Raw genomic sequence first — 119,406 nt, 5'->3', positions numbered from 1 at the left:
AAAACTGGAAAACAGTATGGCAAAAACTAGTATAAACCAGCATCTCATACCACATACCAAGATAAGGTCAAAATGGGTGCAGGATTTAGACATAGAAGATGAGACCATAAGCAAATTAGGAAACCATGGAATAGTTTACTTGTCAGATTTATGAACAAGGGAAGAATTTAGGACCAAACAAGAGATAGAATTAAAAAATGTCAAGTGGACAATTTTAATTATATTAAATTAAAAAGGTTTTGCACAAACAAAATTGATGCAACCAAAGTTAGAAGGAAAGCAGAAAGCTCAGGGAAATTTCACAGCAAGTATCTCTGATTAAGGACTCATTTCTCAAATATAGAGAACTAAGTCAAATTTGTGAGAACATAAGTAATTCCCCAATTGATAAATGATATGAGCAAAGATATAAGCAGGCAGTTTTCAGATGGAGAAATCAAAGCTATCCATATAAATCAAAGCTATTTATAGCCAAGTCAAAAAATGTTCTAAATCACTGTTGATTAGAGAAATGCAAATTAAAACAATTCTGAGGTACCACTTCACACCTGCCAGATTGGTTAATATGACAGAAAAGGAAAATGATAAATGTTGGAAGGGATGTGGGAAAACTGGGACACATTCATTATTGGTGGAGTTGTGAACTAATCCAACCATTCTGAAGAGTAATTTGGAACTATGCCCAAAGGGTTATAAAACTGTGCATACCATTGACCCAGCAATACCACTACTACTTTTGTATTCCATAGTTATTAAATAAAAAAGGAGTGGGGGAGAACCTATTTGTAAAAAATATATTTTTAGTAATCCTTTTTGTGATAGCAAACAATTGGAAATTAAGGAGATGTCCCTCAATTGGCGAATGGTGAAACAAGTTTTGGTGTATGATTGTGATGGACTACTACTGTGCTCTATGATGAGCAAGTTGATTTCAGAAAAACTTGGACTTATATGAAATGAGCAGAACCAGGAGAACATTGGACACAGTTACGGCAATATTTTATGATGACCAACTGTGAATGACTTCCAAGACAATTCTAAAGGACTCATTTTTAATACATATTTTATTTTTCCCCAATTATATGTTGAAAGAATTTTTTAACTTTTTTAAAAGCTTTGCATTCCAAATTCTGTCCCTCTTTCCTTCCCTCCTCAGGCCCCTCCATGAGAAAGCAGGCAATTACATATAGATTATACATGTGCAATTATGTAAAACATTTCCATATTAGTCATTTTGTATAAGAAGATTCAAATAAAAGAAAAAGAATGAAAGAAAGTGAAAATAGCAGGCTTCAGTCTGCATTCAAACAAGATCAGTTCTTTCTCTGGAGGAAGACAGCATGTTTTATCATTATTCCTTTGGGATTGTCTTGAATCATTATATTGCTGAGAACAACTGTCATTCACAGTTGTTCATGGAACAGTATTGCTGCTACTGTATACAATGTCCTCCTGGTTCTATTCACTTCATTATACATCTAATTGATGTATATAATGTAAGTCTTTCCAGGTTTTTCTGAATCCTGCTTTTCTTTTCTTATAAAATAACAATATTTCATTACAATCATATACCACAGCTTATTTAGCCATTCCCCAATTGATGGGCATATACCTTTGATTTCTAATTCTTAGCTACCACAAAAAAGAGCTGCTATAAATATTTTTGTGCAAATAGGTCCTTTTTTTTTCTGGATGTTCAAAGGATTCATGATGAAAAATGCTATTCACTTCCAGAGAAGAAACTGATGGAGTCTGAATACAGATTGAAGCATACTATTTTTCCTCTCTTTATTTTTTTCATGTTTTTTGTATTTTATTTCACAACATGACAAAATAGGAATATGTTTTGCATGATTGCACATGTGTAACCTATAACAAATTGCTTACTATATTAGAGGGAAAGGAGGGAGAGAAAGAGAGAATTTGGAACTGTAAAATTTTAAAAATGGGTGTTAAAGTTGTTTATGCATGCAATTAAGAAAAAATAAAACATTATCAAGAAAAAAAGATGGGTTTTTGTTTCAGGTATTACCTTGGAACTGCTCAAAGCACTGCACAATTACCCCAATTCAATATAGCAGCTAGGTGTCACAGCAGATAGAGTGGCAGGCCTGAAGTCAGAAAGAATCATCTTCATTAGTTCAAATCTGGCTTCAGACATTTACTAGTTGTGTGACCCTGGACGAGTCCTTAATCCTATTTGCTTCAGTTCCTCATCTGTAAAATGAGCTGGAGAAGGAAATGGCAACCCACCTCAGCATCTTTACCAAAAACCAAAACCCAAAAGGATCATGAGAAGTTAGACATGACTGGAACAACTGAATAACAACAACTCACTGTCTGCAGTATTTGTCCAATATATTTATACCAAAGAAATAATACAAAGGACTAGCCAGCCAACCTTGGGCCACTGTATGGACGATAGACATTCCTCATTAATTTTATTTTTCTCCATGGATTTTTAGCCAAAGTTTTTCATTGATTGCCATGTCATTTAGAAGGTTCTGTAACATTTCAAAACAATATAATCAACACGTCTTCCACAAACAGGAGCTTCTGGAGGATCTCATCATCTATAGGAAATGTCTCTTCCAAAAGAAACACTCCAGGACATTGGTGAACACCTTTGGTGAATATATATCTCCTTGTTTTATGCTGTCTTTGATACTGATAACTGGAAGATCATCAAGCAAACTTACCTTTTCAGTTACAGCTACCAAGAAATCTTGTATGATTTTAACATATACACCACAGGCTTGCTGGAGGAAAATCTTTAAAGCTATACTTTGATAAATCAAATAAAATATTCCTCTTTATAATCAAGAAGAAATATACCTAGGGGAGCTTAGATCTTCTATACCTTTAATTCAACTGTGTGATTTTGAAAATGTGGGTCTACTGTAGAATATTACTTATGAAAGCCTGTGAGTTCCTTTCTCATATTTTGATCAAGGATACTCTGGAAATGTATATAGATTATTTTCATAAAAATTTTATAGAGATGGAAGTGTCATCTTTTTGATTGCCTTTTTCTGGTAGTAATGCTACCCATAATTTTAATTACTCAGTAACTTCTCCTGTTTCAGGAATCTTAATACTTGAACCCATAATGTACTAAAAACTCACCTACACTATGGATGTTTTTATGCTTGCTCAGCTCTACCTGCTACTCTCATCTTTATCTTTAGTATCCTTTTCTTTCCTCATTTAGTTTCTTAGGGTATGAGATGTTAGAGTATATAAATGGCAGTTCCATTGCAATTAATGAAGAATATTATTATAGATACCCTTACATATCTGTGCCATTTTGGGTTTTTTGTTTGCAGCCTTCCAATTTCATCCATAATTGTTTTGTGAGATGATATGACTTAATTGTATCTCATGCTAATCTTTCCACAAACTAATTTTTCCTTCTGGATTATCAACTCAATGGGAAAGGACCATATCTGATTGATTTACCCTGCACATATTATAGTCATTAAAAAATATTTCTTGAATTAAATTTTGTGCTTTATCCAGAATTATGTGGTTGTGAAATGTAACCCATTAGATTGCAAACTCCTAGAGGACAGAAACTGTCTTTTGCCTCTTTTTGTATACCCAGCTCTTAGCACAGTGCCTGATACATTGTAGACATTTAGTTAATGTTTATTGATTGATTGATTGTGTAGTAAGGTTGGAGAGTGGGATGTTGACTCTGGTATTCTGAGTCCAAATTAACTTTGCTTTCTATTACACCTTTCCATGCAATATGAGAGATAAGGCATATACCCCCATAACTATAAAAATAAAAGAGAATATAAGTTAATGAAAAATCACAAGTAAATTGCTCTGCAATTCAAAGAAGAAAAGGCCATTTCTGAGAAAAGAAGGGAACACAGGAAAAATTTCAAGGACGAAGTGGCACTTAAGCTGAGTCTTGAAGGATAAAAGATGATTTTAATAGAGGAAAAAACATAAAAGGGGAACAGAACCAAATATCTTCCTGGCAAATAACTTTCTGTGAGTGAAGGCCCAAGGACAAGAAAACATGAAATTATTTCATGGGACAGTGAGTAGACCAATGACTACTCCAGGTTAACCCAACAACTGCAGTATGTCAATTGAATTCAATTCAATTAACCACTGTGTACTTACTGTGTCCCAGGCTCTGTTAGGTACCAGGGATATAAAATAAAACTAAAAATAGTCCCTATCTAAAAACAAACAAACAAACCTTACATTCTACCTAGGAAGAGCATCGTGTATACAGACACTACTGCAACACATGGACTCAAAAATACAAAATCGTATTGGAGGAATGGTAAGTTCTAACAGTTGAAGAGGAAAAAGCAGGAAAGACTTCACATAGAAGATGGCATGTAAGCTGAGGATTGAATGAAATTAGGATTTGTAAGAGAGAAATGAAAAGCAGGGCCTGTGCAAAAGCAGGAAATGGTCTGACACTTAAAAGGAACCATGGGGATTTCAGCTACTGGAACCAGCAAAGCCAACTAGCCAAGAGAGAAACAGTTAGAAATAGAGAACTCCCTTCACTTCCATCAGGATGCTCTCAGAAGAGGGGAAAACTGTAATAGCAAATGAGCATCCTTATTCTAAATGGTCTAACAAAGTTTGGATACCACTCTTAACCAATTGTAATTAACACAATTCTTTCTGTTTAGTGTTCCCTTTCTGTATGGGAATCAAAGCTCCTTGATCCCTATCTGACTCATGTTTGTATGCTGATTATTTTTTTTATTTTCTTCCCCTATTTCACTTTCTACCTGGGTAAGATTCCTTGAACTAGAATAGAAAATGGATTTGATCTTCAGATGAGATGGAAGCAGAATTGAAGCACTAAGAGCCCTGTTTCCTTTTTGAGAAGATAGTCAACCCTAGAACAATGAACTCATGACAAACCTGGAGGATAGGTAAATGATCCTTGCTATTATTGTTGTTCAGTCATACCTGACTCTTCATGACCCCATTTCAGTCTTCCTGGCAATATACTGGAGTGGTTTGCCACTTCCTTCTCCAGCTCATTTTACAGATGAGGAAACTGAGGTAAAAAAGTTTAAGCGACTTGACTAGCATCACACAGTGAATGTCTGAGGTCAGATTTATACTTATGAAGATGAGTCTTCCTGGACAATATAAAAATATTTGAGAGTCTACCTGCCAAGACAAACCCAGGAAGTATATAAACACAATTACAAAACACTTTTCACAAAAATAAAGTCAGATCTAAATAACTGGAAAAATATCAGTTGCTCATGGATAGGCTGAGTATGATTCATAAATTCATTTAGGACATTCTGACCTCGCTCAACAAGCCTGTAATCTGACACTAACTAATCTTATTCTTAGCCTGACCTTGAAGCACTGTTTATAATGTTTGCTACTGGGGAGGTGTTGCCATCCCTCCTGGAATCAGATATTCCTAAACAGAAGTGCTTTCAAGGATGTTTTGAGAACAACTTTTCGCTGTCAATCACACATTTAACTGACAAAATGCATTCTTGGTTAGAATGAACTACTAAAGGTCGGTAGTCCTTACCTATCTTGGGGGCAGTCTTTCCCAGGATACGGACATGTAGATAAATAATTCCCCCATTGGTGCTGATCAATTGTGGTAATAGTGGACACCTATTGAGATTTACTGACTGTGACATACCTATCGAGACTTACTGATTTTGTCATAATTATTAAGATTTACTGGTTGTGGCATAACTATTGAGACTTACTGATTGGGATTTACTGATTGTGACATAAGTACTGGGACATACTGATTGAGACCTATATTATTGTTCAGTTACTGATTGAGACCTTTATTAATATTTTAAAATATTAGTTATACATACATACATATCAATCAAACTTGAGACTCTGTGTCATTTCTGAATCAAAACTAAATTAAGCTGCAACAAATAAGGTTGCTTTGCAATACACTGAGCTAATATAATAAAAATGACAATTCTGCCTAAATTAATTTACTTATTCAGTGTTGTACAAATCAAACAATGAAAAATTATTTTATAGAGCTAGAAAAAATGACAAAATTCATTTGGAAGAACAAAATGTCCAGAATATCAAGGAATTAACAGGAGAAAAATGCAAGGGAAGGTGACCTAGCCATACCAGATCTAAAACTTTATTATAAAGCAGCAATCATCAGAACTACTTGGTACTGGCAAAGAAATAGAGTGGTGGGTCAGTGGAATAGGTTTAGGTACACAAGACACAGTAGTCAATGACTGCAGTAATCTACTATTTGATAGAGCCAAAGACTCCGGTTTCTGGGATAAGAACTCACTATTTGACAAAAACTGCTGGGAAAACTGGAAAACAGTTTGGCAGAAATTAGGCATAGACCAATACCATATACCACATACCAAGATAAAATCAAAATGGGTACATAATTTAGATATAAAGGGTAATACTATAAGCAAATTAGGAGAGCAAGGAATAGTTTACCTGTCAGATCTTTGGAGAAGGGAAGAATTTATGATTAAATGAGAGACAGAGAATATTATGAAATGCAAAATGGATGGTTTTGATTACATTGAATTGAAAAGTTTTTACACAAAGGCAATGCAACCATGATTAGAAGGGAAGCAGAAAGATGAGAAGTAATTTTTGCAACTAGTGTCTGTGATAAAGGACTCATTTCTAAAATATATAGTGAACTGAGTCAAATTTACAAGAATACAAATCATTCCCCAATTGATAAATGGTCAAAGGATATGAGTAGGCAGTTTTTAGAGGAAGAAATTAAAGTTCTCTATAATCATATGAAAAAATCCTCTAAATCACTGTTGATTAGAGAAATGCAAATCAAAACAACTCTGAGGTACCACATTACACCTATCAGATTGGCTAATATGACAAAACAGGAAAATAATAAATGCTGGAGAAGATGTGGGGAAAATGAACACTGGTGGAGTTGTGAACTGATCCAATTATTCTGGAGGGTAATTTGGAACTATGGCCAAAAGGCTACAAAACTGTGCCCACCCTTTGATCCAGCAATTCCACTGCTACATCTGTATCCCAAAGAGATCACAAAAATGACCAGCCTTGATAGACTTAGCTCTTCTCAACATTGCAAGGATCTAAGACAACTCCAAAAGAATCATGATGGACAATACTACCCACATCCAGAAAAAGAAATATGGAGTCTGAATGTAGATCAAAGCATACCATTTTCTCTCTCTCTCTCTTTTTTTTTTTTATTTCTTCTTTCTTACTTTTTTCCTTTGGTACTAATTCTTCTTTACAACGTGACCAATGTGGAAATGTATTTAATATGATTTGTACATGTACAGGCAATATCAGACTGCACACTGTTTTGGAAAGGTGGGAGGAGAGAGAAGGGGAGAAAGTTTCAAACTCAAAATCTTATAGAAGTGAATGCTGGAAATGAAAAATAAATTAATTAACTAAAAGAGAGAAAGGGAGAGAGAGAAAGAGAGAAAAATTTCATCTGTTTTAGCCTTTTTACTGAATTCTGGTTCAATAGTCAACTAAAGATTCCCTAGCACCACCTAGTAAGCTGACAGAAAATAGAGAACTTATGCAAGTGCTCTAAAGTAGAAATGAAAGGGCACCTTCCATTATAATTTCAGGAAGCAGAGTCCCCAATCCTCTATTTGGATTGGTAGCCAGCAAAGCAGGTTGTGCATGACCTCTTTAGTTATTCTTCTAATTGCACATACACATATGAAACCCTAGGGAACTATTGAAAAAAAAATAGCTGCCAGAAATTTTAGTAAAGGAACCACGTACAAAATCAATATATACATACACACAAATCAGCATTGCCATATTTTCCCTCATTGGGAAGATACTCTTTAAACACTACCCAAAACATGTCAAATAAAGAGCAGTCTGTTAAAATATTTTAATAGTCTTATTAACAAAAACCTGGAAGAGATAAAAAGTGCCATTTAAAAGTAATATCAAAATGTATTACACATCTGGGAGATACTCTACCAAGAGACACAAAGGACTTTTATGATTAAATGGATAAAAAAAAGAATTTATTAAATGCTTACTATGTGCAAAGCACCATGTTAAACACTGGGGATAAAATTAAAAAAAAAACAATCCCTACTCTCAGAGTATACATTCCAATAGAGGAAGACAACACATATAGGAGGTTTTGTCTGTAAGTCATATGGCAAGGCCTAGTGGTCCTTAGGGTATAGTAGCAAACATAATGTTTGCTTACTTACTTACTTAAGACACATAATGTAATGTGTCTTATTTAGCATCATTTCCTTTGATAAGACACTATCTGTTTCTGATATTGAACTATTTGACAATGCTAAGAGTTTTGATGTTGAAGGGTTAATAATATACAAAGATCTTCCCTGTAGATTTATTTGCTTATGTTTTCCTTTCTGCTTGGAACAGGGTCCATGTTCCCAGGACTAAGGGTGAGAGTGTGCCTGGCTGATTCCTCTTCCTTGAAGGATAGGCCATCCTTCTAGGAATATAGGGAATCAATTCTGCGTCCTTTAGAACACAGATATTTTGCCTTATGAATCAAGGATGTCTGTCTCCTTTGAACTTTGGCTCAGTCCACAGCTACACCACATTCTGTGCTGAGTCATGTAGCCAATCAGGTAGACTCTGGCACTGAGTCAATCTGGTACTAAATCACGTAGACACTGGCCTGAGCCTTTCAGCTTGTAAAACACAAAACACCAATTTTTCCTTTGTTTGAAACTGTATATATTCCGGAAAACTGGTATTTTTTCTTGGGGCTCACTCACGGGAAAGATGCTTAATCTGAGGTATTTTTGATTTCCCAGACTGAGACTCTGGGGAGCTATTATTAAGCCCCCCCCTTCAAAACCCAGATGTTGGCACTATCTTGGTTTGGTGATACATGTAAATATTTCTATCACTCTGTTAAGCTTTGTCTTTATATTTCTATATTTCTTTAATACTGCTATATATTGTCCTTGCGTGTAGAATAAATATTATGCTAACCTTACGTTGGGATGAAGAGTGCTTATTACACTATGCAATCCCATCCTGAAAGGTACCTAAAGCAATTGCAAATACCTTCTTAACAATATTGATTTCAAGAACTTTCTCTTCTGGATTTCTAGTAGTTGTGGCTACTAAATAATATAAACACAAAATTATTTTTGCAGAAATTTTAATGAAGACAATTTTATTGTACTAATATAGTAAATCTAACAATACTACTCAAATTTATCTACATATTTATTATATTGGTCAAATTATCAAGGAATACTTTATCGCAAACCTACACAGCTTGTCAGTAGGTAGGGGCCAAAATTAAAATAGGTTAAACTTCTTTAGACCACAGATAGGTTTTGAGTGGCTCACTTTCCAAGTAAAGGCATAATTAATGATTAAACTATTTTTCAAATAAGCCATATTTTTTAAAAAGGGAAATTTCAAGTAATATCAATTAATTACACTTATTACTTAAGATTTTTATTCATCATGAAATCACATTAATCTGAAAAAAAATACTTTGCTAAGCAGTACAAGTTTTAATACATTTTTGAGGTTTCCTTACTGTTTACATTTTGTTAATGGGACATATTATACTTCTTATCAGCAATCAATTTATTGTACTTCAGAATCATGTTTGAAATAGATTTCTTTAGAAATCTGAAAACTAATGTTGGTAGCTGCCTCATTTTCTGAGTTTATTTTCTTGAAAAAACATTGTCCCCACTGAGATTTTTCAAAAATTTGAACAATTTAACTTGTCTTTCATTGGTGTCCAATTTGCTTAAATCAAGATGTTTTGATTCAAAATGGCGATGAAGATTGTATTCCTTCACAATGGCTATTACTTCTCAGAAAACAAGGCATAATATTTTGTCTCTTGGGTAAGTAAACAGGTATCTGCTTGTCCACTCCGGATTAAACACTCTATGTTCTGATTTGATCTTCCATTTCAAATCACCCATTTTACAAAGTCACCCCCAAAAACAAAATCTCCCCAGCAACTTCTCACAAAGAAATGCTGAACTGAATGTCTGACCTTGGAGAGATCCTCAGACACTCGTGTAACTTGGAATGTGGCCATGCAGCTAAGGAGGGGAGGGGAAGAATCTGTGGTATTGTGGCAACTTATCATATAGTGTATCAGCTGCTTTGCTGCTTGGCTGCACTCACTTTGTCCCTGTTCAACAACAGTAATGACCAAAAACACAGCAAAAAGAACAACTCTTACTCCTCTCAGATTAGAGACAGATTGATGATGGTTGGTTATCATGGGCCATATGAAAAACCAGAGAAAATGTGCAGTGGCAACCCACCCACCAAGTTATATGACAGGCACAATAGTGACTAGTGGAAGGTGTGCTAAGCGGGGGCACTTGTTACAGCTTTGCTTTCTTTTGTATCCTCTACTTTTTTCATGGGTTGCCCAAAATCCTTTGGGGGGGGGGGGCATATGTTGTGCAGGGCTGCTTTATAGAATTAGATAAATTAAGAATATCTAGGCTAGGGATTCTTAACTTGAGGTCTATGGATAAATTTCTGGGGATCTGTAAACTTCATTGGTAAGAAAAAAATGACATCTTGTTTTTTACTAACCTCTAACTGAAAATTAGCATTTCCTTCAGCTATTTAAAAATATTATTCTGAGACAGGATCCATAGGCTTCACCAGACTATCAATGGGGTCCATGACATAATAAAGGTTAAGAACTCTCTATCTAGGAAAATAATGGGGAAAAAAGTTTGAGTAAAGTGGTGGTGGCATAATCATATCTAAAATGTGTTATAAAGCAATAATGATCAAACTATCAAGCCCTGGATTTTGTAAAAAACAGAAAGTTGATCTGCAGAATACTTAGAAGACAGTTCATAAAGCAGTCTAGCCTTTGAGAAACCTAAGAACACAAAGTACTGAGGAAAGAAGTCCTTACTCAAAGGTGGAAAGAAGGAAACAATATTTATTAAGTGCTTACTACAAGCAAGGTACTTTACAAATATTATCTCATGTGATCTTCACAACTACCCTGGGGGACAGATGCTCTCATAATTCCCATTTTACAGATAAAGAAACTGAACCAGAGAGAAGTTAAATGAGGATCACATAGTTAGCTACTGTTCGAGGAAGGATCTGAACTCAGATTGTCCTGATTCCAAACTTAGCACTCTATCCACAACACCACCTAGCTGCTACCAACAAAGAATAAACTCTGGGAAAATTGCAAAGCAGTTTGACAGAAAAGTAAGCAAGTTTAGACCATCTTGTTATTTAATATAGCACAATAAATTTCAAGTGGATAAATGAACTCTCTATAAAAAGTTGGATTATAAAAATCAGAGTACAATGCAATCCAGCAGAGTGCAGGAGAACTTACAAAAACAACGTACTCCTTGAGCCAATAATTGTATTACTCGGAATATGCCTTGAAAGTATTACATAAAATAAGCAACATAAAGAGCTATTTTTATTTATTATTAGAATAAAGAACTATTTTAATGGTGACATTACTGCCCCAAACCAAAATAAATTAATAAATCCAGCAAAATGGAAATGGTTTTAAAAATTGGGTACATTAATGTAATATAATACTATATTGTAATTGAAGCCAACAAGTATGTAGGATATATAGAAATCTATATGGAATTCTAAAAAATAATGCAAAGAGAAAAAAACTAGAACAGAGTACTATGACTATATAATAACAAATGGAAAAAGAGAAAAAGAAAAAGATACCCAAAGGAATCTTTTAAAATAAAGTTCTACTGTTATCTTTTGGTTTTACATCATATAAATTTCCCATGAATTCATCCCGTTTTCCCCCTCTCAGAAAGCTATCCCTAAAATAATTTCTTCTAAAAAAGAAAAAAGATGAAGAGAAAAACCCCCATCAAAAGCAATCAAAACATCATAAAGTGTGATAACATATGCAAAGTGACATACCAATCATCCTCCCACCTCTGCAAAGGAATGGGGAGAGATATTTTCTCATAGCTCTTCTTTGGGTTGTTTTTTTTTTTAATTTTGTGATCATTGTTCTTTCCATGTACGTTGTTGCAGTCACTGTGTATACTGTTTTTTTTAGCTCTGCTTACTTTACTTTGTATCGGTTCATGTAAATCTTTTCATGTTTCCCTGTACCTATTCCATTAATTATTTCTAACAGTATAGCAAATATTTCTTTACAATCACATTCCACAATTTGTTCAGCCATTCCCTAGATGATGGGAATCTACTTTGATTCCAGGTTTTTTATTCCACAAAAGATGTTTCTAGAAATATTTTGGTATGTATGAGACATTCCTTTGTATCATTTAACTCCTTGAAATATATTCTAGCAGTGGACTTCCTGGGTCAAAACATGGCATATTAGTCACTTTATTTGTTTAATTCCAAATTGCTTTCCAAAATGGTTGTACTGATTCACAGCTTTGCTAACAAAACACTAGTGAAGGATATTTTAGAATTTGGAAAAAAATTGGAAAGATTAGCCACATGGTCCAACATATTCTCAAAAGGAACTTCCACCATGATTTCCCTTAGAAGTGGTCTTCTAAATTCTGATTGAACTCCTCCAGAGAGGAGAATTCATCACTTCTCAAGGCAAACCAGTCCACTTTTGTACAGCTCCAATTGTTAGTAAGTTTTTCCTGATATTAAGTCAATTAGACATGCTGCATTGCAACTTCCACCCATTCCTCCTGGTTTTGTGCTGTAGGATCAGATAATCCCTCTTCTTCATGGCAGCCTGTCAAATACTTGAACAGTTAGTTATCTGCTCCCCCGAGCTTCCCTTCTCCGGGTTAATATGCTGATTTCCTTTCATTAATCCTCCTATTCATGAGCTCAAGTTTCTTCAACATCCTGGTTTTCATCCTCAGGACACTCACCAGCTTATCAATGTATGATGAAATTATATTACTGAGAATTGAACAGAGTACTCCAGATCAGCTCCAGTGAAGACAGAGCACAGAGACACTATTGCTTCCTTATTCGTGCATGCTGTATTTCTGTTACTGCATTCTAAGATCACATTACTTTTTGTGTCTGTCAAATCACACTTTTGACTTGTATTGTGTCCACTAAAACAACCAAATTTTTTCAAATTGTGGTCTGGTCATTCAGACTCCATAATTCTTTCTCTAGATGTGGATGGCATATGATATTTGTGAAATTTATTCTTATACCCAAGTATAAAGCTTTACATGTATATGTATTTACCTTATTAGATTTAGCTCAATGAAAGACAGACTCTGTGATTGATTGTTAAAAAAATCTTCTGCATCAACAAAATAAATGTAGTAAAAATAAGAAGAAAAAATATAGATTGATAAACAATTTTTGCACAAAATATTTCTGATAATACCCTGACATTCAAAATCTATGGAAAACTGACACAAAGCAGTTGTGAGAGCCATTCTGCAGGAGTGATCACCAGATATGTACAAATATCTCTCAAAAGAAGACAAACAAACCATTAGAAACTGTTTAACAAGTGACCAAAATCACTAAGAATTAGTATCTGGGGGTTTTGGAGCATGCCCAGATTACGTATGGTAGAGGAGCCTTATATCCCCTTCCATGTATGTGTTTGTGTATGTGTGTGTGTTGGGAGGAGGGAATAAACCTTTACTGACTGGCTATATAACTAGAAAATCTGCTTCTGTAAAACTGGCCAAACTGAGACACTTGCTCCCTTTTCCTGCTGTCTTTCCTTCTTACATCTTCCTGTTGCATCTACAAGGGGAGGATCACAGTTTACCTACAGGGGTGCCATGAACTGAATGGGTGAAAGGAAAAGATCTTCCTTCCTTTGCACATCCTCTCTTTTATTCTGGTGAGAAATAGACCTGCAGGGTGTTTGTCTTGTCCTGTGTTGTTTGTATTTAGTGTTGGATGCAAGTAGTGATCCCCAACTGGGGAATTTTGAGCCCTGGTAAGCTTGGAGAGTGGACTGCAAGCAGAATGATACAGCTGGCCAGCGTATTGGGGAATCCCTGAGAAGCCAAGGCAAGGAACTTGAGTCCAAAGAGGATCTGGGGCATAGAACTGGGATTGTTCTCTGTAGGAACTGAGCTAAAACATGAACCTAACTATCTTCCCCTCCCCAGAGACTGAATTGGGGCAAAGTAGAGGGGGCAGCAGGCATTATGCTCCATATGTGGGAGAGCGTGTCTATATATTTATTATATCTTTGAATCAAATATTCCTTTTAGAAAACTAATCTCTCAATGGCCAACTGGAACAAAGGTGCAGGTGACCAGCCTTACAATTAGAGAGATACAACTGGTAGGGGCTGGAGCAATTTGCAGATTACAAATTCCCTTAAGGGTACCAGAGGATAATGGAGAGGTGATATGTAACATGTATGGCTTTCAGGCAGAGGGGACTGGGTAGCATTGTTACAAGAGAAAGAAGAATCAAAGTAACTCTATGATATTACTTCATGCTAATATAAATGGCAAAGATAGAAAAATTTATTGTTGCTAGCAAAATACGTACACAAATACATTGCTTCCATAGCTATGAACTGGTCCAACCACTTTGCAAAACAATTTTGTAGGTCCCCTGAAAGTTACCAAGTTCAAGTCACATTGTTAGTTAATATCAACTCCAACCCTGACTCATGAATTCCCAGTGATGTATTTCTTTTATTAGTCAACCAGAGGACTTATTAGTTCAAAGCAAATACTCAAAAAGATCTGTAATCTCAACAATGTGGTCATTCCCTCCTGATACAGATTGCTACCCATACATGTCTGTGAATGCTGAGTGACTCATTTCCATGTCCTAAGATAAGTTTGCCAGAGGGGGTCCAACCAATATGATGGAAGCCTTCCTTGCTTTCACCTAGTATTATGAAGATACAGGCTTCCGATGGTTATCCTTTACTCTGGCTATTTACTCTGGCTACTTACTTGACAAGCTCATCTTCTTTCTTCCTCAAAAATGTCTTTGATGGCACTTTTCCTTGATCATTTCTGGTTTCTGTCACTCAATAAACATTTATTAAGCACCTTCTATATCCCAGACACTAAGGGATGGTGATATAAATACAAACAAAAAAGAAGAGTCCCGACTTTCTAGGAGCTTACCCTCACAAAAGGAAGGGGAAAGGGAGGGCAATGGGGAGGATGGTACCCAGTGACGGGTAGTTTAGGAGTAAAACTATGAAGGCCAAGCAAAGCAAAATGTATAACTGATTCTGTACAGTAACACAAGTTAAGTCCCTGGGACCAAGGGGGGAGGTCAATTTATTAAATACCTATTATGTGCCACGTGCTGTGATAAGGGATAATAGAAAGCCAAAAAAAAAAAGGTTCCCTGCTCTCCCGTAGCTCACAGTCTAAAGGAGAAGACCACGCGAAAACAAGTACGTGCAAACACGCTGTATACAGGATAAACTGGAGACAACCGACAGAAGGAGAGCATTCAAAGGCGGAGCTCTGGGAGATGACCCTCTCAACCTAGGCACGTTCTCAGAGATGCTCCAGGCTGCAGGGATTTCTTCCGGACGGCCAGCCACGTGAGCTCCTTGCGGTCTCTGGTAACCTAGCAACCGCGTCCAGCTGCGGTCGTTCCACCCTATGTGCCTCACTCTCTACTTTTAAAAAAACCGCTGAGTGGGCGGAGACCTAGGGGGCGGGTCGCGGAGCTGTCCAATCAGCTGGGCGATTTGGCCGCAGGGCATGATGGGCCCAAAGGGCTGCGGCCCTGGAAGTCGGTACCATGGCGACGGCTGAGTTTGGGCCTCGGGCCGCTATGGCTGCTGGCTGGGCTTGGAGGCTGCGGGGTATCCCGGCGGCCTTGGCAGTGCTCGTGGCTTTGGTGCTCCCGGAGTTCTCGGCGGCACAGAGATTCTCGCTGCCTTTCCGGCGGCCGGAGACGTGCGAACGCCACCAGTACTTTGATGTTTCCTCCCTGTCCTGCGCCCAGTGCGGAGCGAACCAGACGCGGGACTCCGGAGGTGAGAACGGGGAGCCTGCGGGGGGCCTGCGGGGAGCCTGCGGGGCGCCTGCGGGGAGCCGGGGCCCGAGCCTGCCTTCCAGCCCCTCCCTCGGCCGGCGCATGGTCATAAACATAAACTGGGGGAGGGAATGAGAATTGCTTATTCTGGCTTCTTTGCTGGGTGTTCGCGCGGTTTAATAGTTTGCGTGTCGTTAAAGGGGCGGGCGGGGGAAGCAGCTCGCTAGTCTCCGCTTTCTGCTACATCCGGGGCATCACTTGCCTCCCCCAAGCACGGTGAAACCTACACGCTGGATCTACACTGTTTTGTGCGGCTTAAGGGCGGGAAAGCCACTTGAACCGTGGGGATATTGAAGAGTCTTTTAAAAATCTAAAAAATAGAAGATTGTCTTAAAAAAGTGAAAATGGCCTTTGGAGAAATAGTATGGCCCCGGGCGGGTCGACGTTTGATCTCCGCATTGTTGTTGTTTAGTCGTGCCTCGACTCTGAGTCACCCTATGGGGGGTTTTCTTGGCGAGAGATACTGGAGTGGTTTGCCATTTCCTTCTCCAGCTCCTTTTACATTCAGTGAATAGGCCTCGTTAAGGTGTGAGCCAAGGGATGGAAACTGAAGCAAACAGGGTAAAGTGTCTTGCCCAGGGTCACACATAAGTAAGTGTCTCAGGCTGGATTTGAACTCATGTCTTCCTGAGTCCTTGGCCTGGTGCTCTATCCACTTTCACCATCTAGTTTCCCTGATTTCCACCTGGTACGGTCAAAACCAGCAGTCCCGGTAACTGTGGCTATATCTCTTTCTATACAGAATACAGTAACATCCATATCAAGAACACGAAGATCTTCCTGGTAGTAATTTGGTGTAATCAATTGATGCAAGCATTTTGTATATCACTATCAATTTGCTTCTAAAAGAACACCTTTGTGGTCAGGGCACTCCACTCCCTGACTCCTTGTCATTTTTCAGGGGCTGTGTATGTATTCCATGCCTGGAACTCCTTAACTTACTTATTATCTCAGCCTTCTGATTTCCTTATTTTCCTCTAAGACTCAGTAATAATCCCACCTTCTACAAGAAATGTTTCCTGATTCCCTCACCCCTTTACCTCTAAGATTACCTGCCATTTACACGGTATAGATTTTGGGTGTATGAATTGCTCTCCTGTGGTCTTCCTCCTTAGAATGGGATCCCCTTAAAGGAAAGAATCTTTTTTTTCCTTTTTTTTTTGGTATTCCTAGTGCTTAGTATAGAGCCTGGAACAAAATAAGTGCTTAATAAATGCTTGATAACTTACTGATAAAAGATACCTCTTATCTCTTCTCTTGACACCTGGAAGTACAGTACCATAATAGATTTAGAACCAAAAGGATCCTCAGAGGATCCTCAGAGATTAGGAAACTAACTCTTGAGAGCTTTAAACACAGACCCTTGAACTGGATCCTGTGCATTTTCCTCTGTTTCAACTTTATCTTAGCCTGTTTTCTTAACACAATACATTGCTGTAGTACAGCCCTGATATTATTTGCAAATATTTACTTTGACTATAGGTTCAATGTCCAGTAATTGACAGATGTTACTAATTTTTTTTAGTTTAGTTTAGTTTGCCCAAGGTGATTAAAAGTGATTGTTCCAGAATGGAAGCACTGAACTGGAAACCAGATAATAACATAATTAATGTTGTAGTATGTTAATTATATTAATATTATAAATATAATTACTGACATTTATATTGCATTTACTATGTTCTAGGCACTGTGGTAAGTGCTTTACAGTCATTACCTCATTTGATTCTCATAACAGCCCTGGGAGATAGATGCTATTATCATTCCCATTTACAGAGACAAACAAGTTAAATGACTTGTGCAGGGTAACACAGCTAGTGTTTCTGAGGCTAGACTTGAATTCAGGTATTCCTATTTCCAAAATTCAGTTATTCCTAATTCTAAAATTCAGATGTAAATTGAAGAAAGTAGTGAAAACCATCATACTATATAAGTATGACCTAAATAATGTCCCTTATGAATAAATGTCCCTTATGAATATGAAGTGAAGGTGTTAAATAGATTTGAGGGATTAGATCTGGTAGATAGAGTGCCTGAAGAACTGTGGACAGAGGTTGGAAATATTGTATAGGAGGTAGCAACAAAAAGCATTCCAAAGAAAAAGAAGAGCAAAAAAGCAAACTAGCTGTCTAATGAAGTCTTAGAAATAGTTGAGGAAAGAAGGAAAGTGAAAAGGAAAGGACAAAGGGAACGGTATACCCAACTGAATGCAAAATTCCAGAGAATAGCAAGAATAGGTAGGTTTTCCTAAATGAGCAATGCAAAGAAATAGAAGAAAACAATAGAATGGGAAAGACAAGAGATCTCTTCAAGAACATTAGAAATATCAAGGGAAAATTTCATGCAAAAATGAGTATGATAAAAGACAAAAGATGGTAGGCATTTAAAGGAAGCAGAAGAGTTAAGAAAACATGTCCAGAGTACACAAAAGAACTGTATAAGAAAGATCTTAAATTACTGATAACCATAATAGTATGGTTACTGCTCTAGAACCAGACATCCTGGAGAGTAAAGTCCAGTAGATCCAGGGAGCTTAGTAGAGGTCATGAAATTCCAGCTGAACTATTTAAAACACTAAAAGATGATGTTGTTAAAGTGTTGCATTCAGTATTCCAGCAAATTTGAAAAACACAACAATAGCCACTGGTTCGGATGAGATTAATTTAAATCCCAACCCTAAAGAAGAGTAATGCCAAGGAATGTCAAATTACTGAACAGTTGAGCTCATTTCACACTGTAGCAAGGTTATGCTTAAGATTATGCAAGCTAGGCTTTAGCAATATGTGAACTGAGAATTGCCTGAAAAGCAGACTGATTTTCAAAGAGGGAGAGAAATTAGATCAAATTACCAACATTTGCTGGATTGTGGAGAAAGCAAGCGAGTTCCAGAAAAAAATTTACTTCTGCTTAATTGATCATACTTAAAACCTTTTGACTGTCTGGATCACAACAAAATGTGGTAAGTCCTCAAAGAGATGGGAGTACCAGATCATCTTACTTGTTTCCTGAGTAATCTGTATTTGGGTTAAGAAGCAAGAGTTAGAACCGAACATAGAACAACTGATTGGTTTAAGATTTGAAAAGAAGTGTGACAAGACTGTATATTGTCACCTTATTGATTTAACTTATATAGAGACATCATGTGAAATGCCAGGCTGGATGAATCAAAAGCCAGAATTAAGGTTGATAGGAGAAATAGCAACAATTTCAGATATGCAGGTGATACCACTATGATGGCAGAAAGTGAAGAGCAATTAAAAAGCTGCTTGATGAGGATGAAAGAGGAGAGTATAAAAACTAATAAAAAAACCCAACATCTTGGCAACTGGTCCCGTCATTTGCTGACAAATAGATGGAGAAGAAATGGCAGCAGTAACATATTTTATATTCTTATGCTGAAAGATCATCTCATATGGTGACTGCAGCCATGAAATTAAAAGATAGTTGCTTCCTAGAAGGAAAGCTATGACAAATCTGTACAGCACACTAAAAAACAGAGATATCACTTTGTTGACAAAGGTCCATATAGTCAAAGCTATGGTTTTTCTGTAGCAATGTATGATTGTGAGGGTTAGACTATAAGGAAAGCTGAGCTTTGAAAAATTTTTGCTTTTTTTTTTTTTAAGGTTTCAACATTTTATTCAAGTTATATTTTTAAGTGGTGGTAAGTACACCACTAAAATGTATCCATTAATTGATAAAAAAAAAAAAATTAGCGTGAGAATACAACAGAAGTCCAGTTTTGATTTCAAGTGATGCCACTATGTGAGCACAGTTACTCAGACTCTTCCCTGCTTATTTGTTCTAGCAGCCTCTTTATATGTAACTCAGCCAAAGTGAATGTAACCACTGGGAATTAAGTACTACATTTTTGGCTTAATTACATCCACCTGGATCCACAACAAAATGGTACAAAGGGGACACCTAAGGGACTCTGCAGACAACTTTTGGCAGAAGTAACTAATCAAAGTTGAAACAATTCATGAGGATTTGGCTTAAAAATAAAAAGACAAGTTTTTACTCCATCAAGGATTGGTCTTTCTACCCACTTAGGATAGATAGGTAGCCAAGTTGACTGCACTGGACCATGAATTCTCACAAAGTCAAAATTTCATTCACTTAATCAGTCCACATTTACTAAGTGCCTACATATCATTGCCTTCCACTAGCAGCTATCTCTAGATAAAAAAGGTGGCTTAATGCACCCCTTCAATCCTTAGAGAATTCTGAAAGCTGTTGTAGTAATTGTCACATATTCCCTCAAAAGCCTGGACCTGAAAGGATCTTTTTTTCTGAGTTGGGTTTCTTTTGTATCTCTGAAAGGATAACACTTTAAAGCTGCATCATCTTTAACCTAGAGATCTAACATGATTGATGCATAGCAATACTTGCATCCCAGACATATAACATGAAAAATACACTAATTTCTGAAGGTAGCTATCCTGCAAAATATTTTAAAATTAACTGATTGTACAACTTCTTTTATGCTTGAAATTACAGTCCTGGACCAAACTTGTGGCCACCAGCATTGACATTCTTGCCATCCAGCAAAGCTGCTAATGTCAGTTTGATATCTGGTTTTAGAGTCTCTAAGGTATAACCTAAGCCTTTCAGGCTAGAATTGTTCACTTTAGCAGAGAAAGAAGCATCAGGGTCAGTATGATATTTGGCTGCTATTTCAAAATGAGTATTTTTATTTCCAGCTTTCCAGGCTAGGTTGACGGCAGTTTCCAACTTCTTGTTCCCCTTCTGATAAATAGAGCCCCCAAACTCTGTGCCATTATTCACATTGGTGTGCAGCTGGAATTCATTGGTCTTGTAGCCAGTGGCAAAGTTGCTCTGTCAGCCGAGATTTAGGAGTTTCAAAATTCATCTGGTAGCCTGCCAACCATATAATATCAAAATCCACGTCACAGCCAAGATTGATATGTTCCTGCTTATATCCTGACTTAATCTTAGCACTTTTTTTCCTGTGTTAGGTGAGAAAAACGAATCAAAAGTCAGCTTCAGTCGATGTGCAGGCTGATCCTTATCAGTAATTTCAGTGCCCAATGTATTGTCTGTGTTCCATTTTGCTATGAATGTCAAGGCATATTCAGACCATTTTTATTTTGTTTCCAAACTGCCTGAAACTTTGCTGGTTTCAGTGTTTGTTGAACCTGAACTTGTAAATTCCAGCCCATTCTCAGATTTTGTTTTCATTTCCAGTTTTATTAAGCTAAATCCATAGTCCTTAGTAAACACATCCCTGGCAGATTTTCCAAGGTCAGCATAAGTAGGTGGCACAGCCATTTTCTTCTTCTCCCAGTAGACTCAGTGGGAGCAGCAGTGGGCAGAAGACACAGAAGGGAAGTGGCGGCAGTGTTTCAAAATTGATACTTTCAAATGGTGGTGCTAGAGAAGACTTTTGAGAGTCCCTCAGATAGGAAGGAGATCAAGTCAGTCAATACTTAAAGAAATGAATTCAGGCTGTTTACTTGAAGGTCAAATACTGAAGCTGAAGCTTAATTATTTTGACCATAAAATGAGTAGATGGGACTCATTGAAAAAGACCTTGATAATGAGAAAAATTGAAGTTAAAAGAAAAAAGAGACGGCAGAGAATGAGATGGATAGATGGTATCATGGAAATAACAAACATGAACTTGGATAGTGGAGGAGAGAAGGGCCTCCTGGTGTACTGTGGTCCATTGGGTTACAAAGAGATGAATGAAAGACTGAACTGCAACATTCCTAACTCCAGGACTCTACACCCTATCCACTTTCCCACCTAACTGCTCCTGAATTACTGAGAAAGTATGGAGAGATGAAAGGGATCAGGATAGAGTCTTGGGGTATATCCACCATTAGAAATGGGGCATGGATGATCAAATATGTAGGAAGAGAACCATGACAAAACAGTGAAAAACCACAGGACTAGAGGAAGGGAAGTCCAGTAGTATTGTGTACTTCAGAGAGGTAAAGAAGGAAGAGACCAAGAAAAGGTTACTGACTTTGATCATAATGAGATCAGTTTCAGTCAAGTGGTAGGGACTGAAGCAGGATAGCAGTGAGCAGGAGGTGAGAAAGTTGGACAACTTTCTCTAGGTGATTAGCTACAAAAAAGGGAGAAACATAATCCCTCTTTCATATGACAGCCCTTCAGATCTAGATCATTAATATTTCTTGTCTGATGTTAAAAATTATCTGGTTGGAAAAGTATTGCATATGATAGTGATGATGGTGTTTTGAAATATTTACAATTCAAAATCAACAAACATTTACAAAACACCATTTGTATGCAAGATTCTGTGTTTGGTGCTGGGAATAGTTTCTTTGGAACTTTCAGTCAAATTCTGCCTTCCTTCCCAAGTTGCAGTATTGCTATGTAAGATAGAATAGTTCAAGAAAAACTACATGTGAACCCAATGTCTACAGTACCAGCATCTTTCCCCCTTCGTTTGTCTACTTCAGCTCCCTTATTTTGATAGTTCTTTTCTTTAAAGCTTATCTAAAATTAGATTAATTTTTTTAGAATGCTGTTCTTGGACTATAACAACTTTCTAATTTTTAATTTATGTTTAGATAGATCTGATTTGGGTTAAGGATGCACCCTAATTTAGGGAGCTTTCACTAATTATTAAATGATCACAAAATTCAAACTAGTTCTTCTGTAACATCTTATAGATCTCTTACCTGCTTTCCATCCCCGTTGCTCATGCCCTAATTTAGACATTCATTACCTTTCACTTGAACTGTTTATTGCATGATTCTCTCAGTTTACAGCATGTTCTCTTTTATATCATACTAGTAAGTTCTGTTAGATTAATCTTTCTAAAACAGTTAAGATCCTGTCACTCTCTTGACTTTGTATATCATTCTCCACAGCAATTTCAAAAGTTCCTCTATTTACTATACCAACTTTGCCTGTTATACCTTCCCTTCTCCGCCCTTTTCCCCTGCCACACTTACATACAATGACTTAATTATGCTGTGGAGATTGAGGTCATCTAATAGAAACTCCCTCAGTCCCCATCCTCCTCTTCAAACCAAGCCTCCTTACCTTGCTCTTTGTTTTTGTCTGAGAAGTAATATTAGTACTGTTTCTTCCAAAATCTTATTATTCTACCTATGTTTTTGATCCTGACCCTTTTGCATCCTTTTAAAAAATTAAGTTAAATTAAAACTAGATTTTATTGGTATCTTTTGTTTTACATCAACTACATTTCCCAATGCATTACTTCTTCCATTCGTCCTAGAAAGTCATCCTTTATATCACCTGTATCCTTAAGGATCTTGATTCCCTCTCAGATATTTATACATTTTTTTTCCTTTTTTAGTATGAATTTAACAAACATGGACATTTCAGTCTATAAAGAACAGAAGAAAGGATTGCATATAAGACTGGAATTCTATTAGTACATTTGTTTTTTTTGTAAAGTGCATATTAGTTTTAACATGATTGTTATGCTTATCTGTGTTTCTTCCTTAACTTCCTTCTGTTCTCTCTTTGGTATTTCTATTCTCTTTGAGGGATCACTATCACTACCTCTTAACTCTCCTCCTTCCTCTACCTCCCTCCTCTACAAGAAAGGAGCCCTTTTTTGTAACAAATAAATATAATTAAGCAGAACAAATCAGCACTTGACCAGATCTATCTGTACCTCTAATTGATTACCTCTCTGCCAAGAGCTGGGAGACAGGTTTCATCAGTATTCTGGAGCCGTTATTAGTCATTGCATTGATTGAAGTTTTGAAGTCTTTCAAAGCTATTTTCCTTTACGTTACTGTGATCACTGTATAAAGTATTCTCCTGGTTCTGCTCAACTCATTTTGCATCAGTTCATACAAGTCTTCCCAGATTTCTCCCAGTCCACCATACTAATCATTTCTATGTCACAATAATATCCCATTACATTCTTATACCATAGTTTTATCAGGCATTCCCCACTTGACAGGCACACACTTTGTTTCTAGCCCTTTACTACAACAAAAAGTGCTGTTATAAATATTTGTATAATCTGAGTCTGTTCCTCTGTCTTATACCTCTTTGGGATCTACTCCTAGGAGTTTTCCTACTGGATCAAAGGGTAGGCACAGTTTTGCGACTTCTTGGGCAGAGTTCCAAATTGCTGTTCATAGCTCCACCAATAGGGCATCACTGGGCCTAACCTTCCATAGGCCCTTCAACAATGGCCATTTTATGTTTTTACTATCTGTGCCACTTTGATGAGTGGAATGCCTCATGTAGCTTCATTGTCTTCTTGCCCTTCATGCCCAAGGAGTGTGACTCCTTGCCCTCTTACAAATATGCTCTTGCCAGCCTAAAAATCCATTCCCTTCTCCTCCTTCTTCTTCTTTCCAAACCTCCCCCATTTCACTGCTAACATTGTTTAAAATGTTATCTACCCGAAGTGTAGGCTTGACTTTGACGCTACTTTTGAAGCTTAACCCTTTGGTTAATTACCTTAATTATCACAGGACTTAGCACAGTGGGATATTTAGGACAGAGTACCTCCCAGGGAAGCCAAAAATGTCATGAGCTTTTTGGTCTGTCATATGACACTGTTGCCTCATTGAGATTTTAGTGCAATAAAGCTACAAAATCTTTTTTCATACAAATTACTTCTTTCCAATTCCCTGCCCTGCTCCTTCCATCCTGTACTTATACAAATAATTTTTTTTTAATTCAAGGTCACCAAACCTCTCTGAGCCTCTTTCTGAAGTTCCCTTAAGGAAAAATTAAAAGTTTGCTATGATATTTTATTAATTGGTCACAATTATTTTAATAACTATTAACTTCTCTATTATGGGCTTTTATATTTGTCTCAAATGTTGCAAAAAGACTGGTGTTTTTTCTTTGTTTTGTTTTAGGGATTTCATGCATATGCCTTCCTGGATTTAGGATGGTTTCTAATAATGGTGGACCTATTATTTGTGAAAAGTGCCCAGACAATATGGTATGGACCAATTTTTCATAACTTTATTTTAAGAAATGTAATAAAATTCAACTTTTAGATATCTTTTAATTTGTGAGATTTATTTTCTCATAGAATCAATATTTTGTCAGAATTAGTTTTGGTAGAACAATAAAAAATTTTAAATTTTGTGCAAATTTTCCATGACAGAAATAGAAATCTGTATTAGATATTAACTTCTTGCTTCAACTGTAATCTGAGCAAACAGCTAAAATAACTGGATTTCTTTTCATGTTATGAATGCATATTTTTTTTTACTCAGAACAGTTTTAGCCTAATCTTCTATGTACATCTTTTACTTCCACAGTATTGTACCATAATAGATGATCAGAGTAATAAACTTATTACCAAAAGTTTCTGACATACATTCTTGAATAATCAAAGAACTGTTAGGTTATGCTGATATAGTTTAAATTGTTATGCATTTTATTTTATTGTAATTATTTTAAAATTGGTGATTTTACTGTGTGGTGAATCACAACTCGATTGATTATTCAGTTATCCAGAATGACTATGGAATGAATAGCATAGTTAAATAAGACTGTCCTATATATTGCAAATTCAACCTTTGAAAGTTTGAAATATTGAGTTATTTTCAATAAAATTATATTTAGGGTACTATAAAATATGTTTTTTATTGGTACCTCATTATAGAATTAAGATTTATTATACATCTCTATATTTTATATTGTCTGAAAGACTGGTTCTGTTAAGTAACATCATAATCAGGCCAAATGAGTTAAGTTATTAAAAGAAACTACAAACAGTAGCTGCTGATGTGTCATACAAGAATTCTTTTTCCTGGTGACCATTGAAAAAAGTTCATGATAGTCAAACAACTTTATGGGGAATTTGTTGTTGAGTTCCAGCCTTTTCAAAAAACTTCATGCTTTTTAAAGAATGAATAATGGTGCTTGCCTCAATATTCTCTGTGACCTAGGAACTTGTTGATAGTTATGAGAAAATTTCAAATTCTCTTGCCCCAGTTTGTCTTGTCAGCCAGTCAGTAAGCACTTACTGTGGGCCTAATACTTTGCTAAGTGATAAGGATACAAAGAAAGGGGGAAGAAAACAGTACTCCAAGAGTACACATTCTAGCATTGGTGTTTACTTAGTATCACCAGATACTATATCACAAATGCTTGTTTATTTTAGATGTTATGTTTTTAGACCAAGAGAAGTAGCATTGTTGTTGTTGTGTTCATCCTTCATTGCCAAAGAAGACCATGCCATCAGAAAAATGATGACGTGACTTGCACTTGACTTTGTTTTGAGTGAAGGAGGGCTGTGCAGGTCACCAGCTGCACTTCTCCTCCAGAGCCATCTGAATCCAGTGACCAAATATTCATCAGGATGACTGGAGACAGCCCAGGATGTAATGGGAAACCTTGGCCTTTTAGGCTGAGACCTTTTCAGGTACTCACTTAAAGTGAGATAATGGCCATTCAGTGAATAGGCCTCTTTAAAAAGTAGTCAGGGGCAGGCCCTTTTAAATAGAAAACAAATAGATAAATAGTTAGATAAATAAATGAATGAATGAATAAATAAATAAATAAAGCTGGGACAGGCAGGAGCCTCAGGGTGGTTGTTTCAACCAGAAACAGTTACTATTGACAGTCACTCTAAGCCAGGAAGGTCCAAAATAAGCCATTGAGTGGAGCTTGCCAGGAACCCATTGTTGTTCAGTCTATGGACTTTAGAGTGTACTGGGACTAAGGTTTTAGGGAAGAGAAGAAAGGAAGGAAGAAAGAAAGAAGGAGAAAGAAAGAAGGAGGGAGAAGAAAGGAAAGAAAGACAAGGAAGGAAAGAGAAAGAAAGAAGTTAAAAAGAAATGACATTACGTAGTAGACAGAGGACTAGTGTCAGTGTCGGGACTACTTTGATTCAAACCCTGTCTTTGATAACTACTCGGTGATTATTTAGGGCAACTAGGTAGTACAATGGATAGAGTGCTGCGCCTGGAGTCAGGAAGACCTGAGTTCAAATGTGGCTTCAAATACTTTACTAGCTGTGTGACCCTGGGCAAGTCACTTAAGTTCTCAGTTCCTCAGGAGACTCAAGTTGCATAACAGTTGTAGATGTGTGTAAATGAAGGGATTTTCTTCACTGGGAACCATTTATTCCAATGAAATCATAGGTCTGGCCCTCCCCCCTTCATAGTTTTAGACTAACTCTTTAGGAGTGCTGACTGTTAGTGTGCTAAAACACTATAAGAAATGCTTTTTAAAGCAACTAGTAAATAGATTTTAGTTAGGATCACTGTTTTAGAATACATAGTATTCTTTACTTAAAAAGTACTGAAGCCAGTGAGGGTCACACTGTTGCATTTTGATTTCACTTGTTTCCATAAGCATAGGAAAGAATATTCAAATTTATCTTTTACATTATCATAGAATCAATTTGACATAAACTTGAGGATGAGAAAATTACCTGAATTTAAAAAATAATAATAGTCATGTATTCTATTTATAGACTCATATATTGCTTAATAACTTAATTTTTCCCTGTGTATTCAGTTCCTTTTGTTCCTCAAATATGTATGCATATATAGGTATGTATAAAACAATATACATTTTGCAATAAACATATTGATGAAGATATTGTAAGTTAGACTGTAGGAAAAACCTTTTTAAAAATGCATTCTGTTACTCAGAAAGGAGTTACTGAAGATGGCTGGAATTGTATTTCTTGTCCCAGTGGTCTTACTGCGGAAGGAAGATGCCAGTGCCCTGCTGATCATATTTTAGGTAAGGAATAGATTCGACAGAAAACAATGCTAACATACGTAACCCTCTTTTGTATCACTGAGCTGATTGAATTCAATATTCTCTTTCCTGTCTTTATGCCTATGTAGTGATAGTCACCCTTGCCTAGGTTATATTTTCTTCTTACTCTTCTTTTTTAAAATTCCTGGTTTCCCTCAGAGCAGCCTCCTATATTAGGTTCCTTTGGCACGACCTATTGATGAAGCCATAGTGACTTTCAATGATCACTTCTCTTCTTAAATATTCACAAACCATAGCTTTGACCGTATGTTCTTGAATTTTGCTGTAAATAATCAGGCACACAGGCCTGGATGAGTCCAAGTGAATCAAATGGAAAGGACGTATCTAATTAAGTTAACCAAGGCAATGGCTGGAAGAATGATGGTCTATTAACTACTGTAGTGGTGTTATACTGTAGCTACTACTATTACTAAATCTGTTTCAGCTGTAATAATTGTATATTACAATATAGCCGAGGTTCCTTAAAACTCTCTGGGTAATGGCAGAATATAGGTATCCCTCAAAGAAAGGAATCAACACATCATATTTTTTTTCTATTGCTTAAAAACAAAACAAAATCAAACAAACCAAAACCCTTTTTGCTCTCTGGTGCTCTGCCAAGATTTGTCTGTGGGACCTGGTATTGAAAATGATAATCTGTCTGTGCCATACTTGACTCTTAGAGATTGTTACAAGTTTAAAGGATCAGCAAAACCTGACTCTTCGTCAAGGAAACACCACTTTGGCTACTATTTTGGGCCTAGACATTCTTTCAAGATTACAATTACTTAGTATTATTGTTGCTTTCAGGGATTAGCAAATCTGTTACAGGTAGAGAGAGGTGGGAGAGAAGAGGAGAATCAGTTCCCAATGTAGCATAAGGCACTACTAAGTATCTCATGCCAAGTTTTACTATAATTTAGTCTGAATGTGTTTAAACGTTGTGTAGTAGATAGAGTGCTGGAATTCAGGAAAACCTGAATTCAGACCCTACCTTAGTCATCCCCTAGCTGTGTGACCCTGGTTAAATCATTTAACTGCTTTTAACCTCAGTTTCCTCAACTGTAAAACAAGGACAACTACACCTACCTAACAGGCTTGTTGTGAAGATAAAAAAGATGATGTTATTATTATTAAATTATTATTACTAAAAATAAGCTCTTAAACAGATGCATTTTAACACTTATTTTTAGTATTTGTATATATTATCAATTTGATCCTTCATTTCAGTAGAGGAAAAAGCATACTTTTTAATATAATTTTATCTAGAGAGTATCTGCTCTGACTTTTCATTTGATAGTAAATATTTATTAAGCACCTACTGTGTACCAGGCACCATACTAAGTGCTGGGGATAGAAAGAAAGGCAAAAAATAGTCCCTGATCTCAAGGAACTCCCAGGCTAATGGGGAAGACAACTCAAAAATTACTAGGTACAAATAAAATATATACAGGTTAAACTGGAGATAATCAACAGGGGGATGGCAAAAAAAAGGATGCTAAGAAAACTGGAAAGCTGGTGGAATGGGGGGAAAGGAACAAGTTTGCTTTAAACGCTAAATAAAATTTTATATTTTATCCCGGAGTTAAGCTGCCCCTGGGGTGTTGAGTCAAACCTGTGCTTTGGGAAGATCTCTTTCATAGTTGAGTGAAGGATGGACTAGATCGAGGAGAGATATGAAGCAGGCAGACCTGGCCAGTAGGCGATTGCAGTAATCCTGTATGAAGTGAGGAGGGCATGGAGTAGGGTAATGGTAGTGTCAGAAATGATATGATGATACAATAATTTTAAATTTGCCTGGGAAGAGATTGACCATGGACCTTGGGTGCTATTTTAGAAGATAAAGAAGGGACTTAAAGCTGGTAGGTGACTAATTATCTAAACCTATGAAAAAATTTAGGAACAATTATTTTTCATTGGTCAACTGAATGTTAATCATTTTTGATAAGATATTGACTTAAATTAAGTATAATTGAACACTCTTAACAGGACACCATGCAGCATAGACATTTACACACCAGTCAGCTAATAGAAGTGGAGGAAATTTATTTCAAATGTAGCAATCTGCTATTTCATCCTTTATTATTACTATTACTTATTACAGAGAGTTGTGATGTCCTTGGGGAAGTTTTTAAAAGTAGAAAAAAAATCTTTTGTAATTATTTTTGTTTGTATGTCTGGGCCTTACATTTCTGCAGAATTCTAAGACTAGAATTATAACATATAAGATGCCCTGAAAAATACTTCAAAATACATTTGTGATAATAGAAATAATTTATTCAACCATGTAACTTGTATACATAAAAGCCCTTTCATTGGAGAGTAGTTTCAAGTAGGTATTATGCGTTTTTAAATAGACTTTTTACTGTTTGTGAAAGAAATCACATTTATATTTCACATTTTAATTTTGTTTTTAAATTATTTAGTGGAACGAGATACTAATGGAAAATTGCTCTCTGAAGCAAATTGTATACTTTGTGATGGAAGTGAAAACTCTTACTCAGAAGCAAATATCTTTCAAAATAGGTAAGTTATATTATGGGGACTTGTGAGTTTTACAAATAAATGTGACTAATTTGAGGATACTTATAATCTACATTTTAACCAATTTTGCATTTTTAAATTTTTTTTAATATATCTCATTTGCTTCTCAGAGTAGCCCTTTGAGTATGTAAAAGAGTCATTTTTACTGTTGAGTTCTGGCCATATTTGACATCTTTTTTAAGAAGCAAAAGTACCTGTTCCGAGGTCTAGCTTCTCATCTATTGGAAGCCTGAGATAGGGGCTCTTCCTTACATAACAACCTATATAACCATGATCAACCAAACTTCTTGAACTGCCTCCAGATTCTTCACTTACTCTGATTTTTCTCTCAGTTCCTTGGCATTAATTTCCTCTTATTTTGGGCACTGCATAGCCCTGTCTCAAGTTAGAAAAGTATATTTGGAAGGAAATTTCTTAGGTTAGGTAGTCTTATCAGCTTTTTGGCAGAAATTCTTAACCTGAGGTCTGTGAACTTTTCAGAAATTTTATTTTGATAACTGTATTTTATTGTGATTGATTTTCTTTATAATCCTATGTGTTTTATTTTATACTCTTCAGAATATTATTTTGAGAAGGGATCCATAGGCCACATTAGACTGCCAAAGGGATCTATGATATAAGAACTCTAACTTTATGGCAGGTAACATTGAAAAGGGAAAATTGCAATAGACCAGGAATGAAAAACTCATAGGATTTAATTTTTATGTATTTGGTGATTGGTTTTTAAAAATTAGTTGAATGATTGATTTACCTAACATTTGTCATTTATTCCACACTGTCTCATGTAGTACTGTGTAATTTTCAGAATAATATGTTTGTTTCAGGTCAAAATTTTAAATTTGCTTTATTTAAGATATAGTAACTTCTGAGTTGAGCTGGTTTATTCTGATTTATCATTTAGAAGGGTGACTCTTACATTAATACTTTTACCATTCGTAAATATTATTTAAATTTTATTTTGTGGATTTTGTTGACAGATGTGTCAGATGTGGACCAACATTCATCAATGCAACAAAGTCCTGTACATGTTCAGAACATGCAATTTCAGTAAGGAAAAAAGTATAATAATTAATAAAATATATAGTTTTATTAAATAATTTTTACCTTTTTGCTAACTGGAGTTTTTCTGTTTCTTATTTGTTAATAAAGACAGGTGGATTATGTTTCAGTAGGAAAGGGAGTTTTCCTCCTCAGGCAGTCACAACTTGGCGTTATGGACAGGCTGTAAGTGTGTTTTAATTTTTTTGTTCTTATGGTATTAAACTTCCTCAATTTCTATGTAGTTAGTAATTATATTGGGACCAAACTTAGCAACATTTCTGTTTAAGTTAATTTAAAGCTAGACTTAACAGCTAAGAAATATTAGCATGAAATAGCTTTAGGATTACTGTAATTTTTGGTTTTCCTATCATGTCTCCAGCTTTTTATTTTTATTTTATTTCTTTAGATCTGTATATATTTGAGTTAATAGTCTTTTGATGTGCTTACATTTAAAAAATAGTTTTATTTTAAAGTGATTTGACCTAAATTCTAGTGATTTTAAATTTATTTTTTTAAGTTTCTAATGCCTTTTATTTTTTGCACCATGATCATTTAATATATTACATCCTGTCCTTTGTTACAAAGAAAATACCTTAAAAAGCCTATTAACAATGACTGTCTAGAAGCATAAGAACATTCTGTGTTCATAGGCCCTGATCTCTCTACTAAGAGGAAGACTGTATACCTCATCATCCGTTCTCTGCAACTAAGACTGGTCATTGTAGTTAATGTGAGCTCATCTGCTCTTTAATGTTGTTTGTATTCACTGTTCTGTCCTTATCATTAGAACATGTTCACCCTGCTCTGAAATGTTACAGTCCACGTTTCAGAATCATAGAATTATAAAATTGGAAAAGATCTCAGGTGGTATCTAGTTTATTCTCCCCCTGGAAGGAATCTATGCTCCAAAATAAAAAAAAGTGGCCTCCTTTCCTTGAAGACCTCCTTTGGGGGAACCTTCTTTCTCCTGAGGCAGTTCATTCTGCTTTGTGTAGCTCTCATAGTTAGGAAGTTTTTCTTAGATCAGGACTAAATTTGCCTTTTTGCAACTTCTGCCCGTTGTTCATTGGTGCCAAGCAGAATAAACCTTCGTTCCTTTTCTACTTTAAGATAGTTATCGTGACCCTTCTTTTCTTCAAGCTAAATGTTCTCAGTTCCTTCAAATGATATTATGTGTATAGTCAGGCCCTTCAACATATGCTAGCTGTGCTTCTCTTGACACTATCCAGCTTATCAATATCCTTTGTAAGTGGAGATGCTTATAACTGAATAGTTGAGTGGTGCTCAGTCCAGATGTAGTCCAACCAGGGCAGTGTATAGCAGTGTTATCACCTTCTTATTCCTGCAATCAAAGCCTCCTTTCATATAGTATAAGGTGGCTTTTAACTTTTTTGGCTACCATATCACACTGCTGACTTATGTTGAGCTTGTGGTTCCCTAAACCCCCAACTCTTTTTCAGACAAGCTTCTCCTTTATTTTTTGTTTTTAAATTTTATTTTTTTCCAGTTACATGTAAAAATAATTTTAACTCTTAAAAAATAATTTTGCATTCTGAATTCTCTCCCACCCTTCATCCTCTTCGCCCTTATTGAGAAGGCAAGTGATTTGATAAAGGTTATTCATGTGTAGTCAGGCAAAACATTCATATTAGTCAGGTTGTGAAAGAAAGCAGTAACAACAACAACAACAAAAACCCAAGAAAAAAACCCAGTGTGCTTCAATCTGCATTCAGATTCTACCAGTTCTTTCTCTGAAAAGGAATAATACTTTGTGAATTTAGAGTTGTCTTGGATCTTTGTATTGCTGAGAATACCATAGTCATTCACAGTTGATCATCATATAGTATTGCTGATACTGTGTACAGTATCCTCCTGGTTCTTCCCAAGTTTTTCTGAACGCATCCTGCTCATCATTTCTTATAGCACAATAGTATTCCATCACAATCATATACCACAACTTATTCAGCCATTCCCTAGTTGATGGTTACCCCCTTAATTTCTGATTCTTTGCCACCATAAAAAGAGCTGCTATAAATATTTCTGTACATATAGGTACTTTTCATTTTTTAAAAAAGTCTCTGTGCTACAAACCTAGTAGTCATTTTACTGGGTCAAAGGGTATGCAGTTCTATAGCTGTTTGAATATAGTTCCAGATTGTTTTCCAGAATGGTTGGATCAATTCACAACTCCACCAGCGGTGCATTAGTGTCTCAGTTTTCCCACATCCTCTCCAACATTTGTTATTTTCTTTTTCTGTCGTATTAGCCAATCTTATAGGTGTGAGGTGTTACTTCAGAGTTGTTTTAATTTGCATTTCTCTAATCAGTTGTGATTTAGAGTATTTTTTCAAATGACTGTAGATTGCTTTGATTTCTTCTTCTGAAAATTGCCTTAGACAATCTACTCTTTAACTATTTATTTCCCTACTAAATGACATCTTAGTAGATTCAGCCTATTATTCTAGCCCATCAAGATCTTTTTGGATCTTTTTAGCCACTCTTCCCAGCCATTAGCAGACTTAGTAAGCATGTCATATATGTCTTTATCCAAGTCTTTGATGAAAATATTAAATAGCACAGTGCCAAGGACAGATCCCTGGGGCATTCAACTGGAGACCTGCTTCTGAGTTGATACTAAACTATTTGAATCTGACCATTCTACATTCAACCCGGTAGCAAGTCCCTCTCTTTATAGTCTCATGTATCCACATCTTTCTGTTATTTGCACAAAAATAACATGATATAAATTGTGAAACATTGTCTAGGTAAACAATATCTATAACATTCCTGTGATCTGCCAATTCAGTAACCTTGACAAAAAAAGGAACAACGTATTTAATCCGACATGGCCACAATTTCATATTCATCGTTGATTGCCTGCTCTTACATCCATATTCTGTACATATCTTTAAAAAATTCTGAGTTAGTTTCTGAGTTCTCTTGTAATCTTTTCAGATAACTTACATTTTTGTTCTTTTTAGAATTGTTTCCCTTTGTGTCATAACAGTTTCATTCATGATAGTTTTCTACCCATCTTGAACTGACTTTGTGGGAGAATTTTAGTACTTTCTTCAGAAAGTATGCTGTTTTTACTTTAATTAGTGATAAGAATTAATCATTATGGAATTACTGGTAAATTTTTCCCTTCCTCTATAAAACATTCAGAAAAATCTTTTATTTTAAACTATTTGTAGTTAGATATTAATAAGTAAAGAATGTGAAATTTCTCTAAGTTTGATATTTCAGTTTGAATGAAACTTCACAATTTTAAAACACAACCTCTAATCAGTTTTCTCCAAGTCTGTAGCTCTTCTCTAAGCCCTCAAGTCCTTGTTGTCCAGAAACCACTGCCTGCTCTACATCTCCATGTGGATGAACTGTTAGCACTTCAAACTTAGTATGTCCAAAAATTAACTCATCATTCCCCCTGCTTAACCTGAGTTTCCTCCATATTCTCCTGGTTTTTTTTTCCTTTTTGTGGCAACAATCAAACTCCCAGTATGACTCTTCTTTACTTTCCCACTCACATTCATTTAAGTGGCAAGTTCTGCCAATTCTACTTCTACAGTGGCTTTTACATTTGTCACCTAGTGTTTCCCAAGGATACCAGTCTCATCACTTCTTAGCTAGACTGTTGTCATAGTCTCTTAATTGATTTCCTTGTCTCAAGTGTCTCTTCTCTCTAGATAACCTTCACAGAGCTGACAAACCAGTCTTTGTAAGACATTGACAGGGGGACCTGCATCTTCAAGGCCACATGTAGCCCTATAGATCCTTAGGTGTGGCCTTTTGGCTGAATCTAAACTTCACAGAACAAATCCATTTAATAAAAGGATTTGTTCTATAAGGCCATAAGTGAACATGTTACTTCTCAGCACGGAAATAATCAGTGCTTCCCAACAGGACAAAATACAGCCTCCTAAGCCTGATATTTAAAGACTTCCACATCTGGCTATAACTGACTTTTATAGTATTCATATTTTTTCTCTTCAAACACTTCTTATGTTTCAGCCAAATTAGATTACTAACTTTAAAAAAACAAAATAACTTGCCTTAGCATCTTCTTGAATTCTTAAAGATGGGAAATGTCCTGTTCCCTAAAGCTGTGCCTTACACATAGTAGATGTTAATGAAGTGTTTGATTTTCTTTGTCTTTTCATACTCAAGGTTCACTGTATGGTAGTGCTGTGTGGTAATGTTATCTAATATAAGTTAGTACAGATGCAGAAATCCTGGGATTTGATTCTAGAATCTTGCTAAGTGAAGGAACTTTGGAATTAATTTTTCACTAGCATTGAAAAGATAAGGTTACTTCTTCCTCATTCAAAAGTACATATTAGGAAGAACTAATCTGTTTAAATTAAAGAAATTTCCATTTTAATTTTTAAATAAAAATTCAACTTTTGTTGTTTACAGGGGGCATTTCTTAATTCAGAGTGGTTTTCAAAACATTTGCAGTCATCAGCAGCTGCTTGTTGGGTGAGTTCAATTTTTTAAAATTTTATCATTAAATATTAAGAATTATATCACTTTTTCTGATGAAAAACAGTGCTTTTGTACTGAGCAGGTGAATGATTTCTGAAACATTTAAGAAAAATATTGTTTAATGTCCATATAGTCTACAAGGTTGCTCAGTTTTTAACAGATAAATTAATTTATTTTATGATTTAGGTATGGATGTCCATAATTTCAGGTAAAATTAATATAATTTTTAAGCAAACAAATATCAAATTGTTAAACATATGACTATTTTCAGTTCTTTAAAATATGTTGTATTTGATCATTTATTTTAAATTTAATTATATAAGCTTTTGTTTATGATTTGTTTTTATAATATTTTTGAATTGTTAAAACAGGACTAGAGACTGGATGTGTGATTTCATTGACAGAGACAACTCCCAGATGAGAACTTTTGTATCAGTTCATGCTGGCACTTTCTTTGCAAATTATAGTCTTAGAGAAATTTTTTTGTAGAGCACTATGAGGTTAAGTGACTTGCCTAGGGCAAACAGCCAGTGTATCAGAAGCAGGACTTGTACCACTTGTCTCTCAGGCTTTCAGGCCAGTTCTCCAGCCATAACTCCAAGCTGCCTCTTAAACATTTTTCAGTTTTTAAAATAACTATTTTCATAGACATATGGACAGTTTAGCTGGTTGAGTGCTGGGTGTGGAGTCAAGAAGACTGGAATTCAAATTCTGCCTTTGACATTATTTAACCCTGGTCAGGTAACTTAAGTTTTTCCCTCAAGTAACCCAACAGAACCCATATGCCAGCATAGATAGGTTGTGATTTACATTGCTAGAGTCTCCATACCAGGACTTCTGCATTTTGGTTAAATTCTTTATATGCATCCATTGTATAGTCTAAGAGATTATTTTTATTCATTTGTTGTTTCATCAATGTGAGTACTCTGTCAATGGATGTAAATCATAACCCATTCAATCCCTAATGCCTTCTTATCCTGTATAATTCTGGTTTATTTCCCCCTATAATAAATATCATATAGAGGAGCTGTTTAATTAAAGGCCCTCCTCTTGTATATTATCCCTCTATCCCTATATTAGGCACACCAAGGTCCTTACTAGATGACAGATCCAGTTCTTGTTCTAGTGATACATGTCTTCAATAATAAATGTTTACAAAATGTTTACTTCTCAATCCTATGATTCATCTTCTCATTGCCCTTTAAGTTACTTGCAATTTGAATTCTCTCAAAATTGTCATGTTCCATGATTCACAACTATATAACATTACCAAGTATTAAAGAAATGAACTTTTGAAAATAAGGAGTCATCGAGGACTCCTAAAACACTGAGCAGTTTTTGAAAATCAGTTAAACTTTTATTAAGTTTTTACTCTGTGCCAGATACTATATTAAGTACTGGAGATAAAAAGACAAAAAAACCAAAACACAACCAAATATCCTTGAACTCAAAGAGCTTACATTCTACTACTGTGTGGGGGAGATTAGGGAAATCTTCAAGTAGAAAATGGAAGCTCCATTGTATGCTTCAGGAATTCCAACTGGTGGAGATGAAGGGGAAGAGAATCTCAGACCTGAAGTCTCTTTTGAAAAGGCTGCCAGCTGTTCCGCTTCATGATATTGCCTGGAAAGAATGCCATTGTCATTCATGGAAACAACTAGCAGGCAAATTTGACAGTAATGGAGAGTCAGTGAAGAGGAATTATATGAAATAAGATAGGAGGGGAAGATGGAAGCATATTGTGGAAGGCTCTCTAAAAGCTAGCCTGAATATTACTTTTTTTATCCTGTAGGCAATAGGATGCTACTGAAGATTTTAGTAAAGAAATAATGTGGTTAGATCTGTTTTTTAGAAATATCATTTTGGCAGCTGTGTGGGGAACAAATTGGAGAATGATTAGAAGCAGAGAGGCTAATTAGGGAACTGTTTCAATAGTCTAGGTAAGAGGGATAAGGAAAAGGAACAGACATTTATTAAGCACCTACTCTGTTCCAGACACTGTACTAAACACTGCCAATATTATCTTATTTGATCCTAACAGCAACCTTGTGAAATAGGTGCTATTATTATCCTCATTTTACAGTTGAAGAAACTGAGTCAGACAGGTTAAGTGACTTGCCCAGGGTCATACAGCTAGGAAGTACCTAAGATCAGATTTGAACTTATATCTTTCTGACTCTAGGCTGAGCGCTCTATCTTCTGTGCCACCTAGGTCCCTGACTTGATGATGAAGGTCTCAATTAGGATAGAGGTTGGAGAGGAAAGGATAGATTCAAGAGATGTTATAGATGTAGAATCTGGAATTTGGCCACAATGTTCCTAGGAGTTTCTCTTTTTGGATCTCTTTCAGGCGGTGTTCTGTGGATTCCTTGAATATTTATTTTGCCCTCTGGTTCTAGAATCTCAGGGTAGTTTTCCTTGATAATTTCATGAAAGATGATGTCTAGGCTCTTTTTTGATCATGGCTTTCAGGTAGGCCCATAATTTTTAAATTGTTTCTCCTGGATCTATTTTCCAGGTCAGTTGTTTTTCCAATGAGATATTTCACATTATCTTCCATTTTTTCATTCTTTTGGTTTTGTTTTGTGATTTCTTGGTTTCTCATAAAGTCATTAGCCTCCATCTGTTCCATTCTAATTTTGAAAGAACTATTTTCTTCAGTGAGCTTTTGAATCTCCTTTTCCATTTGGCTAATTCTGCTTTTGAAAGCATTCTTCTCCTCATTGGCTTTTTGAACATCTTTTGTCAATTGAGTTAGCCTATTTTTCAAGGTGTTATTTTCTTCACCATTTTTTGGGGTCTCCTTTAGCAGGGTGCTGACCTGCTGTTCATGCTTTGACTGCATGTCTCTCATTTCTCTTCCCAGCTTTTCCTCCACCTCTCTAACTTGAATTTCAAAATCCTTTTTGAGCTCTTCCATGGCCTGAGCCCATTGAGTGGGCTGGGATATAGAAGCCTTGACTTCTGTGTCTTTGCCTGATGGTAAGCATTGTTCTTCCTCATCAGAAAGGAAGGGAGGAAATGCCTGTTCACCAAGAAAGTAACCTTCTATAGTCTTATTTCTTTTCCCTTTTCTGGGCATTTTCCCAGCCAGTGACTTGACTTCTGAATATTCTCTTCACACCCACTTCGCCTCCGGATCCTTCCAGCCAGCGCTTGGGGTCTGAGATTCAAATGCTGCTTCCCAGCCTCAGAGCTTTGGGTGGGGGAAGGGCTGCTATTTGGTGTGAGATTAAGTTCAGGTGCTCAGGTAGGGGCAGGGCTGCCTCACAAGCTCAGTTCCCTCAGGGGGTTTATGCAGAGACCTTCAACAATGGATCCAGGCTCCTGCCTGCTTGGGGAGCCCAGGTCTGCTCCCACCTCCGCTGCTGCTTCCCAAGGGGGCCTGAGTTATGGGGGCACCTCACTCCCCTCTCGACCCGCCAAAGAGACCCTCTCACCGACCCCCGTCACCTGTGGGTGGAGGGACCCGCACGGATGCTGGAGATCCCGTCCCTGAAGCCCGCTCGGATCTGCTCCTCTCGGTGCCGCGGCCGCGGCAGGGCTATGCTTGGCTCCCAGTCCGTGGCGCCCAGTCCGCGGCGCAAAAGACCTTTTGCTAGAGGTTTGCAGATCCCTCTGGAACAGAAATCTCCTTTGCTCCAATGTTCTGTGGCCTCTGGTGCTGCAGAATTCGCAGTGAGTTGCTATTTACAGATGTTCTATGGGTTGTGGGTTCGGAGCTATGTGTATGTGTGTCTTTCTACGCCGCCATCTTGGCTCCACGCCCCCATAGATGTAGAATCAACAGAATGTGGCAGTTGATTGGGTATAGGGGCAAGAGGGAAGAAAGAGTAAAGAATGATTCCAAAGTAATGAACCCAGGTCGCTGAAAGGATAGTAGAGCTGGCTTGGTGAAGGAATAAGTTTAAAGGAAAATAGAGTTCTCTTTTGGAAGTGTTGAATTTGAGATATTTGTGGGACATGGAAGTATACCATTGAGGAGGTGATTTTTAATATGGGACTAGAGTTGAGGACAGATATTAGGGCTGGATAGGTTGATTTGGGGAGTCCTTTCCAAAAGATAATAAACTTATGGGAGCTGATGAGAGACCAAGAAGAGTACAAAGAGAATAAGTCTTAGGACAGAGCCTTGAAGGATACTTGTGCTTAGTAGCTAGGGGTGAGATGCTAATCCAGAAAAGGAGAAAGAGCAGTAAGAGAGACTATGAAGAAACCCAAGAGAGAACCGTGTCCTAGAGGGAGTGGTGCGCCATAATAGAAAAGCTATAGGGAAACCAAATAAAATGATGACTTAGATTTAATTTTTATGGGATCTTTAGTAAGATAGAGTACTTTTAGTTAGTCAGTGTGGTGAGAAGCTATATTAAAAGGTATGGAAAAGATTGGGAAGGGAGACAAATGAATGTGGACCATCTTTTCGGAGTGTTTGGCTGTGAAAGGAGAAGATGCTGAATGATAGCTTCATGGGAATGGAGAAGAGGGCACTCAGGACAAAGGTGTCACAGATATCTGGAGCTGGCAGGGACCTCAGTGACCAGACATAGCCAGAAGGAACCCTCACTAAAAATATACCAGATTATCTTCTTAAAGACTTCTATGAGGGTAACCCAGAACCTCCCAAGCTTCTTATGACTAGGGAAAGTTTCTTGAGGATATTAAACTTAAATTTGCCTTTTTGCAAACCAGAAGAATTAATGTCAACAAATAAGAGCTCTTGGTGGAGCCAAGATGGCGGAGTAGAAACACACAAAAATGCTAGCTCCGAACCCACAGCCCATGAAATATCTGTAGTAAAGAGCTGCTGATAAATTCGGGAGCAGGAGAAGCCACGTAACAGCAGAGCAGATAAGATTTCTGTTCCAGAGGGACCTGTAAACCTCTCGCAAAAGGTCCGTCGCACTGCGGACATGGAGCCCAGCCCAGTCCTGCCACGGCCACGGCACCGAGAGGAGCAGATCCGAGTGGACTTCAGGGATGGGATCTCCAGCGGTCGCGCGGGTCCCTCCACCCACAGGTGACGGGGTCGGTGAGAAGGTCTCTTTGGTGGGTCGAGAGGGGAGTGGGGTGCCCCCATACTCAGGCCCCCTCGGGAGGCAACAGTGGAGGTGGGAGCAGACCTGGGCTCCCCAAGCAGGCAGGAGCCTGGATCCATTGTTGAAGGTCTCTGCATAAACCCCCTGAGGGAACTGAGCCCATGAGGCGGCCCTGCCCCTACCCGGGCAGCTGAACTTGATCTCACACTGAATAGCAGCCCTTCCCCCACCCAAAGCCCTGAGGCTGGGAAGCAGCATTTGAGTCTCAGACCCCAAGCGCTGGCTGGGAGGATCCGGAGGCGAGGTGGGTGTGAGGAGAATATTCAGAGGTCAAGTCACTGGCTGGGAAAATGCCCAGAAAAGGGAAAAAAACCAAGACTATAGAGGGTTACTTTCTTGGTGAGCAGGTTTCTCCTCCCCTCCTTTCTGATGAGGAAGATCGGTGCTCACCATCAGGGGGAGACACGGAAGTCAGTGCTTCTACATCCCAGCCCACTCAATGGGATCAGTTCTGGGAAAAGGTCATAAAGAGCTCAAAAAATTTTCAAAATTATGTTAGAGAGGTGGAGGAAAAACTGGGAAGAGCAATAAAAGACTTGCAAGTAAAGTATGAACAACAGATCAGCACCCTGCTAAAGGAGACCCAAAAAAATGCTGAAGAAAATAACACCCTGAAAAATAGGCTAACTCAATTGGCAAAGGAGGTTCAAGAAGCCAGTGAGGAGAAGAATGCTTTCAAAAGCAGAATTCGCCAAATGGAAAAGGAGATTCAAAAGCTCACTGAAGAAAATAGTTCTTTCAAAATTAGAATGGAACAGATGGAGGCTAATGACTTTATGAGAAACCAAGAAATCACAAAACAAAACCAAAAGAATGAAAAAATGGAAGATAATGTGAAATATCTCATTGGAAAAACAACTGACCTGGAAAATAGATCCAGGAGAGACAATTTAAAAATTATGGGCCTACCTGAAAGCCATGATCAAAAAAGAGCCTAGACATCATCTTTCATGAAATTATCAAGGAAAACTGCCCTGATATTCTAGAACCAGAGGGCAAAATAAATATTGAAAGAATCCACCGATCATCACCTGAAAAAGATCCAAAAAGAGAAACTCCTAGGAATATTGTGGCCAAATTCCAGAATTCCCAGGTCAAGGAGAAAATATTGCAAGCAGCTAAAAAGAAACAATTCAAGCACTGTGGAAATACAATCAGGATAACACAAGATCTAGCAGCTTCTACATTAAGGGATCGAAGGGCATGGAATAGGATATTCCAGAAGTCAAAGGAACTAGGACTAAAACCAAGAATCACCTACCCAGCAAAACTGAGTATAATACTTCAGGGGAAAAATTGGTCTTTCAATGAAATAGAGGACTTTCAAGCATTCTTGATGAAAAGACCAGAGCTGAAAAGAAAATTTGACTTTCAAACACAAGAATGAAGAGAAGCATGAAAAGGTAAACAGCAAAGAGAAGTCATAAGGGACTTATAAAAGTTGAACTGTTTACATCCCTACATGGAAAGACAATATTAGTAACTCTTGAAACTATTCAGTATCTGGGTACTTGGTGGGATTACACACACACACATGCACACGCACACACTCATAGAGACAGAGTGCGCAGAGTGAATTGAATAGGATGGGATCATATCTTAAAAAAAAATGAAATCAAGCAGTAAGAGAGAAATATATGGGAGGAGAAAGGGACAAATTATCTCTCATAAAAGAGGCAAGCAAAAGACTTTTTTAGTTTGGGGAAAAAGAGGGGAGGTGAGAGAAAAACATGAAGTTTACTCTCATCACATTCCACTAAAGGAAGGAATAAAATGCACACTCATTTTGTTATGAAAACCTGTCTTACAATACAGGAAGGTGGGGGACAAGGGGATAAACAGGGTGGGGGGGACGATGGAAGGGAGGGCATGGGGAGGAGGGTACAATTTGAGGTCAACACTCACGGGGAGGGTCAGGATCAAAAGAGAGAATAGAAGTAATTGGAGGCAGGATAGTATGGAGGGAAATATAGTTAGTCTTATACAACACGACTATTATGGAAGTCATTTGCAAAACTACACAGATTTGGCCTATATTGAATTGCTTGCCTTCCAAAGGGAGGGGGAGGGGAGGGAGGGAGGAAAAGAAGTTGGAACTCAAAGTTTTAGGAATAACTGTCAAGTACTGTTCTTGCAGCTAGGAAATAAGAAATATAGGTAAAGGGGTATAGAAAGTTATTTGGCCCTACAGGACAGAGGAGAGGATGGAGACAAGGGCAGTGAGGGATGATAGAGGAGAGAGCAGATTGGTGATGGGGGCAGTTGGAATGCTCGGTGTTTTGGGGTGGGGGGAGACGACAAGGGGGGGAGAAAATTTGGAGCCCAAAAATTATGTGAAAATGAATGTTAAAAGTGAAATAAATAAATAAATTTATTATAATAATAAAAAAAATAGAACCCCCCCCCCAAAAAAAAACAAATAAGAGCTCTTCTCTGAGCGTGAACAGTTTGTTGCTAACTTGGAGGGAAAGTTGAGCCAACACACAGGTGGCAACAATGGAGCAGAAAAGGAATGGGCAACTTTCAGAGATTTGGTATACAGTACTGCATTTGCTCATCTGGGTCAGAACACTCACAAACACCAAGGCTAGTTTGATGAAAATGATGGGGAAATTAAGAAGCTGCTAAATGAAAAACGAGAACTCCACAGGATTTACCAGCAGGATGGTTCATCTACCTCTAAGAAGGCAGCATTTAATTGCATCAGAAGCAAAGTACAAGCAAAGCTTAGAGAGATGCAAGATTTCTGGCTCAGTAAGAAGGCAGATGAAATTCAATTTTGTGCTGATAGTAACAATCCAAAGTGCTTTTATGATTTCCTGAAAGCTATTTGTAGACCAAAAACCTATGGTGCATCACAACTACTCAGTGCTGTTGGAGCCACATTGATTAGTGATAAGGACACGATCCTAGAGAGATGGGCTGAACACTTCCATAGTGTTCTCAGCAGACCATCATCAATCAATGCTGAGGCCATTGACCGTTTACCTCAGGTTGAAGTCAGTCCCTCCTTAGCTGAAGTTCCAACTGAAGAAGAGGTTTAGAGGGCCATTAGGCTCCTTTCGTGTGGCAAAGCACTTGATGCTGATCCTATTCCATCTGAAATTTACAAGGTAGGGGGACCATTGCTCATACAAAAGCTGACTGAAATTTTCCAGGTTATATGGCAAGAGGAGGTTATCCCTCAGGAGTTCAAGGATGCCTCCATTGTCCATCTCTATAAAGGTAAAGGGAATAGATAGCCCTGCAACAATCCCAGGGGGATCTCTCTCTTAGTCACTGATGGCAGAATTCTTGCTAGAGTCCTCCTTAATAGGCTGATCCTTCACCTGGAAGATGGTCATATTCCTGAGAGTCAATGTGGCTTCAGGAAGGGCTGAGGAACAGTCAATATGGTGTTTGCTACCCAGCAACTCCAGGAGAAATGCCAGGAGCAGAACAGAGGTCTGTATACAACATTTGTAGATCTGACCAAGACCTAAGTGAGAGCTTATGGAAAATTATGTCAAAATTTTGTTGCCTAGAGAAGTTCTTCAATATTATATGTCAATTTCATGATGGTATGTTTGCCTGGGTTCTGGCTAATGGACAATGCTCTCATGCCTTCCAAGTCACTAATGGAGTGAAACAGGACTGTGTGCTTGCTCCCATGATGTTTTCAGCCATGTTGACAAATGCTTTCAGTGAGGATGAACGCAGCATCAAGGCCAACTACCATACTGATGGTAAGTTCTTCAATTTGAAAAGGCTACAAGCCAAGACCAAAGTGGAGGGAGTGTTGGTGCATGATTTTCTGTTTGCAGATGATTGTGCACTCAGTGCAGCCTCTGAAGCTGAGATGCAACAAAGTATGGATCAGTGCTCTGCTGCCTGTGCAATTGGCCTTAAAATTAACACCAAGAAAACGCAGGTGCTCCATTAGCCACCGTCACACCATCCATACATGGAATCATTGGTTACAACAAATGGAGAAGTTTTGAATGCTGTGGATAAGTTCACTTACCTTGGTAGTATACTTTCTAGGGATGTACACATTGACAGTGAGGTTGATGCACACATTGCCAGAGCTAGCTCAATGTTTGGGAGACTCCAAATAAAAGTTTGGGAGAGAAGACTGACTACCAAACTGAAGGTCTATAGAGCTGTTGTGCTGAACTCATTGTTATATGTTTGTGAAACATGCACCATGCCAGGAAATGGGATCATTTCCATTTGAACTGTCTTAGGAAGATTCTGAGGATTACCTGGCAGGATAAGGTACCAGACACTGAAGTCCTTGCTCAAGCTGAACTGCCAAGTATTCAAACTGTGCTTCAGAGAGCGCAACTCCGATGGGCTGGTCATGTTGTTTGAATGCAAAATGTATGCTTGCCAAAATGACTGTCTTATAGAGAACTTGCATGGGGCAGGAGATCACATGGTGGCCAGAAGAAGCGATACAAGGACACTCTCAAGGTCTCTCTCAAGAACTTTTGATTTGACTATGCAACATGGGCGACACTGGTACAGGACCACTCAGCATGGAGTGCCCACATGAGAAAGGGTACTGTGCTCTTTGAGCAAAGCAGAATTGAGACAACACAAGTAAATGCAGGATGCGCAAATTTGGGATATCCATCCCAAATATTCACATGTACCATCTGTGCCCAACCTGGTAGAGCATTCTGAACTCATATTGGTCTGATCAGCCACAGTCAGACACACTGAAATTTCACTTTGTCATGGTGATGTCATTTTGGTCCTCTTCAAAGATGAAGGACAACACGCATTGTTCTTGGTTTTGCCCTCTAAGACCAAACAGAACAAGTTTAATTCTTTTTCCACTGACAACCCTTTAGATATCAGATTCTCCCTTCATCTTCTCTGGGCTAAACATCCCCTGATTCGTTTTTTTATGACATGGACTCAAGACTCTTCACCATCTTGGTTATATTGTTATGTGGGAGCTTTCCAGCTTATCATTGTCCTTAAATTGTGACACCCAGGACTGAAGAAGGTACTTGAGATATGGTCCAGCCAGGGGAGAGTATAACAAAACTAATACCTACTTATTATTTCTGAAATTTATTCTATTCTTTATAAAATGATATCTTCTATTTTTATGTCACCCCATTTTCCTGTCTTCCTATCTATGCCCAGAGGGTCCTTTCTTAAAAAATTAAAAAAGAGAAGAAATGCAAAAGTTCAGTAAGACTTGTTCATTCATTTTTCAGTGTCGTCTGACTCTTTGTGACCCTATTTGCCCCCCCTTAATAGTATTTTATTTTTTCTAATTATATGTAAAGATAGTTTTCAACATTCATTTTTATAAAATTTGGAGTTCCAGATTTTTTTCCCTTCTTTTCTACCTGTTTCCTTTACCCTCTCCCCAAGAAGGCAAGCAGTCTAGTATGGATTATACATGTATAATCATATTAAATATATTTCCACATTAGTCATGTTTGAAAGAATCTGAACAGAGGGGAAAAACCACAAGAAAGAAAGAATAAAAAGCAAAAACAGTGAAAATAGTATGCTTCGATCTGCCTTTAGACTCCATATTTCTTTCTCTGGATGTGGATAGCATTTTCCATCATGAGTCTTTTGGAATTGTCTTGGATTATTGTATTACTGAGAAGAGCTAAGTCTGTCAGAGTTGATGATCTCACAATGTTGCTGTTAACTGTGTATAATATTCTCTTGATTCTGCTCACTTTACTCAACATCAGTTCGTATAAGTCTTTCCAGGTTTTTCTGACATCCACCTGCTCATCATTTCTTATAGCACAGTAGTATTCCATTGCATTTATATACCACAACTTGGTTAGCCATTCCCCAACTGATGGGCCTCCCCTCAATTTCCAATTCTTGGCTACCACAGAAAGAGCTGTTATAAATGTATTTGTACATATGGGACCTTTTCCCCTTTTTATAATCTCTTTGGGACACAGACCTAGTCTTGGTACTACTGGGTCAAAGTGTACGCACAGTTTTATAGCTCTTTGGGTATAGTTCCAAATTGTACTCCAGAGTGGTTGAATCAGTTCACAATTCCACCAACAATGCTTTAGTGTTCAATTTTCCCACATCTTCTTCAACATTTATCATTTTCTTTTTCTGTCATATTAGCCAATTGGTTAGGTATGAGGTGGTACCTTAGAGTTATTTTCATTTGCATTTCTCTAATCAATAGTTATTTAGGACATTTTTTCATAAATATAGATAGCATTAACTTCATCTGAAAACTCTCTGCTTATATCCTTTGACCATTTATCAATTGGGGAATGACTTGTATTCTTATAAATTTGACACAGTCCTCTATATAATTTAGAAATGAGGCCTTTATCAGAGACATGGCCTATAAAAATTGTTTCCCCAGCTTTCCACTTTCCTTCTAACCTTGGTTTAACTGGTTTTGTTTGTGTGAAAACTTTTTAATTTAATGTAATCAAAATTATTTTGAACCTTGGGCTGCTTCAGCTCTCACTTCTCACCTCTTTGCTGACACCACTCTCTTGTGAGGCCATATCCTTCTTACTTTTTTCAGATATATATCAAATGTTGATATATATTTAATATCATTAACTGTAAATTTAATTTACTGGGTTTTGGAATAAGTGTTACCCCTCCTTGGAAGGAAAGCAATGGTGAACCATCAAAAGGAATTTGTAGATCTTATAGACAAATTTGGTAATGGAAACAATAGTTTTGCTAATGATGCCTAGAGCATGTCTTCTATACATGTAATCTCTTCTACAGAAAGAAAGTGAGAGCTGAGCGAGAAAATGTGAGTTTAGTAGGTGGTCAAGAAGGAGCAGTGAGCTTAAAAACTAGAAAGAAACAGTAGTATATTTCTAGCTGGTGAAGCAGTTTGATATTATGCAAAAATGTACCTTGTAAAGATGTAATCCACTAGAGAACTAAGAACAATAGAGGAAGAAACCTAATTTTACAATAAACCATAACCAACACACCATAAATTCCCTTGCTATCCCTTTTTTGCTTGCAACAATTATAAATTTACTTTTAAACATCAGTGTACCAATTAAACTTATTTTGTGACTATTTACACTTAAATATATGAATTTTACTACGTAAAATATTTTTAAACACTCTCAGCATTCATCAGGATTTTTTCACTAATTCCCATTCATTTTCCCTTTAATATGGTTATAGTTGAAATTATTCTGATCTGCTTCTGATTTTTTGCTTTTCAGTATTTCACAAAGATTTTTCCCTACTTTATATAGTCTTCATATTCTTAATGGCATTAAAATACAGTTTGCTATAATAATAAAATATTACATTACCTCAATGTAGTAGAACTTATTTAACCATATTACCATTAGTGGACATTTAGATTACTTCCTCCTCTTTTAAAAAAATATGAATAATGGCACTCTAAGCATTTTTCAATAGATAGTGCTTTTTTGGCTTGTTATAGCTTTCAGGGTATTCCCAGTAGTGGAATTATTGTGTCACAAAGGGTAAGTTTGCTTCAAAGATTCTTCAAGTTTTCCATAACATCAGCCGTTAAATGAGTACATTTGTTCAGTGATTAAATGAGTGCACTTTTTCTGCATTATTTGTTTATATTTATTTATATAATATTTATATTTTATCATTCATATATACATATATGTACTTATATATGTACATATATGTGTGTATACACACACACACACACACATACACACATGAATGATGGCCTAGTTGTGTCACTTGTCTCTAGGCTTGTTTCCGTATCTGTAAAGTGAAGGAGTTGGACTTAAGGTCCTCTAAGGTCCCAGCTCTAAATCTGTGATTCTAGGAATACGTGAAAAACTCATATAGTAATAAATATAGGAGACCAAGGTGAGGTTCATATTTTCTGAGCCAGCAAACACAGAATTTTCTAGAATGAGGGAGAAACAAATGGAATAATTAGAAGAATGGTTCTCAAAATTTGATCATATGACCCTGTAGGGCCCCACAATCCTTTCAGGATGTTCATGAGGTCAAAACTAATTTTATAATAATGCTAAGATACCATCTGACTATTAAAATACTCTTTCCTTTTCCAACCATGTATCTGTGGCAAGCTGAATTTTCTTTATATACTTCAACCAAAACAATATATCACAACAGATTGACTGTAGCAGCAGATAGGAGACTACAACTGTCTTCTATTAAGCCAGGAAGTAGATTTGTAAAAAAAAGAAAAAAATAGATTTGTTAAAAAAAATGGCATTGCCATTCTCATTTTTGTTTTAGAAAATATAGTTATTTTTCAAATTAAAAGTACATTATATTAATATGTAATGAGTTTATTATTGCTCTAAATAGTTTATTAGTTTAAATTTACAACAGGATAAACATTGATAGATGCAATCCACATAAACAAAAGCTTTAAATAACTTTTAAAAATGAAAGGGGTCCTGAGATTTAAAAATTGGAAACTTTTGGATTAGAATAATCAAAGTCAAAGCTAAGTTTAATTTTCTATGCTAACTTTTGCTTAGTTTGTTAATAGTCATACTAAATTTTATTTCTATTTTTCCTTAAAGATATATTCTAATCTTACATCTTGCCAAGCCCTTGGAAATATGTGTGTGATGAACATGAATTCTTGGAGCTTTTCTACCTTTGATGCTTGTCGTCTGTTTCGGTTTATCTTTGAAAATACTGCTGCTCTAGGCACTGTTCATTCTATATCATCCTGGTATGAACATTTGTATTGATGTATTTTTTTGGTATATGCAACTCTTTATACAAATTTTAATAATAGAAATTTTGGATTTCCATGGTTTAAACAAAAGTTATTTTCAGGAGACAGAATCTTCCATGGTTGTTCTACGGGGATCAGCTAGGATTAGCACCTCAAGTGCTCAGAACTACCCAGCTTTTTACAAATTTCAACTTTAAAGGTCAAAGCCAGGTATGTTGTTAATTCCTTAAGACCCAATACCCCAAGAATTTTATAACATCTACATTTAAGAACTCATAGAGTGGTTAAAAAAAGTTGCCAGATATATTTTTAAAAATTGTCGCAAAGTAATTTTAAATTCCTCTTTTTAAAAATGAACCTTAACTTTATTCCCTAATGTCAACTATTTTTAACAACTAAATAATACATTTATTAATGTTTGCCTTAGGTCAGTACTTCTGATGTGGCAGTTCCTAGCACTTAGGGAGATATACACCTTAGACACAGTAAGCTATCTCTTTAGGGACAGAATTCTTTCCCCCAGGAGTCCTGAAAGTGCCATTTGCAAAGCTAGGGAAACTTGTATTGTGGACCCCTGATAAGAGTCTTGAGGTGCAAGAGGTAAGTGATTTTTATGCCCAAGTCACAGGAAATTTCTACCATGGCATGCCCCCTAGCATTCTAGAGATTGGCCTGATATATTTGGGCCTTTGCCTGCATGTCCAATCCATGAAAGAGGGGAAAACTTGATTTTCTTCCCATTTCATCCCTTTTAAAAAAAAAAGTTCTTTTATACATGAAAACAAGATGCTAAAAGCAGAAGTGCTATATTCTTCGATCTTGAATCCATGTTTAATAGTTTGGGTCCCCAAACATATGCACTTTTCTTCAGTGTGTTTGACTATGGTTTTGACTAAATTAATCTAGTTTCAAAATAGAATCAGTTAATATTTAATATTTGACAGTTTAGCAGTGAATGTTGTTTTTCTCAAAATTATCTTGATATAAGAATATGTGACATTTTAATTTAACTTTTCCCTTTTGTCATTAGAATTTGAAGCTGAAGTTTGTTGCAGCTTCCTATGATGTAAGAGGAAATTTTCTTGAGTGGAGGACTTTGGAAGGAGGTCTTTTACAGGTGATCGTAATTCTAGTTACAGAATTACTAATATGCTTTTTTTTTAAATTTATTTGTTTAACTTTTAACATTCATTTTCACAAAATTTTGGGTTCCAAATTTTCTCCCCCTTTGTCCCCTGCCCCCGCCCCAAAACACCGAGCATTCCAATTGCCCCCATCACCAATCTGCTCTCTCCTCTATCATCCCTCACTGCCCTTGTCTCCATCCTCTCCTCTGTCCTGTAGGGCCAAATAACTTTCTATACCCCTTTACCTGTATTTCTTATTTCCTAGTGGCAAGAACAGTACTTGACAGTTGTTCCTAAAACTTTGAGTTCCAACTTCTTTTCCTCCCTCCCTCCCCACCCCCTCCCTTTGGAAGGCAAGCAATTCAATATAGGCCAAATCTGTGTAGTTTTGCAAATGACTCCCATAATAGTCGTGTTGTATAAGACTAACTATATTTCCCTCCATCCTATCCTGCCCCCAATTTACTAATATGCTTTTTAAAAAAATTACTTTCAGCATAAAAGAAAAGAAACACCATTGCTGTTTTAGATGGAGCATTGTTTTAAATGTTAAGCTTATGTCACACTTTAAACTGAGAGACTGTGGCTCATGATTGGGGTCACACAACTGCAATGCCCTGGAGCTGGGATTTGAACCCAAGTATCCTATTTCAAGTCCAGCAACTCTGTTTTACTCTACCATGTCTGTAAATTGGATCTATTATCTATACTACCTGACATAATGGTTGAGAAAAAAATGTGTTTTGTAAATTAAGAAGCTCTTTATAAATCTAAATTACTATTTTATTAGTTTAAAAAAAATTATTCAGTACTTCCCTTAAAAATCACTCCAATAAAGAACAGCTTCAATGTCTAATCTTCTAGTAGAGTAGAACAGGTCCACGATACACTGAAGTATAGCCTAAACCGAATTAAGGTGTAACTGAAAATATTTAACAAAATAAATACAACTGAAGTAGGACATAGGTAATAATGTTAATTTGTGGCTTTCTGAGTGAATATGTGGCCTGCAGGGATCCTTAAGTATGATTTCGTGGCTCCCTTTTCTAACTGAGTTTGACAACCACTGGTGTGAGAGCACCTACACCTGTATTATTCAAGCTACTTTTTTGTTGATAAACTAACCCTTTGGCTTTTGAATTGTCTCATTTTTTCCTGTTTGTTTGACTGTTTTGGTGTAGCTTTGTCCAGACACGGTGATCAGACTGAATGCTGCTTATAACTTTGGAACAACTTATCAGCAAAGTGTAAGCTTAAAGTATATTAAGTTACACTTTTAATCTGTACTTTAAATCTCATTCTTTTAAAAACATGCCAGTAATACCAGAGGAAACTGTTTTTCCTTGAGAAAATATTATCTAATATTTTGGATAATAAGTGAAATTTCTTGATTCATTCACTGTCAAGTAGCAATAAAATGAAATATAGCTAGTAGTATCTAGACTTGGAAAATCTACATAATTTTAATGGTATAAGAAGAGTATCATGTGTTTTAAATTTTATGAAGTCATTCTGATTTGCAAATTGATTTGCAGGCTTTTCCTAATTCCTTGGCAATAAGTATTGTTCTGAAAATAATAATAGATTTTCATAAACATGTTTGTTTTGCCTAGATTTACTCATATAAAGAAAAAAGATGGTTATGTGTAATGTGAAATTTTTGGAGAAAATTATATAATTTTTATTATAACATTTTTCCCTAAAAAATTATACATGTGTGTTTATGTATGTATATATACATATAGATTACATAAATAATCCTATTTGAACCCCAATACCTAATCATAGTTTAAATTACTACATTTTACAATTTTCTGAAAACTGATGGAATTTAGGGGCATTCTTAGTAAAGTTATTTTGGGGGTTATTGTTCAGTAAAATTCCATTGATGTGGCACTAATGAACTTTATAACCCACCCTTAAATTGACCAGAACATATAGCAACAGTAGAATACTCTTAGTTTAGATAAATTCTATGCCTCTGGTATTCTTTTAATTTTCTACTGCTTTCTCATACTTTGAAGGTGGAAATTGTAACTGCAACTTTTGACACCATTCTTGCCTAGATCATAAATGAAAATTTAAATTGGGGAGTATTTTTTAAAATCTCATTGATTGTTTTTGTATATCCCCTTACCAAGAAAGATAATGTAATTGGCCTCATCCTGCCGGTGAATAGTACTTACCTATTTGAAAGATGAGTTCATGTTTTAAATTATCAGGATATAATTTAGTGCTTTAAAAATTTTGATGACTAAAAGACAACTTGTGGCTTTAAATCTGCTATTATTTCTAATGAGCAAACTATGCCTTTTTGACTAGGACAACCAACCCTATTATTTGTTCTCTATTTGTTGGTTTACCTATATTTTCCCATTTAAAATGAATTTTTATGCTTTTGGAGAAAGTATAGAGTTATATATATATATGTTTATTATATATTTATTATTATATATTATATATAATATATGTTATTAAATATTATATATTTATATATTTTTATTCAAAGTATTTTAATGAAAATTTCCCCTAAATTTATTTTAAAAGCTCTTTGAAGATTACCACAGGGAATTTTCAAGTTTAATGCTTTTTTTTTTTTAATAGTGTGAGATTCCTATCTCCAAGATCTTAACAGACTTTACAAGTCCAGTATTTTATGATGTGTATCTTGAATATACTAATGAAAATCAAGAGCAACATCTTTGGGCTGTACCAGTATTAAATCAAAATCTTCAGCACAATGAAATCTTTGTGAACCAAGGTAAGACCTTTATACTTATATGTGTAAAATTGTCCCAAATAGGTAACAATAATAATACTAGCTAGCATTTATTTATTTTGAGGTTTTTAAAGAACTGTAAAAATATTAATCAATTAATAAATAAACATTGAGCATTCACTTGTGTGCCAGCACTGTGCCAGCACTACCAAGAGAAGCAACCTTGCCCTCAAGGAGTTCACAGTCTAATGAATGAGATCAATAATATCTCATTTTACCCTCACAATCACCCTGGGAGGTAGGTGCTATTACTGTCCCCATTTTATGGATGGGGAAACTAGGGTAGACAGAGAGAGGTTGAGTGATTTGCACAGTCACATAGCTAGTAAGCGTCTGAGGTTAGATTCGAACTCATGTCTTCCTAACTCCAGGCTCAGCACTATATCTTCTGTGACACTTCACTGTCTAGGTAAGTAAATGAATGTAAGAATTTAATGTACTAATAACTTATTTTGTTTTTAATTTCAGTTGTATTGTTTTATGTGAAGTTAGATTCTCCATTGTTGTCCTTGACATAAGGCCTTGCTGAAAACTTCCCAGGGAAAATGATAGAAATCATATGGAATCTTTTTCTCAAAATGATGAACATTTTTCCCCCTTTAAATATTTCTATCTATAGCAAAAACTCACTAATTCAGATTAGTTGGGGAGAATTATTTTTCCAAATTGATGAAAACTTGAAGTTATAGAAATAATTTTTGGGTGTGACAGAGGTACTTTAATTACCAGGATCACACTGAAACTACTACCACCAGTATTCTTACTACCATTTTCTCTTTAGCCTCTTTTATATGAAGTAAAATATATTTGCTTTGTGCATTAGTTTTGTTTAGTGTATTTTTTCCAAACAGTTATGGAAGTTTTGAACTTCCATAGTTCATAGTTCACACAGTTCGCATACAAATGATGAGCAGTGATCACGAATTGGCACAATGCTGGAAGAAATAACTTCAGGAAAAGTATGGTTTGAGATGAAGAACTAAACAAATTAAAAGGCTTGTGAAGCCTACAGTCCTGAATCCTTTCTTCATTAAGAGAGTCAGAAGAGGCTGTTACTAAGTAATTAAAAACATTTTTGTTTTTAATTTATTTCTTTGTTGACATCTTCATAACTCCTTGTTTGTGATGTGTTACAGTCTTATTAGTTCTTCTGCATGCCTTTTGGGTGATCTTTCATTCCATTTCTTTGGAGATTGGAGGGTTCTGTGACTTACAGTCATATAGTAACACTGGAAGAATATTAGTATTAAAAACATTAAAAAGTGACAATGTTAGATCATTCAAAGAACTTAGTAATTTTCCAAAGCCAGACCAAACCACTCTTCTGTTCAACTTTGGGTACAATTCTTGTCCATTTGTAGTATCTTTCTAAGATTGTGTGTGTGAATAAATAGTAAACATTTATCAAACTCCTACTATGTTGTAAGACACTATGGTAACTGCTGATGATACAAAAAGAGGCAAAAGACAATCAAAGAGCTTTCAATATAATGAAAGAGATAATAAGCAAATATGTATAAACAAGTTAGCTACAGGATAAGTAGGACATAAGAGAGGGAAGTTACTAGAATTAAGAGAGTTGGGAAAGATTTCCTGTAGAAGGTGGGGTTTTAGTTGGGACTTTAAGGAAGCCCTGAGGTGCAGATGAAGAGGGAGAACATTCGAGGCCTGGGGGACAGATGGTAAACCTGCCCAGAGCTTAGAGAGAGAGTGTCTTGTTTGAGGAACAGCAAGGAGTCCAGTGTCATTGTATCAAAGTGTTCATGGCAGGGAGTAAGATGTAAAAAGACTGAAAAGGTAGAAAGGTGCTAGGTTATGAAGGGCTTGAGTGCTAAACAGAACATTTTGTGTTTTCTCTTGAAGGCAATAGGGAGCCCCTGGAGTTTATTGAGTTAGAGGCTGTCATGGTGAGGCCTATGCTTTATCACTTTAAATAGCTGAATGGAAAATGGATCAGAGTGGGGGAGAAACTTGAGGCAGGCACACCTACCAGCAGGCTATTGCAGTAGTCCAGGAATGAGTTGAACAGAGCCTGCACCAGAGTGGTGGCAGTGTCAGAGCAGAGAAGGGGGAATATTGGAAAGAAGTTGCCTAGGTGAAATTGACAGGCCTTGACAAAATTTGGGAAAGGGGTAGGGAATGGGTGAGAGATAGTAAGATATTGAGGAAATTGTCAGCCTGAGAGACTGGGAGGACGGTGTTGCCTTCTAAGGAAGGTTGTGTGGGTTCGGGAAAGATTTAGGAGGAAAGAAAATGAGTTTTACTTTGAACAAGTTGAGTTTAAGATGTCCGCTGGACCTTCAGTTCCAGATGTCTGAAAGACAGTGGAAGATACAAGATTGGAAGTCAGAAAGGTTGGTGCAGGAAAGGTAAATTTGAGAATCATCACCTTAAAGCTGGTAATTAAATCCTTGGGAGCTGATGAGATCCTCAAGTGAAGTAGAATAGAGGGAGAAGAAAAGAGGGCCTAGGAGGGAGCTTCCTGAGACACTTCTGGTTAGAGGGCATAATCTGGATAAGAATCTGGCAAAGGAGACTGAGAAGGAGTGGTCAGATCCAGGAGAAGGGAACCAGGAAGAGAGTGGTGTCCTGAAAGCCTAGAGAGAAGAGAATATGAAGGAAAAGGGCATGGTCAACAGTGGCAGAGGCTGCAGGGAGATTGATGAGAATGAGGATTGAGAAAAAGATTTAGAAATTAATAAATCATTGGTAACTTTGGAGAGAGCAGTTTCAGTGGAATGTTGAGGTTGGGAGCTGGATTATGAAGTGTTAGAGTGTGAGAGGAGAGGAAATGGAGGCACCTATTGTAGAAGGCCTTTTCAAGTTTAACCACAGAGGGCGGAAGGGGATACAGGATAATAGTTGGCAGGGATGGAAGGGTCAAGTAAGGGTTCCTTGAGAGTGGGGATGATGTGGCCATGTCTGTAGGCAGTGGGAAATGAGCCAGTAGAGAGGGAGAGATTGAAAATAAGTAATAGAGTAGAGTCCTTCTGTGTGTCTTTGTATTGGAGTATTGGATGAACGGGTGCTATAGTTTGTCCATCCACTTGCATACCATAGTCTAGACCATAGGCACCCTTCATCTACTTGTTTTTTCCTATGTAGATCAGGACAAACTATTCTGGGTGACTGTGAATCTCATCCAGAAGGCTCATCTAGGATGCAGTTAGGAAAAGTAGAGTGTTCTTGAAAAATGTCACTCTGTCATACAATTCAAGGAATCCTGTGTAATTTGGACATATGTATGCTTATTGGAGAATGTATACTTTATTGGAGAAGAGCCTGTAAGGCAGTGTTTTGTTCTACTGGATCAGATGCTTTTTAGAGTCAACAAATAATAAGTACCAGAGAATCTTGTAGACTCTGCATTTAAAAAGTAGTTATGTAACAAGTTAAAGAATCTGGATTCAAATTACAGTTCTCATACTTGCTATCTCTGTGACCTTTTGAAACTCTCTTTACCTACCTGGACATCAGTTTCATCTTCTCTAGGAGCTGGACCAGATCACCATTGACCTCTCTTCCAGCACAAAATCTATGAACTGTGGACCTGCAAAGGCCTGTCTTTTTTCTTTTTATACCCTCACATGATCTTGATGCTCATGTGTTTTATTTTTATTAAAATTTTATATAGATAGAAAACAATTATATGTATTAGTGTGATGGTCTCTCTCTTTGTGATAAAGTCAGAGAGTTTCTCCATAACTTGGGCATTTTTGCCTCCTTTAAATACCTTGAGAATCAATTCATAACACCCTCAAATTTTGTCACCTCTAGTATAAACCTCCCTCTGTGTCTGCTGATTCTAAGCTCACTGCCTCTGGCATAAAAGTTGTTTTAGTCTCATTGTTATGGCAGTTGATTTACATTGGTTTACTTTCCTTGTGAATTATTATAATTAATGTCAGTGTCCTTGTTTAAATAGGTCAGGTTGTAGTTTTAAGTTCACATCATATTTTTTTCTTATTTTCTACTTTCTTTTTATCTTTGCTTTTATAGTCAATTGTTGCATTTGAGATTTTAACAAGAGTAATTGAGGCAGATCTCTGAGCAAGATAATATTTATTAGTAGGAGCATTCTGCCTGTCAATAAGTGGGTCAGTGACTTGCCTCCGTCAATGCCAAAGACCCTGAGCAAAAAGATAATTCCCCTTTTATAGGTTTTGGAGAGTACAGTACAAAGAAAAGAACATGGGATTCTTGTTATCAAAAGAAAAGATATCACGGGATTGAGGGCAATATGATTGGTTACAGATGAGGTGTGAGGAACAACCATGATTGGTTTGAAGTTTGGTAACAGGGGCTAACAATGACCCCACTCCTTCTCTCATGAGATTTAGAAGTGCTCATTGTTTGAGTCCAAGTGCCCAGACTTTTGAACAGGAAACTGATATCTCTGATGGATAGCTTGATGGGGTAAAGATATGAAGCCCACACATTTCCCAAGGTTAGCAGAATTCCTTGAAGCAAGAACAGATTAGTGATGAGCAGTAGAGCTAGATTACTAAGACCAGCTGAACTCTGAACTAAGTTCAGAGACAAAGAACCAGAACTTAAGCTGGACAAAATCAATTACTTGTAAATAGGATCAATAAGAAAATGATACAGATGGAATACTGTTGTACTGTGAGAAATGATGAACAGGAGGACTTCAGAGAAGCCTGGAAAGACTTATATGAACTGATGCTGAGTGAAAGGAGCAGAACCTTTGTACATGGCAACAACCACAGTGTGTGAGGAATTTTTCAGGTAGACTTAGTACTTCATTGAAGTGCATGGACTTAAAAAATTTCCAGTGGACTTGCGAGACAAAACATCTTCCACATACAGAGAAGGAACTATGGAATTGGATCACAGACAGAAGCAGAACATTTTCTTTTGTATTATGTTATATTTTGTTTTGTTTTATGGTTTCCCCCATTCATGCAACATGCATTTAATTGGGAAAAAAAAAAGAAAATGATACAGGATCAGTCTTAATCTTCTCACAGTGATCTGAATGTACATGGCTGATTCAAGAGTGATTCCCACATCAGTAATGATTTTTTGTAATGTTATTTGGTGCTTGCCATATTGAGTGCTTACCAATTATTTTTCTCAAAGCAACTAATCATTCTATCTAGGAGCAATACTTCTGTGTAGTCTACAAATCTTGGGCCTCTCTAATCCTTGCTCCTAAACTAATTTTCCAACATTTTTATTGTCCTTTCTCTTTTTCACTTTTTAATGCAACCCCTTCCCCAGATATCAGTGTGATAAAGTAGAATGAGTGCTGGATTTTGGAGACAAGGGACAAGCATTTGGGTACCAGCCCCACTCTTCATGTTACCTGGGTGATCTTGGGCAAGTCACTAAATTTCCTTGGGCCTCAATTTTTTCTCTGGAAAAGAAGAGAGTGCTATTAGATGACCTTCTAAGATCCATTCTGTTGTGCTTCTGAGCCTTCTATCCTAAATAAGTAACCACAGTGACATCAGCCATTGTTGACCCATATATCTGCTTTCTCATAGCTGTGAAATTTTTATGGGAATAATCTCTGTATTTTTTGAGAGCATCCTTTTAAGGGAATTCTAAGTAGGAAACCAGCAGCTTTCATGATAATTTTCCATAGTCATATACTTAACTGAGAGAAATAGTTCTATATATAACTTTTTTATATATGAAAACTCACTGTAGCTTTTGTTTTTGATTTTAAAAATGTGTTTGAGGGTAACTAGGTGGCACATTGGATAGAGTGCCAGGTCTGGAGTCAGAGGAAGACTCATCTTCATGAATTCAAATGCCACCCCAGACAATTACTAGCTGTGTGTCTCTGAGCAAGTCATTTAACCCTGTTTGCCTCTCAGTGCCTCATTTGTAAAATTGTGCTGGAGAAGGAAATGGCAAACCACTCCAGCATCTTTACCAAAAAACCCCAAATGGGGTCACAAAGAGTCAGGCACAATTGGAAAACAACTGAACAATAACAATAAAATGACTCACTACAGCAAAAGCGTAGCCTTTAATATCTTTTTCAAACAAGTTTTTTTCATATATATGTTACAGTGATACCTACACATCTATAGAAGTAGCTGTGCTTAAGGGTTGTGCTCATGCTGACAGTGCCAGTGTTGGGCCTGAGGACCTGCCCACTACAGGGCACAAGCCAAGAAGGGTATCCTACATGTTTCCCCAAGCCACCTAGAGTGTCCCATGCACAATGTGACGTTGTCTGCTTGCAGAGAACTCCAGAGTATCTCACTTTGTCCTCACCAACAGAGAGTCCAGACTGCTGGAGCAGGGAAACAGGGTGCCTAGCACAGAATAGGTGTTCTGTGAATATGTGGTGATTAATTCATTTTAGCAAAACATATGATGAAAAATCTTGGGCTGTTTTCCTGGATAAGGTAGATGTAGGGGCTGTAGTAGTAATGTGGATTCAGAACTGGTTAATGCCCAGACCACACTATGAAGTGTTCATGGCTTGGGTTTATTTTGGGTGGCAGGGGGACTAGACCTCTAATTTCATTAGTATAGGGAAGTCTTAGTGTAGAAACTCCCTCCACTAATACAGATCAACACCTTGTGTGCAATTTATTTTACAGGTGCCTAGGGCAGGAGCATTAAACACTGGCCCTGGGCCAGAAACTGATTAAAATGTGTTTGGGAAATATTTAACAAAATAAAAAATACAGTCGACCTTAAGTAATGTTAATATGTGACTTGCCGTCAAGATCCTTAGGTAGCAGCCACCCTTGGCCTAGAGCCTTGAGAGGGTAAATGACTTACTTACCCAGAACTGCATAGCTAGAATGTGCCAGTGGCAGAACTTGAACCCAGGCCTTCCTGACTCTAAGCCCTCCATCTGTTGCGCTCAGAAGACCATTTGATCAACTTCTTCATTTTACAGTGAGAAAACTGAGGCTGAGGGAAAGTGACTTGCCCAAGGTAAAATAGCCTTAGTACAGTCAAGATGGAAGCACAGGCACTCTGACCCCACATTTAGGGGTCATTATCATTATTTGTGTGACATGCTTAGTTGGCACTGGGCTCGGCATGTAGTAGGCACTTCATAAATACTTGTTTCCTTTCTCCTCTTCTCTCCTCCAGGCATTTTGTAAACTTTGCAATGCTTTCAATAACCTTAAACACCTCACTGTCATATGAGCCCATCTCTTTTATGATCAATTTTGTTCTGGTAATGCTGTGTGGATCTGAATCATGGAACCTCACAGTTTGGAAAGAAACCAAGTAACAGGTTACCCAAAGAACCAATGGAAAAATGTATTATGGGCTAGTCTGACCCTCTTACCATCTTCTCCAGGAATGGGCTGGAGATATTCCTTGAGTAGGACTGGTATCTCTTTAGCTGGGAGACCAGCAGGTGAACACTTAAACCAGTGAAATCACAGGGACACAAGAGTATAAAACTAAAGCATCTTTGTTCTTTTTTTCTCCATTCTCTTGTTTTTGGACAACAAAGACAGCAGCTCTGCCAAGTGGCTTCTGACTCGCCGCCTGTTCTTGGTAGACACACTAAGTGGAAGAGAGAATGACTTAGGGAGTCGGCCAAGAGTAATTCGAATTGCCAGCAAATTAAGAATAAGGTGAATAAATGTCTAATACTATACTTGGTCTTGGTTGTATTGTACGTAGCACAAGAAGCAGTGTCCAGCAGTCAGTTGAAATTGATGGGTAATAAGGTAGATGGCCTTAGGTGAAAATGTAGCTCAATACAGAGTAACAGTTACAAATTGAAATTTAAATTCTGACACAAGTTGGTTTGACGATCTCTTGGGTATCAGTCAGACTTGGTAGAATGGGATTATTAATTATTGAAGCAGGGCTATGAAGAGGTATAATTTATTCAAAAGAAATAGGTCTAATAGAATGAGGAGGGCAACTATACACAAAAAATAGATAATTGTAGAATCCACAGACCTCAATAATTGAGTTAAGAATGCTAGAACCATGGCTTATTTGTATCTCCCATGGAAGTGTGACATAAAAATCCAGTATCAGAGCCAGCAAGACCTGGGTTTAAGTCTTGTCTCTAATATATATTGGCAAGTCACTTAGCCTTTCTCTCTGCTCAAGGCAGCTCTTTAAGACTGTCAGTTGAAGAGAAGGTGCCACCTGTATTGGTAGAGGGAGATTCCTCACCTGGGAAATCGCAGGTCCAGTGCCTTTTCCCTATAGTATCTGTTGGCATACACTGAATGTAATAGGTGCCTAATAAATGTTAATTGTGTAACTGAATTAATTATATAATTATAGGAGTATACTTAGAATGCCCCCCAAAATGGACACTATACAGTGCTTTGCAAGTACAACTGACCAAACTGGAAGGGTTAATTGTTAAAAATCTAATTATTTAAAAATTATGAGAAATGATAAAGTATTGACTTTCTTTACTGCCTGTTTTGTCCCTCATCAGGTAGAAAGCAACAGTGGAAATTGTTATTCTTTCACTTAGTCTTACTAATAAGAAAGAAACAGTTGGTAATGTGAAAGTGATAGGAACTTTTGGAAAAAACTTTTTTTCATTTTTGGAAAAATGACCATATCATCTTAGGGTTCATGTTAGTGAAAAGGGAAAGTTGGGGATAATTATTAGCTTCATGCCCTATAGTGATCCTGGAAACTCTTAAAAGTTATAATTGTCAGGAATGTAAGATGAAATTCCATCTATACAATCACAAAAAATACTAAAAAAGAAAAAAGGGAGAGAGATCTGCAAAAAAGAGTGACTGTGATGAACTCATTTTAAAATGACATACAAAAGATGGAAAGAGGGGTACTTGAATAAATATGGAAGAGCAACACAACCCTTATCAAGAAGGTAAACGAAACCCTATCAGAAGGAGAAGTTTGTGAACAATAACAACATCCCCCTCTCCCCCACCACCACCTAAAGGGACTTTTTAAAAAGTCTTGAAACAAAAAGATCAAGGTAGAGAGTGACCCACTGTTTAGGGATGATGGTATAATGTCAATTAATGACAAAAAGAAGATAGAACTACTTAACATTAGATTCCATCTTCTCTAGCAAGGAAAGTCATCTTCAAACTGGAAAATGTAGAATAGGTATCTAAGAGAGATTGAAATCTAGGCTAGGTAAAGAGTTAAGAAGAGAGCACCTCTCTTCAAATGAGTCTCTAGGACCAAATGAAGTCCTGCATATCTAACCTCATGTCCTGTTTTTGATAAAATTATTAGATTGGCAAATCAAGGGAAAATTAAATTATAGTGTATGTTAGTTTGAGCTTCATTTTTGACAGTTTGACATTTTTGTGCCAGTATTTCTTTATAAATAATATGATGAAATGTGGACTTGATGATGATAGATTGTTTAGGTAGTTAGAACAACTCCACCCAAAGTGTACTGCTTAATTGACCAGTGGAAACAGATTTCCAATGAAATACTAGTCATTTATCAATGACTTAGATAAAGATAAGACTAATGAATTTGAAATCTTCAGGTGCTTCAGAATTAGGCAGGAGGAATAGAATAGGTCAAATTAAAGGATCAGAATTAAAAGTCATGTTGCTAGGCTTAGAATGTTAAGTTGAAACCAGCAAAATGAAATTTAATTGGAATAAAGATAAGGTCTAGATTTAAGTTTGAAAAATCTCATGTCAGTATGGGATGGGGAAAAATATAAAAAAGGATTCAGGGTCTTAGTTGACCATGTGCTTGAAATAAAGCAAAAGAATGAAAGTCCCATCAGAAAGCTAATGCAGTGTTAGAGTACATCAAATGGGTGTCATATGAGAGCACTTTGCAAACCTTAGAGCATGAAGAAATGTAAGCTATTATTGTTTTGTTATTTTATGACATCAAGAAAAGTAGTGTGTAGTTTATGAGAAGTCATAGTAACAGTGTACTTTCCCATAGTCAAACTTCCTCCAGAGTAGTATGTTGAATTGTGGGTGTCACATTTTAAGAACACACACACACACACACACACACACACACACACACACAAACACGACGTTGGCCAGGATGATACAGGGTCTATTCATGTCATAAGTTATTATTGTTTACTAATCACATGGCTTAGCCATATGAAAGTAGATTGAAGAAATAGAAAATGTTTAGCCTGTCTAAGGAGAAACACAATAGCTATCTTCAGATACTTGAAGGTCTGTCCCATAAAAGAGAAGGAAGACTTGTTCTTTTTTACCCTCGATTGCAAAACTACCACTGGTAGGGGGAAGTTACATAGAGAGGTAGATTTTAACATAACAGAAGAAAGTACGGTACTTTCTAAGTGGAGTGGTCTGTTAGTACCACAAGGTGTTTCCTCCCTGTCAGTGGAGGGGAATCATCAGTCAAGAATGATATTGAAGAGATTTCTATATTAGATGGGTGATTACATTGCACTTTTAAGGTCCCTCTCAACTCTAAAACTCTGAACTAGTCTTAGTAAAGTATTTACCAGGCAGCTAGGTGGTGCAAACAAATAGAACACTGGACCTAGAGTTGGGAAGATCTGAGTTTTATTTTGTTTTATTCTCCTATATATTTACCAATTAGAATTTCTTTTCTTTTAAACAGTATTAGTCTTATACCCAACACCAATAGTGGAAACATTTATCCCCCTCTAATTACTGTTGCCTATCAGGATGTTGAGATCCAGGATCCAGAGAGCCAGTCTGTGAGGGTGAGTTCTTAACTTTAGCTCTGCTAACAAAATGCGTTTCTAGATGTCAAAGTAGATAGATATTGGATCTGGAATCAGGAAGACCTGAGTTCAAATCCAGCCTCAGAACCTATCAGTGTGACCCTGTGAAGGACACTTAAACTTCTCAGCCTCAGTTCTCTCCTCTGTAGAATGGGAGTACTAATAGCACCTACCTCCCATGGTTGTTGCAAGGAGGTGTGGTAATATTTGTAAAGTGCTTTGCAAACCATAAAAGTGCTGCATACGTGCTGGCTGTTATTATTTTGGCAGAAAATTCATCAAATCTTTTTCAAGCTTCAAATAGGTACAAATATAAGTAAGCTCTATTATCTGTACTACTTGTGGGAAGTAGTCCTCTTCTGGCCCTCTGCTCAGTTCTTTATAACTTCCTTATGTTGGTCCACTGGTCATCTAGGTCCTGCTTCTCTAACTCTAGACCAGGAATAATGGGATAGTTTTTCAGGCTGACACACAAGTAATCTGAAGTGTGGTATACTTTTTTCCCCCATCTTCCTTTCTCTACCTTCTTTTTTTTTCCCTGCTACATATTCACTTTCTTACCTTTCTCATTTAAGTTCACATTCTCATTTGGGAAGTTGGGCACAGAAGTAATTAGCTGTTTTGGCTTAAAAGCCTTTTTCTGGTGACTTGAAGTATAGGGAGAGGATGCAGTAAGTCTCTGAATATCTACTTCTTCATCTACAAAATGAACCACTTGAACTAAATAATTTCCAAGATCACTCACTCTGAGTGCTCAGTTCTGTGAGTCTAAGTCTCTTAGTTTTGGGAGATTCAAAGATACTACAGGTTGCATCATAAAAGATTCATGGTTAGAAGGGACCATTGTCATCAGCAGAATTAGTAATGTTGGTTTAAAGTTGCAGGTGCAGATTTTGGATCAAAAGGAAAGACTCTCTAAGAGGTAGCACCATCTAAAGGAGGTAGTGGGCTTCCCAGTACTAGAGGGCTTCAGGTGGAAGGAAACTAGACGAATCTTGGGGAGTGCTATAGGAGGCACTTCCTGTTCAAGTATGGCTTGGGTTAGATGACTTCTGAGGTTCCAGCTTTGTGATTCTTCGACTCCATCTTCATGGTTGATCATCTAGCCTCTGCTTAAACACATCTAGTCACAAGGAGCTTGTCACTTTTTGAGGCAATGCGTTACATTTTCATATGCCTCTAATTTCTAGTATATTTCTTTTTTTCATTAAACCAAAATCTTTCTCCCTATAACTTCTACCCATTCATTGGTCTAGTTGAGTCTTATGGAGTATTCAGAATATATCGATGTCTGCTTTCCTATAATGGCCCTAGGGTAGCTAAGTGGCACAGTGGATAGAGTGCTAGCCCTGGAGTCAGGAGTTCAAATGTGATCTCAGATATTTACTAAGCTGTGTGACCCTGGGCAAGTCACTTAACTTTGTTTACCTCATTTTTTTGCTTGCTTTTTATTTTTTTGTTAATTTATTTGTTTTCAGTTTTCTGCAATCACTTCCATGAGTCTTACATTTTCTCTCCCTCCCCTTCTTCCTCCCTGAGATGGCATGCAATCTTATATGGGTTCTACACACACATTCTTATTAAATACATTTTCTCCTTAGTCATGTTGCAGCAAAGAATCAAAATGAATGGGAGAAACCATGAGATAAACCAAACCAAACCAAAACCTAACACAGAAAATATTCTGCTTCATTCTGTAATCCAATTCCATAGTTCTTTTCCTGGATGTGGAAGGCATTTTGCCTCAAGAGTCCCTTGGGAATGTTTTAGGTCCTTGCATTGCTGTGAAGCCTTGTTTACCTCATTTCCTCATCTGTAAAATGAGCTGGAAAAGGAAATGGTCAAACCACTGCAGTTTCTTTGCCAAGAAAATCCCAGTTGGGGTTGCAGAGAATTGTACAAGAATAAAAGCGACTAAACAACAGTGTGATGGCCCTGCAGATGTATGTAGGCAGCTGCTATCCCTGGCCTAGTATTTTCTTTTGATTAGACAACTCTCCATGTGAAACATTATTCCTTCCGTTATTCTTCCCATGACTCAATTTCAAGAACTCTCACTTTCCTCCTTCCCCTTCTCTGGACACTGGGTTTTCACTGTTCTTAGCATATGTTGCCATAAAACTGGACACAGCCACAAACGACTGTCTGGTCGAGAGTACTGGGATACTCTCTTCTCCCTTTCTCTGGATGGTCTGCTTCTGTTAGCACAGCCTAAAATTTCAGGAGCTTTATAAAAAATAACATTATATTAAGGGTTTATTTTGAGCTTGTGGTAATCCCAGGAAAAAAAAAGCCTAAGCTCATTTTTTTCCCCATGTGAATTATTGTTACTGTTGTAGTTACTAAGTCATGTTTCCCCCAGTTGTTACTTGTGGAATCATTTTTCAAAAAACAGATGCAGTATTTTATACTTGTTAAATTTTACTTAACCTTAGTTTTCATGACTCGTGCTTAGACCCACACTCCAAACTTCTCCATATTATACTGATTTCTGATTCTGTTAACACAGTGACACAATGTGTATCAGCCACAAATTTAAGAAAGATGTTTCAAGCATACAAGCTAGTGAGAGGGACAGTACATAAATTCAAGCTAGTGTAGATAAGACAGATCATGATAAATGCTTGAGAGATACATATAATTATCTGAGAAAGTTCTGAGGAGAGAAATAATTTCTATTTGGGGGAATGAGAATGACCAGGGAAAATTGAGTTCAAATCCTGACTGCTACTTTTTACTATATAACCATCTCAATCAGTTTACCAGCCTGTATTTATTAAACACCTACTGTTTACCAAGTACCTTCTAGGTGATGGAGATACAAAAACAGGAGAAAAAAAATGATCCCTGGCTTTGAGGAACTTCCTTCATTCTATTGAAGGAAATAATATATAAAGCTATTTAAAATATCCTTAGGGAAGTTTTATTGCCTTAGGGAGGCAGCTGGAGGGACAAGGAAAGGGTTACTGAGGAAAACAGTTGTTGAACTAAGCTTGATGGATACCAAGGATTCTAAGAGATAGAAGTGAGAAGGAAATATATTCCAGGAATGAGGCACAGCCTTGTGCAAAAAGTATGGCGATGGGAAATGGGTCTTATTTGAGAAGCGTTAAAAAGGCTTATTTGATTACACAACAAAAGGAGTAATGTGTAAAAAGGCTGTAAATGTAGGTTGGAGCCAGCTTATGAAGGATTTTCATTGTCAACCAGGGGAGTTTGTGTTTGATCCAGAATGAGCAACTGGAGTTTACCGAGCTGGGGAGGAGTGTCACAGTCAAACTCTTCTTTGAGGAAAATCTTGACCTCAGTTTTGTAAATAAAATGAATGGGCTGTGCTAAATAAATGGTCTGCTGTGGCTCTGTCAGGCTTAAATGCAAGAATTCTACAAGAAGATGTCATTATGGCAGGTTTCCAAGAATTGGTAGGATTTCAAAAGTGGAAATGTAATGCTATGACATTCTGAATGAACCAGGTATTATTGCTACTGATAATAATTTTCTAAATGTTCAAAGGAGTATTTAAGGATTTATTATGAATAATACACTTATAGAACGATCTATTCTTGAATAATATAATAATATTAACAAAACCTAGCATTTTTATGGTACCTACTATGTGCCAGGCAGTTGGACTAAGGCCTTTACAAGTGTTATCTCATTTTATCCTGAAAACAACCATGGGAAGGAAGTGCTATTATTATCATCCTCATTTTATACATGAGGAAACTGAGGCAAAGGTTAAGTGACTTGGTCAAGGTCACACAGCTAGTACATATTTGAATTCAGATCTTCCTGACTCTAGGCTCAAAACTTAATCCATTGCACTGCCAGCTGCCTTATTGATATTCATTTTTCTTATATTTATAAATATATATTCATATACAGTATATTTTTCTAATGTTGGGTGATATCATTAAGATAAAAAAATCAGTATGTTTTGCATATCAGTTAAATTAATTTTGTATCTTTTTTAAATATCAGGTTTCCTTTTCAGTCATATATGAAATGAACCAAGAAGAAGCACATACCCAAACAAATGTGAGTTTATATTATTTTCTCACATTTCTTGATATGTTTTTGGAGGGTGTTATAAAAGAGATTATCTAAGTTCTAAAAGCAATAACTTTTTTTTAGATTGCATTAGGTGTATTGGGGGGACTGGCAGTTTTATGGTCTCTTATAAAGACTGCAGGATGGAAGAGACGCATAGGAAGTCCTGTGGTTGACTTGCAGGTATGAAACTTTGTCGTTTTGGAAATGTTATGTTCTTTTAAATTATAAACCTTTTTTATAATCATTTTCTCCCAGACAGCTGGAAGAAGGTAAAGATATGACTTAATAGGTTACAAATTCTTTGAGGTCAAAGACTTTGTTGAATTATTTTTGTATCTCTCCCAGGTCAAAGGACAGTAGAGCACATGTAGTATGTACTCGAATTTAAAAAAAAAGAATATGTAAATGAGAGAATGAGTGACTTGGGATTTGGGATACTTACTGGAAAGTGAGAAGCAAGATATTCACACTAACTTGGATTTTGTTTCTATTTATAATGGATTTGAATTGAAATTGGTGCTCATGCTGATCTCAGTACACTTAGTTTACACCTTAAGTATTTACTGATAGTATAATTATTTTATTCTTTTATTTATTAGATTATCTTGGTCTGGACCTTGACAGGACATTAACTAGCTTTCAGCGTGGTGAAAGTAGAGAATAAAAATGAGACTAGATATTTTATTTTACATTGAACTAGCCTATACTAGATACTAGCAAAGGTGGTTGTAGGATAGAAAGAAAGGATATAATAAATAAACCTAGTAGGTTATGGAAAAACCCAGAAAGTCTTCAGCTAAGGAATGAAGTGTTAAAAAAAATTTTTTTCAAGTTGGTTGTTTTGAATTTGGAATCCATTTTTCCATAGAAGCAATATTGTAAGGGGTGATAATGATTTTAGAACCACACCCCTCATTCTTTGAAAGCCCATTTAAGCAAAAATGTACCTCTACTAATCCTTCTTAATATTGCATTGAAATGTGGAGAATTATTAGCTTTTTAATTCCCTAACAGTAATAAATTCTGGGATGAATTATGTGACTGCTTTCTGAGGACCAGCCTGTTAAGGCTGGAGAAGCTTCGTATGACCAGGCTCATGGCAGGGGGATGAATGTTTTGGCCATCTTATCTATGTTGAAGACCATCTGTCAGGTTGTAGGAATGCAGCATTCTGTGTCAGCAGAGGGAATACCTGTGCCAGTAAGTTCATGGTTCCTTGATGACTGAAATAAGTATAGTTCTCTATAACACTTTCTACAGGGAAAAAAAAAAAGTCTTCAGAGTTTCAACTTAGGATGCTAGAAACACATCATTTGCAGTTACAACCCTGGCAGCTGGAGAAGAGATTACTCTCCATGACACTTCTCCACTTGCCAAGAAGTAGGGACTCTCCTGTGTCCAGGCTGCTAGTAGCAGTTCCTGTGGCCTAGGTTGGGGACTCTTACAGGGTTTGGGGAGGAGGGGTCATGGGAGAGGAATGGAGCCTATGTGGAAGCAGTAAGGAAAAAAGGGAAATAGGGAAATGTTCCTCAACTGCTGGGAGAGGAGAGTCCCAGTAGTGATATGGCCAGAACAACTGTTCCTAATTAAGAAATAGAAACTTTTCTTCTCTTCTCCCCCTCCATTTTCCTTCCTCCTCTCTTTTTGCTGCCCTCTGTCTTCTCTCTTCTAGCTGCTGGAGGCAGGTAAGTGGTACAGAAGATGGAGTTCTGTTCTGGAATCTGAGTTCAGATCTAGCCTCAGACACTTACTAGCTGCATGACTGTGAGCAAGTCACTTAACCTCTGTTTGCCTCAGTTTCCTCATCTGTAAAATGGGGATAATAGTAGCACCTGCCCTCCCAGGACTGTGATGACAATTAAATGAGATATTTGTAAAGCACTTAGCCCAGGCTCTGGCACATAGTAGGCACTTAATATTTGTATCCTTTCTTCCTCTTTCTTTTTCCTCTCTCTTTCTCTCTGTCTCTCCTTTTCTTCTTCCTCTCTTTACTCTTTATCTTTTCTTTGTGTTTTTCTTTCCCCTCTTCTCCCATCTTCCCTCTCTCTCCCTCTACAATCTTTCTCTTCTCTTTGTGTATTTCTTTCTCCTCTTCTCTCATTTTTCTTCTCTCTCCCTCTACAATCTGACTCATTTCTACATTTCCAGATTTATTTCCAGCTACTCCTCTTCATGTTCTTTGTGTTCTGGCCAAATTGGCCATATCATGTTGCTCAGATATTCTGCCTCTTGCTTCTAGTCTGTTTTTGTACAAACTGTCCCCTACAATTTCCATCTTCCCCCCCCTCACTTTGTCTCTTGAAATTTTTGACTCAGATGCCACCTTCTACAAGAACCTTCTCTGCTTCTTCTTTATTAGGGCTCCCTTCCTACTTAGAATTTACCTTGTACTTAACTGTATATTCAGTTACCCATATCCACATTGTTCTTTTCTGCCCAATTCCAAGTGGAATATAAGCTCCTTGAGGACAGGGACTGTTTTTTGTCTTTGTATCTTTGGTGCCTTGCACATAGGAGGTATTTAGTAAATATTGAATTGAATTAAGGGATGTATGTAAAGCAGAAGAGCATAAGGGTAAACATATTATATACATACAAAATATTTTGTTTCTCAAAATGATGGTATGATTAGATTGAAGCCTATTAATACATTTCCTTAAATATCATTAAATTTTCTCGATAGCTGTGTTTTTTTTTAATAATTACAGACAGTTATGAAGTTCTTGATGTACTATGCTGGAGATCTAGCTAATGTTTTCTTTATCATCGCTACGGGAACAGGTCTTTACTGGCTAATTTTTTTCAAAGTAAGTAAGATTTTTACATACTTAACCTACATGCTCGCAGAGTAACTTTGTTCAGCTGTATTTATAAATGATTCTTTTTCTTTCTTTGGTTTATGCTTGTCCAGAATATTGTTTGTTTCATTTAGTGAATATGTTATTTTTTTCTTCCTTTTCAGTTTCACTGAACATGTATTACATTTAGTGTCAAAGAGGGCAGGAACATGCTCTTTATAGCCTTATATAATTTTCCTTCTAGGCACAGACGGCTGTCTCTGTTTTGTTACCAATGTCAGGCCAAGAAGAAAACTTCGTCATTTATGTGGGGTGTGCTTTTGCCTTAAAGGTAAGTTTTTTAAAATTTAATTTATTAATTTTTACTTTTCCACATTCACTTCTAAATTTTCTCCCCCTCCTCACGACAGTGTGCAATCTGATATAGGCTCTACATACACATCCATATTAAACTTATTTTCACATTATTCATGTGTAAAGAAGAATTAGAACCAATGAGAGGAACCATGAGAAAGAAGAAATGAAACAAGTTTTTTAAAAAGAGCAAATAGTCTGCTTTGATCTGTATTCAGACTCCAGTTTTTCTCTGGATGTGGATGCATTTTTCATCATGAGTCTTTGGAGTTGTAATGGAGTAATGGAGTAATGTAATCCTTACATTACTGAGAAGAGCTAACTCTATCAGTCAGTCATCACACAGTGTTGCTGTTACTGTGTACAATGTTCTCCTGGTTCTGTTCACTTAACAGCATCATCAATTCATGTAAGTCTTTCCAGGTTTTTCTGAAGTCGATCTGCTCATCATTTCTCATATAGCACAATAGTATTCCATTATATTCATAACCACAATTTGCTCAGCCATTCTCCAATTTATGGGCATTCCCTCAATTTCCAATTTTTGGTCACCACAAAAAGAACTGCTAAAAATATTTTTGTACCTGTGGGTCCTTTTCCCACTTTTAAGATCTCTTTGGGATACAAACTTAGTAGAATTGGTATTGCTGGGTCAGAGGGTATGCACATTTTTATAGCCCTTTGGGCGTAGTTCCAAATTGCTCTCCAGAATGGTTGGATCAGTTCATAACTCCACCAATAATGCATTGGTATCCCAATTTTCTCACATCTTCTCCAGCATGTATCATTTTTGTATTTTGTCATGTTAGCCAATCTGATAGGTATGATGTGGTACTTCAGAGTTGTTTTGATTTACATTTCTCTAATCAAAAGTAATTTAGAGCATTTTTTCCTGTGACTATAGATAGCTTTAATTTCTTCATTTGAAAACTGCCTGTTCATATCCTTTGAAGAGTTAAGTTTTAAAAGAATATTTTTTTTACTGGAGTCCAGAGTTATGATTCCAATAATTTAGGAAAGTCCTTGTGAGGCAGATTCCTCTGCCACATATACATACATATACACACACATATATGTATATGTATGTGTATGTGTATATATACATACATACATATATACATGTATATATGTATAGATAGAGATAGATACCCATATCTATCTCTCTATATATAGTGTTGGAGATATATGTCTATCTCTCTATCTCTATCTCTGTCTATCTATCTATCTATCTGTGTGTGTGTATATATATATATATATATATATATATATATATATATATATATATATATATGTATGTATGTATGTATATATTCTAAGATGCAGAGAAGTTAAATATCTTGCCTAAGTTCCCACAGCTAGTGTGTGCCATGGCTGGGACTGGAACTGAGACCTTTTCCACCCTGAAGCTGGCTTTCTACCCCTTTGTCACATGGCCTCTTTGAAGATGAGCTTTTTAAGAACAGCATGTTTAATTTTAGTAAAGACGCTGCTTTTTATTGTGGTATTAGAGGAAAATGACAGGAATGGGCATTGGACTCATGATTTCATTGATGTGAGGAGCTCATGTATGAGGAAACTTTCTACCAATTCAAGTCAGCATGGCAGATGGCCTGCGTCCCCACATGGCTTGGTGATGTGGTGAAGAAGAAAGACATGGGCAGGTGGGAAAAGATAGGGCAACTCCGTTTATTGATCCGAGGGTCAGGGTATTTATAGACAGAAACTGCAAGTCTACATGACATTCTACTGTCTCCCGTCCTAGTAATTTGGCCAGTCTTATTGGAATGTTAGCCTAAAGGGTGTCTATTTTACATATCCCTTGTATTCTGTAGTTCTCTTGTTTATCTCAGGGAGACAGTAATGTGGGGGGAGAGGGGGGCCTGGGGAGCCATTCTGGATGGTAATGAGCACAGTCTCAAAGAACAGTGTCCAGGAAGGTGTATCCTGAAATTGCCAACCACACTCCATCCTGGCCCTTAGCAGTTCCCCCTTTCTTTTGTTGTAACCGGAGATAAGGTACTTGGGTTTGAAGATCTTTCCCAAGAGAGAAAAGGTACCTATAAACAGGTGGCTGATACAAAGAAACAAAGGGATAGAGGTAATATAGACATGAGCCAATGGAACAGGGACACAAAAGGGATTTGTATTAGAATAATCCCAAATCACATTTGCACCTTCATCGGGGTAAAGATTTTCCTTGGAGGCCCCATCTATATCATTAGCAATCTGATTAAGATTTTCAATATCCAAAGCAAGAGTACTATTTCCTATATCCCATTCAAATGATTTCTAATCTTAGTCCAAGTATATATAGAGCTATTATAATAGGCAGGAATAACACAAATAGAAATGAACCTATAATCACATCTCATGGACAATCTTGTTTCAAGAACATCAACTTCGTTTCCCACCACCACAATAGTTTCCCTTAAAGTATCCATTAAATGGTACGTGCAGATAAACCAATTGATACAGAGGAAGCCAATGCTGCCACAAAGTTTACGATGCCTAAAATAATGCAACTTAAACATCTTTTCTGTCTTACTTTCAACATGAACTGATTAAAAGTTTGATCAGATACAGAGATATACCATCCTTTACTTTTGATAGGCATTAAAACAAACCTAGGACACATAATTATAGAAATAATGCTGGTATTAGCTATATGAGAACCAATGCATTCAGTGATAGTACAATTAAAGCATGTTATTTCCCAATCATAAAAGCAAAAAATTTTATCTATATCAATTTGTTTCCCAAAAACCTTTGACCCATTTCCTACCATAATTACCTCCTCTATCTCCTTTCCACAAGTTACCACCCTAACTCAAGGTGGATTATGTACAAAAGTCCATCTGTCTCCCTCTCAATCAGTTCCTTCTGCTGCAGTGGTCAGCTAGAGAGTGCCTAGAATAAGTGTCTTCATTGTCCCTCCTTCATTCATCCTGATCATGGTTTATCTTGTCCAGTGTATGGCAGAGGTCAGATGTTTCTTTCCCGTACCTAGATCGTTTCTTCACCATTTCCTATGGGAAAACAAGCATACCCTCACCCCCATGTTAAGAATTGAGATGTTCTTTGGGTCGTTCAATTTCACTTTCACTTTTTTCCAATCAGTAAGGTGTGTTTTGCCTTTTTGAAACTGTTTTTGAGCAGGCATAAGCCTCTTTCTATCTGGTGTCAGGAAATTTATGGTATACAACACCATATCGACTGTATTCCTTATTCTTTTGCCTTCTTCTCTCCCTTTCTTTTGTTTTTCGAGGAAAGTTTTTATGTCGTGATTGTGACGTTCTGCAGTGGCCTGATCAGTAGGATTATATGGGATGCCAGTTCTATGCTGTATTCTGTATGACAGACAGAACTTAGTAAAGGTTTAACTAGTATAAGCTGGACCGTTATCTGTTTTTATAATTTGTGGAATACCTAGAGTTGCAAAACACCTAAATAGATGATCATTAACAAATTTTGTTGATTCCCCAGTCAGTGGGGTGGCAATAGTATAACCTGAATATTTACTCCTTCCACATTCTGGGATATGTGTGACATCCATTTGCCATATTTCAAGAGGATTGCATCCTTGAGGATTGATAGATGTATTTGATGGAGCTGGCAAAAACGGGATGCAGTGTGGACAAGACTTTACTGCAGTGCTTCTTGCTTGCTCTCTAGTAATGTGAAATTGCCTGTGAAGCATGGAAGCTGACTGATGAAATTGGTTTTAGGAATACTGTGCTTCTAAAATTGTCAGTGTGAGCAAGCTGTTTGCTTGTCTATTTCCCTCTAAAATAGGCCCTCAGTTGTGTATGAGATGGCACCCAAGATCTTTTGGGGTAAGGGATGAAGGTCTCCGCTTCTGAAATTGCTTCCTGCTGAGATTGGATGTAGAGCTGTCCCTGCCTCGATGGGTCCTTTTCAAGGGATACATAGCCTGAGCAGTTATCTGGAAGTTGATGTCTTGCACTCTGGAAAAGACAAACCTGGCATGGATGTTAGACAAAGACCAAACAGGCACAAAAGGAATATAAATAAAATACAATTTTCCTTGTATAACAGACAAAGGAAGGCCAGGCTAGGCCATGGGCAACAGATTTGAATATGAAAGGCCAGATTAAGTGGGAAGATTCAGGAAGACCTGGCTACAAATTTGAGCATAAAAAGCCAGGTTAAGTGGCAAGATTCAAGGGAAGTTCAGGGAGGTTGCCAGAGTCTGGATCCCCATCATTCAGACTGCTTCACTTTCCTTTATATTCCTACCATAGACAAGATAGCTCACAAGTTACCACTCTTCACTAGCATAACATTCATTTCCACAAAATTGTGAGTTCCAAATTTTCCTCTCATCTCTCCCCTACCCCCATCCCAAAATGCTGTGCATTCTGATTACCCCTTCCCCCAATCTGCCCTCCCTTCTATCAGATCTTTCCTTTCCCTTATCCCTATCTTCTCTCTTTTCTTGTAGGGCAAGATAGATTTCTATACCCCATTACCTGTATTTCTTATTTCCCAGTTGCATGCAAAAATAATTGTCAGTATTTGTTCCTAAAACTTTGAGTTCCAACTTCTCTCCCTTCCTTGAAATATTTTCTCCTTGACCTGGGAACTCTGGAATTTGGCTGTAAAAGTTTCTCTTTTGGGATCTATTTCAGGAAGTAATTGGTGAATTCTTTCTATTTCTGTTTTATCTTCTGGTTCTACAATATCAGGGCAGTTTTCCTTGATAATTTCATGAAAGGTGATGTCTAGGCTGTTTTTTTTTTTTTTGATCATGGCTTTCAGGTAGTCTCATAATTTTTAAATTGTCTCTCCTGGATCTATTTTCCAGGTCAGTTGTTTTTCCATTGAGATATTTCACATTATCTTCTATTTTTTCATTCTTTTGGTTTTGTTTTGTGATTTCTTAATTTCTCATAAAGTCATTAGCGTCCATCTGCTCCATTCTAATTTTTAAAAACTATTTTCTTCAGTGAGCTTTTGAACCTCCTTTTCCATTTGACTAATTCTGCTTTTTAAAGCATTCTTCTCCTCATTGGCTTTTTGGACCTCTTTTGCCAGTTGAGTTAGTCTATTTTTAAAGGTGTTATTTTCTTCAGCATTTTTTTGGGACTCCTTTAGCAAGCTGTTGACTTGCTTTTCATGATTTTCTGGCGTCGCTCTCATTTATCTTCCCAGTTTTTCCTCCACCTCTTACTTGATTTTCAAAATCCTTTTTGAGGTCTTCCATAGGCTGAGACCATTGCATATTTTTTTTGGAAGGTTTGGATGCAGAAGCCTTGACTTTTAGGTCTTCCTCTAATGACATGCATTATTCTTCCTCATCAGAAAGGATGGAAAAAATACCTGTTCACCAAGAAAGTAACCTTCTATAGTCTTATTTTTTTTCCCTTTTTGGGGCATTTTCGCAGCTAGTTACTTGACTTTTGAGTCCTTTGTCAAGAGGAGGGTATACTCAGGGGGACCTGTAAGTTCTCAGTTCCTCCAAGGTGGCACAGTCAAGGGAGAGGACTTTACTCCTCTCCTGGCCTGCACTCTGGTCTGGGAGCAACTGCAAGCACTCTTCTGCCCAGGGTCTGTGAATAGGATTCCCTCTCCAGAGCCTCCACCAGCTCCACCAGCTAGTGCTCCTCCTCACCCCAGGACCACCACTCAGGGCTGAGATTCAGAACAGCTACATGATCCCCCCAGGATCTTTAAGCTGAGGGCTCCAAAAATGGATGTTGCCACTGCTGTGGCTGCTTCTGGCGGGGCCAGAGTGTGTTCCTTTCTCAGGCAGGTAAAAGAACTTTCTCACTGACCTTTGAAGCTGCCTTTGGCGTTTGTGGGTTGACAATCTGGGAACTGCTGCAGCTGCTGGTGGCACCCTGAAGCCTGCTCTGGTCCTGTCTCTGTGTGGCCAAGACTGGGCTGTGCTCCGCTCCGTGCTGGTGCGATAGACTTTTCCTGTTGGCCTTCCAGGCTGTCTTGAGCTGGAAATCTCTTTCACTCTGTCGTTTTGTGGCTTCTGCTGCTCTAGAATTTGTTTAGAGTAATTTTTTACAGGTATTTTATGGTCTATGGGGAGGAAGCTTCTACAGGTCTAGTCCTTCTACTCCACAGCCTTGGCTCCACCCCCTGAACATCATAAATTTCAAAGTCAGCATTTTGTATCATTGATTTTATTCATTAACTTTTTTGTTTTTCTAAATTTAAATATTTTTTCAACTTACATGTAAACATTTTTAACATTTGTTTTTTAAAATTTTGAATTCCAAATTCTCTCCCTCTTTCTATTCCCTCCCTTTTATTGAGGAGGCATACAATTTGATATAGATTATACATGAGCATTCATGCAAAACATGTTTACGTATTTGTCATATTGTGAAAGAAAACACAGACCAAAAAAATCAAGAAAAATAAAGTTTAAAAAAACAACAGTATGCTTCAATCTACATTCAGATTCCATCAGTTATTTCTCTGGAGGCATATAGATATTTTCATCATCTGTCCTTCAGAATTGACACTTTGATCACTGTATTGCTGAAAATAGCTAAGTTCACAACTGATCAATCATCATACAGTATTATTGTTACTGTGTACAGCATTCTTCTTGTTCTGTTCACTTCACTTTGTATCAGTTCGTAATTTGAAATTTGTCCTGCTTGTCACTTCTTATAGCACAGTAGTATTCCATTACAATCATATACTACAACTTGTTTAGCCATACCCCAATTAATGGGCATCCCCTCGATTTCCAATTATTTTCCAACACACAAAAAAAAAACTACTGTAAATATTTTTGGATATATAGATCCTTTTCTTACTTGTTTTTTAGCTCTTTGGGATACAGATATAGCAGTGGTATTTCTGGGCCAAAGGATATGGATGGTTTTATAGACCTTTGGCTCTAGAGAGCCAAATTGCTCTCTAGAATGATTGGATCAGTTCACAATTCTACCAGTAATAGCTCAACTTTTAAAAACACAACTGTAGTTGAATATTACAGCAAAAAAAACAACAGGGTGCATATGTTAAGAGAACTTTAGTTCTTCACTCATTCACTATTGTTTATAAAAGCCAGCATTACAGTAACGTAGAAGAGTATTCATTGACCCCCATTGAGAGGTTTGACACTGAACCCCACCTCTGGGATGATGCTTTGGAAATGGGTAAAAGTCCACCAGTTCTACCTGATCCATTTCTTCAGTCTCCTGTACTTCCTTTTTTTCAGGCAGTAACTTTTCCAACAAAGATAGCTTATCTGATGAAAGAAAGCCATTCCCTGGGAAGTTTACCTTAAATTCAATTATTAGGATTCCTTTCCCGTAAGGTTGGTGATAAATTGGCATGCCTTCATTCAGCACACATTTGATATCTCCATGTTTAACAATCTGACTAAGGTAAGAAGTTATGACTGCAGTTCTACTATAAGAGTTAATATTAGTTTCTGAAAGCTATACAGTGCTTCAACCAATTGAATATCTGTACATACACATGAAATGGTCCTCCTTGTATCCGGTAAATATGCCATTATATCCTTCCGATTCAAAACCATAATAATGTCTCCTGGCTCAAGTCCTGGCTCCTGGTCACCTTCACCATGAAATGTTATTTTCTGACATCTTTCACGTCCTTGTCAATATAAATCTCCAGAATCTTTTTCTCTTGAACAATTTTTCTCCTCTTACAGCTTTTTGTTTCCTATGCCCTTGTCATTCCATGCAAACTAATTGAATTTGTTCAACCATTCCACGTCCTATCTGATGAATCCTTATTTGTATTCTACTGCCTCTGCAATTTGGACAGCATTCTACAGCTCCTTTCTTACCGCTCCATCATTGACATTTATCACAAATTACACTGTTTTGCAAAGCCAGTTTTCTTGTTGCACCATTATATTAATCTTCTAAGATAACTGGTAACCCAATGAATAGCATTTTACCTGTCTGTTCCCCTTTCATTCTTCGGCCTCATCCAAAAAACATAAAAAATATCCATTGGAGAATTAAAGAAACCACCAGAACCACCCTCTTAAGGGCTTGTTCTCCACTTTTGTTATATGTCTCTTCTTTGCATCAGAAAGCACTTCATAAGCTTGAGAAATCTATCTGAATTTTCTCCTTCATTTGGATTCTTATCTGGGAGATATTTCAAGACTAGTTTTCTATATCCCTTTTTTAGTTCTTCCTGGGAGCAATGGATTTTACCCCCAAAACATAATAAATTATATCCTGTAGAACCATTTTCTATAGCTGGGGTGAGAAATATTGGGTGAGAAAGTAAATGAAACAGAATGGGGGGAGGGTCAGTTCTTGTGCCCTGAGTTTAGGCAGCAGTTGCTGCTGCTGACCATTTCTCACTGTTATATGGAAAATTCTGCTGACTTTTCTCTTTTTGTCAAGGGCATCACCATCTTCGCATTTATTCCAGGTGGCTTCCCTGGAGTTAACTTCTCTTGAATATCTTACGTCCATTCCCTTTTCCCTAGTCATCAATACTACCAAAGGCTAGGCCCTCATCACATTTCACCAGGTAGCCTCCTAATTGGTGTCCCTTCCTCTAGCCTTTCTCTTTTCCACCCCAGCCTTCTGACTGTTGATAGAATCTTCCAAAGCACAAAAGCATAGATTATGATCTTGTCAGTCCCTTGCCTAGGGAGATACAGGGGCTTCCTGTTTTCCTTGGGATAAAATACCAACTCCTCTAGCATTTAAAGCCTTTAAAAATTTGGTTCTACTATACCTTTTCAGACTGACTTAATGTCATTCCCTTCCCAAAACTCACTGTTTGAGTCAAACTAGCTTATTTGCTGTTTCTCAAACAATTCCACAAATCGTATCTTTGTACAGTTTACCACCATGCCTAGAATGTACTCCCCTTCAACTCTGTTTATAATGTTTAGTTTCCTTTAATACTCACTTTTAAGATTCAGCTTTATATATGAAACCTTTTCTGATTTCTCCTTGTCCTCCTTCCCCCATTGTGAATGGTGTACCCCTTCTCTCCTTCTCACTTTCTACTTGTTTATCCATAAACATGTTATAGCCCTACACATAGTGTAAGCTTCTGGAGGGTAGGGAGTTTTGTTTTAATCTTTGTATGTCCAAATCTACTGCAGTACATGTCTTTTATTTATTTTGGTGCATGCCTGAGGGATTTCCCAGCTGAAGAAATTCTATCTGCCAATGCCCATCCCCAGCTGTTCTTCAGTTTAAGGTCTTAGCTTTCTGGGACACTGACAAGTTAATTGACTTGCCTAGAGTCACACAGCCATTTTATATCAGAGGTAAAATTTGAACCCAGGTTATCTTGATGTTAAGGCCTACTCTGCACCCCATCCACTATGTCATGAAGCTTCTTTCTATAGAATTCTGTTAATTCAATAAAGTTAGCAATTTGTGCACAGAAGGAACTTAATAAATGCCTGTTAAGTCAAATTGGATTTCTTGATGGATTTCAGTTACACATAAATAATTTTCAGTATATTACTTCAACCAGTGCTTTTATTTTAAGCTTTTAAATTACAATTGTGAAATAAACCCATACAAAAGTCCTATTCTCATTCCCCATCCCGGTGTGGAGGTGGCCTTAAATTATGAAAAGTTATGTCTACGTGGTGTGAGATCTGAAGGTTTCTAGTTGTCTGGAAAAGTGTCATATAGTTACCTGCTCACAGATTTTGTTTACTCTCTGAGGACCAGCTTATTTGTATAGAGAATGGCTGGCTTATAGGTTGGCCAGAAGTTGATGAATATTTTAGTCACTGCAACTTATGAAACAATTAAAATATAAAACAGCCCTTGAACCTCTGAAGTCTCCATTTGGACAATAACGATGATAGAGTAGTGAAAAAAAGAGGACAGAAAGTGCTAAGAATCACAGTTTCTAGAGTCTAAAAGCAATTTAACTTTTGGTACTTTTAGTATACAATCTCTGACCAGCAACTGAGCTGACAGACTTAAGGAATTGAACATATCCATATTAACACTCCTACTGTGAATTAAAGTGGGAAACAAAGCAACTGCAGCTAGAAAGGATGGCTTTCATATTGTCCTCAAAGAGAGAAATAAAGATTTTTATAGGAATGAGTTTCCTAATATATCCAGAGAATACAAGAAATATCATTACCCAGGATATTTTGTCTTCTTTCTAAAGACATTTCCCAAATATAGACATTTCCAAATGCTTATTCTCTTCTCTGCATATTCTTTTCCTAACTCTGTTATCTTTTTTCTGTGGATGATAATCAAGTTCAAATCTTCATTTCTAGTCCTGACCTCTTTTCCCAGCTCTGGAATCAGATTTTTCACTATCTTAATGAATTTTCTCTTTTTGAATATCCCATTGTACTTCCAACTCACGCTGTCCAAAACATCTTCTGTCTTTTCAGTCAATCATTCTGCTTTTTAAATTCCTTATTTCCATTAATGGTATTCTTCTTCTTCCTGCTGTCCAATTTTAAAAAGCCTTTTTTAATCTTTACTGCCTCATTTTTGGTCTCTTCTCTCATTTAGTCACTGCTAACATTATACTTTTCCTACCATACGACTCTGATCATATGATTCCTTCACTTAAAACCCTCCACTGATTCAGATTACTAACCAAATAAAGTCCATACACCTAAGCATAGCAGCCTCCAATCTGTCTCCAACCTAGTCTTATCTCCCATTTCTCCTTCTATCTACCTTTTGCTCTGACCAAAACAAGCTACTTATGTTTCTTGAAAATGTTCTTTGCTTTCTTACTACTATGTCTTTACTCATGTCTTATCTACTTAAAAGGTCCTAAATCCCTACTTCCTCCATCCCCTTGCCACAGTATCTCTGCAAGTACAAATTATACTCACCCATCAAGTCCAAACCAAATAAGTCCTGCCCCACATTATCCTGATTTCTTCCACTGGAAGTAAGCTTTCTCTCTTTTGTACTTCCCCAGCACTTTTTATAAAAATCTCTCCCACAGCATTACATTCAGTCTTACATTACAGTTAACTTTTGTTGCTTAATTGTTGAGTCATTTCTGATTCTTTGTGACCTCGTGTGTATAAGGTGCCATGAATCCAATATGATACAGTCATCCAGGCCAGGATCCTGGCCATAAACACTCACTCTGTGCTTGCACTATACTGATAAGCTTGGCTCATAAACACCCCAACTGCATGTGCTCTGCACTAACGAATCATTATATAACTATAGTTAATGTAAACATATGAGCTTATTATTGGCATGATACCTTCTTTGTGTGCTTTTCTATAAATCAAACCAACACTGGTCAGTAAGGGCTGAATGCTGGGGATGCTGTAGGGGAGGATGGATGCCCCCTCCCCACCCTCTGTCTTGACCTGCTGCCATTGAGAATAAAGTAATGTGACCCTCTTATCTGTGGTCTCCACTGTCATTCCTAGTCTTCCTAGATCCAGAGTGAACCTGCAGGGAACTGAAGAGTTCCTATCTAACACCCCGAATAGGATTTTCTTGGCAAAGATACCGGTGTGATTTGCTGTTTCCTTTTCCAGTGGATTAAGACAAACAGCAGTTAAATGACTTACCCAGGGTCACGTAGTTAGTGAGTGTCTAAGGCTAGATTTAACTCAGGTTTTCCTGACTCCGACCTAGTCCAGTGCTATGTAGGCTGAGTCACCTAGCTGCCTTTTAGTTATTTAAAAACATACCTTATATCTCCTACTTGGTTGCAAGCTCCTTTAGGGCCAGGACTATATCTTATTTTTCTTGGTATCTCCCTTAGTGTTTTGCATTTAGCAGATGCTTAGTAAATACTTACTGAGTTGAATTTAACTATATGTAAAAGGATAGTAAAGGTATACTTACCTGTTATCACAGAGAGTTAGGCAGGCACCTTGTGTTCCATTACTCAGATGAGATAATGTATAAAAAATGGCTTGCAAAATCTATTGAGCTATTGTTATTAATAGTGTAAATATCAGCTAAAATAGTCATTATTCTTGTTTCTTCCCTATCCACCTCATTCTACATATCTACAGTCATATGATGGGATAAAGGGGAGAATTGTTAGCAACTAAGCAAGATGGTTTATATATTGGTTGACATCCGGTGCTATCTGTCTCTGCCCAGATGCATATTATGCCCAGATATATAATCGGGAGAGTTAAAAACTTGACTTTGCCTTAATGGTGAAGTCAGGCTTTGGGGTGGAAGTCTAGTGAAGGGTGGGCATTTGCTGAAAGTACCTCCAATGTCAAGACACAAGACTTGTCAACATGGAGCTCCATTCACAACTACCAGAAATCAACTAGTAACCTTAGTATAAGGAAGGCATGCCCAGAGGAAAGTCCATTCTGGAGCTAGTATCTATCTTAGAGAAAGTCTTACAAAGCTAAAGCCCACTTCAGATTTAAACTCACAAGTGAGCAATATGGGAGATGTTCAAGACAGAGTTTATTGAATCATGCAGCCTTGGAAGCCTTGCTTTACTCATCTCCTGAATAATCTTTTCAGTCACCCATTTCTATTTAATTTGATGAGCCACTTTTTTTTGATGAGCTGCTTTTATATTTGTAAAATGCTTTGCAAACCATGAAGCGCTATATGTATGCTATTATCATTATCATATTATAACATATAATAATAATTATGTTATTATTATCATGGTGAACATCTGGATGTTCTGAAATTCAGAGAATCTATTGTTTTTTAACAGCAACAAATTCAATTCAGTTCATCAAATACTTATTGAAAACTATAAGGCATTTTGCCTTTCATTTTCTTCAAGAAGGGATTGATTAGCTACTGTTGAGTTTCCTAAACTCATTCTTATCCATCCCTATTTTAGACTGCATCCCTTGTCAAATATAGAACTGTGTGAGCCTACATATAAACTGTGCTAGTGGCTTTAACTTGTTTATGTCAAGTGACAGATAAGGCTGCTTTATCCCTTCAACTTTTTTTGGTAGGAAGAGAAAAAAAATCAGTCATTGTATGACTATGTATAAACTTCCATTAATTCTCAGCTTTATGAAGTTCCCAGAATATAATCTTTTTAAAAAATCACTTGTGGTTGTTATATGTAATAATAGCATTTCCATTTTATCAACAGAATGGAATTAATTTTTTCTATGCGTGCAACATGTATAGTAGCTGAGGAGCTGGATTTAGAGTTAGTTCAGAAGAACCTGGGCTTTAGTTCTACTTCTGATACTACCTGAACCAGTGGTGTCAAAACAGTCCTTTCAGTCAAATATTGATTTAGAAAACCACATGTTAACATTATCTATGTTCTTTTGTATTTTTATTTGTTTTGTTAAATATTTCCCAATTACATTTTAAGCTGGAACTAGGTAGTGTTGCAGGTGGTTTGACATATCTGACCTAGAAAATTTACTTTGGTCTAGAAAAATGCACTCAGTGTCCCTGCCATCTGGCTACTAATATAAATTATAGAGCAGCTGCAGATCCACTTCCATTAGTAGGAGGAATTTCCTAAATCGGGGAAACCACAAGAATTAATTTTAATGTCCATAATTTGCATATATGTTTTATTTCATTCTCAGAGTCTGCAGTTTTTGCACAAGTTTGTATTCCAGATTTCTATAGATGTCTTTCTTATCGACTGGGAGAGACCCAAAGGCAAAGTTCTTAAAGCTGTTGAAGGTAATTTAAACAATCATTTATGCTCGCTCATTGAACATTTAGAAAGGTTGGCTTTACCCTTTGTTTTATCTTTCATAACCAGGTGAAGGAGGCCTACGAAGTGCTGCTGTTCCTGTAAGCATATGGAGGACATATTTTGTAGCAAAGGAGTGGAATGAAATTCAAACTCTGAGAAAACTTAATCCCCTCTTTCAAGTGCTTTCTGTTCTCTTCTTTTTGGAGGTACTTACAGTAACTGATAAAAAACCATGCTGTATGTTATGCCTAATGTTGGCTTGAGTTGTATATAAATGTTAACATTTTAAATTAATAACAAGAATGCTTAGTGATCATTATTGTCCTGTAACTATGGCATAAAGTAGTGGAGAAATCTTGTGTTTGGGGTTCCATTCTTTGCCATCATAATATCCTTGAGTGTAGGAGCTCCAGTCAGATAGTTCTCTATTCCATGACTAACAAATGACTGCTTCCTCTCCTAATCCCTGTGATATATAGTTGCCTGCAGTATGGATAATATTCTCCTTGCCCTACTACCATTTCTTATTCCAAGATCTGTGTCCTCCACAACTCTGTGTCTCCTGAGTTCCTATGCTGTCCTGCCTTCATCTTCCTCAAACTGTCTTCCTCATCTTCCTCATTCTGTCTTGCACTCACAGAAACCTAGCTTTTTTCAGAAGACCCTAGAGCACTGGACATCCTCTCCACTACTGAACATGGAGGGAGGTAGAGCAGGGAGAATAGGCCTACTCCTTGGCTTTTCAGTGTTGTCAATCAGCAGCCTCTCTGCCTTTTAAGTTTACTCTATCCATCTTTATCACTTGGTTCAAATCCTCATCTCAGGCATATACTAGTGTCCAAATCATTTTCATTCTTTTCTCAAGGAGTTCAGCACCTGGCTCACAGTGTTCCTTTCTACCTCAGCCCTTGTCCTTATACTTAAAACAAAAAACCCAACAAACATAGATACATACACACACACATACACCTACATATATATGTATGTATATATGTACACACACATACATATATATTTTACTACTCCCTTAAATATTCTGCCCTCTTAGTTCACTTACTAAACTCTTCATCTCTCACTTCCTGTATTGCTCCTCTCTTTGGCCACAGCCTTCTATCCTTCTAACTCTACTTGTGCTTTATTTCTCCTAAACCTATTCTTGGTCATCATCCTTCTTTCTATCCTAATTTACCTCCTCTTTTCTGCCTTACTTTCCTCTCTTAGAAATCTCAACCCTCTAGTTGATCACTTCAGCCATATACTATTCTCTACTTTTGAATGCCTGGCCCTTTTAATCTGACCCAGTTCATGCCTTGCAAAACACCAACCATGAATTGAACTCCACTGGAGAAAGATTTATAAGTGTGCTGACTGGGTCCCCTACAAATTCATGTTGTTTGGTCCCACTTTGTTGATGTATGGCAGTTCTTTTATTCTTTCCCAGTTGACTCTCACTGTCTGTAATTACTATTTCCAACCTTTTCTTCTTTCCCCAAAACTCTTTGCCTTCCCTGTCAACAGAGATCCTTGCCTCCCACTTTACGAAGAGTATAGAGACCATCTGTCTTGATCTTCCTCCTTTCCCTGAACCCATGCCTCAAAATTCCTCCACGCTAACCCTATTCTCTCCTTTCTCCAGTTTCTGATGAAAAAGTTGACCCCAGTAAGGCAAATTCCTCTGCTTATGCTCTGATCACATCACCTCCCATAGTTTGACTCCTCTGTCATCACCGCCTCACCTCCTCCATCTTTGGTCTCCCTATATACTGACTTCTTTTCTGCTGTCTGTGAACAAGTCCAGGTTTTTCCCATTCTTTCAAAAAACCAAAAAGTCAAACAAGTTTGACCTCCCATCTCCTGATTCTATAATAGTAACAGTAGTAGTAATATGATCCTATAGTCCTCCCTTTCCCTGCAAAACTCCTAGAAAAAGCTATTTTTTTCTTTTTATTCCCCTTTTTCTCACTCATTTCTTATTTCTTTGCAGTCTGGTTTCCAGTCTCATCACTTAACTGAAGCTGCATTTTCCAACTTTACCAACCCTCTACTAATTGCCAAATCTAATGACCTTTAGCTTTCTGTTTCAGTATTTAACAGTGTCGACTGCCCCACCTTTTTTCCCTTGGATTTTGGTAACACTTCTCTCCTGCTCCTCCTTCTTGGCAGGTTTGCTTATCACCTCTTTGCAGATGACTCCCAGATTTCTGTATGTAACCCTAATCTCCCTTCTGAGTTCTAGTCCCATATTACCAAAGTTATTTTTGGTATGGGACCACTATTTACTTAAACACACTATGTGTCTTTTCCATCGTCCTTTGGAGTTGTAATTTTTTTTTTCTGAGGTTATGGTATCGTGATTTATAGCCATATAGCATCACTGACTATTATTGTTTAAAGAGATAAGCTTTTGTTTTGGTATCATTAAGCCCGTTGCACCATTTTCCTAATACAATCCAACCCACTTTTCTTTTCCTGCTCAATTCTGGGCCCAATCAATCAACAAATATTTATTAAATAGCTAACTGTGTGCCAAGCACTGTGCTAAGCACTAGGGATATGTGTACTAGTAATAAAGCAATCCTTACTTTCAAAGAGCTTACATTCTAATGTGGGAAGCAGCAAGTACTTTAAGATATACATATACATAACATAAAGATAGATGTGAATAAATAATATACAGATTAATTAAATACCAAACAGTTTGGGAGGGAGAGCACTATCAGTGGAGGATCTGAGGAAAGGTTTCAAACAGAAGATGGTGTGTAAACTGTATCCTAAAGGAAGAACAAACTCTTTGAGATGGAAGTAATGTGTATTCAAGGCACATACATGGAAAGCCAAACAAAGACAAAAATGAAACATTCCCTGTCTCTAAAGATCTTACATTCTACCAGGAGGAGACAACTTACATGTATATAATTGTATTTAAAAACAAATGCGAGGTAATTTTTGGAGTTGAGGGGAGTCAGGAAGAGTGACAGTGGTGCTTAAACTGAACTTTGAAAGAAACCAGGGATTCTAAGATAGAGGAGAGGAGGGGATGGAGGTGTACAAGGAACAGCTGTTGCAAAGACATGGAGACTACAGATGGCATTTCGTCTGTGAGGAACAGGAAGGCCAGTTTGGCCAAACTGTGGAGGGCACAAAGAAAAGTAGGCTGAATAAACCTGGAAAGGGAGTTTGGAGCCTGGACTTTAAGTGCCAAAGAGGGGAGTTTGTCTTTGGTTACAGAGTAGGGGAGACACATGGTAACTCATATGCTTAAGAAGCATCACTTTGCAGCTGCGTGAATGATAGATTAAAGAAGGGGAAAGACGACACCAATTAGGAGACTTAATAGTCCAGATAAGAGGACTGTTTCAGTAATCCTTGAGCTAGGATGCTGGCTATGTGAGTAGAGAAGGGGATAGATGTGAGGGATGTGGTAGGGGAATCAATAAGACTTGGAGATTGATGAAATAGGTTGAGATGAGTTGCAAACCTAGGTAATTGTCAGGATGACAGTGCTCTCATAGAAGGAAGGGAGGGCTTTGAGAAATATATAATGAATTCTATTTTGGATGTGTTGAGTTTAGCTATGGGACATCCAGTTTGGAATATCCAATAGTGGTGAAAGAGTGGAAATAATGTTGGATTTGAAGTCAGAAGACCTGGGTTCAAATTCCACTTAAAGTACTTTGTACCTGCGAGATCTTGGACAAGTCATTTATCCTTAATGGGCCTCAGATTCTGTAAAATGAAGAGGCTGGACCAAATGACTTCTAAGAGCCTTCTGGTTTTATATGATCCTACAGTCTTCTGATATAGGACTAGAACTCAGAAGAGTCCATGCTTGGGTATACACATCTGGGAATCATCTGCATAGATGTTCTTTGTTTATGTGCGGCACCTTTCTAAGATACGTGTGTCTCAGAGAGAGGGGGGGGGTAGATTAACTCACTGGACTGCATATCCAACTGTGTGTCATAGTTTGCATTTTTTTTTATCCATATTGTTTTTCAAGTGTGAATGGTTAGACTACTCTGTGTTGCAGCATAGTGGAAAAAGAACATTGGATGTGGACTCAGTGGGTCTGGATTTGATTTCCTGCCCTGACATGTAGTAGTTGTGTGAGTATAAGCAAGATACTTAACCTCATTAAGCCCCATTTTCCTTGCATGTAAAGCAGGGAGAATACTTGTATTCTCTACCTCATAAATTTACTATGAACAAAGTGCTTTTTAAACTTAAAATTTTTATATAATTTTATTCCTCTGAATTTCACTAAGGAGGATTTGTAGTATCTTGAGGCTTGATGCATTAAATACAGCATCATTTCTCAATAAGAATATTTAGAAGAACCTTTATATTGATAAGAAATACTTAATTTGTTTAGATTCTAAACAAGAGATGGTCTTTAGTTTTAAGTTTTTCTTTTTTTATTATGAACTTTACAAACATGAATATTTCAATGTACAGCAAAGATGAGCAAAGATTGTACATAAAATTGTGAAATTCTATACAATTTCTTTTTTAAAAGTATATGTTAAATTTAATACAACAATATCAAATCTGCTCAGTTTGCCAGTGGCCTCTCTGAACTTCTTTGAGTTCTATGTTGCATATTTTAACAATAGTTCAATGTGATTCTTTTCTTCCTTTTTTATATCTCCATCACTATTTAATTCTGTTCTGCCTCCCTGCCCAATTATAAATAAATAAATAGAGGGGGAAGGGGGTGTATGTCTGAAAACATATGTTATAATTCTATGTTGGTTATTCAGTTGTCTCTGACTCTTCATGACCCCATTTGGGATTTTCTTGGCAAAGATACTGGAGTGGTTTGCCATTTCCTTCTCTAGTTCATTTTACAGATGAAGAAACTGAGGCAAATAGGTTAAGTGTCTTGCCCTGGGTCACACAGCTAGTAAGTGTCTGAGGCTAGATTTGAACTTAGGTCTTCCCAACTCCAGGCCTGGCACTCTATCAACTGTCCGTTCTTTGTGGAGAGATGCGAAGCATGCTTCATCTCCAGTTTGCTGAAATCAGGATTAGTTACTGCATAGATCAGTGTTCTTAAGGCTTTCTTTTTTAAATAAAAAAATAATTTTATGAGAACAAGATAATTTAGCAAATGTCAACACACAAGCTTTTCAGTGTACAAAGAATAGCAGAGGATTTTTATATGAAATTGTGAGCTTTTGTTACGTATGCTTTTTTTAAAGTAGGTATATGTTAAATTTGACTTTCTAATAAAACTTCCCTATGTGTATCTTCTTAACAGTTCTTCCAGTTTGTATTTGGAACTTGCCTCTCCTCTCCTGTCTGCATTTTTACTAGTGTTTCATTGATGCTCTCTTCTCTTCCTTTTTGTCATCTCTGTTATTACTCACCAATTCGCCCCTCCCCACAAACAGCTTTCTCTTTCTTACAGATAAGTATAGTCAAATACAACCAATCAATCAATATGTTAGCCATGTCTGAAAATAGTTCTCATTGTGTACCTTCAGCCCAGATCCCTGAGGGAGTGGATTGAATTAGATAACCACAAATTATTTGTTTGACTATATTTTTATTTGTTTTGTTAACCATCCCCAGTTGCATTTTGATCTGGTTTGGGCAGCACTTGGCTGACCCTTCTGTTCTAGCCCAGTACCTCCCTTCTGTGAGGTAGGAAGTGACTGTTTATTGTTCCTCTGAAGTCATGGATGCTCACGGCATTGATCAAAATTCTGAATTTTTTCAAAACTCTTTTCCTTTATGTTATTTTGGTCATTGTGTAAATTGTTCTCCTGGTCCTGCTCACTTGACTCAGCATCAGTTCATACAAATCTTCCCAGGCACAGCCATACCATGATTTCTTCAACTATTCTTCAGTTGATGGACACTCACCCTTTTTCCATTTCTTTGCTATACCATAAAGTACTACTTTAAATCTTTGTGTGCAGTTGAATCTTTTCCTTTTGTCTTCACTGTCTTTGAAGCATATGCCTAATAATGGCAGCTGGTGATGCAATGGGGAGAACTCTGGACTTGGACTCAGGAAGACCTGTGTTCAAATCCAGCCTCAGACACTGAGTGCCTGTGCGACCTTGGGAAAGTCACTTAACCTCTACCTCAGTTTCTTCCTCTGTAAAATGAGGATAATAATAACAGCTACCTTGCAGATTATGTGAGATAGTAGTTGTAAAGCACTAAGTATCCTGCTTGCCACATAGTAAGCACTATGGTAGCTGTTATTACTGTAATTAGTGATATCATTTGTATGTCACAAGTAGTGGGATGACTTTTGGGTCTAGCTCCACGTTGCTCTCCATGGCATAATGAAGAGAGCTGACCTCAGAGTCATAAGACCTGGGCTCACATCCCTCCAGTGATACATACTGGCTGTTTGACCCTGGGCAAGTCACTTAACTCCCTGGTACTCTAGATGACTTTGGAAGACTTTCTAAGTTGTAGAGAAGGTGCTGACCACATTGGTGCAGGAAGTCCCTCATCAAGAGCTCTCTATACCTCTTAAGTCACATTTCCAACCCTTATCCCTAATGCCAGTGGTTGGCTCAGTACATAGCTCCACCAAGAGTGCATTTCAAAGTCAACAACTTGTTTAAGCAAATTGATTTGGAATTGTTATGACATGATGTTTTTTTTTTCTTTTTTCTTCTTTCTGATGTGTATTTTCTTCTAATCTTTGTAGTAACCATTCAATGATAGGACTCTTTACAGAAAACAAATTCTGAAATTACCATTATGTCTGTAATGGATTCTTATATGTAGTTACTTTTATTTTTCACAGTGTTCTTTGACATTTGCCACATCTAACGTTGAAGAAAGTACTCATGAATAAGACAAGATGCCACAAATTCATCACTCTTGGCTAGCTTTCTGGTGACAAATTATAAGACTCAAATCCTAAAAAATTCACTTGAACTTTATTTTTAAAAGGCATGTTTTCTTTTATTCCTCTGGTGGGCAGCTTAACCATGTCATGATGTTCTGAAAGGATGAAAATCGTGCTAAGCAACATCTTGTTGAACATGTTTACTGTGTGTCTGAGAATTTGTATTTGCACTTGTTATATTTGTGCCTGAGCACACAAGGATGGTATTAGGCATGAGTAATAACAACAGTAATATACCTTTCTATTGTACTTCAGATTTGCAAAGGCCTTTTCTTGCTATAGCCTGTGAAGTAGTAGATGCAAGGGCTGCCATCCCTAGTTCAACTAAGGAAGAGTGGTTCAGTGCCTCTCTTGTGCTTGGGAATCCCTCAGTAGCTTCTGGTGGTAGCCAGGCTTTCAAACTTGGGCCTTCTGACTACTTTCAGCTGCCTCCCTGATATTCTAATATCTTTTTCGTACGATATTAGAGACTAGATAATAATTCTTGCTTAAATAGTAACAAACTGAAATGCCGGATAAAGTGATTAATCAACAACTCCAACTTTTAGTCTTTCTGACATCTATATTAATGTGAATTGAATATTTTGCGTATGTGGATTTTCCACTTTTATTATGAGTGAGGGTATTTTTTGCCCTAAAATGTTATCTTTTTTATCTTCAGGTTGTTGGATTCAAGAACTTGGCACTAATGGATTCATCTTCTAGTCTTTCAAGAAGCAAAAGTGACTATATAGCATCTCATAGCCGCATTTTGCGCTATGCTGTGTCTGCTACCCTCTGGATAGTCATTGGCATCATACAGGTATGTACAGATAATGTTCTTAAAATGTCATTGTCTCTGTTATTCTATTTATATATAAAAGCTGAACTTTCACGAAATGGTCCCAACTTGATATCTAGATAGGGAAAAATGTAATTTTGCTTTGTCCACCATTTACTGGAATTGTAAAGGAATCTACCAATACTCGCAACCTCAGGATAATCTCTTTCTCTACTTTTGTTCTTGTATTACTGCTAGAAAAACTAATTATCATTTCTATTCTTTTTTATATACAATTTATTTCTTTTTCAGTTCTTAACATTCATTTCCACAACAATTTGAATTCAAAATTTTCTCCCCATCTCTCCCCACCCCTCACACAGGACAACATGCACCCCATCCACCCCTTCCTCCAGTCTGTCCTCCCTTCTATTACCCACTCTTCTTCTATCCCCCTTCCCCTCTATTTCCTGTGGGACAAAATAGATTTCTATACTCCATTGCCTGTATAGCTTAATTTCCAGTTGCATGCTAAAACAATTTTTAACATTCATTCTTAAAATTTTGAGTTTCATATTCTCTACCTTCCACCCACCCTCATTGAGAAGACAGGCAATTCGATATAGGTCATACATGTGTAACAATGCAAAGATAATAGTTATGTTGTAAAAGACTAACCACATTTCCCTCTGTCCTATCCTGCCCTTCATTTATTCCATTCTCTCTCTTGACCTGTCCACAACAATGTTTGCTTCTGATTATCCCTTTCCCCAATTTGCTGTCCTTTCTATTATCTTCCCTGTCCTATCCCCTTCCCCTTTGCCTTCCTGCAGGGTAAAATAGATTTCCATATCCAATTGAGTGTGTGTTATTCCTTCCTGAAGCCAAATCCCATGAGACTAAGGCTCAATTATTTCCTTTCATCTCCCCCCTCTTTCACTCCATTGTGAAAGCTCTTTCTTCCCTCTTTTATGTGAGATGATTTGCTGTATTCTATCTCTCCCTTTCTCTTACTTCTAGTACATTCCATTCAACAGTAAATTTTATTTTTTATGTATTCTCCCTTCATATTCAGCTCACCTTGTGCCCTCTATGTGTGTATATATATACGTATATATATATGTATATATATATACACACACGTACATATATACACACATACACCCATGTACATATACATACCTACATATATAATATATACATACGTACATGCCCATACAAATCTACACACATACATACATATATATGTGTGTGTATACATATACATATATATACATGTGTGTATGTATACACACACACATATTCCCTCTAACTGTCCTAATACTGAAAAAGGTCTCATGAGTTACAAATAACATCTTTAAGTATAGGAATGTAAACAGTTCAACTTTAATGAGTTCCTTAAGGCTTCTCTTTCCTGTTTACCTTTTCATGTTTCTCTTGATTCTTGTATTTGAAAGTCAGATTTTCTATTCAGCTCTGGTCTTTTCAACAAGTATTATTGGAAGTCCTCTGTTTCATTGAAATTACATATTTTTCCCCTGAAGTATTATACTCAGTTTTGCTGGGTAGTTGATTCTTGGTTTTAATCCTAGCTCCTTTCACCCCTGGAGTATCATATTCCAAGCACTTCGAATCTCTGAGTGTAGAAGTTGCTAAATCCTGTGTTATCCTGATTTTATTTCCACCATACTTGACTTATTTCTTTCTGGCTGTTTGACCTGGGAACTCTGGAATTTGGCTACAACATTCCTAGGAGTTTTCCTTTGGGGATCTCTTTCAGGAGGTGATCAGTGAATTCTTTCCATTTCTATTTTACCCTCTAGTTCTAGAATATCAGGGTAGTTTTACTTGATAATTTCTTGGAAAATGATGTCTAGGCTCTTTTTTTTATCATGATTTTCAGGTAGTCCAGTAATTTTTAAATTATCCCTCCTGGATCTGTTTTCCAGGTCATTTGTTTTTCCAGTGAGATATTTCATATTGGCTTCTATTTTTTCATTCTTTTGGTTTTGTTTTGGGATTTCTGGGTTTCTCATAAAATCATTAGCTTCCATCTGCTGTGTTCTAATTTTTAAAGAACTGTTTTCTTCAGTGAGCTTTTGAACTTCATTTTCCATTTGCCTAATTCTGCTTTTTTAGGGGTAGCTAGGTGGTGCAGTGGATAGAGCACCAGTGCAGGAGTCAGGAGGATCTGAGTTCAAATCTCACCTCAGACACTTGACACTCATTAGCTGTGTGACCTTGGGCAAGTCCCGTAACCCCAACTGCCTCATCCTGGGTCATCTCCAGTCATCCTGATGAATATCTGGTCACTGGATTCAGAAGAGAAATGAGACTGGTGACCTACACAGCCCTCCCTCATTCAAAAAACAAAGTTAAATGCAAGTCATGTCTTTATTTCTCTGAATGGCATGGTCTTCTTTGGCAACAAAGGATGAACACACACAATTCTGCTTTTTGAAGAATTCTCCTCATTGGAGAATTCTCCTTTTTTGCCATTTGGGTTAGTCTATTTTTAAGTGTTATTTTCCTCAGCATTTTTTTGGGTCTCCTTTAGCAAGCTGTTGACTTGCTTTTCATGATTTTCTTGCATCACTCTCATTTATCTCCCCAATTTTTCTGCCACCTCTCATACTTGATTTTCAAAATCCTTTTTGAGCTCTTCCATGGCCTGAGACCATTGCATATTTTTTTTGGAGATTTTGGACGTTGAAGCCTTGACTTTTATGTCTTTCTCTGATGCTATACTTTGTTCTTCCTCATCTGACAGGATGGAAGAAAATACCTGTTTACTAAGAAAGTAGTCTTATTTTTTTCCCTTTTTTGGGTATTTTCCCAGCCAGTTATATGACTTTTGTGTCCTTTGTCAAATGGAGGGTATACTCTAGAGACCTGTAAGTTCTCAGTTCCTCCAAGGTGGCACAATGGCCTGCACTCTGGTCTGTGAGCAACCACAAGCATTCTTTTCTGCCCTGGATCTGCGAGTAGGATTCCCTCTCCATAGACACCACCAGTTTCACCATGCCAAAGCTCTTCCTCACCCCCAGGACTGCCACTCAGAATTGAGACCAGATCAGCTGCTCATTTCCCCCAGGGTCTTTAGGCTGAGGGCTCCAAAAGTGGATGCTGCTGCTGCGGCCAGATAGCTCTCCCCTCTCACCCAGGTGAAAGAGCTTTCTTACTGACCTTTGAAGCTGTCTTTGGGTTGAGAAATCTGGGAACTGCAGCTACTACCAGTGATTCTGCACCGTGAGACCTGCTCCAGTCAAAGCTGGGCTGTGCTCTGCTCTGAGCCTGGTGCGATAGACATTTCCTGTTGGCCTTCCAAGGCTCTCTTGGCCTGGAAATCTCTTTTACTCTGTCATTTTGTGGCTTCTGTTGCTCTATAATTTGATTATAGTCATTTTTTACAGGTATTTTATGGGTTACAGGGAGAGAGCTAGAGCAGGTCTGTCTTTCTACTCCACCATCTTGGCTCCCTCATTTTTATTCTTCTAAGTGTGCTTATCATCTACAATTTTTTAAACGTTTAAAAATCATACTGGTACTTTCAGTGTCCCCTATAGAAGAATTTCTTTGGACTGCTGACTCTTGAAGGGGCAGCAGCATGCCTTAGCCAACCTCCTTTGCTCTAAAGTGGATCCTAGACCATCTCAGGCTTTAGCCTCTAAGCACAAAGAGGACCTACTCTGAAGGAAAATCTACACCCATATCTGATTTCTACCCTCAACACCAAAGGGATGAGAGATGCTTTGCACTCAGGGGCTCTGAGATCAGAATTTAACTGGGATGCTGAATATTTTCTAGGTGTGCTTGTCTCCGTACTCTTTTGGAATGAAGTTCTGAGATAGTGATGGGAAAAGAGCTCAATCTTTAGGGACCTAATCACTATCTTGCTCTTCCTCTGCCTCCAGGACTCAGAACTCTAAGAGGTGTTGGCCTCTAACTCAAAGAAACCATTTCAGGTCACAGCCTCTTGCTGCTTGGGGCAGCACAAGACCTGTTCTGAAAGGGGACCAGAAGGCTTTTATAGATCCTAAGTTTCAGTGTCCTGAAGGCTAGTTATAAGAGTCCTTTGTTCCAAGGGCCTCAAATCAGGAGCTGAGTGTATGGGCCCCACGTAAAGTATCCTCTGAGTATGCCTTATCCACTGAGACTTGCCAAGGTTCTCAGCCCAGGCTCCAGGGACATCATTATCACCTTATTCTGTCTCTGCCACCAGGATTTCAGAAATGTAAGATTACCTTAGCCTTTAATAGGTAGAGGCTTTGAGGGGCCACACTGACTGTCTTTATGATCCTGAAAGGTAGAGGGCCTATCAATTGGTCATTTCCTCTTATGTGGTAGGCAGGTTCTAACTTCCTCCACTTAAACTCACAAATTAGAAAAAAATCATCTTCACTTCCCTTAGTTCCTCATGTCTGCATTCCTGTCTACCTCAGAACTCCTTCATAACCCCCAGCCTTCTCTGCCATCTAGTTTCAGTGTTCCTCTCTGAAACTTCCATGTTACTGTGAAAGGGATCTCTTCACTCCACACTTTCCAACATCTTAGGAGAACTTAAGCTGAGGTTTGCACATCCCTGTTCACCCTCATGTTTCTCTTCTCTCATGCCCTCAAAACACTGGTCTAGGAGTCAGAATGACCACGCTTCTCCCCCTTCTCCATCAAAAAAGAACAATTTGAAAATCTCTATTTTTTATCACCTCTTGGAATAGCATGTAGAAGCTGGTCAGAATTACAGGAAGATCCATTGATTGAGACTTTAAAGTACCAGTTTGTCATAATCCTGTTGAGGGCCTTTAAAAAAAAAACAAACCCTTTTTTTTGACAGTGTGTGGGGTGGTAGTGGGAGGAGTTAACATTTGCTTAGCATTTTTCAGGGCTCTGGGATTTTTATACATAGTTCCAAGTCCTGTTCTTTTGAAAAAGCCATCTGAAGTAACAGCTGAGTTTGCAGTTGTCCTATGGGAGTCATTAAAGTATCTCCGTGTCTAGGTTGGAGCTGTTGCACTTTTTAGGAGATTTCACTGAGCTGTAAAAGAAAATTAAAATCTTAGAGGCTAACAAACATCACTTTGGTTTAATGTTTCAGGTGGTGTTCTTTACTGTCTTTTATGAGAGATTTGTAGAAGATAAAATACGGCGGTTTGTTGATTTATGCTCCATAAGCAATGTAAGTATATCTTAATTTTATTGGAAAGTTGTATTATTCTTTTTTTAAAAAGTTATTAATAAATTAAGACATTTAGAAAAATGAATTTTTATGTATGTTGCATTATTAGTAGTCCATTCTACCCACACCAAACAGCCTACAAATGTAATTCTTCACATAATTGCTATCAAATAGAAGTTACTTTTCAGCTGTCTTGTTAGTTTCTTCTTCTGTGTTTGTTCTCAAATCTATTCATTAATTCATTTTCCCTTTTTGGATCTGCAATGAACCTGGACATTTTCACTCACTAATTTATTTCCTCTTTCTCTAGCAAATATATAATTCCCTTTCAAAGGCTTTTGAGAACCTTTAGAACCTCATTATCAGATTTTTATAGTTTTCCAGTTACTCCAAAAGTAAGGAGTATGGAAAAATTTTAAATCTAACTTACTTTATGTTGATTAAAGGTTTAGTTGCTAATTGTTTTTTTTCCTTCTCTCTTTATAGATCTCAGTATTTGTCTTATCACACAAATGTTTTGGATATTATATCCATGGTCGATCTGTTCATGGACATGCAGATACTGACATGGAGGAAATGAACATAAATCTTAAGAGGGAGGCGGTATGTCCAAAGAACATGTATCTCTCATGCCCATCTTTCTTACTATTTGTGGGGAAGTTCTCTTTTGGATTGTAGACTAATACAATATTATTCCCTTAGAGAATTCTGGGCAGATTTGGGGGGAGAGAGGGGAAGAAGCCTTGAGAGTTGAAAAAGAAACAAAAAAACTAGAGGAAAAATGAATCATTAACATTAATGATACACAGATTTCCAAAGCAATGAAATGTCAGATTTTAAAGGCACATATATTTAACTTTTTCTATCTGTGTTCACATTTGAGGCCACCTTTTGGACAATCATTTCACATACTCTCAGGTAGTTAAAAATATTTTTTAAGTGGAATGCTTTTTTTTCTTTTCTATCAAAATTATGTTCAGTTCAAATCGAAACTTTTCTGACTACTTTGACTCACACTGATCTCTCCCTTCTCTGAAATCCTATTATAATTATGTGGTAATCATATGTGTTAATTTTGTCTCTCTTAATGAGATTAGAAACTTCTTCTTGTTTGAAAGTTCCAAGTCTTATGCCTTTTCTATGTCTGCAAAAATAACTAGGCAAATTATACCAAATGAGATAGTATAGGTAAATAATAGTAGCTAGCATTTCTGTCGGTTTGCAAAGCACTTTACAAATATTAGTTCATTTTATTCTCACAAGACCCCCAAGAGATAGGTGCTATTGTAATCCCCATTTCATAGACATCAGAAACTGAGACACAGAAAAATTAAAAGCCTTGCCCAGGGCCACGCAGCTAGTAACTATCTATAAGACCATATTTGGACTCAGGTCTATCCATTGGGCCACTACGCTGTGATTTTCACATTAAAGCACTATGTAAATTTCAGTTATGACCATTTTTATCATTGTAATATTTTGTAAATGCTTGTGGGTTGATGTCAGATTCGGAAAACAGGGTACCATTAGGGGATAGCCCTTTGCTTCCAGTTATTTTCACTATTCTTGTTTCGGGCCATTGCTGGCTCTTACAGATGACATGAGTTCACATGAGAATTTTAGTCTTCCTAAGTTGGAATTCTTCACTTTCATTGGGATCGGGGTGGGGGTGGGGGAGCCTCTTCAACATGTAGATAACAACAGATGATGCCTTTAACACCTTGTCATTCTGGGTAATTCTTGCTCCTACTTCCCTGTGAGCTCTCTGTAAAGAAACTTGTGAAGTGTTAGAGGCCTTTCTCTCTCATTCTTTAGTTTCCTCTCATTCTTTCCTACTTCCTCTTCTGGTCATACGTGTTCTCATGAATACATTTTGTGCTATTTGTAGTAAGCTGTAAACATGTTCTAGTCTCCTTGTGTCTAGCATGTATTTTTTTTTTTCATTGAAACAAGACTACTGGTGAAATCAAGGTGAGTTCTAATGGAAATTTTTAATGATCAGGTTTAATTATTAGGTTATTATTGTAATGGAAGTTTTGATTATTAGATAGTAAATTTTGACCTTTTCGCATCCCTGCAGAGATAATGCAGATCAACTCTTATGATTTTTTTCTGCATTTCAGAATATGCTTAAAATGGATATACTTAAAATGTTAATATAAATAATAACAAAGACTAGTTAAAGGTATTCACCATGAGTAGTCTTCTTTCATTAAAAAAACACTGAACTAATCAACTGAGTTTTTATGGAGACCTTTATTTATATGCTCATCATTATGGGGGATGCAGAAGAATAACACAGAGCACGGACCCTCCCTTCAAGTAGCTAACACTGTAGTTGCAAAAGCAAAATTAACACCTGTGAAACAACACTGAAAAATGTAAGATTCCGTACAGTTTAGGGGCTGAATCATGTGGCATAGAAATTGCTTGAAAGTAAGAGAAAGACATCACTGAGGCTTTGGAATAGTCAAGTCAGACTTTATGGAAGACTTACAATGTCCTCAAAGGATAGAGAAGATTTGGACACACAAGAAAAGGACAAAATGGCCTTGTAGTACACATTTAAAGGCAGTGGATAGATAGCACAATGGATAAAGCACTGGGCCTGTGACCTCACCTGCTTACCAGTTGTGTGATCCTGGGCAAGTCACTTAACCTTTCCTATCCCACTTTCCTCATCTGTAATTGGGGGATGATAACAGTATGTACCTCCCAGGGTTGTTGCAAGGTTGAAATGAAATAATATTTGTAAAGTGCTTAGCACAGTGACTGGCACATAGAAGTCACTTAATAAATGCATGTTCCCTTTCCCCTCTTTCCTTATTCGAACCTGTGGAAGGAAGCAGTCAATAGATTTCTAATCTTTTGCCATAACTACTTAGCCACATTTCAGAAACTTCTTATTTAAGTTAGTTTTAATTTATATTTATATCATATTATTATTTAATTTATATAATTTATCTTTATTAAAATTGAGTGAATTAGTCACTCAACTGAAATATTTGACCTTTTCTACAAAGGACAGTAAAATAAATGAATTGTAAACTACAGAACAGCTTTTTTTTTTTAATATGGTAGCGTATTTGGTTTAAGTGAATTTGAACCCAAAGAAACAGAAGGCATGTATAAACTAGAAGGGAAAAAAAAAACCTCGGTAAGTAAAAATAAGGAAAATTTAGCTATCTTTAAATTCAAAATTTTTGTGAAGTGAAATTCTTTATTCCCAGGGTAAGAAAAATTATGATTTTTTGAAGTGAATGAACTTTGTTTTAATCTTTCACATAACATAAAATTTTTAATTACATAGGAAAATTTGTGTAGCCAAAGAGGTTTGTTGCCCAACACAGATGGTCAGACCTTTCAGATGTCCATTTCTAATAAAACAAGACAACATTATGACAGAATTCATGAAACACTAACAGGGGTAGGTATAAAATATAATTAAATGAGATGTACACATTATTTCAAACAACAAATTTAAATACCAAAGCTATAAAATATGTTGCATTCAATTTACCTCTCTTTTTTTCCACATTAGAAAAATGGCCCTGCTCGACTATTAAGTTCATCAGACTCTACTTTTGAACAGAATGTTAAAGCTTACCATGCCATGAATAAATTCCTTGGCTCATTCATTGATCATGTATGTATTTTAATATTCATATTAAAATAAAAACATTCTTTCAATAATTCAGTTTGAAAAAAATTCTATCCTTCATTCAACTAAGCAAGTGAACTTCAAAAAGCCTTTGGATGTGTTGGTTTTGTTCTGCTGAGTTTTGTTTTGTTTTGTTTTTTGCTACTTAAAGTCTGCATGATTTTGTTTTGTTATCTTGGTGCCTTATTTTTTTTTACATGTCATTCGTTTCAAAACATGTTAATCACCCACTCACCTAGAGAACCTTCACTTTATCAGAGATTAGAAAAGAAAAAAAAAGGAAAAAATGTCAATAAAGACCAACCAACACATTAGCTACGTTGTGAGACAACATATGCACTGCTGTTCTCCCAAACTCTCCAGCATCTCCCATGAAATTTGGAGGGAAGTTCACTTTCTGAGCTTTTCAAAGCCAAGCTCGACCACCCCAGTTTCAGAGCGTTCTGTTTCACTTTATTGGTTCTTTCATTTCCTTTCTTGTAGTCATTGTATATATCATTTCTCTTGTTCTGCTCACTTCCCTCTGCATCAGTTCATGTACATCTTCCTTAAAAAGTTCAGTTATTTGTTTCTCACGGTGGAATACTACCTCATTACGTTGTGTACCGCAGTGTGTTTAGCCATTCCCCAGTTTATGGACGTGTACAATATTTTCAGTTACTTCTTATCATAAAAAGAGCTGTTATGGATATTTTGGTAAACATGGGACCTTTTTGGAGGAAATACGCTTGGCAATAAGATCTTTGGGTCAAAGGATATGAACATTTTAGACATTTTTTAGTATAATCTCATAGTGCTTTTCAGTGTCAGGTTAAATTCTAAAGAATAAGAAAAAGGTAATGCATGAATATAAAATTAATGTGAAATAAGATAAAGCTAGTAGTGGAATGAATGTGGATCGGTCACTTTCTAGTTTGGACAATCACTTCACCTCAAAAAATGTTCATTTTCTCATCTGTAAAGTAGGTTAAGTAATGCAAAGTATGTTGTAAATTGTTAAGGGCTACGTAAATAAAGGTGGTAATAATACAAACAAGTCATTCCCATATTCCTTCATCCTGAAGACTTTGGACATATAAAAATAAGGTCAGTTACTATGGAGAATAGTGATCATTAGACAAACTATTCAGATTCACTTCATCTGTATTCATCTTGAATATTGTTCCAGGACACAAAATAATTAGTGAGTTAGAATGGGGATTTGTTATCAGTAAGCAAACCATTTAGATTCATGCTGCCTACATTAAATGCTCTCAGATATAAAATAATTAGTGTGTTATGCATTACAGATATATCTTGCCTCATGCAACAGATAATTCCGAGTAGATGCATGAAAAAAAATTTTTTTTGTAAATCAAAACTAATTTTAAGCATTTTCCAGGTTTCTATATAAAGGATTCCTCACATGAATGATGAAAAAAGAAATCTTTTTTATGCTGATGATAAAAGACTAATTTAATGGTGTTCAAATTTCAGTTATTTGATTTTTTAAAAGTAAATTAAGTTTGTATGTTTATTCATATTTTATCTTCCTTCTGGGTTCAAATTTATTAAAATATATTTACTTTAATTCTCTTTGTGAAACTGCTTTGTCTTTCTTAGGTTCATAAAGAAATGGATTACTTTGTAAAAGATAAATTGCTTCTTGAACGAATTCTTGGTATGGAATTCATAGAACCAGTGGAAAAAAGCATCTTCTACAATGGTATTATTTAAGTTATTTTGACATCTCTTGGGTTTTTTTTTTCCCCAAAGTTTGAAAAAATAGACATTGTGAGTTAAATATTTTATTGTATAACTTTATGGGAAGGTGAAGATAATTGTAATTTAATCAGTATCATGGAATCCTAGTCTTTTACTGGTCACACACCTTTTTGTCAAGTCAAAGGAAGTATCCAGATAAAAGGCTTATTTCATAAGAAAGGATTGAAGACAAGTTTCAAAGCCTCTTTACGTTACAACTAGAGGAAATGTCAAATTCTTAATATATGTTGGTGATTATGTGAGTTATTGTAAATGCCAGTGGAAGCATTTCACACTTTTGTGCAATGTCCCAATTCAGCTAGAAATTCTTTGTATATAATTGATAAAATAATTTCTGATATTTACCTTTATTTCTGCTTCAATTGTTGTGAATTTTCCGATTTCATTTTTGAAACAAACTGTTTGATTTTCTTCTCTTTTTAAAGTGAGTCTAGTGTTTATTTTATTAGTTTTTTTAAAAATCAGCTAGAAATTCTTACAGAAATACTCATACAATGAAAACTTGTCTATCAGTATATTCCTCTCTAACTTTAGCTTATACTCATTTTAAAAAGTAAGACATCTATGACAGCAATAGTTGAAAAACCTTGTGTCTCACTATAAAAAGAAAGTCTCACAAGCTTTTAATTTATGCTGTTTTGACCCTAAAAGACTTTACAGCCTTTAGGAGGAAAGAAAAAGATTGATTTTAACAGAATTGTTGTTCATTCACGTCTGACTCTACATGACCCCCATGGACAAGGTCCATGGGGTATTCTTGCGAAGATATTCAGTTTGCCATTCCTTCTGCATTGTGTCCCCAGACGGGGAACTGAGGCAAATAGAGGTTTGACTTGCCTAGGTCACATAGCTAGTAAACATCTAAGGCTGAATCTCTACTTGGATCTTCCTGACTCCAGGTCCAGTCTTCTTTCCGTTGTACCACCTAGCTGTTCTCTTAAATGGAGTACTGGCATGAACCCTCTGGTTCCAGGCTGACTCAGTGGGGACACATGGTGCTTTTCCAATACTTGAAAAACCAAAGCGTAGGTAGGAGTAAACTTGTTCTGAGATTGAACTAGAGAATCTAAGTTTCCATCCTGCTCAAAGATTCTTTTATTTGTAAAATTCTGTGAAATCTCAGTAATTACTTGCATTGTTTCCTAGAGTGAATGCTCAAGTGTTACTGCTACCACATTTTTATTCATATTATGCAATCTTTCCCCTGCTGCAGTAGGTTAAAAAAATTAATGTACCTTTCCCAAGGATGTGAGCAGAGGCTTTCAGTGATTTACACCCCTTTGTCTCTGACCTTCTCATACATGGTCCAGAATTCCGTAGGTCACCTTTCTCCTCTCAGTGGCAGTTTGCTAACCAGTATCTCAGTTGAAGGTTACAGACCTGAGGCTCAGTAGTTTTTAGGGATTTCTTTCTTATTCAGATTATTTCATTAAGAAAGCAATAGGTGCACTGAAACAATCTCTTGTCACTGTTAAGTAACTGACTGTTTCTAGTTTAAGATCAGACTCTGTGGTTGCTTCATCCACCATGCAAATAGAACTTGCCAGGGTTAATTTGGCTTTTAGTTACAAACAGAGAGGGTTTGCTCATGAACTGAGCTTAGCACAGTATAGCTACGTGCTGGAAATGCTAACAGCTGATGATCTCTAAACTTTGGACATTGTTAATTCTTCCCAAAATGTAACAGCCAGACCTCTCCTCTAACTCTTAAGACTAGTCAACTAGTAATTTCTTTTAACTGTAATTTTCCACAGTGTGACTTTTTTACTGGGTTTTCATATGCTGTTCTGAATCATCCAAATTTTATCTTTAATTCTATTTGATTTAAAAAATCTGTTTTTAAAAACATAGCTTACATCTTAAAGGTTTTTTTCTCCTTACAGATGAAAATTATTCTTTCAGCAAAGTTCTTTATTATGGAAATGAAGCAACTCTTCTCATCTTTGAAATACTATTTTTCTCTGTTGTGGATCTGGCTTCTCAGAATTTTGTTCTAGCAGCTGTTCTTACTTACTTACAACAGGGGGTAAGTCCGAAATTGTTATTTTGGTGATTTTTTAAGTGATGTCATTTATGAGAAGTAGATAGTGACTAGTAACAATATGTGGTCACACTCACTCTCTCTCACACACACACACACACACACACACACACACACACTCTCACACTCTCTCTCTCTCTCACTTCATCTTTTAGTTTGTCTGTTATGCTACTTCCACCTTTCATGGTTAATAGAACTTAAAATATTGAGGCCTAATGATGTGGTCATGAGAGAGGGAGAGTATGGCTGGGGACAAAGACAGGAAGAAAGAGAAAAGGAAACAGTAAGAGAGAAGGAAACGAGAGAGAAGAGATAGAAAAGTCAAGTCAAGCATTTATTAAGCACCTTCTCTGTGCCAGGCACTGTGTTAAGTTCTGGGGATAGGAGAACAAAAAGTAAAAAAAAAAAAAGCAAAAAAATACCGTGCCTGGCCTCAAGGAGCTCAAATCTAATGAAGGAAATTTTATGCAACCAGCTAGGTGCAAACAAGCTATAGACAGGATAATCTGAAAGTGATCCTAGAGAGGGATGGGTAAAGACTTCTTGTAGAAGGGAGAGCTTTTGCTGGACCTTAAAGGAGGTCAGGAAACTAGGAGGTAGAAGTGAGGAAGGTGGGCACATTCCAGGAATGTGGGATAGCTGGAGAAGATGTGGGGTTAGGAGAGGGAGTGGCTGAGTCACTGCAGGGCTGTGAGGTGTAAGACAGGAAGGGGCCAGCCTGGAAAGGGCTCTAAGGGTCAAACAGGGCTTTATATTTGATCCTGCAGGTGCAGGACCTCAGGAGTTTTGAGTCAGACCTCTGCGTAAGGATGATCACATAGATAGCTGAGTTGAAGGATGAACTGGAGTGGGGAAAAACTTGAGGCAGGCAGATCCACCCTCCAGCCATTGCAGTAGTCCCCATGAGAGGTGATGAGGCCCTGCACTGGACTGGTGGCTGCGTCAGAGGAATGAAGGATAAGCATTCTATCATAAGAAAGGTCATAGAAACCAGTCCAAATGCTATGAAATGAATCACAGCACCCATATTTTAGTGAGTTCTGCAACACATGCCCAAAAGCATTATGGAGACTCCAGAGGGAAAAATAGCATCTAGAGTCTGCAGAGAATCTCTCTCTCATCATGTTTGAGTGGTTATTGGTTTTACCTTGGTTTTAGGTTTAAGCATTGTAAAGTCCAGAAGTAAAAGGTCAGTAATGTGAGCTTAGGGTAATACTAACAGTAACTCACTCATGATAGTTTGTAAAGGACATTCCTCATGACTTTCCTGTGAGAAAGGTAGGGTAAGTGTGTTTTACAGATTAGAAACCTGGCCCCTTCTCCCTCCCAACCTTGTATCAGTAAGCACCCCAACTTACACAGGGGTGCCTGCTATCACAGATTCTTAGATCTGCATTTGTAAAAAAAAAACGCAACATTTGAGGGGTCAGCAATCACTTTAGTTACATTCAACATACAGGGACCAACAGATACGCTTCCGGTTGTCTGACCATTACATACATACATACATACATACATACATACATACATACATATATACGTAGTTACCAGAGAGAGAAGCACCAACATCTGGGTATTCAAAGCCGGGGAGCTCCTTGGTGGCTGCTCAGAGTCTCTTCTGACCAAACACTTCCAATGAGTAAGCTCCAAAGTAAAACCTCACCTCAGAGTGTATGTACTCTTTTCAGAGCCAGAGGGCACACCCCTTGTAACCCAGTGCCTCATTAGCAATCACCAAAGGTTTGGGCCTTCATAGGAAACAAGTCTCCCCTAAATCAAGCCTCCCTCAGTAGCCTCACCTGAGGCCTATCAATGGGTGGCGAAGATTTTTATTGCTCATTACACACCTCCAACAGCTCCCTTTGTATTACCTCCAAGACCAGATAGGAAATCTTCTGTTGTAGCTCTTTATAGCCCTTCATAAGGAGAAATGGAGTCAACACGTCTTGGCTATGGTGGGGAGAGGGTACAGGCGAGAGTGACTCCTGACTGTGACATGAGGCACTGGGAGCATAGGGTCCTCAACAGCAATGAAGAGTGCAGGGTTTGGGGGGAACTAGAATGAGTTCAATTTTGGATGTGAGGAATGTCCTAGGGACATCCCCAGGATGTCTAGTTTGAGATGCAGTTAGAGGCCTGAGATTGAAAATCAGGACAGAGGTTGGGCTGAATAAATAGAACTGAGATTCATCTGCAGAGATGATCGTTGAATTAATTCATGGGAACTGATGAATCACCAAAGGAAATAGTATAGAGGGAGAGGCAATGAAGGTGCAGAACAGAGCCTTGGGGTACCACCATGGTGAGTGAATAGACCTAGATCAATATCCTATAGAGGAGACAGAGAAGAGGAGGTAAAAGGAGAAAGAAGAGTAAGAGACAAGGAGAAAGACAGACACAGAAGACCCTAAAAAGGTTGGAATCATTTGAAAAAAAGAAAATTTGGGGTGAGAGCAGCTGGGTGGCATAGTGGACAGAGTATGGAACTTGTCATGAAGACCTGAGTTCAGATCCTGTCTCAGATATTTACTAGCTGGGTGATTCTGGGCAAGTCATTAAATGTCTCTTTGTCTCCATTTCTCTATCCATAAAATGGAGATAATAAACCTACCTTCTTGAGTTGTTGTGAGGATCAAATGAGTTCATATTTATAAAGCATTTTGCAAACCTTAAGACACCGTATAAATGCTCACTTTTACTATCCGCTTTCGGAGGCACATGAAAAGTGATAGATTTGTTTACTTTACAGAAATTTGCTATGTTGAATACATGACTTAATGATTAAAAAGACTCTTGCTCTGGCATTGATTTATTCCAGATAAGTGATCCTAATTGAATAACTTCATTAGATAATCTCCCAGGCTACTTCCAATTAGAAGTCCTTTGATACTGTTCCTTTTAGCACAGGATGAGCATCTAAGATGAGAGCAAACTAAAAGGAAGGCTCTTCTCCAGAAAGGAGTTTGAGTTTGTTTTATTATCTCTCTCCTCTCTCACCATTAACCTTTGTAGATAAAAGGCGCCTTCATGGGCAGATTTGAATCCTGCAATGGGGGTGTTAAAAGTCCCACAGAGACATACATGGCAGTGCCACTAAATTAAGGGAGCTGATCATTTTGCCTTCTCTGAAAATATTATTTAGAATTCCACTCATTATTACCTGTGGCCAGAGCGGGACAGGGAGGAAGGGGAGACAAAATTTGGAAACCTCAGAGGAAGGTCTTAGAGGAAAAGCAGCCTTCGTGTGTGTGTGTGTGTGTGTGTGTGTGTGTGTGTGTGTGTGTGTGTGTACACACATAGGTTATTGCCAACAACAAATTTAAGTAATGTTATTTTTTAAAACACTTGTGTTTTATATGTGCTTTGTTGAAACAAGTACTTTAAATGTTATTTGGGATTTTAAATATGTAATTTCTGACACAATTTATGTCATTGTAATTTCTTCCCTTGACTGACTTTTTTATATATGTAGGTATATATGTATGCATTATGTGTGTGCATGCTCATGTATTCATTTGTTGTTCAGTCATTTTTAGTTTTGTCTGACTCTTTGTGACTCCATTTGGGGTATTCTAGGCAAAGGTACTGGAGTGTTTTGCAAATTTCCTTCTCCAGCTCATTTTACAGATAAGGAAACTGAGGCAAACAGTTAAGTGACTTGCCCAGGATCATATAGCTAGTAAGTGTCTGAGGACAGATTTGAATTCAGTAAGATAAGTCTTCCTTACTCCAGGCCCAGCACTGTAGCCACTGTGCTGTGTGTGTGTGTGTGTGTGTGTCTGACTGTCCATGTATGTTTGTGTGTGTGTGTGTATATCACCACATGAAATAAAATTTCTGAAAAACTTTTTTTTATAAAATGTTTTTACTTTACATGCATTTAAAATTAATTTTAAAGTATATTTTTCCTACTTAATGAGGTATTTCCAACTTTTAAATAAGTATCTAAAGAGAAAAAAATTTTATCTTGTTTCATGAAAACTAATCTGTGGATAAAACTCTTATGACTTACAAAAAAAACCCAAAAAGAATTTTTAGCTTCCCATTAACTGTATATATATTCAACTAATGTATATTAAAATGTGTACATATATACATACATATATATGTGCATATATATATATGTATGTAAAACTCAACTAAAACCCCTATAAGTAATGAGGAGTTGTTTTACAGTTTCATAAAAATGGCTTCCAGATACAGAAATTTTCTTTTTGTAATTGTGAAAAAACAAATGATGATGGTACAAATAAACATACCAAGTTCTTTTATGTATTATCAAGTAAGTCATATAGTCTATTAACAGTATGGGTTATTTTTCAGAGTAAATAATTCAAGAAGCTCTTTGAAAAGGCTGTACAGATTTTAAACCATTTGCACATTTCTTTTTGTTTTGAATTATGTTTAATGTTCATTTCAGGTTTTTAAATTTATCCGTAAAGCAATAGGACGGAGGAATTTGGCATCTAAAACTTTAGTGGACCAAAGATTTCTATTTTAATTAATTCAAAAGCTGAATCAAGGCACTACAATCATGGTACAAAATAGTTGTGAGTTTGGGGTTGGTTTGTTGTTTTTTAAAAAATATTCATGGTACTTTTTTTATTATTTTATCTGCTAAAAGATTTATTTTTTATAACATTTTTATAATATGCCTTATGAGTATATAAAATGGGATGCTTACAAGTATTGTGTCTTCATTATGTATGGTACTTAAAAGTCAAAGGAAATGTCAGAGACCATCTATGGCTGAGGCAAAATTATAGATCCTCACTTTGCCTTTGTGGTGTTGCTGCTGTTTGATGATCATAGAACATGACTTCCCCACCCCAAAATTACCTGTGCACTTGAACACATGACTTATTTTTGTGATTCTTCTACTGACTGAAAGTCATTCAAAAGGGATTTGATTCTCTGATGGCCAGCATCAGATTTAAGTCGTGTTAGTTAAAGCATTTGTCTTATATGTGTTATGTTAAAATGAGCATTTAAATTTTAGTTGGGATTTTTAATTTTGTAATTACTGACACAATTTATGTCATCATAATTTCTTCTCTTGACTGGCATGAGATTCAGTGAATTAACTGTTTTGACTGATAAATATTTCATGAAACAGTACCTATTATATTCTGTAAATTACATGTGTTGACATACTCTTTCCATGAAGAATATTTGTTAATATGGTTTCATATTTTATACTTAACATTATTATTAGTGTTCAGGCATTCCCTTCCTATGTGGTTTTGTTAACCATTTTGCATTATTTTAGTTAGTGCTTCAAAATTATGTTTTAAAGTTTATAATGGCTCTAATACATACATTATCATGATATTTGCACATATTTGTCGCATTGAAATCAAACCCTTTTATCTTGCATTTCCCCATTTACCATAGATTAAAAAGAAAATGGAGAGATAAATATTAGGATCTAGAATACAATTAATACAAGTTTGAAGCCGTGTGATTATTATGAAGTGACATTCTGTAATAATCTTAATTTCCCTTTAAGATTCCCTTTTTGATTTATGTCATTTATGTTTGGACAGTATATCACATTTTAGAGTGATAGTGTGACCAATAAGTAGTATTTTTAATACATTTCCTGATTAAATGTCTTTTGCTGTTGTTGTAAATACTGTCATGTAAATACTGTTTTTATTAGACTGTTTTTCTTAATTGGAAATGTATAATAAAACACTTAGTATTTGGCATTCTTGTGTATGTGTTGTTTTAGAATAGGAGTGCCAGCCTTTATCAGATAGAATCTACTATTCATTCCCCCAAATATTAAAATTAAAATAAAATGAGTGGAAGGGAAGATTAGTTGTTGCTGGTGATGTGAGGCAGAAAATATTGATAATGTAATCACATAGGTAGATGGATAGATGGATGGATAAGAAGAGCAAATGCATATTAAGTGAATACTATGTGCCAGACACTGGGTTAAACACTGGAGAAACAAACCCCACCACCCCCAGACCAAACAGCATACTCTGCCCTCACGGAGCTTATATTCTGATGGAAGGAGATAATGCCCAGAAGGAGGAAGGGGGAAGTGTTCCTGTGGTCATATGGTGGGGAAACAGCTGGTAAGTGCTTGAGCCCTGGCACGATGAAGCAAAAATTCATCTCTCAGTTTCAAGGATGGAGTCCAGAGTTCCAGGGGGAAGAGAGTAAGATAATTCTAACTTAAGAGCAAGACTGCACGGTGAGGAAGGAAAGGAATAGGTGTTGGGTTGGGATGAATGAAGAACTCTACATAAGCTCACAATTGAAAAGGACCTTAATACAATCCAATCAAATCCATAACTGATAGGAATTTCCTGTATAATGTCCCCTTCAATTGGTTATCTGACCTCCACTTTATGACTTCAGCTGGGGGATAGAAACCAACTTGCCTCTAAAGGCATTATATTTCTTTACCTTTTGTCTCCTGTTATCATATCCCCGTCTTTTTTTTAATTCAACTTTTGTGCTGTAATCTTTTCAATTCAGTTCAGCAAGCATTTTTTTAAAATTTTTTTATGGTTTTTGTCTTTATTTCAATCATTTCTGAGAGAATAAATTCCTCCCTTCCCACCCCCATTCCCCACATTGAACCTTTCTTTGTGACAAAAATATCACTAAGCACAAATATCTGATATAATAATGGCATCCAACAACGTATGGAACATTCTGCCCTAGAAGATCCCCATCACTGCCGTAAAGAGAAATAGGATTTATTGGTCTCCTACAATACGATAGGCATTGTGCTGGCTGTTGGGGGATACATAAACAAGACTGAAAACAGTTCTTGCTCGCTGAACTTACAACTACCAAGGCAATCCATCCCCTTACTGATTAATACCCCCCAAGCATCTCTGCCTATGGTTTTACTAAATCATATATGTTAATAGTTATCTATTACAAAGTTCCTGATTGGCCACCTTGCTTCCTCCCTCTCTCCAAGTTCCAATGAATAAAAAAATCCTCCACACAACTATTAAAACCATTTTGCTAAGACAAAGCGCTGACTCTGTCACAGTGCTGCGCAAAATGGCATAAATGCCACCCTATTACCTTCTGTGCTTAAATACTTTGAAGGCCCTGTGATCTCACAGATGTGTTTCTTCCATCATTACAAATCGTCCCCCTCAGCTCTGCCGTGTCTTCTTAAGCTGTGTTAATTCTCATCTGTCTTGTAGAGATTCTCTATGGAGGATTTCATGTGCTAGAGTTCTTTCTCTAGGCTTTTATTTATTTCATAGACATAACAGAAGCACTCAAACTCATCTTCATTATAAGACATTCACTTTCTTTTCTTCATCTCTTTGCCACTTATTGAAAGCAGGTAATTGTTGGAAATATAACACTCACTTGCACCTTCTTTGTTCCTTGGGTTACTTAAATATAAGAAATGTTCTTATAATCAGTGAGATGTTTGTATTAATAACAATTTATTAAGCACCTACAGTATGTTAGTAGGCACTACGGATACACAGCCAAAAATGAAACATCCATAAAGAAGTTTGCATTCTAGTGGGGAAGACAACATGTACACAAGTATCTACAAAGAAATAGGAAATACAAAATAAAATTTTTAGGGAGGGTATGAATAGCAACTTGAGGGACCATGGAAGGCTTTATATAGAAGGAGGCCCTTGAGCTGAGCCTTGAATTTAAGGATTCTAAGAGGAAGTGAGAAATGTACGGTAGCATGGAGATGGGATTTAGTGTGACATGTATAGAACAGGGAGAAGGAAAGTTTGAACTGAAGAGTGTGGGATGAGAAGCAACATAATATTTAATACAATCAGCAGAATGAGGGGTTTCATTGGGAATTTAATGCAATCAGAACAACGTAAACAGGAACATCTGGAGCACCTCACCATCACCAAGGATTCTCTTCCACTTGGACTTTCTGTAGGATTTCTTTCACGTCAGTGTTAAATAGCTTTGCTGAGCATGTATGCCTGGACTGATGCTAATAATCAAAGGATCATTGAGATTTTTCTCTGTTGTGGAGCACATCAAGGAATCATGTCAACTGAACATATACATGAGACTTGTTGAAGGAGGAATTTTAATGGGACATTTTGTCAAAGTATCCATTTTTTTTTAATCAACAAAAAATGAACACTGGTATTTGTATTCATTGGGCCTTTAGCCAGTTGTGTGACTGTAAAGATATGATCTGCATGAAACATTGTGAAAGCCTATCTGGTTGCTTATATTTTTATCAAGGATACGTACTGTCTCTCTCTCTCTCTCTCCACATATATATACATATATATGTATATATACATATATGTACGTATATGTGTAAGCACATGTCTAGATACATACAAATATAATTTTCATAAAGGTTTTATAAAGATATGAAAATCTACATATAGGTCATGAGTTAATCATGTCCTCTTGATTACCCTTTTTGGGGTAATATCCATTTTTTTTCCTTTATCTTATAACTTCTTTCTAAGATAGCTCTTTTATAAAATAATTCCCCCATACACACTTTTTAAGCAAATCAAACTAACACAGTAACCACTTCTGGCAATGTATATACTATGTTACATATCCATGGTTTTGACCTCTCTGCTGAGAAGGAATGCTTCTTTATCATTTTTCCAGGGCACAGATTGTTCATTATGTTTTAATCATGGATCAATTTTTGTCAGTTATCGAGTTTACACAGCAGTGGTCCTTGTGTATATTGTTTTCTTGGTTCTGCTCTGCCATCACTTGCCTTTGTCCTTGCTCTCCCCAGTGCCTAGACTGCACTCCCTCCTCTCTGACACTTAGAATCCCTAGCTTCCTTCAAAACACAGCTCAGGTGTCATCTCCTAGATGAAGCCTTCCCTCTTCTTCCTTTTAAAAATGCATTTTTCTACACTTTGCATTCACTTATCTGTATATATTTTCTCTGCTTTCCAGTAGAGTGTAAGTTCCTTGAGGGCAGGGACCATTTCTTTTTTGCCTTCCTATGTACAGGGTCTAGTACAACAGTTTGAATATAATAGGTAAATAAATTTTTAAAAAATCCATTTCCAGAATGACCAGAACACTTGAGGATGAATTGAGATGGAGAAGGAAAACGATTTTGAAAAATCTAGGATTTTATGTAGTATCTTCATTTATTTGAGGCTCCCAAAATGTGTTTCTAAATTAGTTATTTTCCTTTGTTTTCTCTCAGAGCACACCATTTTCCCTACCAGACCTTCCTACATTGCTTCTGTGCTTAGTTCCAGCAGTTTTTGTTGCATTTGCCTTATCCAGCACTCATCTCTCAGAAATGCATGAGCAATATTCCCATTATTTATTATGAAACTTATTTGAAAGTCATACACAGTTCTTTTGCAAGGTGCTGAATTGAGGCATTGCCTCATTAATGGAATCACACAGATCTGACCCTGTATATGAAACTTTTAGACAAATACTTAACCCTTTTAAGGCAGTGTCTATACCAACATTAAAGGTGGAGATATGAAAACATACCTTTTGAGATAGCATTGTTTTGGTTGCTTATATGGAAAATCCATAATAACCAATTAAATTGTTGCAAATATGATTTATTATTATTCCTGATGTAATAAAAGACCTTATTTTGTGGGGAAAGAAAATGCTCATGACATTTTAATACGAGTTTTACTCTGTAAACTAATTTTGTAACTTACAATTCAAAATTTCTATCTTGTTTTAGAAACTGTGATACACAAGTTACTATGTTACTAAATACCAGGCTACTGATAGCAATAGCTTGGTGCCAGTATACTCACAATAGCATTTTCATTAAGCAAGTTAAAAACAAGGCCAGCTGTCCTTGTGAGCTACAGATTTTTTGAAACAAAACCAAACCAAACCAAAAACAAACAAAAACCCCTCTAGGTTGGAGAACTGACCTCAGCCAAAATACTGATGCTGTATGGTTCAGGACCCTAACCTTCTACTCTATGATAGGCTTTTCAACTTTGAGCCACCGTTAACTTAACAACTCACTCTCTTAAAATAGTGAGCTAGTGGTGGGACAGGTGTGAGGTCATTCCACACTCAAGTCTGGGTACCTGGGATAAATGCTATCCATCCCGGCCAACCTGAGAGAGGAGAGAACAGTGCTTCTGTTTGTTGCTGTTTCCAGAGTACACTTTGGTGCTTCTCAAGGGGGAGGAGAGCTTTAAATAAGCCACGTTGGATCTCAGCTTTGTGTTACAGGAGCATATCACAAGACCATGTTGCATTAGTATAGACTACAAGGGAGAAGTGCTGATAAAACACTTGGCCTGGAGCAATGTCAGGCTAGCTTTTTTTTCCCCCTTGAGGAAAGGCACTTGACAAGGCCAGACAATAAGCTATATCTGTAGCCATAAAACAGAAAGCAAACCCTCTGTACACATTCATGCATTTACTAAATGCAAGGCAAGAAGCAGTGGAATATAATGGAGGAGCCGTCTCTGTGGCCAGGGAAATGGAAGTTCAAGTCCTGCCCCCACTGACATGCTAGCTGTGCGATCATGAACCCCCAGGCAACTCCCAGACGTTTTGTGCTAAGGAAGAGTTGCTGATCTGGACCAGCAGAGGGAGTTTTCATGCTGGGAGTTCCCCTATCCTCATGAAATCATAGGCAGTAACAGCCTGCACTCCCCCAAAACAAAACCAAAAAGAATGAGAGTTATTGTGGTAGTTTTTGAAGATGCTCCCCTCCACCCCCAAGACACACACAATGGTCCCTGCCCACAAGGAGCTAATATCTTGCTGGTGTGGGTGGGATGGCATAAAGCATCATCATAGCTAACATATGATACCTACTGTGTGCCATGCACTTTACAATTATTTCCTTTGATTCTCACCACAACCCTGCAAGGTAGGTGCTGTTATTATCCCCACTTTGCAGATGAAGAAACCGAGGCACACAGTTAAGTGTTAGTATAACACAGTAAGGTTAAGTGACTTGCCTGGGGTTACACAGCTAGTGTCTGAGGTCAAATTTGAACTCAGGTCCACTGAGGCACCTAGAGAAAGAAAAATACAATCGTGGTACGGGAAAGGCCTCCGGTGGCAGGGGCACCTGAGCAGGACCCTCTTGAAGGAAGGTAAGGATTTTCTGAGGCAAAGATGAAGAAGGCAGAGATGGAAGATGGGCATTGCAAATCTTGAGAGCAGTCATTTTTCCATAGGGCATATGGAGGAATGCTGGTCAGAGAGGCTTTGCACAGCCCTATTTACATCCAGACATCATAACAGCAGCAGCAGCAGCAGTGTTTTCAAACTATAGAGGACAGCCATATACGTTTTTAAATCCATGTTAAAGGGACAGGTAAGCAAGCAGCCTGACTCAAGCAAAGGATTCCCATTAGGGAGTAGAAGGAGGTAAGTCTGGATAGATATAATGGGAGTCAGTTTGTGGAGGATTTTGAGTGGCATGAGTAGTTTTCAAGCCTTCAGTCTTGTTCCATTCACAGAAGTTGTAGAGAAGTTTACTATATATAATCCATATTTTTCCATGACTCTAAATTTGTTTAATTAAACATAGTCAACATTCTAGATGAAGCAATTCCCATCTTCTCACAATTATATCTCTATCTAGAACTGAGAAGGAACAACATAGTCATTTTTCCAGTCATGTTCGACTCTTGGTGACCTCGTTGGAAGTTTTCTTGCCTTAGATACTGGAGTGGTGTGCTATTTCCTTCTCTAGCTCATTATGGGGTTAAATGACATTCAGAGTCACATAGCTATTAAATGCCTGAGACTGGATTGGAACTCAAGTCCTCCTCACTCCAGGCCTGACGTTGAGAAAGCTAGCTGCCCCATAATATAATATACCCTAAGACAAGGGCGGGGAAGCAGAAGCACTGGGTTCCGCACCCCTTCGCTAAGACAAAGACTCACCATTGCCCATGATACACTTTGGCATCTGCAAGTACCTATTTTCTTGATGTGACTGTTAAGGGGTAAGGGCAACATCAGGACAATTTAAAAAGTCTAAGAAATTAGCCTTTTAAGGACTTCAAAGTCAGCTAGTTATCTATGTTTAGGAGTTTATAGGCATGAATTGCTTGTATATCACAGAACCTCACAGCTGACAGTAGATGGCAGTAAAGTGCATATTTTGGGAACCTGTCCATGTGGACACCTGTTCTTTGGCAAATAGCCTATGTCCGTTGGACTGGATGGGACCTGGAGAAATGGTGCCCAAAAAGATGTTTTCATCCCTGCTTAATTTCAGTGTTGCTATTTTGACTGCCTTTATGTTACCCTTTATTTTACCCTTGGCCTTCTGTTTAGTAAATATGAAGTGGTCAAGTGACCAAAATGCATTCTCAGTTCAATTCAATGGACATTTTTAAACATTTACATCTCTATGATATCCCTTGCATCTACTTCCACACTGCCACAATCCATGTAGACCCTCATTAACTTCTTCCTTGACTACAATAGCAACCTAATTGATTTCATCTGCTATATTTTCTTTCTCAAATCCTTTCTCACAGCTCCCAAAATCATTCCTAACATATACCTTGGGTAATATCACTTCCCTGCTCAAAAAAAATTCAATGCTCTAGTTTTACCTACAGGATAAAACTTTTGTTTGTCCTTCATTTCTGAAGAGGACCATGACATGAGGGAAATGATGACATGACTTGCAGTTGACTTTGTGAGGGAGGGCTATGCAAGGTCACCAGCCCTATTTTCTCCTCCTGAGCTATCTGGATCCAGTGACCAGATATTCATCAGGATGACTGGAGATGGCCCAGAATGCAATGGGAGACCTTGGCCTTTCAGACTAAGGCCTTTTCAGGTACTCACTTAAAATGAGGTAATGCCCATTCAGGGAATAGGCCTCTCTTCTTTAAGAAATGAGTTAAGGGTTGGCCCCTTTAATTAAGAAGAAAATTTAACCTGACATTCAGTGCTGCCCACAAACCTGTGATCCACCTACCCTTTCAGTCTTATCTCAGTCTAATTACTGTTTCTCACTCTAAATCTAGCAAAATTAGACTATTCCAATTTTGTAATACTTTCTCTGACTCCGAATTTCTGTGGAACATCCCTTTATTAAGCAAGTTAAAAACAAGGCCGGCTGTCCTTGTGAGCTACCGATTTTTTGAAACAAATCAAAACAAAAAAAAACAAACAAAAAACCCTCTAGGTTGGAGCATGCTCTTGGCCAATCTCCTCATACACAGGACCATGGCAAATGAATGACAATGAGGAGATAATGTGAGTATTCTCAGTTGAAGAAGGAAAGACACACATTTTCATTTGCCAGCACTTGGTGGCACTCTCCATGGCATTTTCTGACCCCACTTTGAATTGAACTCTCTCCCTCTTGCCTCATTCTGCAGCTTTGGATTTCTTTTTTGGGTCATATCAAAAAGCAGTATGATCAGAGATGGGAACTAGGAAGATTAATCTTTTAGATAGTTTAGAGGAGATACTAGAGGCAGGGAAACAGGTTAGGAGTCTATTACCTCTGTGAGAAGAAGCCTGGTCTAGGCTGATAGCAGTGGGAATATAAACAAGGAGATAGATTGGAGAGATATCATATTTGAGAGATGAATTTGAGACTGCAGAAGAGAAAGGAGTAAAAAAAAAAAAAGACAAATGTCAAGCCTAGGCTTCCAGAAGAAGGGATAGGCCTCCTGTTCAGGGAATAGATTATGGTAATAGTAGACCACAGAGAGAAGGTAAAATTCAATTCTTGTTTTCTGTATGTAGGAACACACTCCTCAGATTGAATAGAATGAATCTTGAGAACAAAAATGGTTAATAGCCAGCTGAAGCACAAGATAAGTGAAGAGATGAGAAGACAGCATTTACCTGTCAATAGATAGTACCATGTCTAGCCCAATTACATCCTGGGGTACTGAAAGCCATTCATTCTGTCAATGGTCTTCTTAAAAATGTGGAGAGAAATCCAAAATAGCATCATGGATAGATATCTGGCCAGGGAATCAGGAATGATGGGTTCCAGCCCCATGTCTGACATGTGCTGGCAGTGGTACCCTGAGCAAGTCACTTAATCTCTCAGTAGTCTCTGTAAGTTGAAGGGATGGTACCAACCTTCATTAGTAGAGAGATTTCCCTCACTGAGAGTTCCCCATACCAGAATAAGTTAAAGGAATTAGGGATATTTAGTCTTGAGAAAAGAAGACATAAGGTGTACGTGGCAGCTGTCTTCAGTCA

General features: G+C 37.1%; 1 protein-coding gene and 2 pseudogenes across 2 annotated transcripts; 1 reads left to right on the top strand and 2 right to left on the bottom strand.

The window, feature by feature from the left end:
- The first annotated feature begins 15,653 nt into the window (after positions 1-15,653).
- On the top strand, positions 15,654-110,954 carry TMEM67 (transmembrane protein 67). 2 transcript variants are annotated; one of them, XM_072603551.1, is made up of 28 exons: positions 15,654-15,937; positions 24,846-24,931; positions 27,603-27,696; positions 30,141-30,240; positions 31,236-31,305; positions 31,408-31,482; positions 35,716-35,778; positions 49,406-49,560; positions 49,668-49,776; positions 50,597-50,683; positions 51,875-51,940; positions 53,298-53,454; positions 60,935-61,058; positions 64,013-64,118; positions 68,121-68,177; positions 68,274-68,372; positions 70,901-70,999; positions 71,235-71,321; positions 84,849-84,948; positions 85,031-85,170; positions 92,503-92,643; positions 97,697-97,777; positions 98,264-98,380; positions 101,088-101,204; positions 101,319-101,423; positions 103,041-103,143; positions 105,086-105,228; positions 109,664-110,954. In XM_072603551.1, exons 1-28 carry the CDS (start codon positions 15,700-15,702, stop codon positions 109,742-109,744), a joined length of 3,000 nt encoding a protein of 999 aa, XP_072459652.1. In that variant the 5' UTR covers positions 15,654-15,699; the 3' UTR covers positions 109,745-110,954. The 2 variants fall into 2 exon arrangements, with proteins under 2 accessions (XP_072459652.1, XP_072459653.1); XM_072603552.1 differs by lacking the exon at positions 68,274-68,372.
- LOC140500723 (non-selective voltage-gated ion channel VDAC1 pseudogene) lies at positions 20,416-21,352 on the bottom strand (annotated as a pseudogene).
- LOC140498724 (dnaJ homolog subfamily A member 1 pseudogene) lies at positions 78,309-79,563 on the bottom strand (annotated as a pseudogene).
- Positions 110,955-119,406: the final 8,452 nt, after the last annotated feature.

The sequence above is a fragment of the Notamacropus eugenii genome, chromosome 4, assembly GCF_028372415.1.
Source record: "Notamacropus eugenii isolate mMacEug1 chromosome 4, mMacEug1.pri_v2, whole genome shotgun sequence".
NCBI lineage: Eukaryota > Metazoa > Chordata > Mammalia > Diprotodontia > Macropodidae > Notamacropus > Notamacropus eugenii.
The sequence above is the reverse complement of the archived record's forward strand: the minus strand, read 5'-3'. Positions and strand labels throughout refer to the sequence as shown.

Coding starts and splice junctions, on each gene's coding strand:
- TMEM67 (XM_072603551.1), top strand. CDS start 15,700: ATGGCGACGGCTGAGTTTGGGCCTCGGGCCGCTATGGCTGCTGGCTGG. Junction 15,938..24,845: donor CCAGACGCGGGACTCCGGAG/GTGAGAACGGGG, acceptor GTTTTGTTTTAG/GGATTTCATGCATATGCCTT. Junction 49,561..49,667: donor GTTCATTCTATATCATCCTG/GTATGAACATTT, acceptor AGTTATTTTCAG/GAGACAGAATCTTCCATGGT.